The sequence below is a fragment of the Mixophyes fleayi genome, chromosome 9 (genome assembly GCF_038048845.1).
Source record: "Mixophyes fleayi isolate aMixFle1 chromosome 9, aMixFle1.hap1, whole genome shotgun sequence".
NCBI classification, from domain to species: Eukaryota; Metazoa; Chordata; class Amphibia; order Anura; family Limnodynastidae; genus Mixophyes; species Mixophyes fleayi.
In genome coordinates this window covers 16,936,930-17,081,108 of record NC_134410.1, presented here as the reverse complement: position 1 = coordinate 17,081,108, position 144,179 = coordinate 16,936,930, and the positions used below count along the sequence as shown (strand labels likewise).

Genomic DNA, 144,179 nt, shown 5'->3' with positions numbered 1-144,179 from the left:
CAGTTAATATCTCTCCATGTAACTCCATTAGAGATACTGCCATCTTCTAGTTTACAGGTTTTCTTTGATTATTTTTCTTTTTAAAACCAGTTGAAATTGTTGTACTTCACCTTTAGCAGTTCACATTATCAAATTACACACAGCAGTCCATGATTTTGCATTAACTAATTGGACTTACATTGTTTTAATTTCTTTTTCATTGCTTAAGAGCTGGTTTCCATGCCTGGCTGGTGTATAGCCAAGTATAATCTCCAGTACAGCTCAGTGCATATGTTCCTGACAAGGAGGAGACACTGCTCTGACAGCCAAACCCCTTCCTGTTTCACCTTAAAGACACAGCAGACGAATCATGATACATTACAAAACTCGCGAGAACCAAGATCCGTCGACATCGCGATGATGTTCGCCTCGATTTGGAATCCGAATTGGCGGGAAGGTACCAAGCCCACTCTGCTCGGTACTCGGATTGCCGAAGTTCGGGTGGGTTCGGTTCTCGGGGGAACCGAGCCCGCCCATCTGTAATCACAATTATGAAATTTCTTAAAATGAGCTGACAAAGAATGTAAATCATATCTTTTTTTGATGTTACTAATATGCTCTCCCCACTTTTATTTTAATTTCTTCGAGGTTCTGCCAATGTACTGTTTGTAACATGTACATTGGACTACACATACACAATTATACTCGAAATAGTGGACACATGCGTGGTGAAGGGGCTCTTCAACTTTAGTGATTGATATATACTGTGATAGTTGTTTTATTTCTCTTCTAGTTGTGTTTAGGTGTCCCAAAAGCTGTTTAAGAATAATAGGTAACATTCATCTAGCCTAGTGGAAAGTCTGGGCGGCTTGGTGGGAAGGAAAATCTGGGTAGGCCACTCTTATCGTGGCCGGACTCTGGGGAATTGAAAATAACTCTGTGTCTCCAAAATTCGTGGAAATTGCAGCCCATAATCTTCTTTACCAGCAGAAGTGGCAATGGGTATTGAAGTGGGTCCGTATCTGAGATCACATGGTGCTAGATGGAAGAGTCTGCCATGGAGATCTGCTAAAACGCGGCCATTCTGTATGCTCCGCCTACCAAAGTCCCACTGCGCAACTTTTAACGCTACTACTGCTTGGTGTGGCGCACTACACTAGCTCTCAACCTCACAGTTCCAAAGATACCACTTAGATACCACTTACAATGTGCGGACATGACCGAATACCAGAAGCCTACCATTAATGGGGACCTGACATCTGGTTCCTAAAAGGGAAAATTCCTGGGCCAACTACTAAACCCACTGATATCCCAATGACACAGTGTCCTAATCCCTGGATTTACTGTGAAATCTACTCCTTCACTGACCACTAACTACTCACTCTCTTCTAGGACTGATTGACACTCTTGTCTAGCAAGGACCGATTGGGAACAACACCACATAGAGTCAGGAGCTCCCACCTGGAACCGTGAGTGGCTACTGCCGGAATTCAGGACCTACTAACACCCCATAGAACACACCACCCAAAATTGGACCCGCCGACTTAACCAGCGAAACTCAAACTTAAGGTCCCCAAGTTGGTACCAACAACCTGCGCCGCTGCAACTCAACAAAAGGGATTGTGCTGCACTGCCGACTGGGGATTTTACACCAATCTTTCGAATACAATGAACACTTCTGGGTGCTAATAAGCCAAGGGGCATAACTTTGGCCTAAGGGACCATGACACAAATGGTCACTTGCCTTTCACTAAGAGAATAAACTGGTTGCAGTCTCACTGTGGGTGATTCTACCCTTCAGTTGAAAACCCAAATTTATAGTACAGCAGATTAGTCCTGTCACTGCTCTGACAGGATAATTCTGCACCAATTTGTCACCACAGGCCTATGGCCTAGACTAGAACCAGAATGGCCTAGACTGGAATGTGCCCACAGAGCCAGAATACTACTGTGCCCACAGGCCTAGAACCTGAATGATACTGTGCCACAAGCTTAGTGCTCAAATATAAGTGCTTCCTAAAAATCTATTGCTTAAGTGCATTATGCCCACTATAGCCAGCCAGGCCTAGTGCCCAGATAAGACCAGGTCTTATCTGGGACAAATGGGGAAGTATGGAGGCGCAGAAGGGGTGTAGTCTCTAGGAGGCCGTAACTAAGCGCCTGGGAATCTGGGCCGGTTGGCCATCTCTATGTTGGTGGTATAGTATTAGCTTGGCAGCTGAATATGCATTGGCTTCTTCGCTACCATCATTTATACAATTTAAACTGTGATTTTAGTTAGCCAAAATTTAAATCTGTGTCCGTGTCTTATTTCAGGTTATTAATTATATATCTTTGTGATGTGATGGATAGAAGCCGTTAGGTGTTTATTATTATTGTGTGTTTCTTTAACTCTTTATTTGTTTCTTATTATTTCTTGAAACCATTGTACAAATCTTAACACTGTCCATGTCACATGACGACCTGTCCACAGACAAACATGAAGACCTGTCCTCGTACAGACAGACATGAAGACCTGAATCGAACCTTGATACATTTACCTCCTGGACTCATTCACTAATGCAGCCATTGCAGGTCCAGCAGCATTCTCTCCCTCTCCCCATCCCCTGAAGGCACAGCCACTTCAGGCTCCAAACACCACAGGCCTTCCGGAGACCCTTTTAATGGCAGCCCTGTCCCGGGGCAATAATTTTTCCACATAAATATGTACAAGTCCCCCGGTTTGATTCTGAAGGGCAGCATTACAGAACAGATCTACCTCACTCCAAGGACAATGCCATCTTAAATTCCACCATTTAACATTGTGGCTTCTCATTGTCATTTAAATGTCTACTAATGCCGCTGTCTGTAGTTGTCCACTGTTGTCTTAATGAAGAATTTTGGAAATCTGCCACCCGTTCATTTGCTTTCTCTAAATTCAAATAAAAAAATAATTAACCATACCTTACGGTTCTATAACTTCATCACATAGCATAAATCATCATCCATCATATTTCCACCTATACCTGTATTCTTCGCCAGGTCTAAAATCTGTCCTGTTAATTTCTCAGAATGTGAACTTTCAATTGCATTGTCAAGACATGTTTTGGGCAACCAAATCTGCATTAATGTAAGTGCTATACATACTTACATGTGTGGGAAGTATTAAAGTAATTTTATCGTTTTCAAATAAGCATTGCCCAAGCGATTGTATTGTGTTTCTAACGCACAAAGTGATTTATTTTAGCAGATGTAAATAGTCAACAATTCAATACATTATTATATTATGATACAGTACAGTACAGCACAGCCAATACCAAAAGATAAATACATACCAATGCAATCGCATGCGCTCGCTGCGCACCCACGGGACCCGGTGGACAGTATATCTGTTAGAATACTGTGTCATAGTTGACTGAGGCCTGGATGCACAGCTATGAATATATATACAGTCAGTGTTTCATTGTGAACAATAGAGATGACGTAGCTTGCTTCTATAGGTCCAGACACAGGGTGGCTCCAGGGTAAACAGTTCATAGGCTGATTCAATCTAAGGAATCCAAAGGAGGGGGTCGTCTCTCCAGGGGGTCTGCCCCTTTCATAGCCAGCATCATACAAAAGGTTTATTCCCTAATATCAATAACTAAAGTATGCAATGTGCGATCACTTCGCCGACTGCACCGGACAGCTACTGATGAATAGGGCTTCAATATGATATCAGGCATGACACCTTTCCTATAACCTAAACCTTTAATAACACTGAAGTGTACATATAATCAATGTCTATATATATATATATATATATATATATATATATATATATATATAAACTAATAATAAATCAAATGCTATCTGCTTATAAATTACAGTGTAACGGAACCAATATGAATATGAATTGTATAAATAACTAAATGTTGTAATGCGAGTGTGTGCGTGCGTATTTTACAATGCGATCGCATCACGCCACGTGTTACGTGGCGTACGCTTCGCAATACGCACGGCAAACCAATATTAAACCAATATACTTTCGTTCATCCAATTATACGACTTCGACAGAAGGGTGACTTATGGCCTATCTGAACTGTTTATTTTACATATTTCTTACACATCACTAATAGAAACATATAAATATTATATATATATATATATATACTGTACATTCCATTTTTATATACATGGGTCTCGGAGAACACCTCCGCTGCAAGTCTCGAGCAGCGGAGGTGAAGTTTCCACAGGGGGAAATGATTTTTCAGCCCTCCCTCCCCATAAATATATACGAGTCCCCTGGTTTCATTCAGAAGGGCGCCACTATGGCACAGAGCCTATCAGTAAAACAAGGTAATGAAAGCCATGCTCTTGGCAACCAAGGAATACTCTGGCAATGTACTGTATTGTGTGCATAGTCTTTGAAGGCTTTTAGTATGGCCGCTGGCCACCTTCATCTCTCAGTATCCTCATGTATTTATATAGCAGCAAGGTAACGAAAGCCATGCTCTTGGCAACCCGATGAACACTCTGGCAATATATTATATTCTGTGCGTAGTCTTTGAAGGCTTTTAGTATGGATGCAGGCCACCTTTGTCTCTTAGCATCCTCATTTATTTATATAGTGACAGCAAACTAGGTAGCTCTTTACAATTTGGTATCTACTTGTCTAAAAATCTACTGATGCCTCTGTCCATCTAACGACATCAGATTGTTATTGCCTCCTCACTATCCATAATGTATGCTGTGTAAAGTTTCAAATTTAGTGTGTACGTGGAGTTTCAAAATTTTTAACTCTTGCACCTTACACTAATTTTTTTTGTTGTTTAATTTATCCAATGGTTTGCTTCAGTTGGTGGCATGGCAGATGACATTTTTTTTGCAGTCACTGCAATGTTCTACATGCGGTCGCTGAACGTGGAAATGCCCAGAAAATGCCCACACACGCAAATACCCTTTTTAAATATAGATTTCACTGAATGACTTTCCAAAATGGAAAAGTATCGAAAAGTAGAAAAGATTAGAATATATAGCGCTTTTTGGGGCTGTGCAGCTACTGCATACCCTCACTCACAAACCAGGTTTTTTTTTAATATGGAAGTCACTGAGTGGCCCTTTCAAAATTGACAAGAATTGAAAAATAGGAAAGATTATAATATAATAATATATAGTGTTTTTTGGGAGTGTGCAGCTGTGTGCTGACCTTCACAAGCAGCCTTTTTTAAATATAGATTCCACTGAACGACCCTTCCAAAATAGACAAGTATTGCAAAATAGAAAAGATTACAATATAATATTATACAGCCTTTTTTGGGGTGTGCAACTGCTGCTGAATCTCACACACAAACATCCAGTATTTTTCATAATTATTTCAGTTGTCACTGCCCCATAAAAGATTACTTTCACTAGAAAAACTTTCAATTTTAAAAGAAAGAAATCTGTTTGTTTTTTGGATTCTGCTACTAATAGTCAGATAGCAAAAGCACACTGTTTTCCTCAAATAAATAAATCTACTACTTAGTCCAGAATGATATCTATCTAACTTGGTCTGTATATACTGTCTAGTACTATTATATATATGTAATGCAATGCATTAACAACAACCAGTAGCCACTAGTAAGTGTAAAGTATATTTAAGATTGAAATTAAAAGCAATTGATCAGCAAACGATTGTAGATGTCTATTATCTACAGAACTGCTTTACAATAATGACAGGATTCTATTGTTTTCTATGTCCCTGGTTCACCCTGAACGCTATTTTATGAGCAAAGCAGCCAGGTAACCTCCTCCCTACATGCTGTCTGTTCTAAGATGGCACTTTAGGAAACGAGGGAGGACTATATATACAAAAGATGGCAATCCAAAACCCGCGAGAGTTTTGCAAAAAAAATACAGAGAAATTAAATTTCACCTCGTTTTGAGATCCGAGTTTGGCGGGAGAAACCGAGTCACAATTAACTTTACTCGGATCCTCAACCTTGGATTTCAAGTAATCCGAACCGCTTATCCCTAACACATATGTCTGTAGTGGCGCATAGACAAGCATTGCGGGCATGCGCATTGCAAATTTGCCCAGTTTACACTACGCAAAGTGGCGTAAGTTCAACTCTGCATCAGGCCCATAAAGTCCTTTCTATAAACATTGAATTTTCCTATTATTTTCCATTATGTATATTTTCTATGTCAGATGCAGGGCCGGGTGTACAGTTTTGGACCCTTAAGCCCGTTGTCCTGTTCCCTTCCCCTCATTGCCCTGTTTGTTCACCGCCTTCCTATTTATTATTACAATGGGCTATTAGAAAGAAAAAATATAATAATACAATTAGAATGAATAAATAAATGCTACTGAAAAAAATATATATCTGTTTAAACTAAAAGCTATTCCAAATAGGTAAATACTATTTAAAACAGTGGTCGGAGTGGATATGTAGAAGTGGCGGTATGGACAATGTAAGTGAATGGTATTTGCAGCAGGAGAAGTGGCGGTATGGAGAATGTAAGTGAATGGTATTTGCAGCAGGAGAAGTGGCGGTATGGAGAATGTAAGTGAGTGGTATTTGCAGCAGGAGAAGTGGCGGTATGGAGAATGTAAGTGAATGGTATTTGCAGCAGGAGAAGTGGCGGTATGGAGAATGTAAGTGAATGGTATTTGCAGCAGGAGAAGTGGCGGTATGGAGAATGTAAGTGAATGGTATTTGCAGCAGGAGAAGTGGCGGTATGGAGAATGTAAGTGAATGGTATTTGCAGCAGGAGAAGTGGCGGTATGGAGAATGTAAGTGAATGGTATTTGCAGCAGGAGGAGTGGCGGTATGGACAATGTAAGTGAATGGAATTTGCAGCAGGAGAAGTGGCGGTATGGACAATGTAAGTGAATGGAATTTGCAGCAGGAGAAGTGGCGGTATGGAGAATAGAAGTGAATGGTATTTGCAGCAGGAGAAGTGGCGGTATGGAGAATGTAAGTGAATGGTATTTGCAGCAGGAGAAGTGGCGGTATGGAGAATGTAAGTGAATGGTATTTGCAGCAGGAGAAGTGGCGGTATGGAGAATGTAAGTGAATGGTATTTGCAGCAGGAGAAGTGGCGGTATGGAGAATGTAAGTGAATGGTATTTGCAGCAGGAGAAGTGGCGGTATGGAGAATGTAAGTGAATGGTATTTGCAGCAGGAGAAGTGGCGGTATGGAGAATGTAAGTGAATGGTATTTGCAGCAGGAGAAGTGGCGGTATGGCGTACCACCATATACCCCCCACTTCCACCACTGATTTAAAAGAAAAACCTCATAAACGTAACAAAACCAAAAACCATGTGAACTATGACCTGAGTGAGAGTTGGGGCTGACATTACTCTCTTCTCCGGAGGAAGGAGAGATAGCATCTGAGACTATGGGCCTACGTGGCCTGCCCACAAATCGTGGCCTCACCTCTTGTGGTATTTTGTGTTTACAGTATTCTTGAAAAAAACAACAAACAATTAGCAGCATTAATTAGGTATTTATTAGTTCAGCATATGATAATCACAATAAGCAGGTTTATATAGTGACACATAGACTCTGAGCTGTGTAACATGAGACTTTACCTGGCTGAGCTGCTTTACACCAATCACTATGTTATTAGCAGAAATGTTACATAATCACTGTGTGTTATACAAAGAGAGGAGGTCTATTGCTTCCTATGTGTTATACAGAGAGGGGAGGTCTATTGCTGTAAATTCTCTATACTACGGCATATGTGTACAGTCCCTATTTTGACAGGACTGCCACCATTTGTGGATGCAGAAAAGGGTGTGGTTACATCATAATGTGGGAATGGTTTGGATGGAGCTGGGCGTGGTTTGGGTATAACTGGGTGTGGCTTCAGTGGATCATGTGAGGCACTTGTTTGTGTAATGATTTTGCTTTTTAAAATGTTGGATTTACACTAATGATTTTGTTACTGCACTTTGTATAGTAGAGGATATATTGCTTCCTATGTGCTATACAGAGAATTGTTTATCTGTAGCTATGTGCTATACAGAGGAGAGTCTATCTGTAGCTATGTGTTATACAGAGGAGAGTCTATCTGTAGCTATGTGTTATACAGAGGAGGGTCTATCTGTAGCTATGTGTTATACAGGGGAGAGTCTATCTTTAGCTATGTGTTATACAGAGGAGAGTCTATCTGTAGCTATGTGTTATACAGAGGAGGGTCTATCTGTAGCTATGTGTTATACAGAGGAGGGTCTATCTGTAGCTCTGTGTTATACAGAGGAGAGTCTATCTGTAGCTATGTGTTATACAGAGGAGAGTCTATCTGTAGCTATGTGTTATACAGAGGAGGGTATATCTGTAGCTATGTGTTATACAGAGGAGGGTTTATCTGTAGCTATGTGTTATACAGAGGAGTGTCTATCTGTAGCTATGTGTTATACAGAGGAGAGTCTATCTGTAGCTATGTGTTATACAAAGGAGGGTCTATCTGTAGCTATGTGTTATACAGAGGAGAGTCTATCTGTAGCTATGTGTTATACAGAGGAGAGTCTATCTGTAGCTATGTGTTATACAGAGGAGAGTCTATCTGTAGCTATGTGTTATACAGAGGAGAGTCTATCTGTAGCTATGTGTTATACAGAGGAGGGTCTATCTGTAGCTATGTGTTATACAGAGGAGAGTCTATATGTAGCTATGTGTTATACAGAGGAGGCTTTATAGTTTGATTTGTCTTAAACAGAGAATGATCTATTTCTTCCTTTGTGTTATACAGAAGAAGTTTTATCTTCAGATATGTGTTATACAAAGGAGGGTCTATCTTTTCCTATGTGCTATACAGAGAAGGGCTTATCGCTTCCTATATGTTATATAGAGGAGGGTCTATTTCTTGCTATGCATTATACAGAGGTGGTTTATGTCTACCTGAATGTTATGCCCGCAGGGGAAATGGAAACAAGCCCCAATCTTGCAAATTTTAGCATCTTCCTATTCTAACAAAGTGTGTAGGTCTTATACGATTGCAGGTTACACATATTGAAGAATAATAATAATGTCCAGAATAGGTAGTTCTATCGCCTTTTGTACATGAAGTGAGATGAAAATCTGTGCCACTTAATTTATTTCTCTGGTCACTGACATTATTACAGATGTCTTTTACATCTATAGTTTTTGAATGAATGAAGGTATTGAAAGGCTTGAGCTGCCCATTTACAACAGACCATGATGGTTCGTTCATGGCACTGGTACAGTTGAAGCCTATATGTGATAAGTTAGTAATGTGCTTTGCAGAGAATCTTGGCCATGTTTCACACGACAGCTGGGAGATGTTGAAGAGGATCCCAAATATGATAAGAAATGTTGCTGCTGAGGACATCTTTGCTGGAGGTACCTGAGAAGAGGAACACGGGGGTGAGGTGACAGCTGGGACAATCTGAAGCATTTTAGACAAGATATTTTGTCAGCCAGAGAGTTACAGTCGTGGAATTAATAACAAATGATCTGTTGCTTATAGTATCTTATATACAATACACATAGAGACAAGCTGGCCCCACCCATAGACATAACGTAGGCTGACTTAGATCACAAGTCACATATATATAAAACCCCTCTGGTGTTGTTAGTCACACCTCCCAGTGACTAAATGTGTATCCCCGACACAAGTACTTAGACTAGAAGTGGTTGCTTAGCAACATAAGGCTGATATAAGGTGATCCGAACCTGTGTGGAGGGAGAGTGACAGCCGGGGCACCTGGGACAGAGCAGAGAAGCTCCTGGATCCCCCCCCCCCCCCGGCACTCTGGTGAGCTGGTCCATGGACGCTGACACGAGGGACATATTAGGTTGAACACACAAATGAAGTTAGTGCTTGTAGGACACAGGAACTGTGAATAATGTGTCCAGCCACAGCCACACCCTTGGGGGCACCATGGGTTTCTCGGTGCCCAACAGAGACCAAGGGTTAAAAAAATGGGAACTGGTCCCCAATTGTTTCTGGAGTAATTCTGTCCAGACATAAATACTATGATGGGACAGTGTAATCTGTCAGTATGTCAGACATGTGGATTGCAAATTGCAGGAGCGCCAGAGTGTTACCTGGGCCGTGTTTGGAGCAGCAATGTGCCAGGCGCTGGGATTTGTAGTGCCACTTAACCCAGCTAAGTGGAAAGCGAGGAGAAGGATACCCAGCATGAGAAGTCCCAACTACATTGACTTGTGTATAGTGAACTTCTTTAAGTAGTGGGATGAGCAAGGAGAGGCAGACTGTCTGTGCGAGAGATCCCGCTCCCCTCAGAGCTTGGTGCTGAGGGAAGGGTTCCACACTGGACAAATGCCACCCACAGCTTATTGTATTGCTTAGAGGAGCAGTGTTCCCGGAGGGGCCATTGAGAGTCAAGATGGCGCCTTTCCAATGTTGTGTATAGTGATCCGGGCCGACATAAGGGGGGTACAGGGAGTACAGCTGTATGGGGCCCAACAGCGTATGGTGCCCCATCAGCCCTGAGCCCCCAAAAAATGGTGGGGAGCCTCTGCAGTGGATTAAGGGAGGTAGCGTAGAAGAGAGCGTGACAAGGCAGAGAGGCGCCCGCAGCATCGCTGACAACATAGAATTAATAAAGTCACAACGCTGTCAATGGAAAAGAGCCGAAAGGAGACAGAAAGAAGTAGCAGAGAGTTAAGTAAACTACTACAGGGGATAGGTAGAACCGGGGATGGGTGCGACTGAAACGAACGGGGAGAAGGAAAATGTCGGGTAGAAGATTATTATAAAAATTGGGGTGGGTGGAGAAGGAAGGAGAGGGGCCCTGCCTATTACATTTGTATTGGGCCCCGTAATTTCTGGTGGCAGCCCTGATAGTGATGGCTCATGAGAGCCAGAGAGGGGCGAGAAAATACAAGTGAGCCTGCGGAGTCGTCTTTCCCTTGTGCTTCGTGTCAGGACATTCCTAAGCAATTTGAGGACTTTATGGTTTATAAACCAAACAAGTTCAATTACCAATAGCGATCTCCATTACTTGTCACTTAGACAAATGGAAGAGTAATATTACATTTTCACACTTTATTCTTATTTGAAGACACTGTAGCCGTGAACAGGACTTTAATGAACAGAGATCACTTACAGCAAAAGATTTAGAAAAAGGGAATATCCAGAACCGCTCAGACAATGTGCAGTCACCAGAAAACAACAATTAGAAAGATAGTCTATAGTAAGATACAGAGATACATAAAGACCAATCAGAAAACTTCCCATGCATTATGGAATTAAATGGTTATGAGATCAAAACATTATAATCAAACATTGGAATGTGTTGTTTAGAGATCCTCATCTAGAAACAGTTATCACAGACAGACACCTATTAGTCTAATAAAAACTAAGGGCCTGATTCATTAAGGATCTTAAATGAAGAGGATCCTTATTTCAGTCTCCTGGACAAAACCATGTTACAATGCAAGGGGTGCAAATGAGTATTCTGTTTTGCACATAAGTTAAATACTGACTGTCTTCTCATGTAGCACACAAATACTTGATAGCTTATTTGTACACTGAAATTTAAAGTTGATATGTGTGTGTTACATGAAAAAACAGTCAGTATTTAACTTATGTGCAAAACAGAAAACTAATTTGAACCCCTTGCATTGTAACATGGTTTTGTCCAGGAGACTGAAATAAGAATCCTCTTCATTTAAGATCCTTAATGAATCAGGCCCTAAAACATTAATTTATTTATTAAATCCCAGTTGCTTGAACAGGAACACAGAACTAATAACTGTCCTGGATCCAAAATACCTAATTGAGGACAGAGCAATGTAGGTAAACATGGCAGCATTAGCTCCAAGTCACTTCTGGGTTCTGGTAACGTGTACATATACAAAATCAAGAGCTTCATAAATTAATCATTCATCATTTTCTACACTGATTCCCAACAGTCCATCGTGTAGGGTCATTCAACATTCAGTCACAGAGAGCGGTGACCTCCCACAGAAGCTGCCCCAAGGGAAATGTTCTGCAAATATAAACTCCATTATCTGTTATTATCTTTCCCATAAGGAATTAGCCCCTATCTCATCACCATAACATGTATTATGTTTTTTTATTACTGTTCCAACTTATGATGGGTTTACATAAATGTTCCTGTTCTCTGTTATCTCTATATACACAGAGTATGTTCAAGGGTAAGGTCTAACTAATAAATTATTGTCTATTTGTTACCCCCCAAAACTAAACATTAAGTCTCTGCTAGAAATCTATTTTACAGACAGCAGCATAAACAAGAGGGGAGTCAGAGCAAAACAAACTGTATTAAAATTATGCTTTTTAGATTACTGAATTGTATAATCCTCTAGTTTCTGCAATAAATGGATATATATATATATATTAATAATATTTCTTTAATCTACTCATCTAAGGATCTCACCTTCTGGGCAGAGTTCTCTATTCTATGGCACAATGACACTGTGTGACTGTAAACAAACAAACAAAAAAGTAAAAATGGAGGAATATACACTCAAAACAAAGCATAACTTACTTACGTAGTATTACCTTATACATGGGATAATGCCCTGTCTAATGTAAAGTATTAGAAGTTACCATGTGCTTCTGTGACCATATAAAAGCACAAGGCTGCAGGTTGAGTCTTTTAGGCTTGTTACCCAATGGTGTTCCATTGCTGTGTGACACAACTGCAATGTATGCACCCACATGTTATAATAAAGCCCACGCATTCATACTTACATCTGTGTGTGTGTTGTATCACTTTTGCATCAAGGCACTTTTTTAGGGTGCTACTTGCTTTAAATCAGTGTCCATTCATATGTAATGGAAGACATTGTGCACATAACCACTAGAGACACAAGCAGTTTGATCAGTGTTGTGCTGTATTTTTCCTATTGATTTGTATGGTCCATTCATTAATTTTTATGCAGTGGTGCACTACACGTAGAATCCTCTTTGAAATGAATTGGCCATAAATATCAAGGGAGCTGCACAGCATTGTCCAAACCTATCCGAAAGCTAAAAAAAAGTTCGGTCTTGAGATTATTATCTTCCATCAGATCGTATATATTTTAATATTTCAGGGAAGAGCCGAGGTCAGGTGTGATATAGGTGAGAGATACAGAGGTGAGGGGGGGGGGGGCAAATGTGGCACAGGAAAGGTACTTTGCACGTCCCCTATATGACAATACCACTCCTCCTCTGCTTCTAACCCCGTGGTGAATCTTACAATATTTTGGTCCTCTGACCAAAAAATGTATTACCCCCCCACCCCTTCCCTGGACAATAAAGTAAACAAAAAAACTTTTGGCTGCTAAGAAGCAGAAATAAAGCTTTAAAACAATATTTTAAGATTCCTAAACTACAATAAAGGTTTGCATTATGCAAACGGTATTCACATGCTCGGAGCTAGTTTATAACAAACCGTTCTATTACACAGAGCCAGGGAATGGAGTCATAATGAATATTCTAAAACATACACTAATTACTACTAAAGTATTCTACCTGAAAACTAAATAATTAGAATCATGTACATCATTGGTACACAATTATACTAGAAACAGAGAAACATAGAATTTGATGGCAGATAAGAACCACTTGGCCCATCTAGTCTGTCCATTTTTTTAACCTATGGTAACCTCAAACCCTATTTGATCATTTATTCTTTGTAAGGATATTCTTATGTCTATCCCAATCATGTTTTAATTGCTCTACTGTATTAGCCTCTACCACCTCTGATAGGAGGCTATTCCACTTATCCACTACCCTTTATGTGAAGTAATTTTTTCTCAAATTTCCTCTACTCCCCCCCAGTGTCAGTGCATGTCCTCGTGTTCTAATACTTCTCTGCCCCCCCAGTGTCAGTGCATGTCCTCGTGTTCTAATACTTCTCTGCCCCCCCAGTGTCAGTGCATGTCCTCGTGTTCTAATACTTCTCTTCCCCCCCAGTGTCAGTACATGTCCTCGTGTTCTAATACTTCTCTTCCCCCCAGTGTGAGTGCATGTCCTTGTGTTCTAATACTACTCTTCCCCCCAGTGTCAGTACATGTCCTCGTGTTCTAATACTTCTCTTCCCCCCCCAGTGTCAGTACATGTCCTCGTGTTCTAGTACTTCTCTTCCCTCCAGTGTCAGTGCATGTCCTCGTGTTCTAATACTTCTCTTCCCCCCCAGTGTCAGTACATGTCCTCGTGTTCTAATACTTCTCTTCCCTCCAGTGTCAGTGCATGTCCTCGTGTTCTAATACTTCTCTTCCCCCCCAGTGTCAGTGCATGTCCTTGTGTTCTAATACTTCTCTTCCCCCCAGTGTCAGTACATGTCCTCGTGTTCTAGTACTTCTCTTCCCCCCAGTGTCAGTGCATGTCCTCGTGTTCTAATACTTCTCTTCCCCCCAGTGTGAGTGCATGTCCTTGTGTTCTAATACTTCTCTTCCCCCCCAGTGTCAGTACATGTCCTTGTGTTCTAATACTTCTCTTCCCCCCAGTGTGAGTGCATGTCCTTGTGTTCAAATACTTCTCTTCCCCCCCAGTGTCAGTACATGTCCTCGTGTTCTAATACTTCTTTTCCCCCCAGTGTCAGTGCATGTCCTCGTGTTCTAATACTTCTCTTCCCCCCAGTGTGAGTGCATGTCCTTGTGTTCTAATACTTCTCTTCCCCCCAGTGTCAGTACATGTCCTCGTGTTCTAATACTTCTCTTCCCCCCAGTGTCAGTGCATGTCCTCGTGTTCTAATACTTCTCTTCCCCCCAGTGTCAGTGCATGTCCTCGTGTTCTAATACTTCTTTTCCCCCCAGTGTCAGTGTATGTCCTCGTGTTCTAATACTTCTCTTCCCCCCAGTGTGAGTGCATGTCCTTGTGTTCTAATACTTCTCTTCCCCCCAGTGTCAGTGCATGTCCTCGTGTTCTAATACTTCTCTTCCCCCCAGTGTCAGTGCATGTCCTTGTGTTCTAATACTTCTCTTCCCCCCAGTGTCAGTACATGTCCTCGTGTTCTAATACTTCTCTTCCCCCCAGTGTCAGTGCATGTCCTCGTGTTCTAATACTTCTCTTCCCCCCAGTGTCAGTGCATGTCCTCGTGTTCTAATACTTCTCTTCCCCCCAGTGTGAGTGCATGTCCTTGTGTTCTAATACTTCTCTTCCCCCCAGTGTCAGTGCATGTCCTCGTGTTCTAATACTTCTCTTCCCCCCAGTGTCAGTGCATGTCCTTGTGTTCTAATACTTCTCTTCCCCCCAGTGTCAGTACATGTCCTCGTGTTCTAATACTTCTCTTCCCCCCAGTGTCAGTGCATGTCCTCGTGTTCTAATACTTCTCTTCCCCCCAGTGTCAGTGCATGTCCTCGTGTTCTAATACTTCTCTTCGCCCCAGTGTCAGTGTATGTCCTCGTGTTCTAATACTTCTCTTCCCCCCCAGTGTCAGTACATGTCCTCGTGTTCTAATACTTCTCTTCTCCCCAGTGTCAGTGTATGTCTTCGTGTTCTAATACTTCTCTTCCACCCAGTGTCAGTGTATGTCCTCGTGTTCTAATACTTCTCTTCCTTTGAAGAATGTTTCCCTCCTGCACCTTGTTATAACCCTTGTGATATATGACAGTTTCTGTCATGTTCCCCTTCTCTGCTCCAAACTATATATGTTAAGATCGTTTAGTCTTTCCGGGTAAGTTCTGTCATATAGGCCATGCACCATTTTAGTTGCCCTTCTTTGTACAGTCTCTAATGTATTTATATTCTTCTGGAGATATGGCCTCCAGAACTGAACACAGTATTCTAGATGAGGCCGTACCAATGACCTATACAGTGGCATTATTACTTCTTTCTGCTACTTATTCCTCTCCCTATGCTACCAAGCACCTGACTTGCCTATCTCATTGCTGTGTTACATTGCTTACCTGCCTTTAAGTCACCTGAAATAGTGACTCCTAGATCCCTTCTCTCCTCAATAGTCATTATAGTGCCGTTAATACTATATTTAGCCTTTGGATTTTTGAGACCCAAGTGCATAATTTAGCATTTTATGGCATTAAACTGTAGTTATCACTGTCTTGACCAGTCCTCTAGTTTACCTAGAACAGTGTTTCCCCATCCCAGTCCTCAGGGACCCCTAACAGTTCATGTTTTCCATATCTCCTTGCTGGAGCACAGGTGTATTCATTACTGACTGACACATTATGAAAGATCCACAGGTTGTATAATTATTTAATCTGTGATCAGGAAAACCTGCACTGTTAGGGGTCCCTGAGGACTGGGATTGGGAAACACTGATTTAGATCATCAATCATTTGTTTTACCCCTCCTGGTGTGTCTATTATACTGATTACATAATATGCTGCTAATGATAATGTGAGTTATATACACAGCACAGGCCTAAACTACAATATTGACGATTAAGAGAAGATTTGATATTAAATGACAATTATCCCCTCAAAACAGTACAATCACAGTCTTACCCTGACTTTCCGCTGCAGATCTGATGAAAGTAAAACGAGTGTTCTGTCGATCTTTATATTACACCACACTTATATATTATCTTATTGTTGAATTAGTGACAATGTTTACTCATCAACATTACATTGTAACAACTCAGACCTTCATGATCTGTTACTATTAACTAATGTCTGGTTAGATTTCCCGGTAATTTGGGGAGTGGGAGTTATGGGTACAGAGCATCCTCCCTCCCCTTTCCCATCAAAGTACATAATTTTATTCACTGCTTTCGTTAAAAAAAACATTATGCAATTTATAATACTGTTTTGTGGACTTTGCTCTGTTTATTTGCTTTACCTGTTTCAGCTCCACTTGAACGTTCTGTTTTTTTACATCAGATATTTTCTTGTTACAACTTGTGTCAGCATATTGTCTCCAAAAGACAAGCTGGTAGGCCGAGTACCTTGGCATTACAAATTCTGAAATAGCGATGTTTCAGCCAGCCGCGTATCGTTTCTTTAACCAGTTCAGCAAAACAGAATGAGAACATTTCATGGAATCCTCAACCATGTGTCTGTTTGATAATAGAGGTTTGGAAGCCATTTTAAGTAAGCAGCTTAGAAGCCATTTTGTTTTACTTAGAGATGACATAAGATATGAATATATGGGTGTGTTATGAATTGCCGAGTCCTACGTTTGTTTGAAAAACATGTTTGCTAAGTAAAATATTCATGTAACAAGCTCACAGGGGGTCTTATCAGTAGTATAAGTCAGTGCTATTTTTTTGTCATAGAACACACCGGAACTGAGTTCCGGCTCCTTTTTTAAAATTAACTTTTGAGCATTTGATATTTGGTCTGCGTGGACTTGAATCGCCCTGTCAAGCGTAGCAGATCGGCGGCAAAATCATTAAAATGGTGCATGCGGGCTGCTTGTGTGTCGTGTCTGATGCATGCGTACATCGTCCGCGCTGGTTGTGATGGTACTGCTTGGCTTGTGGTGCTGCTCAGCTTGTGATTGGTTGTGTGGTTTCGCGCTGAGAGCTTACTTCGGGCGGTGACCATTATGTTTCGTTGCACAACTGACGCGTGTGGGTGTGTGTACAGTGATTGACTACGTGATGTGAGTTTCCGCACATTTTTCTTACAAAAAAAGCACTGGTATAAGTCATTTGTAGTAAAGCTGAGATCATCTAGCCTCTAAAGGGTATATATACTTGAACATTTAAACAAGAGATCAGCTCTGACTCCTGATAACCATCTATCATGTTCTACTGAGAGCTCCCGCTGATTATTGCCTATGCTGTTTGCCGTGAGATGATATCTCCCTAAATGCCACAATAACGTTGATTGTGACCATTTTAAAAAGCAAAGTGAAACTGAGTGTCGAAAATATGGGAACATAAACATTGGTGGACGGGGGGTGACGGCAGCTGGATTTTTAATTAAGGACGATTTTGTTTATACCTACCGCTTATGAATCTGGTGTGGAATTCGACGGGTGCTTATTAGCCTAGGGCGGTCTGAAGCCTTAATCAGGCCCTGGACAGCATGTCATATGTGGGGCACAACCACCCCATGTGTAGGAATACTGAAGAGCCCGACAGTGTGGGTGGAAGTAGGTAAGTATGGGGGAAGTGAGGGGCTTCTGTTGTTAGAGATCACTGTTCTTTTACGTGTTGTCTAAATATTTTATGAGCTTTCTGTGAATCAATTTCTCCTAATGGTTCCTTAATGATAGTACACATACACCCTGCAGTAATCACATGTGATTGCAATCCATTCAGTTGTACGATGTAATAAAGGTTTCCCAATGGCTATGTTATAGTATGGAGTCTATGTGGAGCCTGATGTGAGCCTGAGATGTGATAATATTTTACAGATTTACATTGGGCCATAAGGTGCTGAGTATGAAAGTAATATGCTGGGTATGTCCTATAAATGATTCTGAACTCCTGGTCAGGTGTTAACATTTCATCTGTAATTAATGAATACAAATCCCATCTAATCGTTTAATAGTGGGTGGGAGCTATTCATTTTTTGCCGGGGTGGTGGCTATTTAATAGTGGCGTCATGGTGGTACCTGTTCATTTAAGGTAGGCCGATGGGGCTACTAATCTAATGCTGGGGTGATTTGGGGGTATTAATTGAATGTCAGGCTGAATGTGAGTAGGAGTTGGAATTTGGGAATGTGTGAACTAATTTTTAATATCAGGCATGTTTTGGGGAGGGGATAGGTTTATTAAATATGAATGCTATTAATTTAATGACGGGGCTGGTTAAGGGGAGGGAGGCCTAGAGTGTTCACTCATTGCTAGGCTTCCCGTATATCATGTACTTATCATTTTCATCAGTGCGCCAACAGGATCCTGACAAGCAGCAACGGAGATTAAGCCGCCAGCAGCAGCAGCAAGTAGTACAATTTGCAAGAACCAGTAAGAGAGAGCAGGGCAGTCTGCCATCTGCCCTGTTTCTGGTAGGGCAGTCCCAAATTTGGTTGACTGTCCCGACTGCAGGGACAGTTGGAAGGTATGTCCCAATCCACATTGCTCTGCTTGTGAAAGGTTATGGCTATACACACAGCAATGCTGTGTGAACTATTATTAGGTGCACACAGCATTGCCCGTGTATATAGACAGCCCCTTACATGCTGGTCATGCCCACTCTGGCAGCATCGTATGGAAACCCCCCTCTAGAAATTCTGTATTTGCCCCTGTACATAAGGGCTTCTTATTGTGTAAATATTTGTCTGGTACCTTTGACATCAGCTTGTCTCAAGGTCTTCCGGTTGATATTACAGTAATTATGTACACATGTAACAGTTACAATTAGTGTAATGATACTATAATAAAAGAACATGGGTCCAGTTTTCAAATTATAGACAAGCACAATAGGGGGTAAAGGGGGAAAGGGTGGGGAAAAAAGGGGGTGCAGAAGTTCACGGATAGTTAGTGGGTGCTGATGAATAGAGGAACCAGGGTATAAAGAACCTGTTCTCTAAAAGCAATGGATTTAGCTAAATTGGGAAAAAAGATGTGAGAAAGGACCACTCAAGGGGGTGTTAGGCATGAGAAGGGCACTTCTATCTTCCCTAAAAAGCCATAGGGCCATAAGGTCACTAGCGACTGACTTTGACCCGGACTAAGGGCTGTTTCCCATCCTAGTTGTTGGATAACTTCCAATGGAGCAAAGTGACTATTATCAGTAAGGTGAGCTAGACACATTATACCAATGCTGGACCAACGTCTAGAGAACCCAGATGTATCTGAACGGGAAGCTGGGGTTATCCCATATGGCTGTAATCAGGGAGATTGTAGGGGAGAGTCTAAAGTACTTATAATTTTAAACATACAGTATATTTTTATTTAGTAATAACTGCTAATATGTACTGTTTCCCCACACACTCCAAAATATCTCTTTGATTAGCAGTAGTAGAAGAAGCGTTTTTTCTAGTGCTGTACAAGCACAGAGGTGTTTGGGGGCAGCTACAATTGTTATATCACTACCTTAGGTATCGATTGTTCCCCACACCTCTTAGATTGTAAACTCATTTGGGCAGAGCCATCTTTCCCTTGTGTTTCGTGTCAGGACACAAAACACAATAAGTGAACCTGAGACTTTTTGGTTCACTTATACAAAGACATATCTGGACGAGGACACACCAAAATGACAGATAAGCTTATATATTTTCTTCTTCTGGTACGCACATTTGTATTGGAGTGGTATATGGTGGAGGGTTCCACATATTTGAAGATATTACACTATTTGGTGATTTTTTTTCTGTTTCTCCTGATGTCCACGAGAGGACTCTGATATCCAGAAGGATCATCTATTCAACATAATCAGTTGCTGAAGAGTCTATCATATTCCTCTTTCTGGTACGCATACATTTTGACTGTTTGAATATATTAAAGGCGACTACTTCATATTTTCTTTGGAACTATAATAAAGGTTTGTTTTAAACAGACGGTATTCACATGCTCACAGCTAGTTTATAACAAACCGTTCTATTACACAGAGCCAGGGAATGGAGTCATAATGAATATTCTAAAACATACATTTATTACTACTAAAGTATTCCAGCTGAAAACGAAAGAATTATAATCATGTACATCATTGGTACACAATTATACTATACTGATTGCATAATTTGCTGCTAATGATAGTGTGCGTTATATACTCAGCAATGTTTTAAACTACAATATTGATAATTCAAGGAAAATTTGGTATTAAATGACAATTAAACCCCCCACAATTTAAACTTTATCATTTGAAGCATGGTATATTACAATTACAGTCTTACCCTGACTTTCCAATGCAGATCTGATGAAAGTAAAACGCGTGTTCTGCCAATCTTCATATCACACCTCACTTATATATTATCCTAATGTTGAGTAAGTGACGATGTTTACTCATCGATCTTACATTGCAACAACTCAGACCTTCATAATCTACAAGAAATAAGCGTACAACCTGGAGCGCCCCTAAAGGTGGCTGCCTAAGAAAAGTATCTGGAATGTCACCTACAAACCACTAATATATGAAAATAGCAAGAAATAAACTTCTCTAAGCACTCCCAAATAAACCACAGTATAATCAAGTCCATATTTGAAATGAAAACTTATTCCCAAAAGTCCAATTTTTGATAAAGTCCTTGATAAAGACCTGTGTAATGTCGAAACACGTTGTATATCTAACCTCCAGTCTGGGACTGACTGCCTTGCTCTTAAAAGTTCTCGTCACAGCAAGTGGACCCTCTGTGGAAAAGAACTTTATTACAAGCCTTCACCATGCGCCAAATCTGGTAGGCGGCCATTACCTGGCATTGGAGAGTCATATCAATATATGTTTTTATGTGCAGTAATTTTGCTGTTTATTAAATAAAAGTGGTATTGAAGGTAATACACTATTGCACTATCTTTTTCTATTTTTCACATATATCCATTTTATGAATGCGAGTATCCCAGGACAACCTCTACATTGACATTACAACGGAAGTATAGCCATTATTTGTGGATTGAAAAACAAGAACTTTTCAAGAATTGGACTTTTGGGAATAAGTTTCCATTTCACAATGGACTTGGTTATACTGTGGATTATTTGGCAGTGCCTAGAGATGTTTATCCATTTCTTCATAATCTGTTATCCATTGACCAAAGTCTGTTTAGTTTTCCTTGTAGTGGGGAGTTATGGGTGCAGAGTACAAACTCCAGACAGATAAGACCATGGTCGGGAATCGAATTCATGACCCCAGTGCTAAACGAAGAAGACTTCCTATTGGACTACGAGGAGAATTATTTTTTATTATTAGTAAAGTTTCAAACAAGGGAATTATGGGGAGTCTTTTATTTCAAGACAATTTTATTTAATCCTTGTGTTTGTGATTATTTACTTGATTCCACTACTGTAGTACAATGGACCTTACTATTGTCCACTAAACTAACAACATTGCCATTATAGGGGTCCTAATCCTTATCATTACCCCTTCCTCCACTGGGCAGAGAGGCAGTGAAGAGCCACAGTGCTTTTCAGTGCAGGGATGGTGGTCTGTGGAAGTGGGGGCATGCTGCTTTTTGGCATTGCTGGCTTCCCTATTATAGGGTGAGCTTGCCCAACCTCTCTAACCTGGTTTCCACTCTAGCAGTGGACATCATACTCGCCGCCCATCCACTTTAATGGAAACTAGTACAGTGAGTAAAGCGCTGGGGCCGGATATGGATTTTAGGATGGGACACACTGCACCATTTATTCATTTGTTACAATTCATAGCGATTCTACTTGTACCTTTCTTTCTTTCCTTAATTCTTCATGTCCCTGTTTTGCATTTTCCTTTTTTCTCCACATTCCAGTGCAACCATACAAAGCATTTTATGATGACATACATATGTCTTTCTCATTCTGCTTCTGTTCTGTTTTCACTCTAAATCTCCCTTTAGACGTTATGAGGCTGTTGACAGGTAAATTGGAAAATCCATGGGGAGAAGAGACCAATTCTATCTCCAGTACTGCATTTTAAAAGCATTTCATAAACTCTCTTCTCATTGTTATTAGTTAGCATAGTGTCCACTTCTTAGTTCATTTTTAAAACTATACACAGTCCTCCTTACTATTTTTGTAACAAGTGCTACTTTACTCTCAGATTAGCATCTTTCTACTTCGAATAGGTGTGAGAATTATAACAAAATTTAACAGTAATGCTAAACATGTTTCTATTAAAATGTTTCTTCAGTGTAGCGTCTTTTGGATGTTAGATTCAGACGGGATGATCTGGTTGGCATGACAACCAGAAGGTGTGGTTTTTGTAGAAGTTATTGATTGGCTGCCAATGATTGCTTTGATGCAGCACCCTTGCAAGTTTAAGTTTGGTTTTCAATTGGTCAGTTTTAATAAATCACAGGTGTTATTAGATTTTTGGGAGGAGGGTGAACACATTTAATGCATACTTGCCAACTTTTTCTCGTTGGCTTCAGGGAGATCCCGGGGGAGGAGGGAGTGCGGGGGTGGGGCTTGACGAATCGCATCATTTTGGCACCACCCCCTAAATGATTGCCACAATTTTGGGCAATTACAGCAGGGGGCGGGGCTAAGGTGACACGTCATTAAGCCCCGCTCCTGATCTATTGCGGGTACGAGAACTGGGAGGTTGCCCTGCTCTCCCGAGAGGTCTCCCAGAAATGCATTAAAGAAAAGCAGCTAATGAATCTCTAGAGACTGAAGTGTCTTTTACATTTCTGTCTCCATTACTGAAGTCATGTTGTCAATCTTTGATTAAATCTTGGTCTCCATGAAAATGGCCACCTCCATAGGCATCAATACATGGAAATAGGACACAATTTCTGAACAGTGTCATTATGCCACAGATGGCGAAGCCAACCACGTTTTGAACAGGTTCAGGATCAGGGAGAATGCCAGACTCTTCAGGGAGTGAGGGAGATCACCCCTATTTCAGGGAGTCTCCCTGACATTCAGGGAGAGTTGGCAAGTATGATTAGCAAGTATGACTACTAAAATCACCATTACTATGCATATGATGTAGCCTGAAAAAGGAACATGAGCTTGGTATGAACTAACAATTATGTTACTAAGCAATATGTCCCTAGAGTGCCCTTTTTATGTGAAACTTTTTGTCTATTTTCGTAGATATTTTTGGTGTACCTGGGCATAATCAATATTTTTTAGTATTACCTGTCTTTAACTTGATATACCTGAGTGAGGAGGTGTATTCATAAGCCAAAAAAGAGTGCTATTGCCATAGTCACCAACCTGATTTGGTGACCTCACAAGGAGAATAATGGGAGGAGGAAAATCAGTTTAAAAGACCTTGGAAAAAACTATTATCCACTGTCATTTCTTTGAGCGTCAATTTAATATTAAAGATTGGTGCATTTTTCCAATTTTTCCCAAGTACAGCTAAAGAACCTGAGGTTTCTGTTTCTGTTTTTTTCCTTTATGTTTTAAGAAACTTGTTTGCATTTTAATACAATATGTTACATTATGAATATACCTTTTTTGCATACCTTGAGCATTGTGCCTACTTTATCATATTAAATTAAATTTAATTACGTTTTGTCTTTATGTTCTTGATGAATTTGTGTGCTAGTTAAGCTCGGTAATTTAAAACACTGTATAAATAAAGTACAGTGGATTGTTTGGCTAAGAATAACTCTGGTTAATTTAAAGTCTTATTGTAGTGGGATATAAGTATAGAGAGAACCTGAGAGCTTCCACAGAGTACTAGCTTTGAAAATAACTCTTGGAGGTGGCAGTTTTTGGACAAAGATAGCAAGCGTGAAATAGCATCTTAGGGTATCAATCACTTTGAGGCAAACTAAGTGGTTTCGTTCTGATTAAGTCTTTGCAGCACATGTCGTGGAGGCTAATGTGAGTGTGGGTTTGTGACATCCATTTCATCATCATTCATCATAATTTATTTATATAGCGCCAGCAGATTCCGTAGCGCTTTACAATTGGGAACAAACAGTAATAAAACAATACTGGGTAATACATACATACAGAGAGGTAAGAGGGCCAGACAATGGTTTGATACACAAGGGTAAGTGCTACATCATATTCGATATTTGTCCAGCTACAATGCAAAATTTACAAAGTATTTAGTGGGCTGTATGCGTCACACAACTATGTTGATCAGAGGATTGTTGACTTGTGTTAGCTGTGTAGAGGATGGTAATAGGGTAACCTAGGAAGATTAAGAGGGTGGTAGAGGAATATTATAAGCTTGCCTGAAGAGGTGGGTTTTCAGAGAACGCTTGATGGTTTGAAGGCTAGAGAAAAGTCTTGTGATGCGAGGGAGTGAATTCCATAAGGTGGGCGCAGCCCCAAAAAAGTCCTGTAACCGGGAATGTGAGGAAGTGATGATAGTGGAAGAGAGACGCAGATCTTGTGCAGAACGGAGGTGTCGAGTTTGGAGATATTTTGAGATAAGTGAGGAGATGTCGGTGCAATATTGTTGATGGTCTTGTATGTTAGTAGAAGAGTTTATATTGGATGCGTTGAAAAACAGGCAACTGATGTAGAGACTAACAGAGGGGCTCAGCATTTATACACCGTACTTCTAATTTCAGAACAAAATCAACACAACAATAAGGAACCTGTTAGTTTACTCACTGTTTGATAATTGTTTATAGACATTATGGGACTGATTCATTAAGGGACATAAACAGTGATTTTGTGCGCACAAGTACTCTGAGCATGTCCAGAACCGCACCATACACCCGTGAATCCAGCAACCTCCAATTCATCTTCAAGCGTAAAGTACACTCACTACAGCCTTCGATTTCAGGGCGGGAATGTTGCGGGGAAAGGGCGTCTGTCTGTAGTCAAAAGTCAAAGCACGTTAAAGCCGTGCCAATCTCAAGCGCACGCAGCAGCATCCAAGTCAAGCGCTGGGCATCTCAAAGATCCTTGTATTTAAGCCCTAAATCTTGCTCCAGCCACAGGTCTAGTCTGTCGATTACTAGAGATGACAGCTGAGCATGTATGCTAGGACGTGTATTTGCAATCAGGAGCAACTGTATAAATTTATTTAAAGTACTGTTTTATTTTATGTTTTATTTTGTCATTAACGACTATCTTATTAACACGGAATATTAACTTTATAATTTTTTAAAAAAATTCTGTGTATTCATTTGTCATTTTATATTCGCCGTATGAATTGGATATAACCTGCAGTATCCTCTCTAGTAGAGCAGAGCAGATCTACATGTCCACACCGGTCCCATAGACAGGTAACGGCGCTGTTACCTTCCTTTTGTAAGAAGTGATCAAAGCTACTAACTTCATTCATCATTTGTATTTGGTTCTGCGCATGTGCTACCTGTTACCTTCGCTTATGACCTTCTACCTGTTCCCATTGGCTCTAAGCATTTTGGAGCACTATTTAAACCTCCCATGGTTTCCTCCCCTTTGCCTGTTCTTCGAGTTACTCTCAGTAGGATTTGGCTTCCTTTGGTCTGACTCACCTGTTGTCTGCTTGCACGTCTGGAATCAGTTATACTCCTCGCTGCTACTGCCGTTTGTGAACTACCTGTTGCACCTGTATTCATCGCTGCTGCTCGGAATCACCATCTCCCGTTCAGCTAGCTCGATACCACCATTACCTCTTCATTGGGATTGCCGCTGTACTAACAACGGACTCGTTGCTTTGAACCACCATGCACCGATCAGCTAAGTTCTATTCCTCCTTTACTTCCACATATTGAACGGTTGCTAATGAACTGCTTGTTGCACCTGTACTCATCACCGCTGCTTGGAATCACCATCTACGGATCAGCTAGTTCAACATCTCTGCTCTTTCTACATTTGAACTACCGCTATGCCAGTAACTCATCTGCTATTCTGAATCACCATTCATGGATCAGCTAAGTTCTATTTCTTTGTTACATATATATATATTGAACTGTCCCTGTACCAGTAACTCACCTGTTGCTCTGAATCATCACCTACGGATCAGCTAAGATCTATGCAATTACTGCTTTTGTTTGAACTGCCGCTATGTCAGTGATTCTATCGCTATGTTCTGAGTTAATATTTACAGATCAGCTAAGTTCTACTTCATCACCAACTTTGTCTGAACTACCGCTGTATAAGTGATTCACCTACTATGCTTTGAGTTACCATTCTCGGACAAGCTAGTTCTATTTCCGTTATTACCATTATTAAACTGTTGTCCTATTAGTATTCCTTGCAGTTTCCATGAGATACCAATTGTGGATTAGCGAGTTGTATCTCATTATGACTCCTATCTGAACTGTTGCCGTGTTAGTGATTGTCTGCTGTTGCCCTGAGTTACTTTCTACTAATCAGCCAGTCCTATACCGTTATTCCTTTCATTCAACTGTTCTGCATTAGTATCTACCTGCAATTGTCAAGATGTGTCATCTGTACCCCTGCTATCATATTTCAGCATTACTACTACTTGTGTTACCACTGAGCCAAAGACTATTAGCTCGTGCATCCAGATTCTCTCTGACCATTTGTATCAACCCATTGTGTTTTAAGCTCCACTATCTACACTGCCGTCACTCATTCAGGAGACCGCGACCTGCGGGATAGGAGCAGCGAAACCCATACCCTCTTGTGGGGGTCACTGGCGAAAACCTCTTACCCGTTAGGCTCCGCACTCCTGAGTGAGTTCTATCTTGGCAGAGACAAGGGATCCACTAAAATATATTCAGAACCATGACAGTAAGAACAGGCCACATGTCTGATCCCCCGGTGGAGCATTCTGCGAATGATGTGCTACAGCACCTCTTAGCACGGGTTGAACAGCAAGATAATACACAGCGCCAGCTTCTGCAGTGCTTCCAGGCTCTTGCTGGTCGCCTTGATACACTTCAAGCAACTCAGCCAGTGGTTTCCGTTTCTCCTCCTGAGCAACTTCTTGGGCATCAGGCCTCTTCTGCAACTTCCTCAACGCTCAGATTACCCACTGCAGCTAAATTTGATGGGGATCCAAAATTTTGTCGTAGCTTCCTTAATCAGTGTTCAATTCAGTTTGAACTTCAACATCAAAATTTCCCTACTGACAGGACTAAAGTCGCATATGTGGTTTCTTTATTGACTGGCCAAGCTTTAGCCTGGGCTTCCCCACTCTGGGAGAGGGATGACCCTCTTCTCAGTAACTACGCATCCTTCCTGCTGACTTTTCGTCGGATTTTTGATGAACCTGGTCAACTCTCTTCTGCTTCTGCGGGTATCCTCAGGCTACACCGAGGGAACCATTCTGTAGCCCAATACGTCATTGAGTTTCGCACACGATCTTCTGAACTGTCCTGGAACAATGAAGCATTGGTGGCTGCCTTCTGGCAGGGGTTATCAGATCACATTAAAGATGTATTGGCATCCCATGAGCTCCCTACCACCTTGGATGCCATTATATCTCTGTGTAACAAGGTAGACCTACGCTTTAGAGAGAGATTGGTGGAGGAGGTGTCCCGACGCCTGACCCATAGACCAGTTCCAAATTCTGTGCCGCACCCTTCTATTGTTAATGAACCTATGCAAATTGGGAGATCCCGTTTGACTTCTGAGGAACGTGACAGAAGACACCGAGACAGACTATGTATCTACTGTGGTGAGTCTGGTCACTTTCTAAATTCTTGTCATAAGAGGCCAGAAAATGCCAAACCCTGATCTGCTCTGGGGAGGTCAGATTGGGGCTCAGCAAAACCTCCTCTTCTACTGTTTGCACTATTCCTGTTTCTCTACAGTATGACTCTTTGAAATATTATACCCAAACTCTAATAGACTCTTGTACTGCCGGGAATTTTATTTCACAGAGTTTAGTTACTCAATGGTCTATTCCCACGATCTCCTTAGAATATTCAATTGTCATCACAGCCATTGATGGATCTCACCCTTTGTGTTGGAGCATTACATTCAGAACACATCTCTTTTTTAGTGTTACCTTGTACTACCTCTCTAATCATTCAAGGCCTTCCCTGGCTCCAGTTCCACTCTCCACAACTAGACTGGAATACTTCAGAGATCTTGGCCTGGGGTTCTCGTTGTGCCTCCGAATGTCTAACGAAAGTGAGACCACTCCATTCCTCTGACATTACAGTAATCTCCGATTCATCAACTCTGCCTCCTCAATATCAAACCTTTGCTAATGTTTTCGAGAAAGCTCATGCTGAGATTCTTCCACCTCATCGTCCATGAGATTGTCCCATAGAGTTAATGCCAGAGAAGATGCCACCTAGAGTTTGAGTTTACCCTCTCTTTCAACCCAAGACCGAAGCCATGTCTATCCACGTCAAGGAGAAAATTCAGAGAGGGTTTTATTAGATCTTCAGTTTCCCCTGCTTGGGCCGGCTTCTTTTTTGTGAAAAAGAAAGACGGTTCTCTACGTCCTTGCATAGACTATCGCGGAATTAATTTAGTGACCATCAAGAATCGCTACCCCATCCCACTCATTACAGAATTATTCGACCGGATCAAGAATTAAAATCTTCACTAAGTTAGATCTCAGGGGAGCATATAACCTTATTCGCATTCGATCTGGAGATGAGTGGAAAACAGCCTTCAATACCCTCAATGGCCATTATGAGTATTTAGTGATGCCCTTTGTCCTTTGTAATGCCCCAGCAGTGTTTCAAAGTTTTATCAATTAAATTTTTCGAGATCTTCTCTATTCCTATATCGTTGTGTATCTGGACGATATTCTTATTTTTTCCCAAGACCCTAGAAACTCATAGGAAACATGTGACTGAAGTACTTACCAGACTTCACAGAAATCATCTGTACTGCAAATTAGAAAAATGTTCCTTCGAAGCTCCTTCCATGCCCTTCTTGGGTTTAATTATTTCCGGATCAGTTCTCCAAATGAACACGGAGAAGGTTCAGGCCATCCTAAACTGGTCACTTCCATCTACCCTCAAGGCTGTTCAGCGTTTTTAGGTTTTGCTAATTACTATCAACAATTTATTTCAAATTATTCCAGCATTGTCGCCCCCAATACTGCCCTCACAAGGAAAGGGGCCAATTCAAAAAACTGGCCAGCAGAGGCCTTGGAAGCTCTTTAATTTCTCAAGAATGCCTTCTCCTCAGCGCCTATTCTCCAGCAGCCAGATCTTTCCCAACCATTCTTTTTGGAAGTAGATACCTCGGCAGTTGGTGTCGGAGCAGTTCTTTCTCAACGGTCATCATTCAACCGATTGGTACCATGTGCTTTCTTCTCTCGAAAATTCTTACCTGCCGAGCAGAATTACACCATTGGTGACAAGGATTTACTAGCAATGAAGTTGGCAATATCAGAGTGGCGATACCTTTTGGAAGGAGCTCAACATGTGGTAACAATTTTTATAGATCACAAAAATGCTGTACTTACAAACTGCACAATGTCTTAACCCTTGACAAGCCCAATGGTCCCTCTTTTTCTCTCATTTTAATCTTCATGTTACCTTTAAACCAGGACATTTGAACAAGAGGGCAGATGCACACGCTCGAGCCTTTGATTGTACTTCAGACTCAGATCCATCTTTAGCTCGCCTCATCCTGGATCCTAAATGCCTTCTGGCTACTGCCACTTCTCAGTCTCCCCCTCCTGAGAAGTCCTTTGTTCCCAAGGCATTGCGGAAGAAATTACTACATTGGTACCATTCTTCTAAATTCTCCGGCCATACAGGATTTCTTAAAGCCTACGAACTAATATCCCGTTCCTACTGGTGGCCATCTCTCCGTACGGATGTCAACCACTTTGTTGCTTACTGTAATGTCTGTGCTCAGCACAAGTCTTCTCGTCTGTCTCCCATGGGCCCTCTGTTACCTCTCTCCATACCATCTAAACCTTGGACCCATATCAGCATGGACTTCATAACTGATCTTCCCACCAGTAAAGGTCACAACACCATCTGGGTCGTGGTACACCGTTTTTCCAAAATGGCTCATTTAATACCGCTTGTGGGTCTACCTTCCTCCACCATGCTGGCGCAACATTTTATTCAAGAGATCTTTCAGCTTCATGGATGCCCACAGGAGATTGTTTCTGACAGAGGAGTACAAATTACCTCTAAGTTCTAACGGGCACTGTGCAAGTAGGACTATGCAAGGAGTTCAACTCAATTTTTCATCTGGGTACCATCCGCAATCCAACGGCCAGATGGAGAGGGAGAACCAGGATCTTGAGACCTTCATTCGAATGTTTTCTTCTGCTAGTCAAGATAATTGGATGAGTCTCCTACCATGGGCAGAGTTAGCTCACAACAATTTATTTCATGAGTTTACCGCTTCTACTCCATTCTTTATTGTCTACGGTTTAAATCCCATCCTTCCTAGATTCTCAGTGTTACTTCGGCAGCAGAACTTTTACGGAACTTCTAATCTACTTGGGCCCAAGTTACATCTCAGCTCAAGAAGACTTCTATCCGTTATAAAACGGCAGCAGATGTCAAAATACATTATAATAATACTCTGGTATTAAGTACTGTGATTAGAGACTAGTTAGCAAAGGAAACAGAATGCTCTGTACAGACTACAGATTGGTAGATACACCTGCCACAATGAATGAATATACTGTATTTTGCATTTTCCTTGTGACTAGGGATCACTTTATTGTACTGTCCGTTTGTCTTTGTGCGGATACTGCCACCCTGTGGTCAGAGTGTATTACTGCTTGTACGTAGCATATCACTTGTGTAATAGCCGCATTCATATACATATCTCTATCAGTATATTCCATGTATCACTAACCGGCCGCATCTTATCACATACAGAGCCAGGAAAACAGGGAGACTGAGGGAAACCAATAGTCAGAGACTTATGTTACACTATTATGTGATATAAACACGCTGTGATATCCACCACACCCCGCGCGTGTTTCTCCACAGAACTTTCTACACTCTCCTAGAGATTTCACACACCACGCCCCCTGCCGCGCTGATTGGCTGACTGATTCCCTGACTGACATATCCGTCTGGAAACATCGGGAAACTTCCCTCAGACCTCTGACATCACTGAGAACCGCCGCCGCTGATTGGACGCATCTGACACTCTGGCTGCCTCGCGAATGTTCTTTATAATGACGGCACTATAGCTGCTCGGTGATTGGCTGCCTCTGCAGAGAACCATCGGGAACGTTCGGGACAGTTGCCACGCGACGCAGAGAGCATAGTGAAGACCGCGCTGTGATTGGCTGGAAGGTACGTGACGTCCTGTACTGGACCTGTATATAAGTACGCTGTGGAGACCGGTGAGGCAGTTACTGCTATTACCCGCAGCATAGAAGAGATCTCACACTACTGAGCGGAGCACAGCGGCCACATACAGACTACAGCAACTACCTGACATAGAGCTACTGCAGCACAACTCACTACCACTGAGCAGATCACCGAGGTGACTACAGCAACTGTCTGAGCCAGCAGAGGAACAATCCAGCCCGGCTACTTCACCACAAGACTCACCTGACACCAGCACACTCATCCTGGGCATTCACAATATGGCACCTAAAGGAGCAGCTATTGGCATTGACCTGGGCACCACTTACTCCTGTGTGGGGATTTTCCAGCATGGTAAGGTGGAGATCATCGCCAATGACCAGGGAAACCGCACCACCCCCAGCTACGTGGCCTTCACTGACACTGAGAGACTGATTGGAGATGCTGCCAAGAACCAGGTGGCGCTCAACCCCCAGAACACAGTGTTTGATGCCAAGAGGCTGATTGGAAGAAAGTACAGTGATCCTGTAGTGCAGTCTGACATGAAGCACTGGCCCTTCCAGGTGGTGAGCGATGGGGGAAAGCCCAAGGTGAAAGTGGACTATAAAGGAGAGGAGAAAACTTTCTTCCCTGAGGAGATCTCCTCTATGGTGCTGGTGAAGATGAAGGAGACTGCTGAGGCTTACCTGGGCCATCCAGTTACCAATGCTGTCGTCACCGTGCCAGCCTACTTCAATGACTCTCAGAGACAGGCCACCAAGGATGCTGGTGTAATTGCTGGACTCAATGTACTGAGAATCATCAATGAGCCTACAGCAGCAGCCATTGCATATGGCCTGGACAAGGGATCTCGTGGGGAGCGCAACATCCTCATCTTTGACCTGGGAGGTGGCACCTTTGATGTTTCCATCCTCACCATAGATGATGGGATTTTCGAGGTGAAAGCCACAGCAGGTGACACTCACCTGGGTGGGGAAGACTTTGATAATCGTATGGTTAATCATTTTGTGGAGGAATTTAAACGTAAGCACAAAAAGGACATCAGCCAAAATAAAAGGGCCCTGAGAAGGCTGAGGACAGCCTGTGAGAGAGCTAAGCGTACCCTCTCCTCTAGCACCCAGGCAAGCATTGAAATTGACTCCCTTTATGAGGGCATTGATTTCTACACCTCCATCACAAGAGCCCGCTTTGAGGAACTGTGTTCTGATCTCTTCCGTGGTACACTGGAGCCCGTTGAGAAGGCTCTGAGAGACGCCAAGCTGGACAAATCACAAATACATGAAATTGTTCTAGTGGGAGGTTCCACGCGTATCCCCAAGGTGCAGAAGCTGCTGCAGGACCTCTTTAATGGCAGAGAGCTGAACAAAAGCATCAATCCAGATGAAGCTGTGGCCTATGGTGCTGCTGTTCAGGCTGCGATCTTAATGGGAGATAAGTCAGAGAATGTGCAGGACCTGCTCCTATTAGATGTTGCCCCTCTTTCCTTGGGCTTGGAGACAGCTGGAGGGGTCATGACTGTCCTCATCAAACGTAACACAACCATCCCTACCAAGCAGACCCAGACTTTCACCACCTACTCTGACAACCAGCCTGGTGTCCTCATTCAGGTGTATGAGGGTGAGCGAGCCATGACCAAAGACAACAACTTACTGGGTAAATTTGAACTGAGTGGAATCCCCCCTGCTCCCAGAGGTGTGCCCCAAATCCAGGTGACCTTTGATATAGATGCTAATGGCATCCTCAATGTGTCAGCTGTGGACAAGAGCTCTGGCAAACAGAATAAGATAACAATTACAAATGACAAAGGTCGGTTGAGCAAAGAGGACATTGAGAAGATGGTGCAAGAGGCGGAGAGATACAAATCCGATGATGATGTACAGAGAGAGAAAATCGCTGCCAAAAACTCACTGGAGTCCTATGCCTTCAACATAAGGAGCTCGGTGGAAGATGAGAATATAAAAGGGAAGATCAGTGAGGAGGATAAGAGGATCGTATCAGAGAAGTGTAAGGAGACCATCTCCTGGCTGGAAAACAACCAACTTGCTGAGAAAGAGGAGTATGTCCATCAGCAGAAGGAGCTGGAGAAAGTGTGTCAGCCCATCATAACCAAGCTGTACCAGGGAGGTATGCCAGGTGGTATGCCAGGCTCCCGCTGTGGTGCACAGGCCAGGCAAGGCCGCGGCTCAGGACCCACCATTGAGGAGGTGGATTAAACCTCATTTACAATAAAGGTACAGCTCTGATGGACACACTGCAAAGCTGTTTGTCTCTACTGAATATTTACAGACTATTTTCATCATCCATGAACTGCAAAACTAAATACTTGAAATTTAGGTTTATCACAAAGCATTTTAAGAAAACATTGGAAATGTTATATAATCTGTACTATTGTATGGTTCATTTTGATTGTTGAAACTATTACATTCTTAAATGCATCCACTTGTGTATATTCTTCATTGTTTTCTACTTTAATAAAAAAATGTTTTCAATTTAATCTTTTGCATGTTATTAGAAAAAAATATATTAATATTTTCACATACTATTTCAGGTCTTATTCATGAAGGTTAGAGTCCTAAATTATTCAAACATCATGAACAGTGTGATCACTGAGACTAATATAAAATTGTTCTCAACACCATTCATTCATTATTACCAGACATGTTAAATATTAATATATACTTTGCTATTGTTTTGTTTTTTTGGGCTCTCTAGTTAACCCAGGACCACCCCAGCAGTATAGTGTGCCTAACACATTAATCAAACAGCCACTAGATGGAGTCTCCCAATTTTAAAAAATATGTTTTTGTAACGATCTGCAAAATAACTGGTTTGATAAAGTGCTCAGAGAAAATATAATAATTGTAAAAATAGTAACTAGGGTATGACAAAACAATGATTTAGGGCTAGATTTACTAAGCTGCGGGTTTGAAAAAGTGGGGATGTTGCCTATAGCAACCAATCAGATTCTAGCTGTCATTTTGTAGAAAGTACTAAATAAATGAAAGCAAGAATCTGGTTGCTATAGGCAACATCCCCACTTTTTCAAACCCGCAGCTTAGTAAATATACCCCTTAGTCTTGATTACATTAGTTATTAATTATTTGAAATAAAAGTGGCTGTGCTGTTTATGCTATCTATGTACCAGGGATAGTATATGATACATGCAGGTACTCCATTAGATGGAATAAAAAATATATTGCGGTTTACAGTCCTAGGGGTGTATTCAATTGTTCGGCTTGACGGCCTAAAAACTCGCGCTCTAAAACGATTACCGTTAATACGGTAATTACTTGCTGATTCAGCGAGTAAATTACCGTATGAACGTTTTTAAGCGCAATTTTACTGTATTAACGGTAATAGTTTTAGAGCGCGAGTTTTTCGGCCGTCAAGCCGAACAATTAAATACCCCCCCTAGAATGTGAACTGTACAACATTTCAACTATCAAAATATGTCTTATTTACTAGTGGTGCTTTTAGGTGCAACATTTGCAGTATAAACCATAGCTCCCAACCATCTGCTTTCATTGTCCAACTTGCACTACACAGCCGATAGGATGATTGGCCTTAATGTATTTTGATTCTGTAGTTCTTAAAAATCCTAATTATTATGGAATGGTAACAAATAGATCATGGAGTATTCAACTCCGAATATAGAAGTGAACATACATTATGCAGCTTCCAGATGTAGGGAGGACCAGTTCTATGGTGTATCAGTGGTAATAATATAGACCTTAACTCTTTCTCTCAATCTCCAAAACAGTTAAACCTAATAACACCCATCATACACCACCATGCCCCTATAACATGCACACATAGCACTTAAGTAGTCCCAAGCTATTTCTCCTATAACTTCCAGAGTTGTGTTCTCCAATGTGTGTCCCATCTGTGTCTTCCTTTATTCCCCTTCTATTGTATGTCTGCATCGCTTGTATCACACAATTACTTGGCCCACAGTAATACCAAGTACTAGGCAGAAGGGAATGGTGCTGGACCATTGAGACTGTGTCCCCTGAACCTGCTCCACAACATGAGAGTGGGGGGAAGGGTCCTGATCCTGGTGCCAGGATAAGAAGCGAACCCCCCCCCCCCCCCCCCCTCCTCCAAGGGGTACCCGGACCAGTGCTGAAAACATTTGGGCTCTTCCAGCACACCTGGGCCGTGGGTGTGGGGTAATAAAAATGATTTAATGGTAAAAACACAATTATGTCTCTGGTGCACTATAAGTCCCAGCAAGCCCAGGCTGCCATTAACATGGGCATGCTGGTGCTTGTAGTACTACTTGATCAGTGTCTAGCATAACTGTATTGCGTCTCTTATTAATGAGCATTGCTCCAGTTTTCCAGTTTGGCAAACATTTGTGATCACAGTTGTGTTCTCACCGCTGTACTCTGGTGGACGATCGGCTTCAACCTTATGGCTCCAAATAGTCTTTGTTGCTCCAGGATCCATGACACTGATGATACACACTTTACTTTCAGACTGTGTCAATATTGCAACAAGTTTTCATTTGTAATCGTCTGTTACTCATCTACACTACAGTTGCTGTTTTTCAGTTGTAGAATAGGGGGTATATTTACTAACCTGCGGGTTTGAAAATGTGGAGCCTATAGCAACCAATCAGATTCTAGTTAGATGTTCATTGATAATGTGTCATCATTGCTGTGTCCAGATTCATTGGATTGCTACACACATATTGATTCCCAGAGAGTGAATATTGCTGGGGCTGTTACTTTAGTTGTGTACTGGGCCTCAGGGAAAGTCTTCTCCTTGTATCCTCTGGGAATGCGGCCTGAAAGATTATTGCTACATTTCTATTTTAAAATATGAATGTTATAAACATTTGAAGTTCCTATTACGTCTTCTATACATAGTGAAATTCACTGCTGTATATACAGAGACTATAGCTAGGTATTAGGGGTTACCAGCCACTGGCGTCTCATCCTGTATGTGTATACTGACAAAGTCCATGTGTGTCATATCTGTATGATTATGTCAGTCGCTATGTGGAGCCATATAAATAACTGATGATGATGATGAGGCAGCAGGTACCAGGTGGTGAAGTTGTTGCCCTTCTCTGTGAATGGAGACCTTCCTGAAAGGTGACGTTATCACTGGTGCAGGACGGGCACCAGTGATACACTGATCCATGTACTTATACCATATTATATGATTTATTAGCCCTAAGAATCTGACCACAGAGCGATTGTTGCAGTTGATTTGCAACTTTTAATTTCACTGTCTTTGTTTTCTTTTAATTATTTCGCGTAGCTTTCATTTTTGCTAGTATGTATGTATTTTAACACATACCAATAAAGATTTGCTTTTTATTACATACACCCTCATTAACCTCGTATCCTAGAGTGCCTAACATTATAACCTCTGTTCTGTCCTTTTTGCTACCAATATATCTTTAGGTTATAGGGTGCACCTTTCAGCGATTTTGCTGATTTCAATGATATATTATCAACTATAAACTGATATATATAGGATACTTGGCTATAGACCTAGTGCGGTTGTACTCCTCCTTTTTTATCTAAGTAAGAAACTTTAGCAAATTGCCACATGTGAATTACACAATTAGCGGTTTAACCAGAAGTGGGAGTGAAATATATTTCATGAAAATTGACAGATGAATCAATTCAACTAATGCGACAAAGAACCAGTATAGTAATTTCACATTATTCTGTTACTCAGCTATTTTTTAAAAACTATATTTCACTTGCGTAAAAGCCTATATTATGGGTTCAACTATTTTTAAAAAAAATGTAAATCAATATGAGAATTTTAGGGGGGGATTCAATTAGCCATAAAAGTGTCTCTGTTCTTTTTTTTTTTTTTGTTGCACCACATACTAAAAATTATTTGTTCTTCAGTGTTGAATATTGGATCTAAATAAAGTTTAGCATTGGCAGATCCCTAAAAACTAAGAATTAGATTAGGATTAGAGCAAGGTTATCACTCAAATATAACATTTATGATGATGAAGTAAACATAGATGTCAAAATACATTATAATAATACTCTGGTATTTAGTACTGTGATTAGAGACTAGTTAGCAAAGGAAACAGAACACTCTGTACAGACTACAGATTGGTAGATACACCTGCCACAATGAATGAATATACTGTATTTTTCAGTTACCTTGTGATAGTCTGAGACTTGGGATCACTTTATTGTACTGTACGTTTATCTATGTGCAGATACTGCCACCCTGTGGTCAGAGTGTATTACTGCTTGTATATAGCATATTACTTGTGTAATAGCCGCATTCATATACATATCTCTAACATGAGAATTGTACATAAACTGCATAATATACAGAGTTCTGTAACCTCATTGTATCATATATAACAATGTGTGACTACAATCACCAGTATATTCCATGTATCACTAACCGGCCGCATCTTATCACATACAGAGCCAGGAAAACAGGGAGACTGAGGGAAACCAATAGTCAGAGACTTATGTTACACTATTATGTGATATAAACACGCTGTGATATCCACCACACCCCGCGCGTGTTTCTCCATGGAACTTTCTACACTCTCCTAGAGATTTCACACACCACGCCCCCTGCCGCGCTGATTGGCTGACTGATTCCCTGACTGACACATCCGTCTGGAAACATCGGGAAACTTCCCTCAGACCTCTGACATCACTGAGAACCGCCGCCGCTGATTGGACGCATCTGACACTCTGGCTGCCTCGCGAATGTTGTTTATAATGACGGCACTATAGCTGCTCGGTGATTGGCTGCCTCTGCAGAGAACCATCGGGAAAGTTCGGGACAGTTGCTACGCGACGCAGAGCATAGTGAGGACCGCGCTGTGATTGGCTGGAAGGTACGTGACGTCCTGTGCTGGACCTGTATATAAGTACGCTGTGGAGACCGGTGAGGCAGTTACTGCTATTACCCGCAGCATAGAAGAGATCTCACACTACTGAGCGGAGCACAGCGGCCACATACAGACTACAGCAACTACCTGACATAGAGCTACTGCAGCACAACTCACTACCACTGAGCAGATCACCGAGGTGACTACAGCAACTGTCTGAGCCAGCAGAGGAACAATCCAGCCAGGCTACTTCACCACAAGACTCACCTGACACCAGCACACTCATCCTGGGCATTCACAATATGGCACCTAAAGGAGCAGCTATTGGCATTGACCTGGGCACCACTTACTCCTGTGTGGGGATTTTCCAGCATGGTAAGGTGGAGATCATCGCCAATGACCAGGGAAACCGCACCACCCCCAGCTACGTGGCCTTCACTGACACTGAGAGACTGATTGGAGATGCTGCCAAGAACCAGGTGGCGCTCAACCCCCAGAACACAGTGTTTGATGCCAAGAGGCTGATTGGAAGAAAGTACAGTGATCCTGTAGTGCAGTCTGACATGAAGCACTGGCCCTTCCAGGTGGTGAGCGATGGGGGAAAGCCCAAGGTGAAAGTGGACTATAAAGGAGAGGAGAAAACTTTCTTCCCTGAGGAGATCTCCTCTATGGTGCTGGTGAAGATGAAGGCGACTGCTGAGGCTTACCTGGGCCATCCAGTTACCAATGCTGTCGTCACCGTGCCAGCCTACTTCAATGACTCTCAGAGACAGGCCACCAAGGATGCTGGTGTAATTGCTGGACTCAATGTACTGAGAATCATCAATGAGCCTACAGCAGCAGCCATTGCATATGGCCTGGACAAGGGAGCTCGTGGAGAGCGCAACATCCTCATCTTTGACCTGGGAGGTGGCACCTTTGATGTTTCCATCCTCACCATAGATGATGGGATTTTCGAGGTGAAAGCCACAGCAGGTGACACTCACCTGGGTGGGGAAGACTTTGATAATCGTATGGTTAATCATTTTGTGGAGGAATTTAAACGCAAGCACAAAAAAGACATCAGCCAAAATAAAAGGGCCCTGAGAAGGCTGAGGACAGCCTGTGAGAGAGCTAAGCGCACCCTCTCCTCTAGCACCCAGGCAAGCATTGAAATTGACTCCCTTTATGAGGGCATTGATTTCTACACCTCCATCACAAGAGCCTGCTTTGAGGAAATGTGTTCTGATCTCTTCCGTGGTACACTGGAGCCCGTTGAGAAGGCTCTGAGAGATGCCAAGCTGGACAAATCACAAATACATGAAATTGTTCTAGTGGGAGGTTCCACACGTATCCCCAAGGTGCAGAAGCTGCTGCAGGACCTCTTTAATGGCAGAGAGCTGAACAAAAGCATCAATCCAGATGAAGCTGTGGCCTATGGTGCTGCTGTTCAGGCTGCTATCTTAATGGGAGATAAGTCAGCGAATGTGCAGGACCTGCTCCTATTAGATGTTGCCCCTCTTTCCTTGGGCTTAGAGACAGCTGGAGGGGTCATGACTGTCCTCATCAAACGTAACACAACCATCCCTACCAAGCAGACCCAGACTTTCACCACCTACTCTGACAACCAGCCTGGTGTCCTCATTCAGGTGTATGAGGGGGAGCGAGCCATGACCAAAGACAACAACTTACTGGGTAAATTTGAACTGAGTGGAATCCCCCCTGCTCCCAGAGGTGTGCCCGAAATCCAGGTGACCTTTGACATAGATGCTAATGGCATCCTCAATGTGTCAGCTGTGGATAAGAGCTCTGGCAAACAGAATAAGATAACAATTACAAATGACAAAGGTCGGTTGAGCAAAGAGGACATTGAGAAGATGGTACAAGAGGCGGAGAGATACAAAGCCGATGATGATGCACAGAGAGAGAAAATCGCTGCCAAAAACTCACTGGAGTCTTATGCCTTCAACATAAGGAGCTCGGTGGAAGATGAGAATATAAAAGGGAAGATCAGTGAGGAGGATAAGAGGATCGTATCAGAGAAGTGTAAGGAGACCATTTCCTGGCTGGAAAACAACCAACTTGCTGAGAAAGAGGAGTATGTCCATCAGCAGAAGGAGCTGGAGAAAGTGTGTCAGCCCATCATAACCAAGCTGTACCAGGGAGGTATGCCAGGTGGTATGCCAGGCTCCAGCTGTGGTGCACAGGCCAGGCAAGGCCGCGGCTCAGGACCCACCATCGAGGAGGTGGATTAAACCTCATATTTACAATAAAGGTCCAGCTCTGATGGACACACTGCAAAGCTGTTTGTCTCTACTGAATATTTACAGACTATTTTCATCATCCATGAACTGCAAAACTAAATACTTGATATTTAGGTTTATCACAAAGCATTTTAAGAAAACATTGGAAATGTTATGTAATCTGTTCTATTGCCTGTTTCATTTTGATTGTTGAAACTATTGCACTGTGAAATGTTTCCATTTGTATTTATCCTTCATTGTTTAATACTTTTAATAAAAAATATTTATTTTTAAATTTATCTTGTCTGTTATTAGAAAAAAAAATAATCTCACATCTACTATTTCAGGTCTTTAAAGAAAATTAAAAGCTGCATCCAATTTTCTTTATTTCAATTAACAGAAATATAGTAATCATGGAGGTTAAAGTCCTAGATTATTCACCATTATTATTCATACACCATGAACAGTGTGATCACTGACAGTAATATAAAAGTGTCCTCCACACCATTCATTATTACTAGACATGTTAAATATTAATATATACTTTGTTGTTGTATTTTTGTCTCTCTGTTTAAACCAGGACCACCCCAGCAGTATCGTGTGTCTAACACTCTAATCAAACAGCCACTATATGGAGTCTCCCAATATAGACAAATGGTTTTAAAGAATCTGTAAAATAACTGCTTTGAAAAAGTGCCAAGCAAAAAATATAATTGTAAAAATAGTAACTAAAGTATGACAAAACAATGATTTAGCCTTAAATTCATTCATAATTACATATTTGAAATAAAAGGGCTGTGCTGTTAATGCCTAAATCTGTTTTGATTCAGTGGTTCTTAAAAATCATAATTATTTTCGAATGGTAGCAAATGGATCCTGGAATATTCAGTTTAGAATAGAATAGAAGTGAACATACATTATACATCTTCCAGATGTAGGGAGGACCAGTTCTATGGTGTATCAGTGGTAATAATAAAGACCTTAACATTTTGGCTCCATCCCCAAAGCCGTCAAACCTAATAACACCCATCATACAAGCACCATGCCCCTAAAACATGCACGTATAACACCTAAGTAGTCCCAAGCTACTATAACTTCCTATAACTTCCAGAGTTGTATTCTCCATTGTGTGTCCCATCTGTGTCTTCCTCTATTGTATGTCTGCCTCGCTTGTCTCATACAATTACTTGGCCCACAGTAATACCAAGTACTAGGCAGAAGGGAATGGTTCTGGACAATTGAGACTGTGTCCTCTGAACCTGCTCAACAGCCTGACAGTGGGGTTAAGGGTCCTAATCCTGGTGCTGCGATTAGTAACACTGAGGTGCCAGCAACTTTGCTGCACCACTGCCTTCCCTCTTGCGTCATGTCTTCTCGCTTTGTTTCCATGTCGATGCTGCTCAGGGTCGTCTCTTCCATTGGGCACGATGGGCAGGTGCCCGGGGGCCCTGCAGGCAAGGGGGGCCCGTCTGAATCCTAAAAAAAAAAAAAAATACTGTTTTTTTAAATACTTACCTTGCGGTCACATCAGCAGTGATCCGGCTCCCTCCCTGGTCCCCTCTTCCGTGCTGTGCTCGCAGTGAATGCTGGGCGTGATGTCACGTCCAGCATTCACTGCAACCACAGCACGGAAGAGGGCAGAAGAGACTCAGCGGCGCGGAAAAAAGAAGAGGATCGGACTTAAGGTAAGTTAAGGGGGCCCCTATATATATATATATATATATATATATATATATATATATATATATATATGTAAAAAAAAGTGATTATATATGTAATCACGTTTTTTTTTTTTACATACATATATATTTTTTTTACACACACACACACACACACTATATATATATATATATTTATTTATTATTTTTTTTGGGTCCCGGTACACTGCATTGCCCGGGGGCCCATAAAGTAGTTAAGGTGGCCCTGATGCTGCTCATTGCCCCATATCTTCCCAATTCCATGCCCCATGTTGTAAACGTTTCTGCGCGATACAGTTTTTTTTACAGCCTTGTACTTTAAACAGTGTATTCTAATAAGGGTGAATACTTGAGCAGGGACCCAAGTAATAGGTACAGAAAATAGGAAGTGTGGGGGGGTGAGTGATGGTGTGTGGGGGGGGGGCAGCTCTATAGATTCACACCCAAAAAAACAAGCCGTTCCTGCTGGATATTGTAAGTGCTTCACATGTTACTATGCAGTAGAGGCATTGGTATCGTTATCTCATGAATATAATATTTTAAAATGTCAGTAAACCCGCAATACTAGTTGCATAAATAAAGGTTTTGTTAGGAATACACAAACATAGCCTCAAGATTAACCCCTTTATCACCCAAGGTACCTTAAACCTGTAACCTCAAACCACATTTCACAGTTTTTTATGAGTTGATTAAACCTACAGTTATTTTTTAATTACTATGGGCCTCAGAACTTACTTTGAGTTGCATGTATGTACTTGTGGTCTGAGAGCGGCCGTCCTGGTTAGTTCACGTGTAATTTCAGTCCAATAAGAGTGTAGAGACGCAAGTCTTTCACGCCTCTTAGAGAAGTGGGACTTACATGTATTTTTAAGATACACCTGTTAGGAGGCATATTTTTACATGTTCCCTAGGCCTAGGAACAGCTGCAAAACCACATCATGTTTGGAAACCTCCACTACGAGTGCTCCAACAATCATAAAGATACAGGAGCACCACAAAGTCATATACCCTGACCAGTCCTACCCTGTGACCCAGGACCTAAGCCTGATGCACATCTTGATGGCCTTCACGCTCATTAAGTTGCAGATGTCAGCTCCATAACCATATCGAGATATCGAGTTCAGAATTGTGGGGAGGTACCGCTATGTGTTCCCTAACGTATATATAAAAAATAGGGTCACCACTATGTCTGCCCCTGTGTTAGGCCTAAAGTCCTCACTTGCACCCTCCTTGGTGGTCTACTCTGTGGGGATGTTATTTTCTGACTGTGCCACAGTTTGAGTAGAACTGTTCCCTTGACCATTATTTCACCATATTCAATAACTGGCCACAGTGCTTTTCTACCATGACAGGTCATTATAATTACTATTGATATTATTTTTTATTTATAAAGCACCAACATAGTAGTCAGCACGGTGCAGTGAGGGGATTGTGATACAAACAACTAACATACAATGACATGAGGCAGAAGGTTAAGATGACCCTGCCCAAACTAACGTACAAAGTCAGAAACACTTGATACGTAAGGTAGTGTATAGATAATTGCAGCTGTTGGAAGATTTACATGTTCATAGATACAGCCATGGTGCTAATTCTTGGCTACAGGCAGTTGGTGGATACAGGTACCAACCATCCACTTAACCCCCATCTCCTCCCTTCAGCTCGTCCTCCCTTCTCTCCCCCATGCCTCAACTGGCTCCTCTTGTGCCTGGTCTGTTTACCCTCCCTTAGGATGTAAGCTCGCATGAGCAGGGCCCTCTTTCCTCCTGTCTCCTCACCTATTCTTCTGCTCCGTTGTAGCCTGCCTGGAGTTTCTGAAGTATTGGTACTTTTTGTTCATTGTTCTGTATGGTTTCACCCTGTATAGTCTACTGTTCGTACTGTGTGCGGCGCTGCGGATACCTTGTGGCGCCTAACAAATAAATAAACAAATAATAATAATAATTCAGGTACAGTGATAGTTCCTGGCTCTGTGTATTGATAAATACAGGCAAAGTGCCAATTCCAGGTAGTTGGTAATTACAGGTATAGTGCTAGTTCCTGACCAGAGGAGACAGAACAGAATGGACAAGTATTCTCATGGGATATAAAGTGTGGCTCTCCAAACGCAACATATTTCCTAATTCAAAATGGGGCCTAAGCACATCAATCCGTACCCAATCACTGGAAGGATAAATCTGGGAGCATACAGGCTATGGCTACCACATTCCTTCCGAACTACCCAGAGTTTCACGTTTCTCTTCTGAAACCAGCGAACTGTGAAGGACCTGTTTCCAAGACAAAAGATGGTTCCTCCTCCCGCAGAAGATGTGGAAGGCCACCTGGAATACATCATCCAGACGATCATTGACTCCTGCAGGAGAAACATGAAGTGCACTGGAAGGGCTTTGGTCCTTTGCTCTTGAATGAAGTTGACTGTTTACACACCTGCTCTGCTCACCAACTTCTCAGGCTGCATTCTGCCAAGTCTAGAGGGCAACATCTGGAGTCTCTTCCTAAAGGGAGAGGGGGAACTGTGAGGATCCACCAAAATACCAGCTGCAGACAGCAAGTGGCAGTGCACTATCAATGGCAACATATAAGGAAACACCAGAATACCCGGTACAGGTGGCAGTGTACTGACACCAGTACATTATTTTTCACTTACTGAAATCAGCACTTTGCCAAATGTCAAGTACAGTCATGGCCAAAAGTTTTTAGAACGACACAAATATTATTTTTCACAAAGTCTGCTGCCTCAGTTTTCATGATGGCAATTTACATATACTCCAGAATGTCATGAAGAGTGATCAGATGAATTGCAATTAATATCAAAGTCCCTCTTTGCGATGACAATGAACTTTATTCTAAAAACAACATTTCCACTGCATATCAGCCCTGCCACAAAAGGACCAGCTGACATCAGGTCACTGATTCTCTCGTTAATACAGGTGAAAGTGTTGACAAGGACAAGGCTGGAGATCACTTTGTCATGCTGATTGAGTTAGAATGACAGACTGGAAGCTTTAAAAGAAGGGTGGTGCTTAAAATCATTGTTCTTCCTCTGGTAACCATGGTTACCTGCAAGAAAACATGTGCAGTCATCATTGCTTTGCACAAAAAGGACTTCACAAGCAAGGATATTGCGCTAGTAAGATTTCACCTCAATCAAACATTTATCGGATCATCAAGAACTTCAAGGCGACAGGATCAATAGTTGTGAAAAAGGCTTCAGGGCGCCCAAGAACGTCCAGAAAGCGCCAGGACCGTCTTCTAGAGTTGATTCAGCTGCGGGATCGGGGCATCACCAGTGCAGAGCTTGCTCAGGAATGGCAGCAGACAGATGTGAGTGCATCTGCACGCACAATGAGGGGAAGACTTTTGGAGGATGGCCTGGTGTCAGCAAAGAAGGCACTTCTCTCCAGGAAAAACATCAGGGACAGTCTGTCTGATATTCTGCAAAGGGTACAGGGATTGGACTGCTGAGGACTGGGGTAAAGTAATTTTCTCTAATGAATCCCCTTTCAGATTGTTTGGAGCATCTGGAAAAACGCTTGTCTGAAGAAGGAAAGGTGAACGCTACCATCAGTCCTGTGTCATGCCAACAGTAAAGCATCCTGAGACCATTCATGTGTGGGGTTGCTTCTCAGCCAAGGGAGTGGCTCACTCACAATTTTGCCTAAGAACACAGCCATAAATAAAGAATGGTACCAAAACATGCTCCAAGAGCAACTTCTCCAAACCATCCAAGAACAGTTTGGTGATGAACAATGCCTTTTCCAGCATGACGGAGCACCTTGCCATAAGGCAAAGTGATAACTAAGTGGTTTGGGGATCAAAACATCAAAATTTTGGGTCCATGGCCAGGAAACTCACCAGAGATTAATCCGATTGAGAACTTGTGGTCGATCCTTAAGAGGCGGCTGGACGAACACAAACCCACAAATTCTGACAAACTCAAAGCATTGATTAGGCAAGAATGGGCGGCCATCAGTCAGTATGTGGCCCAGAAGTTGATTGACAGCATGCCAGGGCGAATTGCAGAGGTCTTCATAAAGAAGGGTCAAAAATTGCAAATATTGACTCTTTACATAAACTTAATGTAATTGTCAATAAAAGCCTTTGACACTTATGAAATGCTTGTAATTTTACTTCAGTATAGCATAGCAACATCTGACAAAAGGGTCTAAAACCACTGAAGCAGCAAACTTTGTGAAAAACAAAACTTTTGGCAGTGACTGTAAATAAGATACTACATCTGTGTGCAGTCTTTTTAAGGCCCTCACTCCTACTAATCTTTGCATCAGCAGAGTCTTGTTTTATTTGCCTGTTAATCCACTTCAGCTTTGTCCCTCACAACTCTACATTCTCCAACCCATCAACTTTAGCTTTGTCCCTCACAATTCTATATTCTCCAACCCATCAACTTTAGCGTTGTCCCTCACAATTTTATATTCTCCATCCCATCAACTTTAGCGTTGTCCCTCACAACTCTTGATTCTACAACCCATCAACTTTAGCGTTGTCCCTCACAATTCTATATTCTTCAACCCATCAACTTTAGCGTTGTCCCTCACAATTTTATATTCTTCATCCCATCAACTTTAGCTTTGTCCCTCACAACTCTTGATTCTCCAACCCATCAACTTTAGCGTTGTCCCTCACAACTCTTGATTCTCCAACCCATCAACTTTAGCGTTGTCCCTCACAACTCTTGATTCTCCAACCCATCAACTTTAGCGTTGTCCCTCACAATTCTATATTTTCCAATCCACCAACTTCAGCTTGTCCCTCAAAATTCTACCATTACCAAACCATCAACTTCAGCTTTGTGCCTTATGACCCATCTTTCTTTATTTGTGCCTCACTGCTCACCTGCTGACCACGATTGAAGCGTTGTGCCTGCATAGAGCATCCACACCTGGCTTCATCTCCACTCTATACTCCGAACTTACTCTCCCTTCTGAAACTGATAGGGACCCCAATGACATAGCTTGGGACCGTGACCTGGGTGACCCTTTGGATGATGATGACTTGACCAAAATACGTGAGAACGCCGCCTCTAGCTCCATTTGCATCAAGATCAAAGAAAATGTATAAGTGTTACATATATGGTATTATATCCCGACCCACCTTCACAAAATGTGATGCTGGCGTACATGCTCTGGTGTGGGGACGTTTCTTCATATCTGGTGGGAGTGCCTGAAGGTAGCCTAGTTTTGGCTTGATATTAAGTACCGAATCCAATCTCTGTTCTATATCGACATTGCTCTAGATTCTAAATTCTTCCTTCTGCCCCTCGGGTTTCCCGCTGCAAACTGACATCAAAACAAACTGGCCTGCATTATAATTTCGGCTGCAACCTGACAAATGGCCACAGACTGGAAGAACTCTGCACCCCCCTCCCTACCAGCTGTCATTATTCGAGCATGGCATGTCCACCACATGGAATTTATGATGAGCTTTATAAATTCCTCTAAATCCTTCAATAAAATAAGGGACCCATGGTTGTCCTTCTTTCAATACCGCTCTCCCTTCCCTAACATGGCTAGTACTCTTGCTCTCTAATAACATTTAATTCCACCCTCCCCTCCATCCCTGCTCCTACCTCTCCATCCCTCTTTTCTCCCTTCTATTTTCTAGTAGTCTCCCTCCTCCCTCCTTATTCTCCAAAATCTTAAAACCTTCTTAGCTTTTCAATGGTTTTAACATTGTCCATTTACTCTGCAGAATGTTATGTTTGGGTCGATTCTGCTAACTCTGCATTTTTTGTATATCACTTCATCCTTCAAAAAAAAAAAAAACCTGCACCAACATACATCTCCTCACTTGTATCAAAATATCTCCCAGCTCCACCTGTCCCCTATACCCAAGATCTGCTCCTCTCACCCAACCATTACTTGCTCCCATTCCAGTTACAAGACTTTTATTCTTTTGTGGAATTCCCTCCCTGCTACAACAAGACTTTCTCCTAGCCTCCAAAACTTCCCTGAACACTCATTTCTTCAGGCAAGCTTATAAAATTCCCACTTAAACTCCCGACGTTGTTCTACCCGATACAGTTCACTCAAACTTTATACTTTATTTTCCTTCTATACTCAAGCAACCTACTGACCCCCAAACCACCAGAGCTGTGTGACTGGACCATATAGCCCCACTAAGCACTATGTCCCATGGCGCGCAATCTGGTTTGGACCAAAATGCCATCTGTGGCACTAAACTTCATGTATCAAACTCCTATTTCCCTATAGATTAAAAGCTGGCGAGCAGAGCCCCCTTTCTCTATCTGCGAATACCCAGTCTTGTTTTATTACTGTGCTTGTTTGCAATTCTGGCTTGCATTATTATAATATTATAACTTAATAATAAAAATGCGAACAAAAATTATAATAACTGCATGGACCCCATTTGCTAACAGTAAATGGGGGCAGCACGGTGGCGAAGTGGTTAGCACATCTGTCTCACAGCACTGAGGTTATGAGTTCAAATCCCGACCATGGCCTTATCTGTGTGGAGTTTGTATGTTCTCCCCATGTCTGCGTGGGTTTCCTCTGGGTGCTCCGGTTTCCTCCCACACTCCAAAAACATACTAGTAGGTTAATTGGCTGCTATCAAAAATTGACCCTAGTCTGTGTGTGTGTGTTAGGGAATTTAGACTGTAAGCTCCAATGGGGCAGGGACTGATGTGAATGAGTTCTCTGTACAGTGCTGCAGAATCAGTGGCGCTATATAAATAAATAAATGATGATGATGATGCAATGATGGTTGATAGCCATGGTTCTACCACTGAAACCTCAAGCAAATTATTTTAAATCACATAGTTTCACTGATATGTTCACATTTCACTGCAGCCAAATCCCTTTTGTAGATCCTTACTTCCTCAAGCAATTGTACCAGTGAACTAGGCGTCAATGGAGCTATAAAGCAATACTGATATCACTGCCTAACTGTGCTGGTTTCTGGTTGGTACAGCCCACAGACTCAAGTCTCTGTACACAGACACACAGCCCCCTCCCACGCACTCTTCCATTCATAAAGAAATAGCAGTGCGCAGAGTCTGTAATATATACACACATCTCAACAGGACTCCACAGAGAGAGAGCGACAGCAACACACCCACAGGGGAGACCAGAAGGGGACATAGGATGCCACAGAAAGGAAATATATAGACACAGATTGGGAAGCTCAGACAATGTGTTAAGCGCAGAGGACAATAAGTGATAGAGACAACGTATTAGGGAGACAAAATAATAAGACAGTCACGTAGACAAAGTGTCATGTTTGTGTAATGATTGTTTGTGCTCAATTGTTTATTTTTTGTTCTTGCATGTGAGCTTCAAGGTACATGATCTCTGCATACAGGAAATCAATGTCTATTTGTTTTAAAAACATCTGTATTTCTGCCTACATTTAATTATCTGAGTTTTATGCAACTCACCTTGCAGAAATGCAATTATAGTGCATGCAAATATATCCACTGCAGCTGCATTCTATTTAAATGCATTGTTAATTATATTCATTTGATGTTGTCTTATGGATGAATAGGGGGTACCTGTTGCATGTACCTAAAGATATATCATATAATTGTGGTATTTTTATGGATGTAGATTTCAAATGGAAAATGAAGTATTGATGCATAGTTGTGACATAGTATCAATGTGAGTATCTTGGTGGGTTACAAAGTGTGACATAGTTGCATAGGTGACAGTAGGTATCACTGCCTGGACTAATAATACAATACAGTATTGTGTATTGATGCTATTGCTGCACTGCATTCGTGCATCGTCGAGAGGTCATCTTAATGTATCAGAATGATGGTCGTTGGACTTTACATAATTCTCCTTCTTGTCGCTGCAACAGGTAAGGCTGTGTTTCATGATGTGTTGGGTGGGGATATTTTTAGTACCTGTTTGTTGTCTCTCTTTCTCCATCCACCCCCCCCCCCCCTCCCTTCCCACTCCTCTGACCTCACTCTCATTTCCTGTATGCACAGACTCTGATGCTGTTGCCAAGGAAACGCAAAGATCTAATTTCATGTCCATTTCTGCTTTGCACACACATGTATTATTATATTATATTGAGAAATTATGTTGTGTTAACATGGTTTGCAACTGCGAGTCTACATTGGTGAACAGGCAGCATGGAAACCAGTAATGTTCAACGCCTTGCAATCCAGCTGTCGTTGAACTACATCTACCAAGATGCCATCCAGGGGAAGTCAAATAATAGATTACTAGAGGCTAACAGGAACATCTGATTACTTTACCCAAACACGGGATGATTTTATGCAATGCCACATACATTATTTCACAACACAAAGTTTTTATCAACTTTGGTTGTTGGTGTGGGGTCGGTAGCCAACCAGAAAACACAAACTGACATCTATATTTGTAGATCTGGTTGATGGTTAATCAGGCAGAATAATCGGTCATATGTTAGGCACACATTGCAGTATCTCAAGAATGATGACACCATGGGGTATATTTACTAAACTGCGGGTTTCAAAAAGTGGAGATGTTGCCTATAGCAACCAATCAGATTCTAGCTGTCATTTTGTAGAATGTACTAAATAAATGATAACTAGGGGCCTGATTCATTAAGGATCTTAACTGAAGAAACTTCTTATTTCAGTCTCCTGGACAAAACCATGTTACAATGCAAGGGGTGCAAATTAGTATTCTGTTTTGCAGAAGTTAAATATTGACTGTTTTTTTCATGTAGCACACAAATACTTGATAGCTTATTTGTATATTGAAATTTAAAGCGGATATTTGTGTGCTACATGAAAAAACTGTCAGTATTTAACTTATGTGCAAAACAGAATACTAATTTGCACCCCTTGTATTGTAACATGGTTTTGTCTGCAGAATTAGCTTTTTGAACTGCGGCAGGTCCCATTAGGACACTGTACTAAAGATGTGGGAGGAGCTTTAGCTGTCTGGTGGAGTGGGGGGGGTAATGTGATAACAGAGCTGCAGTGGAATGTGAGGGTGGCACTGAACTGCGTATTTTACCTTTATGGTTTATATTTTGGGGTTTAATGGTCCTTTACTGAGAAGTGGTGCATAAGTAACTGTGTAAGAAACTAATCACACATTTTATTTCAATTTATAAACTGTAGACGGAAAATGAGTTAGGATCACATTGGTTACAGCACCATTTTTACAGTTACCTCTGCACCATTATTTATGAATTACCTTAAATTATTAAAAAAAAAGGATTCCACTTTATGGGGGGAATTCAATCCCCACCCGAAGTACCGCCGCGTTAAACATATTACCATTATTACGGTACTAATAACCTGGCTTTCTGCTCGCAGCTCAGGGAGCTGCGAACAAAAAGCCGGCGTTAAAACTACCATAATAACTGTAATTACGCGCACTGTTACCGTAATAACGCTAATAGTGCGCATGCAGCGTTACTTTTTCAAGTAAAGCAGCCATTTGAATTCTCCCCTATGAATATAATACATGGAATCAGGCAGACAGGTTTATCCTGCCTTCAGGATCACTGACAGATCTCACTACACATTACTGCCTAGTTTGGCCACGCACACAGGATGCCAAATTGGCTCTTCCAGCCTACACTGGCGCCTTCCAGCATGGTCAGTAGTGGTAATACTGAGAAGTACAGGATTACAGGGAGGTTACTGGTGAACCATCAGTATTATAGTTTCATTACATGCAAATCTTGGGGAAAAAAGTGAAATCTTCCTTTAGGCATACTTGGCCACTCACTCGCGGCATTGTGTTGTGGGGGACAGAGGCATAATTATGCAGGGCCGCTGCTAGCATGTCGGGCGACCTCTTCTCTTTTATAAATTATTTTTTCATTGCTTACCGCATTCCGCCGGCCCTGTAATTATGTGTTAAGCAGCGTCCTGCCCTCTCCACACTTGTACTTCTCCTGCCCTTCGCTTATGGTGTAGTAGTGTGTGAGAAGGAGACTGACACTGCTGCTGTCTGCAGGGCCATCTCTTCCATTGGGCACAATGGGCAGGTGCCCGGGGGTCCTGCGGGCAAGGAGGCCCGTCCAAGGCAGCGCTGAAAAAAAAAATCCTGCAGAAAAAAAAAAGAAAAGAAAATACTTGCCTTGCGGTCACGTCAGCTGGCGATCCGGCTCCCTCCCTGGTCCCCTCTTTCGTGCTGTGCTCGCAGTGAATATTGGGCATGATGTCACGCCCAACATTCACTGCAAGCACAGCACGGAGGAGCGCAGAAGAGACTCAGCGCGGAAAAAAGAAGAGGATCGGACTTAAAGTAAGTTAAGGGGACCCCTATATATAATATATATATTTATATTTAGGGGCCCCAGTGCACTGCATTGCCCGGGGGCCCATAATGTAGTTAAGGTGGCCCTGGCTGTCTGTACTGTACCTGTTCTGTGTATACATGTCATGGTGTAGTAGTGTGTGAGGAGGAGTCTGACACTGCTGCTGTCTGTACTGTACCTGTGCTGTGTATACATGTCATGGTGTAGTAGTGTGTGAGGAGGAGACTGACACACTGCTGCTGTCTGTACTGTACCTGTGCTGTGTATACATGTCATGGTGTAGTAGTGTGTGAGGAGGAGTCTGACACTGCTGCTGTCTGTACTGTACCTGTTCTGTGTATACATGTCATGGTGTAGTAGTGTGTGAGGAGGAGACTGACACTGCTGCTGTCTGTACTGTACCTGTGCTGTGTATACATGTCATGGTGTAGTAGTGTGTGAGGGGGAGACTGACACTGCTGCTGTCTGTACTGTACCTGTGCTGTGTGTACATGTCATGGTGTAGTAGTGTGTGAGGAGGAGACTGACACTGCCGCTATCTGAACTGGTCTTGTACTGCGTATACATGTCATGGTGTAGTAGTGTGTGAGGAGGAGACTGACACTGCCGCTATCTGAACTGGTCTTGTACTGCGTATACATGTCATGGTGTTTATCTCCTTACAGTGGACAGCCGATGTCCATCTTTACTGGACTGTGTCCTAAACAAGAGAGAGAAGTGTGTTCTAGACAGTGAGAATTGTGCCCCCTGCAGACCGCAATACGAAAAAACAAAGTCTGGCAAATGCATTCTAAAAGGTATTGTCAATTGTGTGGAAATGTTATCAACACAGGAAGAGTGTGGGTATATAATAAATTGCCATATTCTAAAGTAATGTTAGTTTGTGGACGTTTTTTCCAAACCCAATATATGTTACAGACTCAAAAAGGTCATTACGACACAATAAAATTGCTTACAAGAGGTAAGCAACCTCATCTTTTAAGGTCCAATCATAATATTTGATCTATTGTATTCTATCGAAACAGTTCCAAATCAATGTATATTTTTTCTTTCCGCCAATATTGTTACCAAATGGCACATGGAGCTCCTCTCACACTATAATTCTTCCAACTAGTAGCCCAACATCCAACTTGAAACTACAAAATAACACTGCAACAGACTCCAAACCAAATGCATAGACAAGATATATCTCTTGCATCCATGCACACAGTAACCCAAGATGGTTCTTGTTGGAGATCCGCAATAGTAGAATCCTGCTCCGCCAACAGTCGCAGTTTCGGATTTTGAAATAAATCACAGATAGCTCCCTTTGATTTAAACAACTACACTGCATCACCCCACTCGAGTTCTCAGTGGTGTGTGACATTTCGGGGGTAAATTTGGTTTGACATTTGTTGATGATTATTTTCCAGACTACCCAAGAAGCGTTGTTGTGCTCACAGTTTTCTATATTCTAGACCGAAATTCACGGCAATAAAATATTGGCTTATCTGAGTAAAAGAAAAATCATTATTATTTCAATAGCAATCAATGACTTCCTGAAGAAATGAGGCACAAAGTGAAGCCATCTAATTTTGATAGCTGAAACAAATTGTCAGGGATAAGCCCCTCTAACTACTCTCTGATTAGTTATCGTATCATATATTCCAACAGTCATACAATATATCACCTCTATTTTGTCAGGAAACCGCTCCTGAACCCTTTTATCTGTCACAAACCACCCTCTGCGCACTTGTGACTTGGAAGCTCACTGTAAGGGAACACACAGGATTCCAATGCAAATCTCACACTCACCTCTCTCTAAGACTACAGATTTCGTTGGTCCCTCTTCCCAACACAGACGCTGGCTTCACACCTCTCAACAACTGCCACCAGCTACATATAAGGCCCATAGCAAACCTATGACTTAATCACTCAATTGCACACACACTGTGCTCTGGTAGCTAAACAGATAACCCTTCACACACTGGTTTCTAAAGAGTTAATCCAGCCAAGCAATCTGTCTCTTCTAAACAGGCAATGAATTTGTTTAGAGCAATAAGGACAGAACTATTGAATTTGAGATTTAATATACAAAAAGTACAATACTTACAGAGAATAAAAAAACAGATAAAGATTTGACATACAAGTAAAAAAAATTGCAAACAGTTATAAAAGCAAATGGGATGAAAGTACAGAGCATCACTTACATATAATAGTCTGTATGCCTGGGGCAGGCCGAAAAGATGGACAGTCCTTCAATTAGATTGATCCCCAAGAAGCTGACAGTTTGTCCCTTCAGAACACAGGTTTTTAAGCAACATGAAATGGGATGGTCTTCACAGGGGCAGCGTTTAATGCTAATCAGGGGTTGTGACCTGTGACACTTTTTCAATTACCATTTGCATGTTGCCTAATTTAATAACCAATTTTGCTATGTGATCTATTTGTTCTGTAGAGCGTTACATCGATCCAATTTTATCATTAATAAATCCCCTATGACTCTATCTTTTGATATCAAACACACCTAAATACAGTGCATTCGCAGAGCTTACACTCATTTCCTTCATTTCTCTGTGGGGCAGAATTCTTAATTTAACATACTAGCTGCCCTTCATCATGCTATTGTGGAATATGTGGTTGATCACTACTTTTATTGATTTTAAGGGGCATATTTTAAAACTGAATTCTTTTGGTCTATATTGCATATAGCCTACGTCAGCACATGGCCTCTTTGAGCCAGACCACATGCTGAGCGGTACCTAAACGTCTATTCAGGTGTTACAAATAGGCTATATCTCAACCCGGGAGCTCATTGCAGCTGCCCCCAGGTGACACTTCTATCTTCTCACACTGGGATGTGCAAAGCCATCAAATATATTTACATCAGACTCTCTGACTTCACATTTTACACTTTAACTAAACTTATCAATGGATTTGTTTGATATAACCTATTTACACTGCAGTTATGATTTATCCCTTATAAATAACTGCAAGCTCTCTATGTTCACGACACAAATCAATAGATATAAAAACACAGGGTATCATTTCACTAGGAGCTAATGACATCACCAAGAATGCTGCATTCTCATGAATAATGGTCCAATCCACTAAATGGCAACAACTAGTGTAAGCACGAGGTGCATTTAAACTAAAACAGACACGTGCAAAAAGTGCTCCTTGCATTTGGCAAACATACTTTCTGGTGCTTTCCATCATCATAATCAAGCAAAAAGTTAGTGAGCAGCGTGTTTTAGAGAGTGCTGAGAGGAGGAGCGAGGAAGCTGTTTTTAATGTAACACTCGGCGCAGCGTAAATCATCCCAGTAAAGCATACGATTCTCACCTTCAGCTCCTGACCCAGACAGCAGATCAACGTTCATGGTACCTGATTCAATGATTGACTCAATCCAAGAATACATGATGAACAAAGGAAACAAGATAAACCCCACAGGGGCAGGTATGTACAGAGTAACGGTAAGCGTTATAGACATATATCAGGGAAAATTATACAGTTGCTTCTTACGAAACAATGCACACAGGCTCTTGTCTTTATGTAGAGATTCCCATGCAACGCACATGGCCAGATTTCTAAAGCAAATGGTCTACTTTCCATCGTTCATACGCTACCATCCAGCATGTTCAGTCTCCGTAGACACTTTATAAGTGTCCATCTCCCCTCCATTCATCAGAATTGGAAAAAAGGGTGGAAACAGATTTACCCAACTGTTCTTTGTTCTACAGCTGATTTCTGTGTCACATAACTGCTTTGTCTTCCACAAAATACTCTGTCCTCTAATCTCAAGACTTGAAACTATTTCCCCTGCAGCTTCTACTACAACCGGTACCGGTACCTCACCACTTGTCACAATCCTTGGGATTAGACCTCAGTTTCACCACAATGCCACTGTTGCAAGAACTCCACCACCACCAGCTTCAACCTTTGCACCCCAGATGAAAGAGACTAAAATGGGCAGGCGGAGGAAGTCTGAGATCAACCAGACAATGTCGCTAAGTAATAGCTACTCTTTACATTTCTTTTGCTTTTAGAATACATTCTACCAAACCTGTTTTTTTAACTGTTCAAATAATTGTGTTTACATTTATTGTTTGTTGGACAGATAAAAAAAAGTGAATTTGTGTTCTATGTACATGTATACATATTTTAAAGGATTGCATATCCCTAAGATGTCAATACAACTAGATTTTTGGCCACCAACACTTCCATAGACCGCAACTTGTAGAATAACAGTACACGAAGGGGCATAGAGGAGAGGTTAGAGTACCTAGGCTTCCTATGGGGGACCAACAATGGTGGATTTTTGTGGGAACAGATAGGGCCCATGGCTCGAGTCTCATCCACCTATCCATGGTCCCATCCAAGCTAGAGTATAGGCGGGAGAGGAAAAATGAGGGCAGGTGACTGAACACACCAATACCTTAGCATTGGTCCACAGTCATAGCTTCTGGGGATATGCATGTAGTCTTGGGGGGAGTCAGAGGAAGAAACCACTGCATTCGGGCCCAAGTTTCCACTTGCGATCCAGAGTTCCTCCATCAATTACACGAAGTTAAGGCAGCTGCAGTGTTCTCTGTGATCAGGCTTAGGAACAAGTTATTACTCAAGTACAATTATGCATGTATACTCTGTCCTCTATGAAATAATGGGGCAGATAAGTCAAAATAGCCATTGCTCTTTAGGAGGAAGCAGACTGTGGAATATGTTTTACCCATGAGGCAGGACACTGGAAAGAACAAGCTCTGACTCTTCCACCGTATAACCCCTTGCTCCTTCCTCAGTTCTTTTTCTAGTACTAGCATAATAAGTGGACACAGAACTCTTACCCCTGTTTATTATTTAAATGTACTCTTACATTTTACACCTTTGAGGACCACCCTCTACTGTCCCCTAGAGCAGGTGTATGTTCTTCAAATGAAAAGCTGAATAGTGTATCTGCTAAATGCACTCACTTATATTAGGTGTCTCATTTGTATGTAATGACCTAAAGAAATGTTTTCTACAGTAGGGGACAATTCCAAGTATATTGGCATAGAAAGAAAAAGAAAAACAATAGCCCTATTCTTTCCATGTCTATTAAAGGGTTTGGAAAGTCTACTTGGCCTGGTGTGAGAATCTGCGTTTTATACCCAAGCTTGTTCAGGTTTCTTGTTTACCATTTTTCTCCAGAAGGATAGTGGAGAAAAGGCCTGTTCTGAGAGTTCCCTTAAGTTGTTGGTATCTACCCCTCAGTGTTTTCTCAGCAGCAGCTGGCACTGCTTTCCAATAATGAGATTGTCACAAACACCTAGCCTGACCCAGATACAGCAATCTGAACAGCTGGCCATGGCTAGTGTCACCTTAGTCACTTAGCAATGAATACACCTATTCTACCACCACGAAGGATTTATTATGGTGTCCTTACATTCACCAGAACCATTTATTAAAGCATCACACTTAAATCACATACACATGTAGCATGAGCCTCCCTGGGCTTCGTAAGTTCACAAAGAATTACGAAGAGAACCCACTAAATTTATTTAATCTGAAAAATGGTTCCAAGACTTAGTTACAAAAATGAATAACAAGACATACAATATATTTGCACAAATAAAGTTTCAGAAAATAAAATCAGTCACTTACTAGTTAAGACCTGGTGTGTGAGGAAACACCATTGAAGAAAATGTGACATTTCAGTCTTGATAGACCCCCTCATGAAAATGCACACCTTATTGTCTAAGGCAAAAGATTTTAAACCTTTTTTCCACATAGCTAAACTCCAAAGGTGGAGGGTGAGAGCGATCTAATAGGACAGATTGATCTCCCAAATGTCACAGGGCTTTCGAAATGAGCTAGGGATGTCCAGAAACCGGAATGTTCACAGGACCCAATTTCCCACCTCTGCTCGTTCTGCTTGGATAGATGGTTTACAACTTTGGTGCTTCAAACTCCTCCAAGATCCTATCTATCCCTGGTCTGGCTATTTCAACAGATTAATGACCCTTGCATAAGTTCAAACTCATGTCATCTAGCAAAGCACACATTGAGATTACATTACAAGATTACATACAACATACATTGTCATACATGAATTCAACAGAAAATAACAGTTAATCATTAGATATACTACATAATCATCACAGCGATGTTAGGTCACTCTTCCATTGTACTTTCTCTGACACCAGCACCTGGTTCTAAAGGTTCTTCAGGCTATTCCTTTATTTCTCCCTTAGGTGGTCTTTTTTTAGTAGGTATCGTTTCAGCTAGATCTTTGATTTAGGTGCTCTTTCCACCCCTCAGTTGATCTGACAGTCAGGATGGCAATGTGGCAGCCTAGTCTGTAGAGTGAGTACCAGTAGCCTCCATACTGAAAGCATAGTCAATCTAGACAGCCAGCCCACTGTGGGTGGCGAGTCATGCAGCATGAAACGTCCAAAGACCAGCGGTGGAGAGCATGCACCTGGTCATCCTTGCATGCCTTTTCCAATTTATAAAGTAGACAATACTGCCTCTGCTTTTGGTAGAAAGGTCCTCTGCTGTTGATTCCTAGGCATTCCTCTCCACTTGAATGTGGCTTTGGGGTATCCAACAATCAAATTCCCCATCCTGCTGGAAGGGAGCAAACCAACCCAGGCAGGAGTGCATGTCCCTGTTGTACTCTGCTCCTTTCTTGCCTGTTTGCTGGGCTATGAACAGAGGAGTAGGCAGTGGGGTTATACAGGAGTCTGTTTTTCTTCCAGTGCCTTACCTTCTAGGAGAAAGTCTAATTCACCATCTGTCCCCCTGTACAGTTCATAAAAGGCCCTGAACCCTGGGAGACACCACAATGGGTGCAAGGCGATAAATGCAGAGCGGAGGCATCTTCTGAGCCGACGCATGCAGATGCACTGTCCTGCCCCTGCTCTGAACACAAACAAATTGGGATGTCAGATGAAAACAAAAGTACAAAATTTCTTCACATATAGGATTTAATATTTTAGAATCGCACTTGTGTTCCATCACTATATTTTAGGTGAGCACATTAAAAGAACTGCACTTCATTGTATTCCAGACATATTTATTTTTTTGTTGCCCCGATACAAGATTTGCTGCGAATATAAAAATTGTGTCCAATACACAAACCTGAGGTTATCTGTTATATCCAAGTAGGTTGTATTCTGTGACTTTAATCCTTGGTAAGGGAGATGTATGCTATATAGCAGGTCTGACCAACCTGTGGCTCTCCAGGTGTTGTGAAACTACAAGTCCCAGCATGTCCTGTCAGCTATTGCCTGGCTCTCTACTAGCAAAGCATGATGGGACTTGTTGTCTCACAACACCTGGAGAATAACAGGTTAGCCAGGCCTGCTATATTGTGTTGCATTCAGGACTCATCTAGTATTTGTATAAAAAATAAAAAAAAAATACGTAGGGCTTGGCCTAGTGGTCAACATATAACAATCTGACGAATGCAACAGGAAAATACACCATAAGGACCAGTGTGCAACAGCCCATTAATATATACCCCAAGATTTTCCAGAGCGAAGCACCAGCCAAAGAGTCTGAAGGCATTTTCCAATACAGAGGCAGCGTTTCTATAAATCTCTGAAGTCATGTTGCTGCTATGTAATCTATAGTTACATTATCTCTGAAACACATTGGCTGTTTCTTTACTATGGTTCTGCACGAAAGCTTCTTTTATCTTGCACTCCGATATTTTCATTCAGACTGTTCTTTACTCTTCATGTTACTGGTTCCAACGGGCAACAGCTAAACCAATGCTACACATTAACTTGTGTGCGTGCATAATCAACATACAGGAAAGGAAACGGCTGACAACCAATTGTCCCAGTAATTACATGAAATGGGCAGTTAAAGACGCAGTGCTGTAAATGTAAAATGGGACAACATATAGACATAACCAGGAAAAAATGACATTCTGTACTTTTGCTGAATACTCATCTTCTCCTCTGAATTTCTTGAATATATAGCAATAGTCATTTTGACTATCTTTTGTCCCATATTTACGGGAGCCTGTATATGTTATCTATGCAAGTTAGGTTCCTACAAAGAAAACACAAGGCTTTTCTTTAAAAAAAAATATTTAAAAACAGGGTGTGGTTAACTTTATTTCTTGTATATACCAAATCATCTATTCTGATGTGTTCTGTTTAAGCCCTGATTGTCGTCTGCAGTCTGACTGCCCTGTCTGGAATACTTGTAGCGGCGCTCTGCTGGTATAGGTACGTGATCGAGAGACACAAGGCCATACGTTGTACTCGCTTGTCTATAGGGTTGACTTAGAAATAGCGCATAGGAGGAAATTGTGCGAATTGATAGGAAGTCGGCAGTCCCCCTCCCCCTATGGTTCACTGAATTAATTTAGGAGAGCATGCTTGATGTGCAGCAGATGTCATCTCTCTGCCGTATTGTCACAAGATTATATATATATATTTCAAAACCAGAAAGCATAAGCAGCCGACTCAAATGCCAAAACATTAAATTGGTGCTTGTTAAGTGTACAGACTCTAATCAGCGCTACCTCTATACTAATAAAATCACACATTGGCTCAGAATTATAAACTACACAGACCTCAACCACAATAAACCCTTATCCAGTCACCCCCAAACCTGCTACCTACGTGCCACTGTGTGACCCTATTAGATTGTACGGGCAGTGCATACCTCAGTAGCCCCCATATAATACACGTTACTATTTAATCCTTTGTTTAATTTTGAGGTATGTTAGGATATTTTTTCAATATCCTACCTCTATTCAACTTTAGCTTGAATAGAGGTTGCTGGCTTAAACCAATATTTTGCCTACATATGCTGACTTTCATCAGGAGCTTGTAGAAAAAGTTTACTTTCTGGTAACACTTCCATGCAAGCTACGCCTTTATGAAAGTCTTATGTACTGATAGGCATAACTCTCCTATCTCACCACTTTACAAACAGATTTTTCTGTCTCTAATCTTGCAGTGAATTCAATTTCTTTCTTTTTAGTACAGTACTTATCTCAACTACGCTACCTCTGCTTACAAGCTTGGGGTAAGGCAGCCGGCGGCTCTCCAGCCAGGTAGATGATATCAGTGCCTAGTGGGACTTGTAGTTCCACAAAAGAGCCATAGGTTAGCCAAGCAAAAACAACCAGTTTTTATAATACAGTTGCCATACAGTAAAATCAATTCATACAGAAAACCAACCTTCATATCAGAGACAGCCGTCAGTGGTCCATGAATTTCTATTGTCTCCACACTTGTCTAGGTTACAAAAAGAGGTGCGGCTGGCACAAGAGATGGCATATAAAGCACACAAGGGTGGCAGGCAGCATCCCTGCCAGAAGGTAAGTCACAGTCCACACCGAGGTACGTGCTGAGTATGGGTCACAGCACATGGCATAGAAGAGGAGGGGGGTTGTGGGGTAGGGTAATATTTTACCCATAGAAATGGGTTGTCACAAACATAAAAATAGTTAACAACTACAGAATGTAATGTGGACACACAGGATTTACAGCCAGATCACTAACAGCTCATTTCACCACCTCTCTCCCGTGCAGTCTGCCGACATGTCTCACTACATGCACCAGTACAGCAGACAGAAGAAGCAGTGCCAGGCTCAGGAGAGGTGAGAAATGGGCAGAAACATGCCCAATCCCTTAACCCAGTGGTTACCAAACTTTTGCAGTTCGCGGCACCCTTAGAGTCTCCATAATTTTTTCAAGGCACCCCTCCAAAATAATTACTGAGCAGTCCTGTTTTAGAAGTGGTTGGGTCAAAAAAATGTAATTAGTATTTAGGTCAGGACAGAAATACTTATTTAGTTGTATGCAAAAATGCCCCCTCTGCATCCAGACACGCTGCCCTCTCACGCTGTCCCCTCTGCCACATTGCCCCCTCTCACGCTGCTCCTCTCCTCTGCCACGCTGTCCCTCTCCTCTGCCCTCTGTCACGCTGTCCTCCTCCTCCTCTGTCACGATGTCCTCCTCCTGTCACAATGTCCCCCTCCTCTGCCTCTCTCACGCTGTCCCCCCTCCTGTCACAATGTCCCCCTCACGCTGCCCCCCTCCACTGCCCGCTGTAATGATGTCCTCCTCCTCTGCTTTCTCACACTGTCCCCCCTCCTGTCACGATGTCACCCTCCTCTGCCCTCTCACGCTGTCCTCCTCCTGTCATGCTGTCCCCCTCCTCTGCCCTCTGTAACGATGTCCTCCTCCTTCTCACTCTGCCCCGCACCAGACATATAAAAAACAAACAACACAAAGTTGCAACATTTTAAAGTCAGAATTAGTATTTTTATGCAGGTGTTGCAGAAAATGTTTCAAATACAATGATAGACACATCACACAATGTACAGAACATGCCATCTGTTCAGTTTTACATTTATCAGATACTGAGTATATATTTTATGAACATGACACTTTATCTTGTACTTTTATGGTAGATAAAATAAACATGTTTAATAAGAAACAAACAACTTTGCTGACTTAAAGGGGAATTGCAGTGAGTGGTAAAAGTGATCAATGCCTCTAAACCACCATTATCATTGTATACGGAATGTGCTAAACTAAACACATTTAAATGTACAGTTTTAGCAAGTATGACCTTTTGCTTTAATTGCCCTCTCACGCTGTCCCCCCTCCTCTGTCATGATGTCCCCCCCTTCCTGTCACGATGTCCCCCTCCTCTGCCTTCTCACTCTGCCCCGCGCCAGCCATATAAAAAAAAAAAAAACACCACATAAACTTACCAATCCGTGCGGCGCCAGGACACAGCATTCTCCTCTCTCACGCAGCTGTCAGTGACAAGCTGCTGCGTGAGAGAGGAGGATGCTGGGTCCCGGCGCCGCGCAGATTGGCAAGTTTATTTGTTTTTTTTATATGGCTCACCCGCGGCACCCCAGTGACAGCACCGCGGCACCCCTGGGAGCCACGGCGCACACTTTGGGAACCGCAGCCTTAACCCATTGTTAAGTGCCTGAAACGTCATCTTTAGTCTGTGCTAGAGGGTAGTTTATATAAACCCATTTCCATTTCAGGATTTCCTAGTCTCAGAAGTGTATGTCTTACGCTTGTCATTCTCTTGTGTTCCACATAACGTCTCACTAGCTTCCAGAAGCCTTGCCAGCAGCTGTCCACCGACTCGGAGGCAGATATTGAGGAATACGCCATCTACGAGTGTCCTGGGCTCGCCCCGGTGCGTGTACACAGCAAACAGCCCGTTCTGTAACAAATGTAGTGACCCAACACATTGCTCTTCTAAACTAAACACTTTTCCTTTTGTCTACAGACAGGAGAGATGGAAGTTCACAACCCTCTGTTCGATCCATCGAGGGTCAACCAGTAATGTAGTGTGTTTTTTTTGGGAAAACCGTGTATATTATAAGCTCTGCTTATAAAGCGTATATATCTGCAAGTATTCAATCTGATGGGTGTACATTAAAGTTTTAGTATAATGACCGTTATTTCTATATCCAAGGACAACTGCTCCAATGGGGCAGGGATTGATGTGAATGAGTTCTCTGTACAGAGCTGCGGAATCAGTGGCGCTATATAAATAGATGATGATGATGATAACTGTAATGAGGAGTACACCGAACATAAGACATTATGCATTCACATTAGTTTATAGACAATTGAATTTAGGTCTGTGTGAAGTACTGGAGTGTTCGTCTCCCTACAAAATCCCTTCACACCAGTACTGCCTGTCTGAGATGTACTCCATTTGATTAGTGTTTAGGGAGGCAGAATGCATCTAAGGAGGGGCTTTCAAACAGAGGTAATGACCCATGTTGATGCCATTCACACGGCTGTTAAGGTCAATGCAGGAAGAAGGCAAGATGTGTACACGTATGCATTCCTAAACGTTCATGTACACGGTCATTGTCGCAGGGATCAAAAATTCCCGTCTGAAATCCATTATTTTCCATCCAATACAGAGACAAGTCACATACCATTATTCACCAATATTCAAACTGACGGTGTATTGATATGAATGGTTCATGCCACCAAGCATTACTCAGAAATTTTATCTAGTTGCCCAAGTAAAAGGGAGGTGTCTGTAAAAAACATGCCTGATACTAAACAGGAAAGGGCATTTGTAACTAAAAAAATAGCGCTTTGAGTTTATTGCAAGTCACAAGAAGGGAATATTCACTCAAAATAAACCCCAATGAACATTTAAACCTGTAAATGAAACACAAAGCAGGCCATATCTGAAACACTCCAGATGTGGTACATGTGTCTGCCCAAAATCTGCACCATACCAACAATAATGCCCCAAGCAGCACTTGCTGGACAAAGCCTTTTGCCCTTACCAATAAAGGCCTGTTAATGTGATCTTTTCATGTTTCTCCATTTACAACATACAAGCAGAACATGGCATAATATACAAAAGCAAAAGCCAAAATAGACTAAGCCCTTTCCACCTAGCAATGTGTGCACCGTTTAGTGCAATTTGTACCAGTGAACTTCTTAACACGTCTTAATCTGGCTGCCAAGATGTAACAGTGTCTCACATAATAGACATCAGGTTTCTATTGTACAATGCCTTGAGCACTATGCATTTAGTAAACAAAGCCGATTTGTTCCCACCCCCGTTCATCATAGAATGCAGGCAAGATGCTCTCTCCTGGTGTAAAGTATAGAGAGAAGGCGGCCTGGGGAGGGCACTGTGCCGTCCAAAGCCGAGCTATACACATAGAAAGCATTAGCAGTGCTCTCACCTAGGCAAATAGACAGGAAACACTTGATTTCCCAAAGACATAAAAGCACACAAGGCACTATGGCATAAAGGAATAATAACTAAATATTGTTCTTTGTTGGCGAAACCTCCATTCTTTGTTGTCCAACTTACCCTGAAAGTGGAGGTCCTTTCCCATGATGCTGAAGGGAATAGTCTGTGTTCTTAGTGTCAGTCATTTAAAGTAGAATTGTTATCAACACAGAGAACTGATAACATTTTATGTATTATGATGGTTTGAAATGTTCCTTATTCAAGGAACAAAAAAAACAAAACCTTAAATCTTAATTTCTATGTCTGAATGCTCCAATCCTTTAGTGCAGTGATGGGTAACAGGTGCCCCCAGCTTTATGCCCCCTCTCACTTGTTCTCCGCCCCACTTAGCTTAACCCACGGCACAAACATTTAAGAGCAGCTCTCTACCGTGGCCTTCCTCCATGTGAGAGCAGCAACCGTGTTTTCTGACCCATTTAGGAATTTTTAGACTGGGTTGTATTACAGACTAAGTAGCCAGTAATGGATGGTAACTGGTACTCACAGAGAAAGGCATTTTTGGTGGGTACAAGGGGCATGTGGTTAAGTCTGGAGGGCGTTTTGGAGTCCATGTAGGGTATTTTGAGGTTAGTCGGATATCAGAGATACATGTGGGAAATTTAGAGGCAAGTGGCTGATCTGGAGGTGCAAAGGTTATAGAGGGAGAGAGACTGAAAGCAGAGTAATAGGTGTGTGCTTAAATGTATTATATGAGATTAATGGGTAGGTTGCTGCCCTTTTGATGGTTAGAGGGCTGCACATGCAACCCTTGAAATGCACTAGATTACCCATCACTGGTTTAGTAAGTTATGGGCAGATGGTAGCACCTAACAATCTTATAAGCAGCAGGAGCAGATGTTCCAGAGTTTAATCTGTGCAGGCAAAACTAACAATATAGGTAACAGTCCTCATTGAAATAAGATCAAACACAGCAGCGATCTCAGGCGTTTGTTTAAACAGCAAGATTAATAATATATTAATTTAATATCCGCTTTGAAAGCACCATGCAGAAAGCACTATCAGTTTCCTAAGTTGTTGCCAGGTTACATAAATAACATGTTTGCTCAAATAAGGTGTGCAGTCAAACAGAAGGGATGGTTGCTGCAGACTTTATTCAGTTACGTTACTAATCATGAACTGAAGACCATAAATACAGTGGCAGATAAAAATATACACACCATTTATTTATCTTTAATTACCGGGTTCAACTATTTATCATAGGATTCAGTGCATATATTAAAAAGGGCCGTCATATTCATAAAACCAGTTAGCCATGATGATTAATGTTTTAGTGCTTATTACCTGGAGCAATTCCGCAGTTCTCCGTGCATATATTCCATATCCAGCCTATCCATTAACTATAAATGTAGTGGCCCATGAGTGACATCATTAGCTGCTCACGAATTGATAGGCTGCTTTCCTGTGAATCATCTGTTCAGCCAATAAAATGGCTGCCTGTACTGAGTGCAGGCGACAAGTACGCTTTAAGAGAGCCAGACCCATCTAGGTTCAGCAAACTGGTTCCTGACTAACATTGTGTCCAGCCCTGCACAAAATATTCAAAAGGGTAACCATAAGCTTAGATTTCTAGTACTCTTTAATGAACTGTAAAAATATATTATCCTTGCCCAAAAAGTCTAGATCCCAGACTAGAGTAGAAAGATACTAGAGGGGAAGAAAAAGGTCTTTGTTGCAGATTTGTCCAATAGTCGAAGCGCTGTATATGTTTTGTATGATGAAATATAGAAGGAAATCCTGAACTCATGCCAGGCGACCGGGTTAAATAATGAAGGGAATTGAAAGGTACAGTAACGTCCCTACAGTGCATGTTTAAAACCCGTGTAGACACATTTTACAGCCTTTAGTCTAATGCATTGGATGGCTGTAATGTGCTTCCTGCTACAGCTGTGGGGGGCCGAGCCTCTTAATATATGGGTTTAAGAAAGATGGTGACAGAGATAATTGGATAAAAGAGCGGTGGAAAGTTTGTAAGAAAGATGCTAGTGTTCACAGGCCTGGTCACGTGCAGCCGCAGTGGAAGTCTGTGTCCTGCAGGGAGGTCAGGCTGCGTCCAATACACACCACGTGGTACCAGGAATCACAGTGGTCACACTGCACCCAGCTAACCGTGTCTTCCTGTGGCAGGCAGCAAGATCGGAAGGCGCAAGGTTCCGCACTCGACATGGTCTGGGACACCACCAAAGGAGGAGCAGGGTTCTTTCTGGGACGACCACGAGGCTTCCTGTAACAAGTAAATAAAAATCAAGATCTTGCACACCATACAAGAGAAAAGGCCAACAAAAACCATTAAGGGAGGCATGAGAGAAAAGAAAAATTATGATGAAGCTGTAAAAGCAACATTTTGGAAAGCAAAATCCCTGTCTCACCTGCCCAATTCCATCTGAGCAGCTCGTTTCTCATCCTCCTTCCGTCTCCCTCTTTTTCTTTTCCTTTTCCCAATGCCTTCCTCCACCTGCCTGTCCTCCTCATCTTCCTCCAGTTCACAAAGAACCTTGTGCTGAGCCTTCCTACGATTGCTCCTTCTCTCCAGACCAGTACGGGAAGGTAACGGAAGGTCCGGGGTTGGCGGTTTGGCCAATTCTACAGTTCCTCCCACCAGCCCGCCACTGTGCATCCTTTCGCGCTTCATCTTGCTGATGCTACCAATGGAGTTCAAGATGACCGTGGCTCCAGTTGTGTAGTGAGGGGATCCTCCACGATCCCTACCCAGACTCTGCGTGCTCACAACGGGGGTAAAACCAGGAAATGTATGCCGAACACGTGGTGATGTGATGGCAGAGAAGTCCAAAGGTCGTACGCGCACGCGTTGGAACAGGAAGTATGTATCGGGAGATACAGAGGGAGTAGAGGGCCTCTCTTGGAAACGGAGAAGGTCTCCATCTGACAACTCTAATCGCTGACCCCGCTGTAGGTGGACTTCATTGATATAAATGCCTGGTGGAGAAACAATTTAGTTTTAGATAAAGTTGGACAGACTGACAATAGGAGTGGCTGAGAATACAGATAAGAGCAGCAAGCTATTGAAAAAACAATTAACATATGGACAAAGGAAAAGCTAAAGACCAGGGAAATGGTAAATATGGATATGTGGAAAGCCAAGGGAACAGAGGAATGGTAAAGATTAAATTGCCAACAAAGAAAAGGAAATGAATAAGTGTCCGACTGGGAATATAGGGCCCATTTCTTAGATAAGTGTTCTCTATACCAAGTTCTATGTTCACATTCGATTGCTCTAAATACCCACAGATTTATAGCTATTTCTATTCTTACTGCTGTTATTTCCATACCTTTCCTAACAATGTCAGTCTGTGTTTGATTGTCAAGCTAAGAGTTGACTTCTTTCCGCACTTATAAAAAGCCCCATCCCATCCCTCCATAAACACCATCTCTTCCCCTTCCCTTCTCACAACTAATTGAGGGAACACAGGTTAGGCAAGGTGGGGCCTTAGCATATTGTTCTCTTATTGGGAGCAAAAACGTTCATTGACCTACACAAAATACAATTAAAGTGGGAATAGAAAAATTAGAGGTTAGAATGTCTTTCAAATACTGATGTGTTTTAAATAATGATTTATTTTTAAAAAACTTCCCCTTCTTGCGCTTGTCAGCCATGAACCATTAGGGCCTACAAAGGCTTGAATTCCACCAGCGAAACTACCAGTAATCTAGATAGCCGGTCTGATCCTTTTATGGACAGATAAAGAGAACTGAAAGGCTACAGGTTGAACAAGACAAGAGGTGAAAGGGCAAGTATGGCTGAGAGAGGCGTAAAGGTGAAATATAAAGAGAATAGATAAGTGAGGTAAGAGAGAAAAAGGGTATATATGATATATTCAGAGCCAAAACATGTAGAGGTGGATAGAACATCTTTAAAGAGATATTGGAGTGACTAGACAAGTGGAGAAGAGAAAAAGGGAGAGAGTTCAGAGCCAAAAGAAAGATGAATATACAGTCAACTAAAGCATTGAACAAGAATGGTTGGATGGAAAAAAAGAAGCCAAGATGTAAAATGCTACATATAAACGAGAAAGAGATTGGAATGAAGTGAATATCAAAGAAACAAAAGCATAAGTGTTAGGCTAGGTACACACTGGAGGCATGTCATATAATTATCAGGCAAATCGCCCGATAAACTACCGTTCGGCCACATATCACGATGAATGACAATCGTTCCAAAGTGCCGACTGTGGTTTCATTTGTTCGGTTGTTCCGTTTACTAATCTCGTTCCAATCACCTTCCGATCCTGCAGTGTGTATACTCTCACGATCTCCATAGTTTACAGAGTCATGGTCTTTTCAGTCAATGCCGGCCATGTCCTGGTGACTTAAATGTAGTGTGCTGTAGATGGAATAGTTTATTTGTTCAATCTGAGGCTGAATATTTTGCTTCAGAGCCACAGAAAATAACAAAATTTGTTAGGACATGTGGATAACTATAACAAGGCGGTTTTAATCCGTGTGATAGGAATGAATGAATGAGTGACTATTGTGCTGTCATTCTCTAAACTATAGGACCAGATAAAGAGCACACATCTGAAGGTAAATCGTGTGTACGCGTGAATCACCGTCCAGACCTTCGTTGCAGATAACAAGTTGGTCTGAAAATTCTCAAGTGTGTACCTAGGCTAAGGATGTGAATTAAACCAAGAGATGCAAAAGATGTAACGAGATAACACTAAAGAAGGAATGGATGAACAGCGGTAGAAAACAGTGACAAATTGATATGAGAGAAGAGCCCAGAGAGGAAACGCATTGATAAAGAGGTGGAGTATGAATAATCAAGTAAAGGGCTATAAAGGGAGATGGATAGACAACTGAAGAAACAACAGAAATGGATAAGAGGAAGGCATATGGAATAGATGGAATAATAATGAACCAAGAGACAGATTATGGTGACAAATGGACAAGTGAAGAGCAGCATAAAAAAAAACAAAAAAACAACAACGAGTAGAGCTAAGCTAAAAAGGTGATGGGTTTAAAAGAGGAATAAAAAGAATGAATAGAATATTTAAAACAGAGAGAAAGAGTAAACAGGGTGGATGGACAAGAGACCATCAGAGATAAGGAGGAGCAGTTAAATGGATGAACCAGGAGTCAAAAATGAACCATCTATAATATAAATGTCTAGTAGCGTGTGTTAGTCTGTCTGTGTGTGGAAAAAAATAAAACCAAGCTGCAGCGCCACCTGCCACCTGCTGGGCGGAGTTATACACTGACCTACTAAATTCTTAGTGTGTGTGGAAAAAAAAAATCAGAAAGGGCTGAAATTTGGTATACAAAGATGGTTTTAATTTGTTAATTGTTTATAAAGATTTTAAAAAAATATATATATATTTCTTGAAGGAGAAGTGACAGTTGGGAGTGGTTGGTGGTTGCTGTGGGTGACAGTGGGGAGTGGTTGGTGGTTGAGGCCTGGGCTATGGCCCAAATGCATGACAAGAACCTTTTTAACATCTCAAGTAGCTTGATTTGACTAGAATGCATGAGTGTCATGCACAGGTTAACTTGTAATAATATGAAGAGCCAAGAGAAAGGGATCAAGAGAATGGACAGATAAGATGTATATATGAATGAACATCTAATAAAAATGTGCCCAAAAAAAAAAAACACCACCACAACATGTGACAAACCCAGACCTAGAGCAAGGAAGTAAAAGCTGAAGGATGGACAAGTGACAACATACATGAATAAGGATGGACAAATGATTCTCACAACAAAGTCAGGAGACAGGGTACAAACAATGGATGAACAATTGAGCCAAGAGATGGCCAACAGGAAAGTTTGGCAGGTAAAGGAGAAGAAATCAATAAGACAAAGACAAGTAAAAATGAAATCAAATGATGAGCTCTAGTCAGACATGGACAATAATCAGGTAAATGAAAAGAAAGAGAGAAAAGTTTGCATGGATAGAAATATATACACATTAAAATAGTCACCAGAATTGGTGCAGCTCTCCAGGTTGACCCGCCAGTCTCCACTGGGCTCTCTCTCAGCATGGATTTGTGCATGGACCAGAGGTTTCCCTGGTAAGGGAACATCACACAAGTCATGCCGGGCTCCTAGCCGGTAGATGCACCGCGGGGAGTCAGGCAGGAAGGTGTAGAGGTCTTGAGAGGGTGGGCTCTGCGAGTTGGAGGTGGGAAGCAGCCCCAGGTCTGATCCCATACGAAGCAGCTGGAAGCAGGGCTGCACCTGAGTCAGGGAGACCTCTGATCCCACCATGGCAGCTGTCTGTCACTCAGGGGGCTGTCAGATACTGAGACCTTAACCCTCCCCTATGTAATGGCCACTTACCCGCTAAGCCAACACTCTCACCCTTACACCCCAAAACCATAAGAGGCTGGGAATGGCTGCCTGCAACCCTTGATCTTGGTGAAGCTCAAACCAACAGCCCTAAAACCATGTCATGACCTTTCACCTTTACCACTACTGGGATTACCCCCAATTGTGAATGGACATGGCCTGTAGTACTGCATACGTCAGTGACCTATCAAATCCACCCCCCTAGGGTGCACAAGACCCGATCCTGATCCCAGTGGAATCCACCTCCTTCGATGTCACCCAGGGGGGGGCTGGTGGGGTGAGAAGACACCGAGAATTACGTCACGGAGCTGCCGCCGCTGCCCCCTGTACTCACTATACGGCCCCTGGATACCGGCGGGAAATCAGAAGGGAGGAAGCGCGCCTTTGAAATTTGGCGGGTTTTTCCGGCCTGAGTCACGCCCATAGGCTACAGCCACGCCCACTATCCCAACTTTTTTACAAGTAACAGGGCTTCAGCCGGGGTAGTGATGCCACGCCCTCTTTGGTGTGATTGGCCGCCGGCATCACGCCTTTCCTTACTAGCGCACACATAGGGAGGGGGGAGGAGTTACTGCCTCTTTACGCCACATCCCTTTGTGAGTGACAGGTGTTGTCGGCCTAAAATACGATTGGTGGATAACTCTTAACCACGCCCCCTCGCCTGCAGACTCTGCAGCTCGCAGCTGATGCTGACACGTTCTCTAGAATAAACTTGACATGCGCACAATGTGACAAGGGGGTTTGGTGTTGCTATCTTGGTTGCTAAGGGGGAGGAGGGAGAATCATGGCGGAGACTTCAGTGGTGGTGGTTCCCGGGTCTGGACTCTAGAGCCCGCCTGTGAGAGAGCAGACAGGGTGAGTGTGTATTCATAGCGGAGGGGAGGTAAGACACAATGATACACTGAATATTCTTGTTGATCATATGGGACTGACACAGAGAACTCTGAATCCTGCTTAAACTGCATCATTAACAGGTGCTAGGGTAACCTGCGACTCTCAAGGCGTAGCACTACAAGTCTCAGCATGTCCTGCCACAGGGATCAGTAGACTAAATGTTATTGCTGACTTGGCCAACCTGGGACTACAAGTACCAGCATGCCCTGCCAGCTAGCTGCTGGAGATCTAATGGCAAAGCATGCTGGTATTTGTAGTTGTACAACACCTAGTGAGCCACAGGTTGGTTAGTGCAGAATTTGTACATCTTTTTGTAATTTCACAACATAATGTTTACATTGTCCATTTACACAGATGGACAATGTGAGAAATGTCATTATAATGAGTCTACTTTTCATGGACATTTTTACCTATAATGAGTTGTAAAATAGAATTTATGATGATCTGAATGTCTATGTTACATAAAATTCACTTGTACAGTTGCTCCTGATTGCAAGCACATGTTCTCGCATACGCAACTTTCATCACTAGTAATTGGCACTTACACACAATCTGTAGTTGGTGCAAGTGAGCATAGTGTAAAACATGTACCTTTGAGATACCCAAAGCTTGATTTGGATGCTGCTGTGTGCGCTTGAGTTTTTCACGTCCTTACTGTAAATTGACTACGTTCATTCGCCCATGAAATCATAGGCTGCAGTAAGGGTCTTTGCATGCACAGCGATTTTATGCAAATATCAACATTTACACGCCTTAATGTATCAGTCCTAATATCTGCATTGTTGACAGGTGAATGGAGGACACATGTTATACTAAAGTGGATTATGGAGCAGAGACAGCCATGTCTGCTTCGTAGTAAGGAGGTCACAAGAACTGCATGACCATCTCTTCATAGAGATCAATGATCTCTTAATTCAATATCCATCGCGCCTCTCCTCACTTGTCAAAAAGGAAAGGAGGAGAGATGGAATAAGAAGAAGCCGTGTGTACATAGCCTTGTGTGGATCCCATCTACAGTTTATTAGGTATACAAAACAAAAAGACAGTTGTCAGCGCTTATCCTTTACACTGCATATCTGTGTATCTAGCAAATTGAAAACATGAGGTATTGGTTCATACTTTTATCAAAACATTTAAGCCTGCATCCCAGGGTCAAGGGCACCTCATTATATGCAGGGCCTACACTGACCTATGTGCTTTAAACACCATTAGAATGCAGTTAAAATCAGATGCACTCAGTCTATTAGGTGTAGTGAGGGATTGATTATTATGTCTAGTGTTCTTGCATAGTTCTGACAGGCTCTGGAGAAGATCATTTACTTATCTCCTACACAGGGCCATAACTAGGGCTGTGCGACAGGGGGCGACCGCCCAGGGCGCAACGCTGAAGGGGGAGGCGCAATTTAGCAATATTGATTGGAGATGTTTCAGATTCTAGCTGTCATTTTGTAGAATGTACTAAATAAATGATAACTGGAATCTGATTGGTTGCCACAGGCAACATCTCCACTTTTTCAAACCCGCAGTTTAGTAAATATAGCCCTAAGTATGTTAAGATGCGAAAAATCCTTCATTGGGATCACATTAGTCCCTGTCTATGTGTAGCTGGGTGTTAAAATCTTTTAGCTTATCCTGTTCCAATTTAGGAAAGTATGTTTCACATATTTTAGTGTAATCTATTGCAAAGCCTAAAGTTATTACAGACTTTACAGAGAAAACATTGAAAATCATAATGACATAAATAACAAAATAGTTTGACATGCATGCTACTTTATAAATCAAACAAGCCCACAAAATAGTTTTTCAAGTAACTTACTTGTAAATTCAAATTAGCTTGGTTCAACTTTGTTTTTGATGAATCAGCTCCCACTATGAATGATACAAAAAATGCTGTATTCAGAAACGCTGTTGATACTAAGTAATGTGGAAAATGCACATCTAAAAAGCTTGGAGATAAAAAAAAAAAAAAAAAAAAACAATTTTAAGCATGATTATTTAAGATTACGAAAAGTATTAAAGAATAACTGCACACAAAAAAAATTCTGCTATAAATCCCCCCCCTGCTCTCAACTAGTTGGGATTTGAAAGTCTGGGATCCCTGAAGTATTTGAGAATCTATCCCCTGCTGGAACTTAGATTGCCGTTATTGTTTAGATCTCTCAGCCTGGAGTTCGAAAGTGACCTGCAAATTCCTATTCTCAATGTTTCTGATTAATGTGTCAATAACAAATCAGTATCCACACGATCCTGCATTATCTAGACATCCTTATAGGCAGCGCGGTGGCGAAGTGGTTAGCACTTCTGCCTCACAGTGCTGGGGTCTTGCGTTCAATTCCCGACCATGGCCTTATCTGTGTGGAGTTTGTATGTTCTCCCCGTGTTTGCGTGGGTTTCCTTCCGGGTGCTCCGGTTTCCTCCCACACTCCAAAAACATACTGGTAGGTTAATTGGCTGCTATCAAAATTGACCCTAGAGACTCTTTCTCTGTCTGTGTGTGTATGTTAGGGAATTTAGACTGTAAGCTCCAATGGGGCAGGGACTGATGTGAGTGAGTTCGCTGCGGAATCAGTGGCGCTATATAAATAAATGGTGATGATGATGATCCTTGAATAATATCAAATATTAAAGCTAGTTTATAAAGGAGTGTTTTGTAGTGTTAGCAACCCGCCTGCAGTTCACCATTGTCAGGAGACCTTTAATGCATCCTGTAAAAGCAAGTTCTTTAATTGTGTGACTGAATAATATCTACAATACCCATTGTCTTCTATTCCTGTGTGTTTAATGACACATTTTTTTATGTTGATTGTTGGCGTGGAAGCTTTAGCAGTAATAGACTTCACACCATGTGTCACTTTTTGTTGCTTTAGAAATAAAAGCTAATACTTGTATTCTTTAACAGTATATTGAAGAGTAATGGAGAAGAGAACATTAAATCCTCCTTCCGTGTTCCTGGCTCCCAAGGGAGTGGGTGAGTGTCAGGAACAATGGCGGGTGACTGTACCTAACACTCAGCTATTGGTATTGAAATTCCTTTCAGTGGTAGATCTTACTTTAACTTGGCGTTTATAACTGATGAAGTTGGTTGTAGGTGAAAAGGGGCTTATTCTCTGAAGCTAGACGCATGGTGATTGGATCATCGTAACTGGTTAAAATGACTATCCATCCAATGATCGTTATGAATGATATAATCTAATTGGTTGGAAAATGGTTGGAGGCGGTGCTTACTTTCAAACTGAAGTTTGTGAATTATATGGAACAATGTTCCTCCTTCCGTAAAGTAAAAAGTATATAGGAGAATCCTCTGAGTTCTATGACATGTATAATAAACCTGCAGCCATTATATGATGGTGGAACTCCTTGGTGCCTTCTGATAAATATATATTATACATTACTTGATAACTCTGCTGTATACTGGACTTTCAATGGCTTTCATCCTTCTAGTCATTGATTTCACACATTTGATATTTTACATCATTATATGTTTCCTTGTTCCTCTTGGCATCTCCCCCTACCTGGACATTGACCCGTGCCCATTCTCCTGTGCAGGGCACACTGGGCTCATCCCGCCATCTCACTTTGAAACTCGTCGACAGATACCGGCTCCCTTCCCGTCTGTGCCACCCCCAGCACAACCTGCTGTTTCTGAGCCCTGGGACGAACTGGCAAAAGAGTTGGCAAAGCTGAAACAGGAGAACGAGGAGCTAAACAAGAGACCAGACAGAGGAGATGGAACCAGAGCCAGGTATCCAAAACATTAGCTGAGAGTCAGATATTCGCATGCCTTCAATATAGTGACTAATGTTGTGTCTTACATTGTAATGATTGTGATCATGTCAGGTCCTGTTTTGTTTGTAGAGTTTTCCATATTTCCCAATTGTTCAATCCATCTCTTTTCCCCTGAATCCCCTGCAACTCACATTTATTTTCGTTCTCTAATCTCCTTTCAATCCCATTGGACTCCTTAAGCTTCATTCTTACATTATTTTATTTTCTCACGTGTTCCACTGGGGGAAACCGACTTTAATCCAGAGATTTCTTAGTGATTTTTCCCCATCAGCAGGGTAGCAGTTCACATAGGTTACCGGCACATGGAAGGATACAGCGTAGATACTTGTATTGCTTTAATGGTTTACAGATTCTTGAGGTTAAATCATAACATTGTAGCTGACATACAAAGTAATGACTAATTTTAGCTTCTGGTCTATAAACAAAGTATTTTCATCAAACCATCATCATCATCACCATTTATTTATATAGCGCCACTGATTCCGCAGCGCTGTGCAGAGAACTCGCTCACATCAGTCCCTGCCCCATTGGGGCTTACAGTCTAAATTCCCTAACACACACACCCACACACACAGACTAGGGTCAATTTGTTAGTAGCCAATTAACCTACCAATATGTTTTTGGAGTGTGGGAGGAAACCGGAGCACTCGGAGGAAACCCACGCAAACACAGGGAGAACATACAAACTCCTCACAGATAAGGCCATGGTCAGGAATTGAACTCATGAACCCAGTGCTGTAAGGCAGAAGTGCTAACCACTAAGCCACCGTGCTGCCCCATAAACTACATAAACCATAGACTACATCTTATCAGTGCCTCCTAAACACTATCAAGGCCTCAGAATGTAACGTAGGCTGGGTTCACACTACTGGTTTTTCACCCGATAATCAGGCCAATCACGCGATAACCGATTGGTCTGATATTGCGTTATTGTGTACTCTCCAACGATGAATGATTATCGTTCCGAAGCACACCGTATCGTTTGGTTTTATTAACGGACTAAAAACAATTGGTAAACGGTGGAATGAAGGCGTTCCAGTTCTGCAGTGTGTATGCACTCAGGACCGGCAATGTCTATAGATCTCTGTGGAGTACCAATCTTTTTCTGCCGATAGATATTACAGATGAAGATCACAGTTCTGATGGTAAATGGAGTAAAACGTGTATAGTGTGTACACATGAGTCGTCGTGCTGATCGGGACTATCAGCCGTTGGTAAAATCGTTAACGATATCGCATCTGGAGAAATTTTCTGTAGTTTGGACCCACCCTTATAAAGATTTTATATAATCTGTACAAGGTCAGACAGACATGACTTTCTTTGATTTTTCCTTTGGCTTTAGTTGAAGTCCTATGACATAACCCTTTATCGTCACTACAGCCAGTGACCAGCCTTTATAGATCTATTGATGTCATGAGCAGGGTCCTCTACCCTATGTCTCATGTCTGCCCAGTCTCCGTCCTCCTCTCTGTCCCTGTTTTGACTTGTTTTGTTAATTGCATCCATTCACTTATTCCTCTGCTTATCTGTATCCATTGTTCTTATCTGTATGTACTTATATAGTGTTGTTGTATGTTGTATCCTACTATGTACGGCTCTGTGGGAGCCTTGTGGAACCTTATAAATAAAACATAATAATGCATTCTTAAGCTGGGTACACACTACAGAAATTGCGACCAACTTTTTATGCCGAGCGATTTTACATGCGACCGATGGTCCGATCGCTTGGTCCATGGACTGCATACACACTAGCTTTGTTTAGGACGATAAAGGGAAGAGCGGACGTCCCTTTAGCGACTTTTTACAGCCATGTTGTCCTGAGCAATGACTGTAATTTCGTACTCACAGTTGTGGATCGGTCGGAAACTTACACACACTACACAGCGGAAACGAGATTGGAACGAAAATATTAAACGGTACGACCAATCAAATGAGGCGACAATCGTCCATTTGGGCAGACTTTCGACCATCGTATCACTGCACACACTGACCCGACTTTTGAACGAGCGGTCGTATGTCGGCTGTTTGAGCCGATTATTGGACGAAAACAGTGTAGTGTGTACCCAGCTTTACAAGTACAATCAGTAACAGTACCTTCTGGGGTTATATAAGATGATTCGGGGAGTATTTCCCTGCTAAAGCTGGGAAATGCCTCGGTCACAAAGTGCCCAGGTATACTTGTTTCCTGCTCTCTATTTCTGGAACCGAGTTCTGTTCCTGGATTACTGAATGACAGCCCCAGTCTATATAACATTAGATCACCAGGGTTTGACACACACCACACCAAGGCCTCTGTGTCTATATGTAAATGTTCCTATCCATATGCTGCTGTTTTACCCAGGTCTCTGGACCGTCGTCCTCCGGACGTTCCACCCTCTGAGTCTCGGGCCCTGGAGATTATTGCCCATCAGATGCGAGAAATGCAGAAACTAGAGCTGGCGGTAGCTGATGCCCAAGATAAAGAGGAGGAGCTGCGGAGGCTGGCACAGGAAGTACAGGCATTAAAGCTGGTTGTCACGGAGGCTGGGCAGGCGGAGGAGAGGAGGAAGGAAGAGGAGGACAGGAGGAGACAGGTGGAGGAGTCTGTGGAACAGCAGCGGCTGGAAGAGGCAGGTGACCAGGGGGGGGGGCTGGGTGTCTGCCCTTATGTAACGATGAGTGTGAGATTTCATGCACTGAGCAAAGATAGAATGTGGGTGTATTCACTTATGTGAAAACTGGTGCACAAAATGTTGTAACCCATAGTAATCCGTCAGGTTCTGTCAATATTATTGTGCGGCTTAACAAAAAAAAAAAAGGGGGGGCAATCACCTGATTGGTCCCTTTGGCTTCTGTGCACAATTTTGTATAACTTTCCCCAGTTTGCTATAGAACCTGTAATTTATCTCTTTGGATCTTGTCTCAGCTTCGTTTATTGTCTGAGAGTCACAAGATGGAGTTGGATACTTTGAGGAGCAGAATACATGTGCTGGAAATGGAGCTACAGGAAGTACAGGAGCGGAAAACACAGGAAGTGTCAGGACTAAGGGAAGAGCTTCAAGCAGCCAATCACAATAAGGAATCGGTGGAAGCACAGTTGAGGTATGATATATATGTAACCAGTGCTGTCTTGTTTATCTCCTGGTTTGTTCTGATAAAATAGACTTTCTAGTGAGAGCAGCCTGGTCAATGACCGGTGTGAATCCGCTTTACGCAGCTGTGAATAAAGTCATTTGCAAAAATGCAGCCAGGACAGTTAAGACCAACGTGCGTGCGTGCGTGCGTGCGTGCGTGTGTGTGTGTGTGTGTGTGAACAAAAGAATAGACTGTCCAGCGCTCTGAAGCAAATAATCTAAATCGCTATGTGTCCGTATACAGTCAAGTCCATAAATATTGGGACATCAACACAATTCTCATATTTTGGGCTTTATATACTACCACAATGGATTTGAAATCAAGCTAACAAGATGTGCTTTAACTGCAGACTTTCAGCTTTAATTTGAGGGAATTTACATTCAAATCAGGTGAACGGTGTAGGAATTACAACGGTTTCTATATGTGCCTCCCACTTTTTAAGGGACCAAAAGTAATGGGACAAACTAAACAATCCTACATAAAACTTTCACTTTTTAATACTTTATTGCAAATCCTTTGCAGGCAATTACAGCTTGAAGTCTGGAACACATAGACATCACCATACGCTGGGTTTCATCCCTGGTGATGCTCTGCCAGGCCTCTACTGCAAATGTCTTCAGTTCCTGCTTGTTCTTGGGGCATTTTCCCTTCAGTTTTGTCTTCATCAAGTGAAATGCATGCTCAATCGGATTCAAGTCAGGTGATTGACTTGGCCATTGCATAACATTCCACTTGTTAGCTTTAAAAAACTCTTTGGTTGCTTTTGCAGTATGCATCTGCACTGTGAGGCGCCGTCCAATGAGTTCTGAAGCATTTGATTGAATATGAGCAGATAATCTTGCCCGAAACACTTCAGAATTCATCCTGGTGCTTTTGCCAGCAGTCACATCATCAATAAATACCAGTTCCATTGGCAGCCATACATGCCCACGCCATGACACTACCACCACCATGCTTCACTGATAAGGTGGTATGTTTTGGATCATGAGCAGTTCCTTTTCTTCTCCATACTCTTCTCTTCCCATCACTCTGGTACAAGTTGATCTTTGTCTCATCTGTCCATAGGGAAATGTTGTTCCAGAACTGTAATGGCTTTTTTGATGTTGTTTGGCAAACTCTAATCTGGTCTTCCTGTTTTTGTGGCTCACAAATGGTTTACATCTTGTGGTGAACCCTCTATATTCACTCTTGTGAAGTCTTCTCTTGATTGTTGACTTTGACACATATACACCTACCTCCTGGAGACTGTTCTTGATTTGGCCAACTGTTGTGAAGGGGTTTTTCTTCACCAGGGAAAAATTTCTTCTGTCATCCACCACAGTTGTTTTCCGTAGTCTTCCGGGTCTTTTGGTGTTGCTGAGCTCTCCGGTGCGTTCTTTCTTTTTAAGAATGTTCCAAACAGTTGATTTGGCCACACCTAGGGGTAAATGTATGAATCTCCGGATTCTTCATCTCCGGCGTGTTCAGCCTCTTCAGCGCTTAAATTTAAAGCGGCGCTGCCTTGTAAAGGGAAACTTCCCTTTACAAAGCAGCGCCGCTTTAAATTTAAGCGCTGAAGAGGCTGAACACGCCGGAGATGAAGAATCCGGAGATTCATACATTTACCCCCTAATGTTTTTGCTATATCTCTGATGGGTTTGTTTTGATTTTTCAGCCTAATGATGGCTTGCTTCACTGATAGTGACAGCTCTTTGGATCTCATATTGAGAGTCGACAGCAACAGATTCCAAATGCAAATTTCACACCTAGAATCAACTCCAGACCTTTTACCTGCTTAATTGATGATGAAATTACGAGGGAATAGCCCACACATGTCCATGAAATAGGTTTTGAGTCGATTGTCCCATTACTTTTGGTCCCTTAAAAAGTGGGAGGCAAATATAGAAACCGTTGTAATTCCTACACTGTTCACCTGATTTGGATGTAAATTCCCTCAAATTAAAGCTGAAAGTCTGCAGTTGAAGCACATCTTGTTAGTTTGATTTCAAATCCATTGTGGTGGTGTATAGTGCCCAAAATATGAGAATTGTGTCGATGTCCCAATATCTATGGACTTTACTGTATACATAAGTAGGAGCTTTTTGTGCATAATCACTGTTCTCCACATGCAATGCTTTCAAATGAAGTAGAAAAAATATTCAGTAGCGCTGAACTTGGGTCTTTAGGAACTTTATTTTTGTACATGTGTCTATAGTGAAAGCTGTTACTAAATCTAATCTACTGGTGAGCTTAAACGACAGCACTACTAATAACATTCAGGAACAGATCTATGTCTAGCTGCCCATACACATCAGACTGGAAGATGGCCGCCATAATTTTGTCTGATATTTGAAGGGATCCGGCTGTCCAGCTGTGGCGTACGATTGGCTCTTGTGTGTCTGGCATTAACAACAGTAGCCAATGAGAGCAGAACCTAATTTGAGACTGTAATAATGGGACTGAAGGTGATAGTTTTTCTGTGCACTGCAGACTTCATACCGGTAACCCAGTAAAGGACACCACAGCCATCTTTTAGACTGGCAATGTGAATACCAGGCAGACATGGCAATGTTTGCATATATTGTAGATGTAATTAGTAGCCCTTTTTACATAAAGCATTTGTCTGCTATTTTAGATTTTGGCTGATTTCTGATTACATTTGCAATGTGATTATAATGAATTTGTAAAAAAAATGTTTAACCAAAGTCCCCTCCCATTATGAGAAAAAGGGCAAATCAGTAAAAAAATTATCCACTATGTTATATAATGATAATTGGAACCATTTACAGTACAGAATTTAACAACTACAATAAATGGATACATTTATCAGGAATGAGCCTGTGATTGTCTAAGCCTGGTGGAATCATTGGGTTACCCGTTACTGCTAACCTATAGTATAAACAAAATATGGAACGTATTGTTACATATACCAAAAACCCAGGAAAATGTAGTTCTTCTTTCCAAGATGTGGCAATCTAGATGTTGGAAATGCCTCGTGACACTTATAAAACTCCATTGTCCTCTGTCACCTCTAGTCAGTCACACCAAGAGCTGGATATCCAGAATACCCTGGTGCAGAAACTGAGGACGTACATTGGAGAGCTCGTTCCAGATAATCGACAAGCGGATGAGCAGAAGAAGGAGAGGGCGGAACTGAAGAACACAATACAGGTTAGACTTGGCATTGGTAAATTGGTAATATTCCTGTAATATATGGTATTTATATGTGTGTGTATGTGGCCATTTCTAGACTCTGGAGAAGGAGCGCGGTGCTCTGCAGACCTCTATGTCGCTCCTTCAGACCCGTCTGTCATCCCTCACACACATCTTGTCCCTGCAGGAGAGCGATCTGTGTAAAAAGACAGTAAGTAGAATTTGAGTTGAACACTCTTCTTCTTTTTCCCCACTAAGGTACCTGTAACCTATACTCTTCTTTAGGGTCCAGTCTCTAATGTATGTCCTGGGGCTAGATTTACTAAACTGCGGGTTTGAAAAAGTGGAGATGTTGCCTATAGCAACCAATCAGATTCTAGTTAGCATTTATTTAGTACATTCTACAAAATGTCAGAATCTGATTGGTTGCTATAGGCAACATCTCCACTTTTTCAAAACGGCAGTTTAGTAAATATACCCCCTGGTCTGTTCTGATGCAGTCTTATTTGGGCTAATTCAACATACTGTGAATGACAATGTTACTAAAGCAGTAACTATTCTAATAGAAAGGTTCTCCCTGGCTGTTAGGGCACCCACACAGACGGGCAGAAGACCCAGTTGTTGCTGAAACGGTGGAGGGAGAAAGTTTTCAGTTTGATGGTGCAGCTCAAATCAGAAGATATCAACAAGGAGAGTGATGACCGGAAGATGAGAGAGAAGGTGAGCTGTGGGGTAAAAGGTAAATGCAGGAGGGAGTCTGCTTAAAGTACCAGTGGGTGTTAGGATCACGGCTAGCTGATAAGTTTTTAGAACCGGACCAGCCGTCTTTCCCGTAGAACAAGATGCGTTTGGAGGTACTCAGATGCCCCCAGGACTTAACTCTATGGTAGTAGAACCTTATCAGGGTAACCGCAGCACAAGGTAAGTAATCTGATTACTGGAGGCAGAAACCAGGGACAGGTCTAGGTTGTGGGTCCGTAGCAAGCAGGAAAGTCAATAACAAGCTGAAGGTCAGGGCAGGTAGCAAACATGGAGAATCCGGAGCACAGGCAAAAAGGTCAAAGGGCACAGGCAAACATGCATGGTCAGAAAGCAAGCCGAAGTCACAACAGAGAGTCAGGTCACAGATAACAAGTATCCTGGGAACAGAAAGCTGGTCAGTAAAACGTGCAGCAGACAGAACGCTATAACCAGCAGGGAGGCTAAGCCCTCCCTGCCTTAAATACATTGACGGGTCAATGAGAAACAAGGGTGCACAGATCATAATAATTAGACTCAGGGGGCTGCTTAATAATAATTCAATTGCGCACGCGCCCGGCTGTTGGACATCCCTGGACTTGGCGTTATTTGCAAAGAGGGTCCCAACCGTTGCCCTGGTAACGGCCGGGTAGGAAAGGAAAGTGAGTGGAGGCAGTGAGTCGCGGCATCTTGGGTCACCGCCGCGGCTCGTGAAATTGTGATTATAAGTGTATTTTTTGTTGAGTGCAAATCAGTGTACAGTAATAGGGGCAGCATTGTGACTTAGTAGTAAGCACTTCTGTCCCACAGCGCTGGGGTCATCTTATCCGTGTGGAGTTTGCATGTTCTCCCCATGTTTGCGTGGGTTTCCTCTCACACTTTAAAAACCTAATAGTAGGTTAACTGGCTGCTATCAAATTAACTAGTCTCTGTTCTGTCTCTGTGTGTGTGTGTATGTTAGGGAATTTAGACTATAAGCTCCAATGGAGCAGGGACTGATGTGAGCGATAAATATTCTCTGTACAGCGCTGCAGAATTGGTGGCGCTATATAAATAAATGATGATGATTCTCAGATTTTTTTCTCTGCACTGTTTCTTGTTTTTTTGTACCAAACCAGATCTGTTCTCTGGATAATGCCCTACAAGAGAGTAATCAGCAGTTGGCCCTCTACTCGCATACCATGCAGGACCGCACAGCCGAGCTAGAAATGGAAAGGGTCCAAAACAAGGTGAGGAAGATGCGTGTGGAGTCACTGGTGTCCCAGCATGAATGTAGCTTCTGTAATACAGTCAGTGACCACATGGGGAAGGTGTGCTAAGCTCACAGCTGTGAGTCACCTGGGAAGAGTCACTCTTGGCCATGGTGTCTCTGTGCTATTAATAAAAATATTTTTTTATAGTAAGTCCCATTTCTTTATAGTGTTTGCAGGACAAGCTGGCGGCTGCACATGCTACATCCTCACAGCTGTCCAGCATGACCGAAACAGCAGAACAGACTGTGCTACTGCTAAAGCAAATGATTGACAGGTATGAGTGTTTCTCTGTCCACATTTATTGTGAGGCTGCATTAACCACACGGCTACAAAACTCCCCATCACATAATATATATATATAAACAGAAATCAAAGTATGGAGGAAAAAGACAATAAGGATTACTTATAAGTGGCAAACAGCGCACAGTCAGATGTGGGCCTATTTATCCACCAAGCGCATTTCAAGGTGATCATCCAATTCCTGGTCTTTGGACCTGACCATAGATAATCGGGTTTGCTGATCCATCATAGAGAAAAGATTAACTAAAGCCCCAGTCATTGATTTTAACTTCTACATTTTTCTCAGATAATTCTGCTGACCTTAAGCTTAATATAGATCTTAAATGAATCATGAAAGTGAGAGGACATTGGGTACTGTCTTCAAACACAAAAGAAATAGAAACGAACATGAAATGAGTTTCTTGCTGCAGCGTAAGAGAGCACAGTTGTCTGTAAGGTAGATGCATCCCTGCTTTTAGCATCGGAAAGTAAGAGGAGGGAGTACCCTAATATTTTATTAATGCCACATTTATTCACTAAATATAGAACTTACTACATAATGTTTGTAAGACACCTTTTCCCCAAGGTAGCTGGATCAAGGGGGCTCAAAAAATGGTTTGGGAGAAATTCTGACTCGGCGGCTTTCTCAGAACATGTTGGATGGCAGCTGGTGATGCGGCTCGTCCAATCACAGGCATTTGCTGAATTTACTAATTCACACTTCAGGCTGTAAACCCTGGAGCATGACGAGACTGCAGTGTCGATAGGAGCAAGTCCTCCTTCACCACATGAGTCCCGGCCACAGGAACCCTCCAGGTCTGCTAATTAGGGTCAGAAATAAAATTGTCATGGAGTTCTGTAACCACACTCGGTGTTAGCTCGGTGTATAATGTGTGAAAGGGCCTGAGCACTTCTGCTTCTAATTCAGTCAGGTCGCTGTGTTGTTTCTGTGACATCACCGGGATTGCCTTAGGTTTGGGGAAGATTGTACAGAGGAAGTCAAGATCCGATGACACCTAAAACAGACTCTTTATGTAATCAGAAGGATACATATTTGGGCTAGGATTTATTGAGTAAAAGGAACTAGGGGAATAATTGTGGGAAATGGATGTTTTTGCCAATTTTCCCTATATAATCCCTGTAAAATAAAATATTCTATTCAACCAAAAGGAAGCTCTATAAATTACGAAATAGTAAAAAATAATTTTAGACTTCTTACAGGCGCACAAAATCACCACAGCAGCCCTTCCTTTCAGAGTAGGGTCACCGCCTACATCAAATGACAAATACCCAAAAGAGAACAAAGGATAATAGGCACCTACTAATATCAATGCACATAAGTAACAAAATGTATCAAATTCTCATAGGCAATGTCTATAAAGTAACTTTCTCTGTATCCAATCCAAGACAGGAAGAGAAGTTAGGACAAGCAGTCCACAGTGGTAGGGATATAGCTTTTTGTCACTAGTCCCGTTCAAAGAGTAATGAGAAGATTCTTCCAAGAATACCACTAACTTCTTAACTCTCTCGTAGAGATATAGTCCACTCACGCTGACCCCTTTCTGTGTGTGGAATCTCACCACAGGACTAAAGAGAGTAAATTCAACCTGGTCCGAATATCTGTATGTCTATGTGTGGCGTTGCTAAGGAAGTGATATATGTTTTTACATCTATACAAGTTTTTATATGTGAGTGGAATAAATATCTATGGTTTGTTTTTTTTAAATCAAATCAACAGTATTGCACTATGTGTGTGTTCTTTTCCTTTCTTTGTCCTATGTTTGGGTTGAATTTACCCTCTTTACTCCCGTGGTGAGATTCCACACAGAAAAAAGGTCAGCGTGAGTGGACTATATATCTACGAGAGAGTTAAAAAGTTGGTGCTATTCTTGGAAAAATCTTCTCGTTTTTTGACCGGGACTGATGAGAAAAAGCTATATCCATAACAATGTGGACTGCTTGTCCTAACTTCTCTTCTTGTCTCGGATTGGATACAGAGAAAAGGACGAAATAAATCAATATAAAAGTAATTTGTGTATATAAGACATAAGGTGAGATAGCCAATTGCCATAACAGGGAAATTTTCCTGGTCAGGGGTGGGACCATCCAGTGGGCCCACCATAACTGGCTCTCTGACCATTTAAAACCGCACACAGATATTGGTGATTGATCACAATATATCTCAACAATAAAGTCCTCTATTAAAAACCCATTTCAAGCTCCTTTGTAGTATGCCTTCTGAGGCGTGGATATGGTAATCCCCATCTACTGTAACAAGTATTCCAGCATTGCACGTTATAGGTACTGTCCATGAACAATGGTTTATGAATATCACTTGTACTGTCAGCTTTGTGCAGGTGATGTCCGCACAGGAACACTCCTTCCGGGGGGCGCTGCAGCGCCTGGTAACACTGGGCCAGCGGGTCTCATTTGCTGCCAAGAGGGTGGACACTATACAGGGTAAGAGTGGTAATAATTATGTTGTGAAATGGGGCAATATTGATCTGTGCCAACTGTTCATCGTTTTGCATTAACTATGTGTTTAATTATGTAAGTTTTTCTTCCCAGTGATGTTATAGGGAGGTTATATTGGTAAGAACAAGTCTTAGGCACCATAAGGTAAGCAAGGCAGTAACCAGAGTTATAGTTGTGTCCGTACTGCAGTATAGTGTACAGCCTCTAAGTGACATCGCTCTGCAGTATGCAAAATGCTATGATAGAAAATTGCAGTGTAATAATTGGCATATTTATTATATTCAGCTGTAGTTTTGTAGACATCTGAAAGAGACGCACAGTGTTGTTGTCGTCGGTCGGTGCATTGTCCATTTCTCCTGTCGCATGGCGTCACCCTGACTTCTCTATACATTACCTCTATCAGGTTTGGTAGCACAAAGACTTGCTCTGGTGAAGTTGGAACAGGAGGAGCGACCCAGTGATACAGTGACAGAAGATGGTCTGTAAGTAGTCCAGCAAAAGGAGAGTTCAGTGACCCAGTATTCTGTGTCGGGCATGGGGGAAAACTAAGGGCTTGTGAAAGAGAGGACTGTTCTGAAGAGCAGAACGTAGACAGAGAGAGACAAAAGTGGCTGCAGAGTAGAAGACAGGATAGGGTCACTGACTAATCTATAGAATTACACAGAAAATTCCCCCAGCACACTGCTATAGCCAGCAACAGACCTGCCATTTCTACAGTAGATAAAAAATGCAAAAGTCTTAGTTGCACACATTTGCAAATGTATGTTAAAGCCACCCGCCACTCCACGGTGCTTTTTGCTAATAGGGTGGTCCTAACTCTAAACATTGAGTCCCATATATTTGGGCCATACATATATGTGTTTTTAAATTGAGAGTTAACTTACCAAAGAGGTACATCAGAAGCCTCCAAACAGCAATTCAGCGCCAGTACACCCCCTCAGCTACTGACACCAACATGCCTCTCAGACAAATACAGAAGTGGAAGTTGCTCAATCAATTTATAGGCTCATAGCAGGTGCCTTTCAAGCACCTGCTATGAGCCTACAAATTGATTGAGCAACTTCCACTTCTGTATTAATCTATAGAATTATCAGGAACACGAGAGGTAGTGTGCCCCATAGTACGGGCTCTGTGACACTGCTTACATGGTGTGAGACCGGCTACATTCTTGCAAAGGTTTCTAGTGATCCAGAAACCTGAATGACCCTCTCTTTACATCTGTAGACAGTGGATTCCCTGTCTTATTACAGTGAATGTGAACATTGTAGACGGGGTTTCTAGGAAGTTATGCACTGGGGGTAGAAAGCGCCCACCCTGACACTAATGTCCCCACAGCTGCCGTCCATCATATGAAGATCTGACGGCCGAGGTTAAGCTCTTAAACGAGGAGAGAGACCGTCTGAGTGCAGAGCTGAAGCGCGGGGTTCTAATTATTGAAGGGAAAGTGACAGAGACCAGAGAAAGATGTAAGTAAACCATTGTGTATAAAGTAGCCCCCTCGAGCTCTGTTCTGGCAGTGTGTCCATGTCCGGTACTTACTCCACGCTGCTCTGTGTAGTGGAAGCAGAAATAGAAGAATGTCATCAAACTACATCTCTTCTGCGCCATTCTCTCCACGAGACGGAAGAGAAAGAGAGAGCCTTGAGAGAACAAGTGGGAGAGCTTGAGAGGAGACTGCAGGAGGAATGTGAGACCACCACACAACTGAAGGGGCAACTGCTCGGCCAGAAGGGGGAGTATGAGAAAGGTAATAACTCCGTATAGAGGGCTTCATGTAGAACATTTGTGTAGTTACCCATAGTGTAGATGAAGAAGTGATCTCTACCACGTACAGTGTTAGTACATATAGTGTAGTGCAGATGATCCAGAGCCGTAACTAGGCTGTGCGAGAGGGCCGACCGCCCAGAGCGCATCGATGGAGGGGGGGCAGCGCAGTTTATGAATAATTTAGGTTAATTTGGTTAAAATTGAAAGCTAGGGGGGGCCGTAGTTTTCCTTCCTGCCCCAGGCACTAAAAGTTATGGTTCTGTGCAGGTCCATGTTGTGTCAGCTATACGTATGTTAAGTAATAGCAGAGAGGCCTCATGCACAATGTGGTGGTGTCTGCTATGTGTAAGGTACAAGTGTAGCACTGATGCCTTGAGTACTGACTGGCTGTATAGTGCCAGCTGTGTGTAATACCAGTACAGGAATAGCACCAAGGCCTTGAGTACTGACTGGCTGTATAGTGCCAGCTGTGTGTAATACCAGTACAGGAATAGCACCAAGGCCTTGTGTACTGACTGGCTGTATAGTGCCAGCTGTGTGTAATACCAGTACAGGAATAGCACCAAGGCCTTGAGTACTGACTGGCTGTATAGTGCCAGCTGTGTGTAATACCAGTACAGGAATAGCACCAAGGCCTTGAGTACTGACTGGCTGTATAGTGCCAGCTGTGTGTAATACCAGTACAGGAATAGCACCAAGGCCTTGTGTACTGACTGGCTGTATAGTGCCAGCTGTGTGTAATACCAGTACAGGAATAGCACCAAGGCCTTGAGTACCGACTGGCTGTATAGTGCCAGCTATGTGTAATACCAGTACAGGAATAGCACCAAGGCCTTGAGTACTGACTGGCTGTATAGTGCCAGCTGTGTGTAATACCAGTACAGGAATAGCACCAAGGCCTTGTGTACTGACTGGCTGTATAGTGCCAGCTGTGTGTAATACCAGTACAGGAATAGCACCAAGGCCTTGAGTACTGACTGGCTGTATAGTGCCAGCTGTGTGTAATACCAGTACAGGAATAGCACCAAGGCCTTGAGTACTGACTGGCTGTATAGTGCCAGCTGTGTGTAATACCAGTACAGGAATAGCACCAAGGCCTTGTGTACTGACTGGCTGTATAGTGCCAGCTATGTGTAATACCAGTACAGGAATAGCACCAAGGCCTTGAGTACCGACTGGCTGTATAGTGCCAGCTGTGTGTAATACCAGTACAGGAATAGCACCAAGGCCTTGAGTACTGACTGGCTGTATAGTGCCAGCTGTGTGTAATACCAGTACAGGAATAGCACTGGTTCTAGTTTTGCGTTTTGGTTTCAGAGCTACAAGATAAAGTGAGTGAAGTGGAGGAGAAGACAACTCAGCGGTTGTCTCAGATGGAGAAGCATCTACATGAGGCAAGACGAGAGCACACTAAAGCAGGTAATTCTATCACACATTATTCACTAAGAAATGATGCACTGGAACCAATCGGATATTGGCTTAATCAATCACAGAAATGAAAACAAGTATCTGATTGGTTGCTTTGGATTACTTGCAGATGAATGAGTATTATAATCTTGTGTGATAACCAACGCTGAATCTGTACAGTCACAGCATCCAGCACTGCACCCTCTCCTACTGCCAGTAATTATGATGTATTTATCACACTAATCCCATGCAGTTGTGGCTCTGCGGCAGACTGAGCGTCAGATGCAACGAGAGAAGACGCGGAGCCAGGAGACCATGCGGACTGTAGAAGACGCAGCTCGTTTGCGAGATGAGCAGCTGAGCAGGCAGCTACGGGAAGCAGAAAGGGACAAAAACCTTATGATTGTGAGTCTGTCTGTTTTATAGACTATTTCCATACCCTGCAAACAGCTTCTCCAGCACCACCCTCAAGATCCCCTTTTACTAATTTAGTCTGATAGCAAAATATTATGCTGTAACAATTTACAGCTAAAAATAAATATTCCAGGTTTTCTTAAAGAATACCTATTAATGAATGTGAAATATTAAAAATGAAATAGTGTCTAAAGCTTCTATTATCAATGCAGGTACTTCGCTGCCAACAAGGACTAAAGAAACTTTAGTTCTCTATAGTCCTTATAATGATGGTTACTGAACTTACATATGGGGACCAATTCAATTCAGCTGCGCTATTCTAGGAATATTACTACGGTAAAAGTGTGCAGTATTACCATTAGTACGATAATTTTAACGGATTTGGCTCGTAAGCAAAAATCCAGGTAAAAATTACCGTATTAACAGTAATCATTATCATCTATTTATATAGCGCCACTAATTTCGCAGCGCTGTACAGAGAACTCATTCACATCAGTCCCTGCCCGATTGGAGCTTACAATCTAAATCCCCTAACACACACACACACACACACACACACACACACACACACACACACACACACACACACACACCAAATTAATAGCAGCCAATTAACCGACCAGTATATTTTTGGAGTGTGGGAGGAAACCGGACCACCCAAAGGAAACCCACACAAACACGGGGAAAACATACAAACTCCACAAAGATAAGGCCACGGTTGGCAATCGAACTCATGTCCCCAGTGCTGTGAGACAGGTGTGCTAACCACTAAGCCACCGTGCTGCCCCTGTAATACAATTGGCGCCATGTTATTCTTATACTAACGTGGCCAAATTGAATCGGCCCCATGGTCTGCAGTCTACTAGCACTACTTCCGCTCGGCTTCATTTTCATTTTTGGCCGAAAAACTCCAGGCGCCTCTCAGCTGAATCTGTGTTAATAACACACCCTCGTTTTCCATCTTCTCCTAATATTGCAAAGTGCTTGTATGTTCTATATCAGCAAAGGGAGACCAATAAGTTAGCGTTAGATGTTATTAATATATAAATAAGAAGACTGTACACGTGTTCCTTCCAGGCCACACTCCGTCAGGAGGGATTGTTATCCACGTACCAGAAGACCCGGGCTGCTGCTGTTCAGCCCACAGAGGCCAACACCAACAAGGCACAGAGACCAGCAGAGGCTGCGGGATCTGGTTGCACGCCTGCGATTAGAGGTAAAGTAGATTCCACAGAAGCCTCCCGGACGTTCCCAGAGCTCAGAGACTTGCATAGAGAACTTGTCTTTGTGGCTGATTTTTCTTTTTGTAAATCCTGAAAACCGCAGACATTTTACTTGTCCCCTTGGGTAAAGATTGCGCTTTGTGACCTTTTTTTATGTCTGTTTTCATTCTTATTTTATGTGTAGAATCGATCTCCACCATGCTGGCCAATCTACAGAGCCTCGGAGCCACTTTACTTAGTGATGATGAGGATGAAGAAGAGTCTAACCACTAGAGGGCAGACGGCATGAAATGTTTAATGTTATCACACGTGTTTATATACTGGAAGATGTGTAGGATTAACTGGCTCAGAGCAATATATACTAACTCCAGATACTATAAAAAAGACAAATATATATATATATATATATATATATATATATATAATGTACTGAATGGGAACTTGCATACGTATGTAAATAAAGCTTTGTATAGAAATATTTATTTTTGTAAGTATTTACACAGTCCAGAGCATGGTATATTGTTACTGACTTATTAAACATGCCTTTGGCTTTACTATGATCCATCGGTGCCATTTTCTTCATTCTTTTTATTTATTTTTTTACACTTCCCCCTAATCTGTATGATGTCCAGGAAATGTAACCTATACGCACTGACTGGTATTTCATTGTTCATGATCATTAATCCCCATCTCTAGCTGCTTGTCCTATGGTAAGCAGAGGTAAGAAGTCAATATAATGTCAGTTACAGAATGGAGTAACAGACTGAATTACCTGAATACAGAGGCAGGCAATCAAAAGACCTAAAACTCCCCAGATGATCAGGGGATACCTTTTATTTTCATCGTGTGTAATGTGATTGTAGTGGGAATTCTCCACTGTAACTCAATGATGGTGGTCTCCAGCGAATGAATATTTCTCAGTCATCCAATCTGGGGGACACTGCTACCATGGAGTTGTATGAGGGTGCACGGAGTTGACACTAAAATAGTTAACTGCTGCTGGCTCCTTCTTTCTGCAACCCCTGCTTCTAGTTCGTTCACATCATCATGTAGAATGCATGAATACATAAAAAAAAGACACAAATAGAAGAAAAACATAGCATGATAACGTTTGACATGAAGTAGAAAAAAGTCCACCACCACTATCTGATGTGAAATGGTTCTCAGTAAATGATGTTAAGACAGCCAATTCCAGCTATGCACCTGTGATTCTTCCTTGTCTCTGCCCCTTTGGGTATATGCTTACATGTGGAAGCTCCAAGAGCAGAAATGCATTGGATTTTTAATTTGCAAGCTTTGATGCCCATGGGTCTCAATGCAGAATTTGAAATCAAATTGTGTTTTGTGTTTACTGCCTGTTTCCTCCCCCCTTTTTTCAGTTTGAGCTGCATGTATTTTCAGTTAATTTTTTGTGGTTACATATTAAATTAGACGTGTGTATTTTGAATATCCCTCTATGAATAAGGGATCATCTATATGATTTCCTTATAGACAAAAACGGGAGCGCAAGTGTATGTACTACTTTGTTTTTATTACTGTGATTTCCCAGTCCACTGGTGGAAAGTGTATTTTTCTGCCGGTGAAAGCTCCTAGGGCCAGACCACCTAGGTTTAGTTCCTTTTTGCAGTCCTTTCGAGGTCACACTTCTGGCAGAGTCAGGCGTCAGTGAGATGGACCTTGTTCATCCCGAGGGCAGTCTAGTCTCAAAGGGGAAGGGGATCCTTTCCCAGGTGGCGCTCGACTTCCAAGATCCTGGACAAGTCCCCAGCATGATGGGAACATCCCTCTTCTCGCAGCTGCTCGGGTGGGGGGGGCTGTCTGCAACTCTTCAGAGACCAGTGGGTGGTGTCTTCATGGGACAGCTGGATTTTGGGGATCATATCCAGAGGATACGTGATAGATCTTTTGGGTCCGGGTTCCCAAGCAGTTCTTCTCAACTTCTCTTTCTCGCTATGCTCTGAAACGAAGGGCCTTGACTCAGGCCATTGATTATCTTCTTTCAGCAGGAGTCGTTTGCAGAGCGCCGGATCTCCAGAAGGGTCGGTGGTTTTATTCAAATCTATTCCTGGTCCCAAAACAGGATGGGTCATTTCAGCCAATCTTGAATTTCAAGGGACTCAAATCAGCATTTGCAAGTAGACAAGTTCCGGATGGAATCGGTTTGCTCCGTCATCAATAGACTGGAACCCTTAGAGTTTTTGGCGTCGATAGGCGTCTTTGATGTCTATCTCCATGTTCCCATTTGAGAGGGGCATCAGTCTCTCCCTTGCCGATAAATGTCCTTTAATTGAAGGTGATCCTCCTGGCTCTTCAGGGGGAGCAATCTGCCTTTTTTCAGGGGGATGCCGACTCGAATTCAGTCGGACAACGCCACGGCGTTAACCAGCCAGGGCGGAACAGGAAACGCAGGTGCCATGGCAGTGGCGAATGAGATTTTGTCTTGGGCAGAAAGTTTAGTCCCAGCCATATCTGCAGTGTTCATACCGGGGGTGGACAACTGGGAAGCGGATTATTCGAGCAGGCATGCGATCCTCCCAAGAGAATGGTCCTTGCATCCTCAGGTTTTTCAGGATCTAGTCGACAGATGGGGCCTCCCCGGCATAGATTTGATGGCTTCTCGTCACAATTGCCATGTACCAAGGTTTTGCGCAAGGTCCAGGGATCCCTTGGCAGCGGCATTGGATGTAATGACCATGCATTGTGAATTTCAACTGGGATACCTGTTTCCTCACATTCCCATGATTCAGCGAGTACTTTGACGGGTGGCTATGAGAGGCCATCCAGTAATTCTGGTTGTGCCAAACTGCCCCAGGAGGGTTTGGTATGCCAATATTCGTCTGCTCATAGACAGTTCGGGTTGGCCTTTCTCTCAGGCCCAATTTACTGGAACCCTTTCATCATCCTCACTTTTAGTTAGCTTTAATGGCATGGCTGTTTAGGCTGGCATTTGGTGGGGAAAGGTGTTCTCTTCCGGTGACGTGCAGACCTTGATGAAGGCCAGGAAGCTGTCCTCGGCACGCATTTACCATAGGACGTGGCTGGCTTATGTTAAATGGTGTAATGCTCATTCTTGCCAGTCATCTTCTTTCTGTTTGTCTCGTTTATTAGTTTCTCCAGGATGGTTTGGATGTTGGGCTCAATCTTTGCTTGCTCAGGGTCCAGGTCTCTGCGTTATCTGTGTTTTTCCAGCGCCGTCTGGCTATTCTAGAAGTCAAGACCTTCCAAGGGGTGTTGCGCATTCAGCCTCCTTAAGTTCCGCTGATAGCACACTGGGATCTCAATTTGGTCCTGGGTGTTCTCCAGAAGCCACCTTTTGAACCTTTGCATTTGGCTGAACTCAGATTTGTGACTTGAAAGGTGGTATTCTTGTTAGCTATAGCGTCGACTCGCAGGGTCTCAGAACTTGGGAGATTATCGCGTAGGGCTCCCTATTTGATTTCTCATGAAGACAGGGCTCAGGGCAGTCTTGAGGACGGTGCCTTCTTTTCTGCCAAAAATTGTCTGGTTTCCACGTGAAGCAGGATATAGTGGTTCCTGCTTTCCGTGAGGGCTTTGTTAGCTGTGGGCTTTACGCACTTATGTGGATTAGTCCTCTGCTTAGCGTAAGACGGACTCTCTCTTTGTTTTGTATGACTCCCATAAGAGGGGGAAGACCATTGCCCGATGGATTACATCTATGATTCGGCAGGCTTATGTGAGTTCTAGCAGGCTGGTGCCAGATATGCTCGCAGCTCACCACGCGTTCCGTGGGGGCGTCCTGGGCTGGTTTGGTCCCTACATTTATCGTCTGGTAACAGCTCCAGCTTATGGTGGCTCTTGAGCACCTAAGGGGTAACCACTAGGATCATGCGCTGGGGACAGAAATATATCCTGGTGACATCAGCAGTGTTCATACAGGGGTAGAAAATTGAAAAGATTATTTTAGTAGACTCATCCTGGGGGTTGGTCTCAATCTGGGCATGTTCCATCAGATTGTGGTAAAATGGGGGCAACCAGATATTGACACGAGTGTCCTGATTGAAGCATAAGTTGGGGCGTTTTTGCTCATGAACCAGAGATCCACAGGCGTTCCTTGTAGACCCCATGACAATTCCAGTATTTTGGCTTGATCTGTTTCCTCTGTTGCTGAGAGCATCTTATAAAAAGAGAAAAGGTCCCAGTGTTTCTGGTGGTCACAGATTGGCCACGATTGTTGTGGTACACAGACATTCTGTGGATGGCAGTAGGCTCAGTATGGTGTCTTCCTCTAAGAGTTGCTGACTCAGGTGATAGTGGGCTCAGGCTCTGCCCATATTTCCCTGGTTTCTCCTTTTTTATTTTTCTACTCTTTGTACCATCTTGACAGTATAACATACATTCCTTTTAACGCCCGCCTCTGAGCACTCTAAAATTTTTCTATTTAATTCTTGTAAACAGTTGCCCAAAATTGTACCCTCTATGAGATGTCTGACTAGCATATTAAAAACAATATTTGCATTGATCAGCTTTATCTTGCTGCTCCTCAGCTGTTGTTCAACTTGCATCCTCTTCCTGCAACGTTTACCCATCCTCGATTTTTTTGTAATACCCTGACAGAGTAGAATCTGAGATGTAGGGCACCAACTTTAGCACTTCATTTGCGTGTGTGTTAGTAATATTATTTAGTTATCATTAGTGCTATTTTGAAACATAATGCAAATGTGCCAAAGCTGTGATCACCTAACACTGCTCTGCATATGAGAGACAGCACTTACCTTACCGTCTGTAACCATCCACAGCTGAAGTAGAAAAAAAATAAGGGTGACAAATAGGAAACTAGACAGGGAAGACAAGAATAAGGGACAGTTCCATATTTAAATATCTGTAGTAAAGCTAATATTCCAGTAGCTGTTTTGTCTTTGTGATATACAATTCCCATTAGCCATCATGCATCTACGACCTTGTTTGACAGTAGACATATCCTTTAATAATGGTTTGTGAAGTTGATTCACACTGATAATGAACAAGTAGAAGAAGAAAAAAGAAAGACACAGGACAAAAAATACTGTGCGTTTATTATATACACAAAGGGCTTCACTCTATATACAGGCAAATAACTAACCCTGTGCTTATGATTCAGGGATATGCTGGGTCACAATGTATCTACAATTATATAAACTCAGCCATAAATTAGCATCAACACGTTTGACATTCTGGAGTGGTAAGTGTCTCCTTTAGGTCATACAGGGCAAAAAAGAGCAAATAATCTGTGACAGCACCAGGCTTTAATTATCTAGTAAAAGCAAAGAGGACATTACACAGTAAGCTCATAGCAGTCTAAAGCTAGCATGGTACTGCAGCCTCTTGCCCCAAGACGCCCAACAATCATCCAATCCACATTGACAGGGTCATTATAATGCATTTACCAAGAGGACTTATATCAGCCTGTGTATGTAGTCATCTTCCAGCTGCATTAATGACCCCCAGTGTGAGGTGGTAATAATCCAGCACCAAATGGCTTAATCTTGCCCCATTAGGCCACCAATGTGCGTGGCCAGATTGCGCAATGATTCTGTTGCTCACGTTGAGGCATAATACAAAGGGAGAAATTCAATTGTCCGCAACGTGGGTTACAGATATCACTGCAACGTCCACTGTGCACCTCACCGGTCATTACGGTAAGAATCTCCACTCAATTTTATGTGAACCTCTATGGGATGCAAGAAAAAATTAGCGGTGATTCCTATAAAAACTCTGAGACGAGGGGTCTCCGAAGATACCAAACGCCGAACTGAATGTCCCCCAAAGGCTTCAATGAGCCCCAATGCCTTCTGCAAAGGGACAGCATACTGGATCTATAGAACAATAAATCTACATAGGATTAAACATATTACTAAAAAAGACCAAAGGTTTATTACTGGTGCTATGACCAGTGTCACTGGGATTTCAAATGCTGCTTCACTTTTCCTTGAGCACGTCATCTAATTTACTATTGCTGGTGGTAGCGCCCACAACTCTATTACTTATCAGTCAATCTCCTGCTATTACTGCTACGTTGTATCTCTACAGTATGATAATCAATGTGTACCTTCATTGCAAGCAAGAAATATGTTGCTTCAATTGTGAGAACTTTGGAAATACAGTGCCACAGTTTATACACTGTAATTATACTTCACAACAGGTTTATTTGATGTGTTGTCAGAATGTGGGTGTTTTTTCCCCTGGTTTACATATATTTGTAAACCAGAAAAAAAAAAAGACATTCTAAAATTGACAAATAAATCCATTGAAAATAATAGTTTGGAGGTATTTTGGCAACGTTTTATTTCCTATTTTTGTTACTAGTAGTTGGTAGAGATGTGTCACTTGTGTATGTACATCCTGTAAAATGTGCAGATAGTAATTTATGGGCAGATATGTGCTGGCCAACAGTCCTGCCGTATACTAGGGACCAATACGGTGATCATTAATAAAAAACGGATAGGTAACCCTGTATAACTGCTGCATATCTACAGCGCTTATCACAGAAAACTGCTCATTATAAACACGGATATACCCTATATGATATATAATGATCGGTATCTGTACAGACTCAGCGCCTCCGCTTGGCCGGGGTCTTCTCCACTGCTGGGTTCAGCAGATAGGCGGTTGGATTTACTTCCTGGCGCAAGATCCCGCTCAGAATAAACTCTGCTGTCGTGACCGGAACGGATGACGGTACGGACTTGCAACGAGCGGCATCTTCAGGACACGACACGACAACACTCTTCTCCTAAAAGTAAAATAAGGAGGGGATGACAGTCTAACATGCTCTGAAAACCCCAATCACTGAGCCTATGTCTTAACCGATATTTATATATCCAACGGTGGTCGCTACATTACCTTAAATGTGCGGGGCATTTTTGGAAGGAAGGTTGCCCCACTGCAGCGGATAATATCCTTCATATTTTCAGGCTCAGGTTTGACATTAGCAGTAATGTGAATTTCATAGCCCTATAATGACAAATCAGTTAGAGCAGAAAGTGGCAAGAACTCCAAATGTTTTCCATAATTCTAAACCCCCATCTCTCATTCCCCAGTGTGACTGGCCAGAAAAGCTACAGCTACACCTGGCGATCTCATACAGTGTAACACAGATAGGAGAAGCTACAGATACACCTGGCCACCTCATACAGTGTAACACAGATAGGAGAAGCTAGAGATACACCTGGCCACCTCATACAGTGTAACACAGACAGGAGAAGCTACAGATACACCTGGCCACCTCATACAGTGTAACACAGACAGCAGAAGCTACAGATACACCTGGCCACCTCATACAGTGTAACAGACAGCAGAAGCTACAGCTACACCTGGCCACCTCATACAGTGTAACACAGACAGCAGAAGCTACAGCTACACCTGGCCACCTCATACAGTGTAACACAGACAGGAGAAGCTACAGATACACCTGGCCACCTCATACAGTGTAACACAGACAGCAGAAGCTACAGATACACCTGGCCACCTCATACAGTGCAACACAGACAACAGAAGCTACAGATACACCTGGCCACCTCATACAGTGCAACACAGATAGGAGAAGCTACAGATACATCTGGCGACACAGACAAGAAGATACGTATATATACACCCGGCCATTACATACAGGGTGACACAGACAGGTATGTTATAACTGTCGGCTGCTATCACATTAAGTTTTACATGAACAGAAAAACCTAGGAGTCTGTAACTCACACAGAGCAGGGGACTATAAATATTTACGGCCATTTTATACATAACGACAAAGAAAGGATTAATCAGGAGTCAATACCTCAAAGAGTGGCCTTCTCTTAGCTTTCTGTAGTGATTCTGATAACACAAAGTTGAAGCTTTTCTCTTGTTCTTTATCATTAACCAGAAATCCAGTTGGGGACAAAAAGCACCCACTCTTCTTACACTGCGAGGAAAGTCGTGAGTGAATAAGAGACATACCAAAATTTAGTATTAAATGGAGGTTAAAAAAAATGAACATTAAAAAATTATATATACATACAGTCAGTCAGTCAGAGTCTCTCTCTCTCATATATATATATATATATATATATATATATATATATATATATATATATATATATATATATATATATATATAATTTTATACTTTCCATCTATGCACCGTGTGCATCAATGGTAAGTTCAAGGGGGATTGGCATCAATAGTACGGCAAACCTTTACCACTACAGACATCAGGGACCCAAATAGCATACATAGAAAGAAGAACTTAAGGTGAGCGAAGAAGTGTCGAGATAGTGAGGAAGTGGGGCTTGTACAGATGGGAGATTGGGCAGAGAGTGCTGGAGAGGTGGAATACAGTGCAGCCAGGGCTGATTGAGATTGGGGCAAAGGTAACAAATGTGCACCTTGTCAATCCAGTCCAATGTAACAATGGGAATACCCCTCGCAAGAGCACAGAGAAACTTCACTGTTCTTCTGACACGGTCAGTCACCAGGTGAGTGCAGTCAAATACAGAGTCTGCAATATCTCCTCCCAATGTGCGGATTATCCCCTCACCCAACGCATCCACCACACCTGTGAATAGAACCTGAGAAAGAAAGTTAAAGACGACCTAAAAGAATGAAGGGGTAGGGCAGAACATACAGAATAAAATAGAACATAGGGCAATAGAAGAAAAAATATATAGGTGGTGAAAAGAGTTAAAGACTGAAGTGGAACAGATGCTAGAAGGAGAAGAGGATAACAGGAGAAGTTTGCCCCGAAAGCTAGGACAGTTCTTCTAGAGAGAAAGTGAGAGAGTGAAACCCGAACCTTAGGAGCTGATCCTGCATGAGGAACATATGGGCTGGTGGCTGCAGCTGAAGTAGACGTTCTGTTGGTGCGCCGTGGGGTGCGGATCTCTGGTGGGTTACTTAAGGCAGAACTTGGTCTTTGACGGCTACTCCGAGATGGAGATGGGCTCGGAGGGTGGATTTCCTAGGAAAGAAGATGTGAGAGAGGTTAAAGAACCCTCTGCTCTGCTCTCATATTCCAGGACTTCTCAACCTTTGTTTCTAAAACGCTTGTCCAACAGGAGTCATAAATATTTACAGACAAGGATGATTAGGAGAAAGATTACATTAACAATTTCAGCTTTATTTAAGCAATAGTTGTTTACTGGGAGTTTAGCTCTCTTAGATCAGGATAATTTTTGAGCAGCGGTTATGAACATCTCCAGATTTAACTCTCCTGGATACAGAAACTATACTGCATCTTCTGAGCTATTACCAGTGTAGCCCACAGTGAGAACATCCACTAACCTTTCCATCAGCGTTTCCTGTCTCAGTGCTGCCTGCTTCGGCCACCAATCTTCGTGGCCGGCCTCTTCTACTTGGCGGTGTTTCTGCCTCTACTACTTCTTCCTGTTCTATGGACTCATCTGACTTTTTCCTCTTGACTTCCACTTCTGCTTTTGCCGCTTGCCCTCTCTTTCTTACTGCAACTGGGGTGGAAACCAGAGGTATTTCTTCCTTGGTTGCTGCTCGTCTGCTTCTCCCAGCACTCAGCCTTGACTTTTGCTCATGTGCCGACAACTCCACTTCTGGCCTCTCCTCTGCTCCCTCACCTAGCACCTCCTTTGTCTTGCTCTCCCCATGCACCTCTTCAGTGTCCTCCATCGATATTTTCCTCCTTGTTCTTGAGGACGATCTTTCAGACTTGGAGTCAACATCAGCCTGTTCGCTTCCAGTTCTCTTATCATCTTTTACATTTTTCCTAGTTCTGGGGGTGGTCTTTTTACCAATTGGCTCTTCTTTGGGGGTCTCTGCAATGGTCTCCTCACCCTTTTGTTCAGTCTTTAACTCTTCCTTGGAGCCCTTTCTAGTCCTTCCAGATATTTTACTTTGATCCTCTTCTAATTGTGCAACTTCTTCCTCCTTTGAATTTTTCTTTGTCCTTCTAGAGACTGTTTCTTTTGCAGTTCCTCTTTTTTCCACACTCTCCTCATTTCTACATTCTCTTTTGGCCCTCCTTGTTGTTTGAGTTTCACTCATTTTGGCATCTTCCTTGTTTCCAATATCGACTTCTGTTTTCTGCACTTCTTTCACATTTTTCCGTGTTCTACTAGATTTTCTAGCAGTGTCATCTGCCTCAGTTTTTCCAACATCTGTCACTTCTTCTGTTTTTGCAGTTTCCTCCTTAGAAAACCTTCTTGTTCTCCTTGGCATTGTCTTACTCACTGGACTATCCTCAGAGTTTCCTTGGCTTTCCTTTTCTTCCATTTTTTTCTCACCACCTCTTGTGCTCATACTTCTCCTAGAAGTCAGTTTCCCAGCTTGCTCCACCTTCTCAGATTCCTCTTTAATTTCTTCTTTCACGTTCCTCCTCAGCCGTCTCGATTTCTCATTTCCAGAGCTGGGGTCAGCAAGACCAACTTGAATGTCCTCAGTTTGTCCTGTTATGCTGGATGTGTTGTCCTCTCCTGTTTTCCCCTCTCCTACTTTTTCTTGTTCTATGGACTCATCTGACTTTTTCCTTTTGACTTTCACTTCTGCTTTTGATGCTTGCCCTCTCTTTCTTACTGCAACTGGGGTGGAGACCTGAGGTATTTCTTCCTTGGTTGCTGCTCGTCTGGTCTTTATACTGGATCGGTTGTCCTCTCCTTTATCATTCTTCTGTTCCACAAGCTCTGCAGTCACAACATCAGATTTTCGAGTTGTTCTCTTTTCAAGACTCTTCCCGTGTATCACTTCTTGCTCCTGAAACACCCTGGAATTGTGATCATCAATGAGTTCATCGTTCATTTTATCTCCATTATCCCTGGATTCTGCTTCCTCTGTAGTATACTTTTTTAGCTTTGCAGCAGCACGTCTTTTGGTTGTCACACGTTTCTTATTTGGAAGGTCAACGTTGGACTCGGACACCGTTTGGGTAGAATTTCCATCTGAAACAATGGGCGTCTCACTAATTTCCGCAGATGTCTTGCTATCATTTTCCTTTGGCTGATCCTTACTTTTTTCTGACATATGCTTAACCACATTATCTCCCTTGTCATCTTCACATATCTGACTTTCAATCATGCCAGCAGGATTTAATGGTAGGTTTCTGGTAGGGACAGTAATATCCTTACGCTCTTCAGTGGTAAGGCCAGAATCTTCTTTACATTCATCTTCCAATTCTTCCTTGATCACATTAACAAGACTCTTCCCAGTCAGTTTCTTCCTCTTAACCTTCTCATTAATCCCCGAAGTTGATGGTTCAGATTCAGAGGACCTTTTGTTTGTCCTCAATCGAGTATCTGTCGAGACACCCTCTTCCTTTGTTTCAATTTTGTCCTCCACTTCTACCACTCCCATTTTCCCTGCTCCTCTCCTTCTTCCTCCTTTCATCTCATTTCCAGGTTGCTTTGGCACTCCTGCATCGCGTTCATTCAATTTCTCAGGTAGGGGTTCAGACACTGCAAGAACTTCTTCTGGGTGTTCCACAATTTCAGCTGCCGTCTGAAGGACAAACACAAAATACAGATGTCAATAAAAGCTACTTTTAAATAGATTAGACCAACTCAAAACCTGGTGACACTACTAATAAACACACATAGGCCTTTGTTGGTGTACTGTGAATGTGGGGTTTCAGCATCAAAGGTGTTGTTCACTTTTGGAAACCCACATTCCATATAGCACTTCAGTGGGGCTCCACCCCTGAAGCCCCTACCAATACTTAACAGAGTCTTTGGACCTCTGCATGTTACAGCTAGGAGTAACGCTCTGTCTGTGGCTAGAGGCCTGGGGAGAACAAACTCCTTGGATTGGAGGTATATAGTGGTAACTGACTGAATTGGCCGTGGCTCATGGCCAATAAGATTACACTATCCATTCATGCTTCCCATCCTAGCCAACCAAATTCATAGAATGGTTTAGTCATCCATCGCTGACAGCTCTCTCCTGTATGCGGGACACCAGCAGTTCAGGTAACAGTGGGTGTCCCATGGGAACAGGGGGGAGGGTCTAACTAAAGAAGAGGAGTTGCCCAAAACTGGACCACCCCTTTAAACAATCATTATGATTTACTAACCTGTACTTTCTTTGCAGACTCTTCTCTTTTTATGCTTCTGCTCAGGCCTGTAATACAGGAGACGCACGTAAGGAAAAAATATATAGCTGAACAGCAACACTTTAAAGGGTGCCTATCGCCGTCACACAGCGGAGACATCAATTGTGTCTCGTCTCTTCGTGTCACTAGTTCATATTGAATACACAGACTGCACTGGCAAGTTTTGAAGAAAGAAGTCTAATTCAATGTGGTATATGTATATACAAAGGGTACAGACATCTCTAATAAAACACTAATAGAAAGTAACACTCAGTAGCTGCAAAACAGATTATGAGCTAATTACCATGTAAGTCCTTAGTGTCGGGATATGTTACTCTTCAGAGTAAAGGTTTTCAAAAACTATTGTCATGTATATTACTTTTTAGACAATTTAGAACTTATGCTAAATATTTAAGTGTTACCAATTTGCTACCCTATTATACGATATACGTGCAAATAAAATTACAGCACTTTAAAGAGTCAATAAACTGGTTTCTAAATAAACAAATAAATGAGCTGTAGGACAAAATGTATTGATTTGGGCTCTGAATAACTCCCACAAGTCATTCTTGGTATCCGCTGCTCTTTTAGACCTATAAACTTATTTCCACTGTGGACACTAACCCCTCCTTGTAGACAGCTTCCCTTTGACTTTGTTAGATGTCTCCTTAGCGTCCTCCTCTCCAGTTAGGACGCTCACGCTGCTGCAAGGCTTTGTGTCATCACATCCTGTGGCCACCGCATTTAAGTCGGGAGTGTCATCCTCTCCTGTGGTTTGTACATGAGGGCTGCAGGGTTGTGTGTCATCAGCAACACTGTGTGCTTGGGTGGTCAGGTCATCCGTGGTTGGTGCCTCTAGGCTGCATGGTGTCGAGGGCCTGTTCTCAGTTGCTGGCAGAGCAGAGATACCATCTTCCTCTGCAGCTGGCACATCTGGTGTATGAACCTGCACTGTAAGTGTGTGTGAGGCTGGGATACCTAGTGTGTAGGGCTGCGTGGCTTCCAGCTCCATGGATGATACTTGCTCAACTTCCTTCGTTGCATCAGCCTCTTCTTTCTGATCAGTGGAAGCTTCTTCCTGCAGGATGCTTCTTACCCAAACAGAAGCTGGAACGTCTCGCTTAAGGTGCAACCAAGAACCTGTCTCTTGGGGAGCTCTTGTGGCCAGGTATTGGGAGACGGGTTGAGTGTCCTCTTGGGATATTGTGCCACAAGATATTTGCTGAAGCTTTGTCTCTGATCCTTCCACACTATCGGCAGGTTGGGTTGTCTCTTGCTCATACACACTATCATTCCCAAGTTCAGGTGTCTCTTGCACACGGAGTCCCACGTGTGATTCTTCTTCAGAGCAATATGGCTGAGTCTCAGCTATGGCATTGTCGTCTATTTCCTCATCGGATGCATTCACTGAAACAAATAATGTCAAGGTCACAATATATTTATAAAACAGAACATTAAACTATAAACCAACTCACACAGGAACACATTTAATTCAGGTGAAACTAAAATGGAACCATTATACCCAAAACAAACACTGGTGTCTATAAAGCACAGAAAAAGAATTTGTTGCAATGACATCTAGAAAACAGAAAGGAAATTGTTCATTATCTTGTCATTTTTGCCACAGTGGCAGCTTTCTTTTATAATACTACTAGAACGACTATTGTACATGTATCCTCCATTGTATTTACATAGTGCAGGTAATTATATTTGGGAGGAAATTACAGCAAGGGAGAGGACACATTTTGTCATAAATAAACAGAAGTAAGTCAGACAGTAAGCATCTGGAACAAAAAGCAAAACATATACAAATTAGAACTCATTAGTTTAAATAATATCCCTGTGTCTGTGACAGATCAGTATAATCTTAATTCTTGGTTACTAAGCAGAGGAATGTTCGCAGTGCACACACATAATTTATAACATTAGCAAAGTGCAATAATGCACACTCATCTGGACAAATCCCTTCCTGTGTAGCAGTGCTCATCAGAGCGATGGCAGAAGGAATCACTGGACGATCATGTCTGTGTGCGTGACACTACCACAAAGCAGCAGTCACTATTTACTTTTGGGTAATGAGTTTCTGGGTGAAAGATCCCATACTTTTCTTATGAATAGGGCTCCATTATGGCTTTTCCAGGACAATACCATTTTTTTATCACCCAAAATCTTTAACTCATAATGCCAATTTTCCCACATTTTAGACTTCTGATACCCTCAAATTAACAGGACAAGTGGCTATGGTTTCCTACAACTTTATTTGGTACCCAGAATGAAGTATAGGGTGGATTCTATGGCCATAACATAAGAGTTCACATGGGTGTGAAGGTTTTTAAATGGGAGCCATAAATATGTATGTTTTCAGGGGGAAAAAAAATATATATACACCTACAAGTTATACACGTGTACATTTTAGATCTCTAAACATACAGACACGCGTTTCGCATAAGTAGAACAAACTGTAATTTGTGCATTCTTTAAAGTATTGTTGCCTGAAGGGAACAATCTGTGTGACGCCCCCCAGCTGCTGAGCTTTATCTATGAATAGCATGGAAGCAGAGGAATGCAATGTGATATAGTTATCAATAGAACACTACAAAACTTGGGCCTGATTCATTAACGATCTTAACTTGAGAAACTTCTTATTTCAGTCTCCTGGACAAAACCATGTTACAATGCAAGGGGTGCAAATTAGCATTCTGTTTTGCACATAAGTTAAATACTGACTGTTTTTTTCATGTAGCACACAAATACTTGATAGCTTATTTGTACACTGACATTTAAAGTTGATATTTGTGTGCTACATGAAAAACAGTCAGTATTTAACTTATGTGCAAAACAGAATACTAATTTGCACCCCTTGCATTGTAACATGGTTTTGTCCAGGAGACTGAAATAAGAAGTTTCTCAAGTTAAGATCCTTAATGAATCAGGCCCCTTGTTATGTAATCATTCCCTGTGCTCGGTACACAGGTACGTCCCCTGCAGGACACTGGGTGGAGTCCTCGGATGCATGCAGGCTCCAGCGGTTCCCTTACATAACAGACAAAACAGCATAAAGTAGATGTACTTACGAGTCACTGCTGAAATTTGTAACACGCTAATTGGATCCGCCGGACCTGTATGTAAACAATGTGATAAAAGAATGAAAGGTCAACCAACAATTCACAGAAAGTAAAAAGTTCTTGAATAATGATTAAAAGCATATATACATTTATTCCTTAATATTGACATTTGAGACTCTTTAATACTTTAGTACCCATTGTCTTAGTGCATCCACTGCTCCTGTGTCCTCCAAAGCTACACATTAGGATAGTGTGTGTACAATACAGGAACAGTACAGATGTATGCAGGGGGGACTGTGCTCAATGCTACAGACTTACGTTTAAACGGATCCGGTTCCGCCCATGTAGAACTGAAGATGTAATCTTGGGTAGCCTCCTCTTCATCTAAGCAGCAGATCAGAAGAAAGAGAAGAAGTTTTGGCCTTAATAACAAGAACTAAAGTGAATCATTAATTACTCTGAAAGCCGGTGCTGCTCTTAGTTCACCATAAAACTACTGTGTAAAAGTATATATTTACAAACACTGGCACATAGTCTATGTTTACAATACAAACCTTTAACAAAGTGAAATGTTATAAACATTCATACCTCATAACCAGCTTTAAATATGAACTCAAGCAAAACCTGAGATTCTACAGATACCTGGTAAATTGGACTCTTCTTCTTGTGGCTCCAGGTAGCACTGTGTGGCCATAAGGTCATAGTCAGTACCTGCAATATAGTATACAAAATGTTTTATTTACATAAACAGCACAAACATAAGTAGGCATCTGTTACTGATCAAACACTGCACAACTCGTCTAAACAGGACGAGTGGATGTCCTCCTCCAAGGGACCTTCGCATTCCTATATCTATACATATATATCTTAATTTTCTTTTATAATACCTAATTGAACAAGACTCAAAAGTACATTTTAAGTTTTGGTTAGAGGTCTCATTTACACGCTTACTTTCAGAGTCGGTTTTCTGTGTCTCTTCTTCCTCCAGGCTGTTTTTTGCAGGAATGTTGGTGGTTTCCACTTTCAAAGCTTGAGTCAGAGCACCCGTTTCACCGCCTGATGGTACCAAGGCCTTCCCTGTCTCAAGGACCTCCGCGCCTCCTCCTTCACGAATGCCACCACTCTGCATATTGCCTTCAGCTACTTCAGCTTCCTCCAATCCCGGGCCAGGTCCATCATTCTCATCTACACCGGTGTCACTATCCATCTGGAATGCAGCAGCTTCTTCTTTAGTCACTTCCACCTCGCGGCCACTTTTTGTGGTTTCTTCAGCTGCCAGAGTTTCGTCCAATACTAGGACACAAAGAGCATCATCCTCATCCACATCTTTGTCCTCATCTACGTGTAATGCAGAGGCCTCTTTATTTGTGACGCCTGTTTCATCCTTTTCACCATCACTTTTTGCTGTCTCAACCTTTTGTTGATCATCTATGTGAATTTGAGATGTTGGTCTATTTTCCATTACAGCATCTGATGCTCCTGGTATCGCATCCTCTTCATCTACGTCGGTATCGCTGTCCAGGTGGAAGTCATCTTTTGTCTCTTGAGCATCCATTCTCATTGTTCCAGAGTCTTGTTTATCTTTTGTCAGAACTGTGCTGGAGATGTCAACATCTTCGTCCACATCGGTATCACTGTCTGGGTGTAATTTATTTTTGGTTTCCCTTACAGTTATACTTGTTGTCCACTCGTCTTTCTTCACTTCTGGGTTGGAGACATCGTCCTCCACATCTGTGTCACTGTCCATGTGGAATCCTTCATTTTTCTCTTCACTGGTGCTTCTGGAGTCCTGCATAGTCTTCTTCTCATCTGGCTTGGCTATGTCTGCAGTATTTTCAACATCTGTGTCACTGTCACTATCAGGTCTGCTGGTTTCTGTGGTCATCGAAGTTCTACTATGTTCCTCTTTCCTTCTGTTCACGTCAGCATTTTCACTCGTTGACTTAACCATCTTCGGATCATCCTCACCATCTGTATTGCTGCCCAGGTTAACCTCAGTTCTGTCACTTTTCTTTTGATCTGCATGTGTAGCATTGTCAGCTTCATCATCTGTGTCACTGTCTATGTTTATTTGATGTGTTTTTACAGTCTCTAAATCTGCTCCTGAAGATGCGGCATCATCCTCTTTAATGTCCAGAACTGCACCACTCATTCCCAAGGTTCTGCCGTTGATCTGCTCTTGTCCCCCATCAGTTTTGATCTCAACTGTCTCGGTTTTCTTAACACCAGAAGGAGAGCTGGTAGTGTCTTCCTCATCCACATCAGTATCGGTGTCTAAATAAAAATCAGCTTCTACTTCCTTTAAATCTGTGCCCATAAGTTTTATATTGTTTTCCTCAATGGGGGCATTGTTGCCTGTATTAAGTTCATCCTTCTGCACTATATCTTTTCTTGAATCTGCATCTTCATCTTCCTGGACACAAGGATTGCCGGTTGACATCATTTTGGGGGTTTGTTTATTCATTGTATCGTCCTTTAGAGTCTCTTCGCGTTCATTTGTAGCTTCCTTCAAATTGGCATCCAACGTAACTGAAACTACAACAGCCTGAACGTGTCCACCATCGTCACCAGATAGACTGTCATCCAACATAGACTTTGCCTTCTGCTCTCCCTCTTGGTCATCCTTAATATCAGAGGCATCTTTGGTCAACAATGTGAATTTGTTTTCTCCATCTGTCCGTATATCGGCCTTTTTCTCCTCTTTATCTACTGGTGGAACATCTTTGGCCTGTTCGTTAAGAGACGGAGGGGTCAAGATGCCCAACGAGGAGGGTATGGAAGAGCTTCTTCTTGTAGAAGTCTCATGTGTGTCTTTGTCGCTATCACAACGCAGATTGAGCGAAGGGAAATGAGACTCGGAGGTAGAAGTATCATTTTCCTCATCACTGAGAAACAAGAAAAGTCACATTATAATTGCCTTTAATTTATCAACTTAAAAGTTCTAGCCTGTGCCAGTGACATTGTATACTCATATTTGCCATCTACTATAACATTTCCAGTGGAATAAAGATATTTAAGTTTTACCTTTCAGGCACAATGGTATCAGTAATAGGAGAGAAGACAGCTCCAGGTCCTGAGGTCTTGTGGCTGTCTTTGACGGATCCAAAACCTGAAATTTTAGCAGAGAATGTCAGGAGGTGGCCCATTCCATTGGGTATCAAACTCGCATTACTATGGTTAGTACTGCTTATTGGGAAGCAAGTCTAGATTTTCACCAGATCTGCATTTCAGTCACCAATGCCTCAAAACCTAACTTGCAAGTTCTTTAGATACTGGTAAAATTACTACTTATGTACAAATATTAGAAACATGTTTCAACTATCATTACTTGTAACAAGGAGAGCCACTGGGAGTCTATAATGGAAAATTACAGATTACAATAGCTTGCACTTTATTTGATAACAAGGGTATATACACAATTTGATAAATCTTAAATACAAACATTGTGGGCCTGATTCATTAAGAAAGGTAAATGCCGATATGTTCCGCATTTTGCATAAAATTGCACTGCACACGCCCAGAAACGGTCTATGCGCCAGTGAACGCAAGTACATCCAATACATCTTCGAACAAAGTACAGTTCAGACAGCCTATGATTTCATGGGTGGAACGGGGACGGGAAGGGTCAATGTACAATAAGTGCATGTCAAGGTTGAGCGCATGTATATCTGTCTGATGGGCACCTCTAAGGTTCGTGTTTTTCAGTCGTATCACTTGCACCAGGTACAGGTTGCGGGTAAGTGCCGAGTGACACGGATGACAGATGCATATGCATGCCAGAACATGAGTCTGCAATTAAGAGAAACTATAAAAATGCATTGTATGCACAGTAAACATTAATAACATCATGCTAAATGAATTTCATTGATGGAAAAAAATATATAGATTTTTTTTCCTGCTTCTTGAAGAGTTTCTAAGCTCTCAATAATATTATGCCGTTAGCCTGAATTGGCATGTAACAGCAGGTGCCAATGGCTAAAACAAAAGCCGAGTTTGTCCTAGCTCTATAACGGAGGTCCAGAGAATTCCCCACATTAGTATTTCCATCCCTCTTACCTTCCCCTTCTCCGCTAAACTTCCTCGGAACATCAGAATCTTCATCCTCATCTCCAGAGTCCCTCGCCAGTACAGTCCCTCGCACCATCCTACGGATGGCAACAGCAGGAGTGTTCTCAATTGCCAAAGGTCCCTGAGTTCCGGGCACCAGGACAGAGTCATCCTCACTATCTTCCAGAGTAGTTGTCTCTTCAACTTTTTTCGCTATGGTATAGCGACATGCCACATCAGCAAACATCAAGAAGTCCCCATCGGACAGGGAGTAACGTACGTTCGGCGAAAGGGCTGCCTTGCCGCGGCGTGTCTTGTTTAGGCTGCTATTGTCACAGATGGTATGGCAGTCTGCTTTCACCTCCAAGATTGCGTGCTTCTTGGACACAGACTGTGCTGGCAGGGTGATATCACAGCTAGCATGACGGCCAATGAGATTCTGGCCAAGATAGATGGGGAAATCTGCAGGAATAACAAAGCAAGAAGAGAACTATGGAACACCGATAAAGTTGAGAAGCAAATGACAAGATGGGGAAAACCAGTAACATTACAGGTCGCACGTATTGGACTGATAGTAAAGAAATAAAGAAAATATGTTTACTAGTAAAAATAAAAAAAATGGGGTGTGAAATAAAATAACACAAAAGCATAAAAAACTATGATTATTACAAAGCTAGACATACAAGTGACAAATAACAAATATATTACTAGAAAACCTGCCACAAGCCACCATAACAGGGACACTTACAAAACTGGTGGAGATGGCAAGAGGTCATATTTTTGATCTAGACTTAACTAACTGTACCTTTTTTTTCCCAAACAACATGGGGCTGATCTCCAAGACGGTCCAGTCTCACCGTCAAAAAGATTAGAAATAAAAATGTGGAAATTAAATTAAAAAAAAGGAACTCACCCTGTGCTGGTCCATGAATCCCAGCGAACATGTGCAGATTTCCTACCGGTCTATGTCTATTCACTGGAGTCTCTTCCTCATCGTCATCCCACTGCAAGCGTTGGGTATCATCCATCCTATGACACACATACATACGTTTCAGGCCGATCAGACTCTAGCAGACAGGTAGCTGAGATAATTATACACTTACTAACTTTTGATAGTAAATTGTATATATCTTAAAAAAGATAAATATCCAATGGCTGCTTGCTCTGGCTTCTAGATTGTATTTACTGGCCAGTAATTTTATTTTATCCACCCAGGGACTAAAGTAAAGGCTAAATAAACCATTAACCAGTTCACTGCTTTGTTTTGTTTTTGTCCCATGCAATACTGCAGATACGTAGTTTAAATGAGGGGTTTGAAGTGGCCCGATTGCCCACACACATATATTGTAGGCTTGAGGCAATAAAAAAAACTTGCATTTTGCCTACAGACACACATACAAATCGTTTTAAAATATACAGTTAGAGTTTGTGAGTAGTGATGTTCACCCTGTAAAATATAACCTTATATTTGGTGAGATATGATGTCAAAACTGTTCCGTGATGGAACGTAAGAGGATCATATTGGGATTGTGGGTCCACCAGTTAAAGATTATGGTGGAAACAGTAACAGTATCACTTCAAAGTGCTGCCTATTATTACTTTAGGAACACTAGCACTTTCACAATTTTATCCTAAAATACTGTTTGGTCGCACCCCATTTATATAGAAAATAAATCATGAGTGAATGAGCTTTGGGCTTTTATTACTTTGGTAGATTTGCCCATATAAAAGCGCTTACCTGCTCCCACATTTTTACAGCTTTGTGAGTAATCTTTGCTGTTTCTTGTTGGTGTTTGATAAAGTAGCCTGTTTTATATATCATCATCATTTATTTATATAGCGCCAACATATTCCGTAGCGCTTTACAATTGGGGACAAACATAGTAAACCAATAAACAAACTGGGTAAAACAGACAAAGAGGTGAGAAGGCCCTGCTCGCAAGCTTACAATCTATTGGACAATGGGAGTTTGACACATGAGGTTAAGTCTACATTTACATTTATATATGTGAAGAGGCGGAAGCAGTTTTCTAACTGCAAGATGATTAAATATTACAATATATACATTTATAAGAGATACTGAGGCCTCACTTTTTGTTGCTGTAGTTGTGTAAAACGATGAACAACTTGTTAGATGGAATTGATTGCTACAATTCTCCTTCAGAAACTGTTTGTTAACTTCACAGTAACCTGTGTATTTCAACACCGTAAGAAGTGTGCCTGTGCTTTGCATGTAAACAAGAAACCTTTGGCACTTCCAAACTTGCCAACATTTGATGAACTAGGAACACAGTTCCAGGCTATTGTGTAAACACAACTGTCTATGAGATGCCCTTTGTGCAGAAACAGACTTCTATCCCCAGGGGCTGGCTGGGGTTCAGTGCGGCATCTGCCCCTCAGGCCGGTCCCTTGCGGACTGCTGAGCCGAGTCTGCCCCCTCACCCCCAGCTTAAGTTTACCTGTCAGCCAGCCCCTGCCTATCCCCTACATAGCACCACTTCACATCATCATAAAACTGACATTTTGTTTAAACCCTACTGAGAATTGCATCATGCATATACAGTAAGAAGTTGTACTGTGCAAGAATCTACATAACAATCTCCTATGGTCCCCATAGTCACTTGTATATGTATTAAAGTAGACACACAGCCCCTCCCCCCTATATACTGGCACCCTACTGTCTGTTGTACTTTGTTCAGGGCATAGCTGCCTGTGCTGTTACTAGCAAGAGCCCAGAGCTGCATTGCCCACATTCACACACACTTTACACAGCACATGGCACACAATATATACATATATGTACACAGACAACGTATATACATCTCCACACCTCACTTCCTGCCTCTCTCCCGCAGCTCCAATGCATACAGCACCTTGGCCCTGCCCACATTTGAGCAGCCCGCTTGTGATTGGGGAAGGCTCCAGTCACTCATCATACCCACTGGGATTGGAATCCGTTGGCCCTTCCACACGCCAGTGACGTCACGCTAGGAGGTTGGAGGCGTGAACAGCAACACAGGCTCCCGATTGGCTGCGGCTTATTTTGCTTCGCCATAAAAGAGTTACAAAAGTTCTAAGCGCTAGAGGAATAAATTAATTGGGGGTTTGTGACCTCGTTGTCGGATCCATTTTGTTGAAATGAATCTTTCAATTGATCTTCGCGCAAATGGCTGCCGTCCTAATTTATACGTCTCTGACAGGATGCAGTAGGGCTTTATAGATTTCTCATTTATATTATGAAAAAAATTAAACTTAATTAGCTCAAAAGTATTGTTTGAAGCCAACCAACTGTGCCGAGGATAACATAGTCAAGGCTAATGTCTCATGAAATATATTGTGTTAGTAGTATGTCCTGAGTATAGCAAGCTTAGGCAAACAACGGCTCTTGTGGAACTACAAGTACAAGAATGCTCTACTAGCCGCTATTGAAGCTGAAAAGCTACAGATTGCCCTTTTGCCTCACAATAGTATCTTTACTCAGGTAAACATTTATGTTAAATGTTGTGGTTCTTATTTTACTATGTGTATCTGGCAGAGGGATACACCGAATCCTCTTTTTTTTGTATTCTCTGGGACAGATTCATTTAGGCGTGAGGTGACGCAGTGTGTTTCCACGGAGGCTCATTGCGTCAGAGTGTTTACTAAAACCTCCGCTCGTTTTCCCTTATGTCCCATAGAATATGAGCAAAAAAAAAAAGCAGAAATTTCTGTACCATATTAGCCGACAATGTGCCCAGCCGGACATCTTGGGGCTGTCCGGTGGCAGCTCGAGGCTAACTGAATCTGCCTAATAAAATGGGCATATGAATCTATCGCCTGGTGTTATGTGAAATGAGGAGAGCACAGTAAAGTGGCTTTAAATCATTATCACCATTTATTTATATAGCGCCACTAATTCCGCAGCGCTGTACAAAGAACTCACATCAGTCCCTGTCCCATAGGAGCTTACAATCTAAATTCCCCAATTGATAGCAGCCAATTAACCTACCAGTATGTTTTTGGAGTGTGGGAGGAAACCAGAGCACACAGAGGAAACCCACGCAAACACAGGGAGAACATACAAACTCTACACAGTTGGGAATCAAACTCATGACCCCAGTGCTGTAAGGCAGAAGTGCTAACTGCTTAGCCACCGTGCTGCCCACCAGTCATTGCTTATACAGAGTTTATTCATTTAAAAGTGACAGACTAAACACTGGTGACGAGGATTTAAATCCTCAGTAGTATTGTTCTGGTAGTCCTCAAAGCAGAAGTGAAACAGTGCGATTGCAAAGTGCAAGAATCACCCAGGCGGAATAAGGGAGTAGGTGCTTTGTATCATTCCTTATCTTACAAAGGGAGGAAAAGGACATGCAAGCAAAAATGTCAGGATACATTGGCACAATAACTGTTTTCCACAGTGCTATAGAGTACTGGGCCACATATATTGAAAGAGTAGAACTATACTGTGATGCCAGCGATGTGCAGGGAGACAAGAAAGTGGCAGTTCTGCTCTGTATAATGGGTGTCAAAACATACAGCTTACTGAGGTGTTTATGAACACCTAATAAGCCAGACAGCAATTCATTTAAAGACATAGTGGACATTTACAAAAAAAAAATCATCTAATTACTAAACCATTAGTGATTGCTGAGAGATTTCAGTTTCATAAAAGAAGCCAAACTACAGGTGAAAGTGTTACAGAATATATTGCTGAACTGGGAAAGTTATTTGTCAATTTGGAGCAGGGTTATCAGATGTTCTAAGAGACCATTTAGTATGTGGTATGATGAGTGAAAGTACACAAAATAATTTGTTTGCTAAGCACAAAGGCTTATTCCAATATAACCGTCTTGTGTTTGGAATAACATAAACTCCTGCTCTAAGAGCAATAGATGATGTTCTACAAGGGATGCCATGACTGCTCCTCTACTTCAACATTGAGTTCAAAGGAACAAATTTACACAGCAACGCTAAAGGCCTGTCGCATTTCCCTTTGCTCCAATGTGGGAAAAACACTGATATACCTTGGAAGTCTACCACAACATGTTGGTAGAACAGCTGTCTATTACCAATGACATGATCAATCGCGAACCTATGAAAAATCCTGTGTTATCTAAAGCAATTGGGGTGGCCCCTGCCCAATCAATGCTGCTGAGCACTGTCAGTGCAGTCATTACGCGGCGGTCAGTAATCTCCTTACTGACAAGATTTTGTGAGAGTGTCACGAGATCTCCTCAGTAAGGAGCTTACAGCGCGCGGCGGAAGGGCTACAGTGACAGGAGAAGGAGGTAAGTGCTTGAGGGGAAGGCGGGCTGCTCACAGGGGGGGGGGGGGACCTTAGTCCAGGGGCCTCCAGTCCCTTAATCCGGCCCTGATGGTTTGCTGTTCAATTTTCTCATCTGGCCACATCACACCATTCCATTTATAGTTCCAGTGACATTTTGCAAAGTTCAGGTGCTGCATTTTGTGTCTTGCTGTTAGGAAAGGCTTCTTTTGAGGAACTCTTCCAAAAAGCTTATGGTCATGGAGGTGGCGTCTGACAGTGAATTTTGAAACTTTAAAACCCCAAGATTCAACAGAACTGCACAGTTTAGATTTTTTTGGGTTCCTCACTGCATCTCTTACCATCCTCCTCACTCTACATGGGGGCAGTATGCTCATGTGTAATCTTCCTGGCAAATATTCAACTGTTCCATTCTTTTCTTGCATTTTTATTATTGCCTTGATTGTGCTTAATGGTAATTTCAACTGACTACTAATTTCTTTATAACCATTTCCTAATCTGTGCAGGTCCACAATCCCTGACGCATTTGAGTTGCCAGCTCTTTGGTTTTATCCATGTTGATTTATGACAAAGGGATTGTATATACGTGTAACATATCTATACCTCAGGTAAACAGCAATTGGTCATAGCCAAACAAGTTTTTTGTACAGATATGCAGCAAATTACTTTGGTTTTATTTAAATTATTTTTAGAAGTGCCAAATGTTTTTGAAAGAATACACTATTCTCAAGATAAAACAACACTCTTATAAGACTGATGTCTGATTAATAAATGGTAAGCAATTTCTCCTAGCATTTTGGAGGAACATTTGAATTATTATATGTATTGTTTATTTTATATGATTGTCTTTGCCTATATACACTATATGGAGAAAAGTATTCTTACACTTGACCATTACACCACGGGGACTGTAGTGACATTGTATTCAGATACATATACTTTATGATGTTGGACGAGAAGGCCTGACTCACAATCTCCGTTCCAGTTTATCCCAAAGGTGTTCAATGGGGTTGAGGTCAGGGCTCTGTGCAGGCCAGTCAGGTTCTTCCACACAGAACTCATCAAACCATGTCTTTGTAATCCTGCTTTGTGCACTGGGGCGCAGTCATTTTGGAATAAAAAAGAGCCTTCCCCATTCTGTTGCCACAGAGTTAGAAGCATAGCATTGTCCAAAATGACTTGGTATACTGAAGAATTAAAATTGCCCTTCACTGGAGATAAATGGCTGAAGCCTAACCCTGAAAAACAGCCCCATACCATTATCCCTCCTCCACCAAACTTCACAGTTGGCATAATGCAGACAGGCAGGTAACGTTCTCCCGGCATCTGCCAAACCCAGACTGGCCCATCTGAGAGAGAAGTGTGATTTGTCGCTCTACAGAACACGTTTCCACTGCTCTACAGTCCAGTGTCGTGTGCTTTACACCACTCCATCCAACGCTTAGCATTGGTCTTGGTGATGTGAGGCTTGCATGCAGCTGCTCGGCCATGGAAACCCATTCTATTAAGCTCTCACAGTTTTTGTGCTTACATTAATGCCAGTGGAAGTTCGGAACTCTTTAGCTATGGAATCAGCAGAGCGTTGGTGACTTTTGCGCACCATGCGCCTTGACCCCGCTCTGTATTTTTACGTGGTCTTCCGTTTCGTGCTGTTGTTCCTAAATGCTTCCACTTTCTAATAATATCACTTACAGTTGACTGTGGAATATCCAGCAGGGATGAAATTTCACGACCGTCATATTGCAAAGGTGGCATCCTATCACAGTACCACGCTTGAAGTCACTGAGCTCTTCAGAACGTCCCATTTTATTTTACAAATGTTTGCAAATGGTGACTCTGGCAACGGGTCTGATTGAAAAACCTCCATTCAATAATTAACAGGTGTGGCCAAATACTTTTGTTCATATAGTGTATATATACAAGGTGTGCTGCAGGCTGCATGATGTACATTTAACATGTAGTCGAGACACACACATGGGATGTGAGCCCATGACATAGTTCCAGTCCAGGGCCTCAGATCGTCTTAACCCACTGGCAACGCCCCTGGTCCAACATGACATGAGAACCCTGAATATACCCATACTGCATAAATATCAACTGACCTACTATTGGAGGGACTGTTGCCTTATGAAACCAGAACCCTCCATGTTTCCTTTTATATACTCCCTCTTCGGTGCAGTGGCGGATCCAGGAGGGGGCGATCGGGGCATTCGCCCCCCCTAGCAGCAAAAAGCTAGGTCCCAGCCGCCGATTAAAACGGGAGGGGCGGGGCTAAATGTGGGCCAGCCAATCAGAGTGGTCCCAGCCGGCGGCCACAACGGGAGGGGGCGGGGCCAATCACGGGCGGAAGGCTGGGTTAACGCAGGCCAGCCAATCAGAGCAAAGGAGGGGCGTGATTATGCAAAATCGCCCCCCCTAAACATAAAGTCTAGATCCGCCCCTGCTTCGGTGATGGAGATATTGATCTGTATAGATAAATTCCATTAACTTCCAAAACTCCATTTCAGATAAGTCAACTTGAAACTAAATAGACTTTTGCTATTTGCAAGTAGTTTCTGCGAGCTTGGATTGCCTGAAGAGGTTTTACACAGCCAATGAAATAACCTGGTGGCTATTAGACGATGGAGAGACCCAAATGATGACCAGTATACATTGCAGAGCCTCTTTGCTAACCAGATATAATGCAGAGCCACATTTCTAACAAGTTATCATGCAGAACTTCATTGATGAATGGATATTATGCAACCCCACATTGCTTAGCAGATACCATGCAGAGAGCTACACTGGTGACCGTAAGCCGTAATGCAGAGCCCCATTGCTGTCCAGCGTACCATGCAGAGACCCATTGTTTTCCTCTAGCTTCTGTTCCAGCAGCAGTAAGTCTGTCTACTTTACATTGCTGTTCTCACAGCTTGAGCTATCAAACAGTCAATGACAGCAATGGTTCCAAACTAGTGCTGCCATTGGCTGCTTTTTACTCACTGAACCATTCAATTAAAGTTCATTGAAGTGAAATAAAAGCAGATGATCACAGTGAGCTCTGTGGAGAGAAAATGTGTGGTTTCAGGAAAGAGGACCAAAACCAGAAATCTTCTGGATTTCCCAAGACATAACACAGGTCTGCTGTTTCCTTTAGCGCCAAAATCTTCCATATCAGCGGTGAGCAACAGGCTGCTCGGGGCTGCATGTATCCTTAAAAGGGATCACGTGGACCTTACAACCACAGACTTTTCCTCCTTGGTCCTCTTCCTATTGATTCTCATGCCACAGAGTGAGCACAGCACATTAACTCCATCATCAATGTTTATAGGGTGCCACAGATTCCGTAGCGCCGGACAGTCATCTTACAGATATGATAAACATCTTACAAATAAGACATGCATGAATATAAATAATGTACCAACAGAAGAGAACAGGGACCAAAATATCTTCATGACACAGGAAAGACAAACATACCAACAGTACAACATACAAACTTCCAGACACATACATCATTTTTATTTATTTGTTAAATGAATGGGGTGGGGCAGGAGACCAAAATTAAGAACCCCTGTTTAACGGACTGTCTCTCTCCACCAAACACACAAATATACCTACCGATGTAAATGTAAGACAAAGCAGCATGATATTTCATCCAAGGCAGCCTTGCAAACCAGGCACTGTCAACAGATGGGAAAAAACGGTACCTGATGCCCCACATTGCTGAAAACAACTTGGATCTAAAGTTGCTGGAAAGATTTTGAAAGACTTCACATTAATTTGATGACTCTTTGTTTTTGGATAAGAGAGGATGACCTCCATCTAGACCATAGACCTTCTCTAATATCTGTACTATTGTAGATCTGCTTCCCAACATCTTTGGTTTGTGCATTTGATTGAAGTTTGGACATCATTTAATATGCGTATAACTGGAAAGTACACCCCTTGGCATCCATGAAAACTTGTAGGTATGTTAGACTTTCAGAATTGGGAATACAATGCTGTTTCATAAAATAAACGGATGGTAGAGGAATTTTTGGATTGGTTGATCAAGCAAAACTAATACGGCTGATTAGGGCTGTGAGTCTTGACCTGAGAGAAAGAATGAGTTAAAGAGACGTATATTTTTAGTCCATATGTCACAAACCCAAAATGTTTATGTGTCTATATCTTTGATGGCTTCACCCAGAACAATGAGGACATATGTGGGTAACTAGAGAAAAAGCCAATCCATGGCATTAGATTCAATATGGTATGAGATTGCATCATTTAGGCAAACTAAGCATCCAAAAAGTAAGACTGTAGAACCGAGACTGATGGAGTTTACTGGAATTTACTATTTCCTTACATTAGCTACAGTCTTAGGCCTTTTTTGACTCAAAGTACATTGAAAGATCTCGTGTGCTTTAGAACTGAAGCAGTGGGATATTACAGTAGTGTAGGGTAATGTCATCACATCAAAGATGGGGTTGTTTGGAGGTACTACTGGATTGTATTCTCAGTGCCTCAATGTCTGGTAGCAAATCCGATGGCTGTTAGCAGCCTGTGAGTGTGGCAGCGGTTCTTAGTCTGGACTCGCTAGATAAGGCGTACCACATCTCACAAAACCCAACTAAGAACTGTCCATTGATAGACAGCTAACAATAATCAGAATTGCTGCCCTGCTGTCCTTGACCAGAGCCTGATCAATGGAAATTGCTGCCGGAGAGAAAGGTAAGTGAGCCTGCTGGTGACATGAAATGGATGGGGAAAGGTGATAACATTTCTAGGTGGGGTGATTAATTGGCTGCTTGAGTTTGTTGAAATGTCTTGGGGGTGGGAAATGAAATGGCTGGGGAGGGGTTGATGAAATGGCTGAGGGGTGATGAATTGGTTGGGGTTATCATGAATTGGCTGGGGGTATAATCTCTATTGTGTAGCATTCACAAGGTTGCTCTTTGTAGTGTGTAGCATTCACAAGGATGTTCTCTGTGAGCACTAGTATGCTAAATGCTTGTCAGTTGGGGTTGGTAGAGGTTTGTATTTGATTATAGCTCTTTGACAATAATTTTGTATTTATTTTGTTGTCTGTATATGCCTGTGCTAGGGGGTAGTTTTATTTGACCATACTGGAGTGTTGTGTTTGAACCAAATAGCCAAATCATTCTGGGTTTGTTAACATTTTGCATTATAATAAAAAAAAATAGCAGAATTTCAAAATAGGACCCCAACTTTCTAGAAGCCAGCCTAACAAAAATAAAGCTGCAAGTGCAAGTAAATGAGAAGAGCAGGTAGTCAAAGAACAGGTCAGAGAGAAAGACACAATCTTTAAATTTAAATGCTGGAGAATACTCCTGAATATTAATTTTAGGAGTATTCTTATATGTCTGAATATCCATTAAGAAGTTCCAGATATATGCCTTATATTAGATGCTGAACGTATAGTTCCCTATGTGCATTAATTGGTAGTCGTGCAGTATGTTTTGTTCATTGCTGAATACGAACGTAAACAGTGGTTGGGGAGCTATGGGTATATTAGCCTAGGGCGGGCAGAACCCTTAATCAGGCCCTGGTGACTTCTGCAGCCTCCATGATAGAAGCAGCTGCCACCACAACTTCTGTGAGCTTGGGGAACAAGTGTCCTGGCTCTGTGTCCAACAGTGAACATGATGCCAAAGAAAAATACCACACAGCTACATCGAGCTGGCAGATTACCACAAGAATACCCATGCAGCACGAAAGGAAAAGGCTTCTCCAGTACCAGAAGATAAAGATTAAGATAAATGGTGAAGGACAGTCAAGGTTGCCGGCAGCTGTCTAAAGATTTCTACAATGAGTATGTCATCTTTAATGAGTTTAACTACATGTTCAGGCAGTGATATGATAAGATCCTGAGATTTAGAGGTATTGATGGAAAAAACCTGATAGAGCTGATAAATCCTTCCCTAATTCCTTAATTATTTAAGCCCACTCGGCTCCCTTCACCAGGACACAGCAGTTATGCCGTAATTCACCCTTGGCCGAGTCCTAATTTCAGCTGGTTGTCAATACGCTGCTGACTGTATGAGCTTAGAATGTTGCGGCTCCAGAAATCATTGTCTCAACAACCTGTGCAAGTTCCACTACAAACATACCAGGTTACAGTTTAACCTATTTACAATATTTCTGGATTTTACTATCCTGTCAGCATGATTCTTTATTTGAGCAGAAGGTTTGAATTACCTTGACCTTAGGAAAATGACGAGACAGAGGGGGCGGCTCAGGGCTTGATTATCCAATAGGCTCACTAGGCTGCAGCCTAGGGAGCTCAGCTTTTGATGGGGTGCACAATTTTTTATTGATACAGGGAGAGGTATAAACTGAATTTCATTTTAAAATATAACAGAATATGTTCTCCAAAGAAAACATGAAATAAAAGTGTAGTAATGTTTTAATCTTGACGTATTGCCATGGTAAAGGCTGAAAAATGATTGAGAGACAAAGATGGGGACAGGAGCAGGCTGACGGTTCTCCACCGCCTTGACATCTTCACCCTCAGTAGCGCTTGTTCATGCCTCCGTTTTGCCGTACAGTTGCGAAATGGAGCTCAGTTTTGAAAACATAGGAACATAAACATTGGTAAGTAGGGTGAAGGAGGCTGGACTTTAAATTAAGGACAAGTTTGTTTTTTTACATACCACGTATTAGCCTGCCATGGTGAGGTGAGGGGGCGCTATAAGCATATTAGCCTTGGGCGGCCTGAGCCGTAAATCAAGCCTTGGGGCTGCTGAACCGGTCAGCGTGAATTAGATTTCCACTGGCAGATTGAATTCCCTGATGTTGAGGTCATGGGCAGGTGGGAGAGAGGGCCATTTGGCTGGTTGCTGTAAAGAGCTGGTGATGAACAAAAATGAGGAAGAAGCTTGATAATATGTCTTTGTAAATATCGGAGCTATAAGTACTTGAAAAGTAAATAAGTTGGTCAGTTTAGTTGCTCTGGGTAAAATACACTATTGTGTATCTTTGGTGCTGTCTGGCTCGCACCATCAAACTTCAAAAGTCCATTTTGTGTTACCTTCTGTACAGCTATTAGTCTTGTGCAGCCTATTCAAGCTTTCATGCATTAAAGGATCTTGGTGATGATGTCACATGGGAGACAAAAAGCAGTTAGCACAGCTAATGGATCCCTCTGTGTAACCTATTGCTGATGATAGTTGTAGTTTATTGCCGCTGTTAAATATGATTTTTTGTTAAGGCCTCATAAAGCCTTTGTAAAGCCATTTATTGTAACTTGCATAGAAATATTATTTGCTAAAAGAGATTATTCATTTTTCTGCTGATATGAAGTTTTACAAGATGTAAGCCCATGGCCTTGAGGTTAAGCTGACATAGAGAACTCCTGAAGTTATGTATCAAGATATGAGAACAATAAGTAGCTTCATTTTTAGCTTGTGGTGTGGGAGCTATGCCCATGACGTTGGATATGGCAGATAGGACATAAACCTTCAGCTCCCCTTGAGATAAGAACAATTGAGACATCTGTCCTTAGAAGGGGGAGAAAGTAAACACCTCAAGAACACGTGAGATAGTTAATCGGCAGCGCATCCCATGGACTATTGTATGCTTATGACGTAGGATTCATTTATTCAGTAGGCTATAAAAACTTGTATCTTTGTATCAATAAATCAGAGAATATTCCTTGTATACAGAACTTGGTCTGTGCCTATTCTCTCCAGCTGATTGAAGCGCTTCAAGATATACTTGACACCACAGGCAAACTTGGATCAGAATTTTAGATCTAACACCACTATCAATTCATACAGTGTTGTGATGTCACTGCAGAGAGCCAAAAATTGGTTACCGGGATTCACACAAGTGTCAAAATGTTTTACAGCAGTCACAGAAAATAAAACACAGACACATTCATTGGGCAATATTTGCTTTGTGGTAGATACTGTTTAAATCAGTGGTGGAAGTGGGCTGGTATACGGTCGTATGCCATACTGGCACTTTTCCTACTGCTTTCATTGTACAACTACAAAATTCCATTTTCCATATCGTCACTTCTCATTTTCCTCTTCGACCAGTGGTTTTGAAGACTGAATAATCTTTTAAAATCAACAAAAAAGTATGCAATATAATTTTAGGTGAGAAAAATTAACCTTTTAAGCCAGTGGCCAATATTAACAGTGACAATATTCAGTATAGTCCTGATCTATACAGACCATGAGGGAATACGAAGCTCTAACAGGGAAGTAGGTTCATGTAATTTCTGTAGAATTATGCTTTCCATACTGGTTTCATGCAGCGATGTAGCGTACGCTTCAGATTCCCTACCTCCTCAGAGATAACATGGTAATTGTGGCCTTGGAAACTGCACTGCCTGTTACCATGGTAGTGGCATGGAGGGGGAAGGGTAGGAAATGTATCTTATTTTATGCACTTTGCTTACCATAACTTATCATAGGACGTAGCTTGTAATACTCATTGCAATCCAATTATTTCACCGGACAAGTCTATGCCAGCTTTGGCTACACACACATAGGCGGACATATTGAATAGATCTGACCCCATGCAGTCTGATTGGCCTGATGAACTATATGTAGGTTCAGTCAACAGCTCACTTTTCTTACCTGCCTGTACTAGTCAGATCATGGTCGGACCATGCGGAGCACTGTGTTGGCCCATACACTATGAGCACTTTAACATATGTCTGGGGACATGATTCCATGCTATGCTTACAGAGCTTGATTATAATGTAATTTACCTACATTTTAAAAGCTCTTGTTCAATAAATATTGCATTATAAGGCCCACAGAATAAGAATGGATAGTGAGAAATGTAATGAGTATACAAAGTAACAGTAATTATCCGATGGATGCTATTGAAAAATAGGAACATTTTAGGGATCTTTAAAACCTTGTGTGAGCTCTATCTAGACGGCACTAAAAATCAAGTCTGAAAATGCCCACAGATTTCCATGTGTGTGGTCAGCTTCAGAATTATGTGTTTTTTTTTATCAACTAGTGGTTGAGTGAACATTGGCAATGTCTCCTGTGTAATTACCTTTCTGGATAATGGTTTATGTTATCCACCTACAAATCAACCATTCTGACCCCGGGATATCTTCTTAAAACCACAGGGAGCATTTATGAAAAAGTAGTGCAAAGGAAAAAGGTGGTGTGCCATTTAGGAAGCAAGCACCTGATTTGTTGCTATTGTCAACACCACCTTTTCATTTGAACCCTATTTTTAATCAATAAATGGTGAAAGGTGGCTAGAGCCTCCAACAAGTTATATTTGGCCCCCATAATAAAGTTGAGTGCTGCCTTTAATATGTTACTTTGTGGCGAGAACAATCAATCCTCTGTGTCATTAATTTCACTTACCCAGCAGAAACGCCCAGAGTATGGGCCGGAATCCTGCAACTGATAAAAGTTCTGCTCAACAGTTAATTTAAGTAGCAACAATCTATATCTGGAGTGCCTAAGAGGGTATTGCTTGGAGCCCAGTCAGATATCTTCAGAACTGCACCACAAAAGCTATATTTACAGAATTTGGTTGCTATGGGTTACAGCACATTTATGCTCATAGGATGTTTTTAAACAAGACCTTATGAGATCTGGTGCAGTGAGTTGATCACAGTCAGAAATCCACCAGCGTAGGAAAGTCTTTCCACTGGAGCTTCTTGTTTTCTGGAACTCTTAGGTGTGACTTAGTGATGAGCGCAAACCTTTAGTCAGCCAATCAGATTACTTTATATTCTGTACAGAATATCTAGTTAGGGGCATATGCATCTAAAGTGTATAAATTTGCACCTGGACAAGCCATATTGCAATGTAAGCGGTGTAAATGCAATGTGCTTTATTTTAACACTGCGATGTAGCGTTGAGCTTGGTCTATCTGCATTTTAGTGCCTCCCCTGCAGTGCAACATGGTGTAAAATTATACCTGCTGAATTTATTCCTAATGCTAAATGAAGCCTTATGATGGTAGTTTTGGCTTCCTGTTACTGATTGGTTTCTCTCAGCCGCATGTAAACTCACATGACTGTATATAATTTAGTATTATGTGTATGTAGTCATATGGGGAATATCATCAGACATCCTATTCATATCCCTAATGAGGGAAGTCAGCCTCTTTTAATAAGATAATTGATCAAAATTGTGCACTTCATTGAACAGCAGTTTTAATATAAGATGTTTTGGTGCTCAAGACAATGATGCCAATATGCAAGTTTAAAAACTTATATTTTAGTCCCCCGTCAGTTCCTGGCAAAACAAAAATGTTTTACTGCTCAGTGTGTTTACCGATACCTCTTCTGCTTAACCCATTAGCTGGTTCTGAGTTTCATGCGTACAATATATGCCTGTATAACTTTAGAACTTGTGGGAAAACCCCAACCCTATTAAAACACCTAACCCCTGGCTAACAAATAATGCCCATTCACACATTGTGAAACTTTAAAAAAAAGGTTTTATTTTTTTTCTGTCACAGGCTTGTCATCTTTTCAATATGAAAAAGCAACAGTAAAATAAAAAATAATTATGGCATGGGACAAAGATAGAGAAGAAAAAGATGAGAGTAACAAAGATAAACAATACAGGAAAAAAAAAAAATTAAACATCCACTTTTCACTCTGAGAAAACTTCTTCCCCACAATTCCTTCTATTTGCTAACAGTGAACTGCTTTCTCTCTTTTGAATGCAATTGTTTCCTTATTAACTGCAGAACGTTTCAAGGGGTGGCCGACTGAGACAATAGATTTCACAGCCGTGCAATTAGTACAACTGAAATCTGCCATAATAATTGAGACTGTTGAGTAAGTGCATTTGTTAATTGTTAAAGGAAGTTTAGATCCCGGTTACTGGTTGATAAATAATAAAATGTGGCAGAATAAAACCAACGTATGAGACCTATACAGAATTCAGCGAGGTGGAGATATTTTTTCAATTCCCATCTAGTTGGGGATGAGGGAAGTGGCAGTGACTAGTACGTTTTATGTGTGTCCACAGTAATAACTTAAGGAAACGAGCAGAAAAGGGAACACTCCAGTAGAAGTACAAAGTGGCCACCACTGAAACGGGGGCCTAGAAGAGCTGGGACATGCCCAGGAGCTGCCATGCTCTCCTATAATCCCAGGGCGTAACAAGAGACATTTTGCTAAAACCCATTTGTGGCTGTAGAGACCAGCACTCAGCCACAAAAAGGTTGAGGCTTTTGTGGAAGCAATTGGCCTAGTTCGATGCAACCTAAGATGGTGATTACGCTCTACCTGTAATTGAAGGAACCTACTGAGACCTATCAACTGAATGCCAACTCGAAAGACCAAGCTGAAAACTTTAAACAGAGGTGTCATCCACTTAAGTCAAGGCCTACTCTCTTTGACCATCGATATGACTGAAGCAACGAAGATAGAGAAGGGATAGAGGAACAGAAGAGAAACATTGAAAAATAGGAAAGGATGGAAGAATGAAACAAATGCTAAACTTCAGTAAGGACTCTTTTTTTTTTTATCAGCCTGGGAGTGAAGGAGGAGGAAAGATGAGGAAGAAGAGGAGAAGTAATGGTGGTGTTGGGATAGAGTAATTTAAGCCTCCTCTTCAGCTTCTTCATTGAAATCTTCTTCTTCCTCTGCTGTAGCATCTTGGTACTGCTGGTACTCGGAGACAAGGTCATTCATGTTGCTCTCTGCCTCTGTGAACTCCATTTCGTCCATTCCCTCTCCTGTGTACCAATGTAGGAAAGCCTTGCGACGGAACATGGCAGTAAACTGCTCTGAGATGCGTTTGAACAGCTCCTGAATGGCAGTGCTGTTGCCGATGAAGGTGACTGCCATCTTAAGGCCACGTGGTGGGATGTCACACACAGCCGTCTTGACATTGTTGGGGATCCATTCTACGAAGTAGCTGCTATTCTTGTTCTGGACATTGAGCATCTGCTCATCAACCTCCTTCATGGACATACGTCCACGGAATACTGCTGCCACCGTCAGGTATCGGCCATGTCGTGGGTCACAAGCAGCCATCATGTTCTTTGCGTCAAACACCTGCTGGGTGAGCTCAGGCACAGTTAGTGCACGGTATTGCTGACTGCCTCGGCTGGTCAATGGAGCAAACCCTGGCATGAAGAAGTGAAGACGTGGGAAGGGAACCATGTTGACTGCCAGTTTGCGGAGATCAGCATTAAGTTGACCTGGGAAACGTAAGCAGGTGGTTACGCCGCTCATCGTTGCACTGACCAAGTGGTTTAGATCTCCATAGGTTGGAGTTGTCAACTTCAGAGTACGGAAGCAGATATCGTAGAGGGCCTCATTGTCGATACAGTAGGTCTCATCTGTGTTCTCAACCAGTTGATGCACAGAGAGTGTGGCGTTGTATGGTTCCACAACTGTGTCAGATACCTTAGGTGATGGTACAACACTGAAGGTGTTCATGATACGGTCAGGATACTCTTCACGGATTTTGCTGATAAGGAGTGTGCCCATACCAGAACCGGTACCGCCGCCCAATGAGTGTGTGAGCTGGAAGCCCTGAAGACAGTCGCAGCTCTCTGCCTCCTTCCTCACCACATCTAACACAGAGTCTACCAGCTCAGCTCCCTCTGTGTAGTGGCCCTTGGCCCAGTTGTTGCCAGCACCGCTTTGTCCTGATAAAGGAAAAGAGACGTCAAGTCAGTAAACATTGCAAAGAAGCTAAAGAGCAATTTATTACAAACAAAAGCTAACACTATAAAGCATAAACATCAGGTACAATCACACTTTCTAATTTCCAGCTGCGCAGTCTTTATTATCAATCATTTCCAATTTATTGTTTAGTAAGATAGTAAAGTAAATGTAAATAAACAGTAAAAGTAATCAACACATTGTATATGTCACATGTGTTGGGTGCTCTTTTGTCTTCTAATAGCTCAGACTCCTATATATGTTTCTAGAGTGTAACTTATCAGCGTATCAGTTAAATAGTTCAATATATGTCAGAAAAAGTCAACTTACCGAAAACAAAGTTGTCGGGCCTGAATATCTGTCCGAAGGGCCCGGATCGGACAGAGTCCATTGTTCCTGGCTCCAGATCGACGAGGATGGCACGGGGGACATATTTGCCACCTGAGCACAAAATAAGAGCAAGATTGAGAATATGCAAAACGGACTTAAGAAGGCGCTTTACTCATTTTATTTATACTTGGGAATGTATTTGCTGGTGTAACGGAAAGCTGTCTTCAGGAGTTAAATCTGTAGTTTTAGATCTTTATTAGTGATAATTTTCCCTCCAAACAATTACATTTTCAAACGATGCATGCAAGTTTCTTGTTTAATTTTACAATGAGATCCCACTGCAGGTTTATTAAGAAGTAAAGACTTATGGAATATTTCCTCCACTCCTGTGACGCAAAGTAAAATAAACTTGCACAGATCTTAGTGAACGATTAAAAAAAAAAAAGCTGCTAATGTAGGACAAAAGCTCAAAAGGCAAAAGCACAGCGTGTCAGTTTTGTTCATTCAAACCTCTGCACAGAACCACTGCCCAGGCCTGTACGTGAATCCAATATGTAGCATTTCTGTTAATTAGGAGACTACACCCCGGATTTATAGGCAAGGTCGCGTCGTAAGACACAGAGAGGGATCTCAAATTACCTGTTGCCTCGTTGTAGTAGACACTTATCCTGTCCAGCTGCAGATCGCTGTCCCCATGGTATGTCCCTGTTGGGTCAATTCCATGCTCGTCGCTGATCACCTCCCAAAACTACAAACAAAAAAAACACATGAACCCTATTATAAAGCATCCTTTATTTTGTCAGGATCTACTCAGATATTGTGAGAGGAAGTACAAAAACACATCCCCCATTCTTGCAAAACACTACACTCTTATAATCTATATATATTTGAAGTTCTTTTTTGTCTAAAAACAAACCATGATAGGAACTTGATTTAATGCGTTGATCTACGGTGACTTCTGTCTGGACAGAATATTTCTGAGTTCTAGAACTCCGAGGCTCATCCGCAACTATAGTTTTTTTTCTGCCTTTTACGTGTTAATAAACACATGAAAACAGCATTAACAATACAACATATAAGAGCCAGTGGTTTCTTTCCCACCATTGTATTCTAAAAACATAGAGCGGTCCAAATTCTATTTCACATGTGTCAGTGCATGCTAGCAGTCCAATAAATTATATTGGTAATAGTACAACGAATGCAAAACGCAATCACCAATATGTATTTTTATCCATTGCGTCGGTCGTGTGTGCTCACTCTCCTCTCTTCTCTGTATTAAACACAGACCTCCCCCCACCCTCTCATTCTCTCCTTGCCTCTTCATTTGCAGTACACACTATGCCTTGACTTCCCCTCCCCCCCCTTCCACATCGACAGAGGAAACTGGAGAACAATACAGCCTCACAAATTCAGTGTGGGACCTGACATCAGGGCAATTTAACCCAAAATGATGTCACCGGCACAGAAGAATATGGCAGTGACATCACTTGTTATTACTAAATAGTTACATGACCGTTTAGGTTGAAAATAAAAGACACACGTCCATTATGTTCATCCAATCGCCCAATTAGAGGAATTTATTTAATTTTTTTTTAAATCCTCAGAAAGCATTCAATTTCCCTAACGCTGGAAAAATCCCTTCTTGCCCCCTACACTGCTAGTCTTATAATTCCTTGGATCAACAAACGTATTGTGTTATTAGTGCCAGAAGCCACTGTATATTGAGATTTGTTATGAAAGCAAAAAGTGTGTGTGTGTGTCCCAGTGCTCCATTTATATTCATATAATGTTCAGCACATTAAATATTTTACTATATAAAATATCAAAATATGCAGTAATAATTACCTCCTATATGATATCATTGATACACTATATGCCCAGATGCCCATTGGGAGGAGAGGGCTAACTTGAAACCATAGGGTGTGGCACTGCAGCTGTACCAGGCTGTCATCAGCAGTCAGACTCACAATGCATAACTAACATCTACTATCTCAGCCATCAGCCATGTTGCCTATCCGTTATAATAGGGAGGTCCTATTTATAGCCACTATCTGTACTACGATAAATGTACTTTGTATGTATTTGGATAGAATGTGCAGATTATTCATTACAGACATAACTGATGGTTCATTAAAGCCATAATTGTTGTTTTTTTTGTTAAAGGCATGAACATTTAGGAACACTTATATTTTATACAAAATGTTTGCAAAATCTGACTCCCGTTTTAATATTTTACAATAAAACAATGCAAGAAATAATTATAATGCTATTTTCACTACCTATGATTCCCATGTTAAGGATGTATATTATTCATATAGTGCAGGATGGATATCCAGATACACACCCTATTCCTAATCCCCACTGTAATAGCATTACTGCCCAGCTCTACTGCACTGCAGATCTCTATGTCCCAGACAATCTGTGTTTTCCAGGGAGATTTTAGTTAAATATTAATGATAGTGGGTAAAAGCATTTCTGGGAAATGATCGCACACCTCCCTGAGGGGGGGTTAGGGATTTAACAAAATCAGAAATGCCATTTTAAAAGGAAACTCCCTCCCCATTTCTGAGGCTGACTGAGAACAAAGACTGGAAAACCTGGAGAGGGAGGAGGAGGTTGGGGGAGAGGAGTTGGCACTATATAATTCTGGTCTTTTTTTAGAAAAGAGGGATAAAAGGACCCAGAATGATCATCAATCAATCTAAATTCTAGGGACACATTCAAACACTGTTAGACAAGGAAACACTTAATATTTTAATGGGGTAAATATAATATATTGTAATTAGTATACCTTCATAATTCCACTTTCTAAATCTATCATGCACAATTTTTTAAATGCCATTTATACTACACCAAATCATTGAGTTACAGAAATATATTAAACATTTCAAGTAACAATATAGAATTGTATATGTGCTGAAAGGACCACTGTGTGATATAAGAGCATTTTATTTCTATTTTTACATTTTATTTTTGTTTAATTGAGGGGGCGGGGGATATTCACTTAAAACACCACATGCTTTCATAATGGATCCTGGTTTTCCCCTAGAATCCACTCCCTGCATTCATTTAAATGTCTTCAGCATTGGTCATCCACAAACTGGGCTGTAGGAAGCTGCATTTAAGATTTCTGGCACAAATAAGCCAAAACCAATGTAAAATATATAGCACTAATATATATCACTCGCTATATATAAAAATGTAAAAAAATATAGCCATGAAAAATCAATTTAAATAAAGGGATTGGTCGATTTCAGACGATGCTCTGCATTGTAGTGTGAAGTTGTGATGCAGTTTCAATTGTATCTATTATAAATTAAAATGTAATTTGACACTTAATAACATTTTCAGAGGGGATTCAGTAAAGGATACATTTTGTTTATTTTAAAAGTAAAAACAAAGTATTAATATTACACACACAAAAATCTGTATATAAAAAACATCTTTAAATGTATTAGGAATCTTTTAGAAGATTGAAAAATATACACTGGCTGCTATAGAGGGCTGATGGTGCAAAATCCCCTTGCAGGAATGTAAGCCTACAGACATCATAATGTCATTACAGTGGAGGGAGGACCTTCTAGATTACCGCCATTTCATCTCCCTAGACATCTCTTTCCCCATCCAATCCTCTACAAATACACTGTAATGCTTATCATTGATATTTTCTTTATTTCGCAGCAGACATATTGAATCCAATGAAAATATATATTTTTTAATTCTCTTGAAAAATTATCTCATCAAAAAAATAAAATATTGACAGCATCTTTTGCCAATGTAGATTTTTTTTTTAAATCATTTATTATTATTATTATCCTTCATATAGCACCAGGTTAAATCAATTATTATGGAATAGGTCTCCACCCCACAATGCAGTATCTTTAAAATATCAAATTTGGGTTGTGGTACCCACTTAACATTATATTCTCATTTTAATTAATATAACGATTCTTGTTTCTATATTCAGGACATGAAGTCATTCTTTGAAATATTGCACGGTAATCAGTAATCAATACAAATGTATCTTTTAAGACCGTTATGAAAAGATGGGGGCGACCTGTTACAGGCTAATAAGTCAACTCCAGTTTTAAGGATGAGGTGCATGTCCTCTGGGGAATGAGAATCTCACCTTAGCTCCGATCTGGTTGCCACACTGACCGGCTTGGATGTGGACGATCTCCCTCATGGTTCTAGCTTAGTGGGTGGTCTGGGGATAGAACGCTGGAAGTTGCGACGTTCTAGTGTCCGAGACAATGGCGAGGAGAGCAAGGCAGGCGGCAGGGTACTAGGCGAAGGGGGCGGGGTCTAGGCGACGATAGAGGGAGGGGTTTCACAGGGGGGCTTTAGGTGGGGATGCTGTTGTCACTTTTACTACAGTGCTTCTAAATTGATACATTGTATCAAAGAAATGCTGTTTTATTCAAATAATCTTGATAGTAAAACGTGGCATGTGTATAGATTTTCCTCTAGAATATAATGATCAAATAATACAAGAGGTTATACCAATACATATCTCAATGACTTAAATATAATTACATGGAAGCTATAGATTGATTAAACATTAATGCAAACGTGGAACTGAGATCTATTTAATAAACCAATTGCATTTACCGTTCAAGCATATTAGAAAAATAGTTCGATGCAGCTTCAATTGATGGAGATTTGTCAAGGTGCATCCATAATGTAGCACCACCCTTCCTGTGAGCAGTGATACACATAACAGTTATAATGCTTATTGTAGAATGCTAGACCCAGCAAACAGATGTCAGATATTAAATACAGTTTCACTGCAAGAAACAGATGTGTACTGTTTTGTGCCAGAATCAGCATATTAGGGGTGAAATGACCCCTTAATCACTGTTGAGGTTATATTTCTTGAATTCCTGGCTTGCTTTGCTATGCTATACATAGATAAGATAGTGATATTGACAGACATCACCAGAGCTGTTATTTGTTATGTTATGTTATTATTTTATGTTATGTTACGATATTATTGTTGTCATTGGAAAACAAAAAATAAAAAAAATAATTTGGGGTGATTTATTATTGCCCATATTTAACCAGCCTGCCTGCTTGTATGTGCTACTGAGACAGGTCACACCCATTAATACGTTTTGTCAGTTTGATTAGTAGTAGTGTACATGCAGTTCTGCATTCAAATCAGATATTATTTATGTCAAAGCTTTGCTACTGCTCTAAGTACTGCCAAACAAACATCTTTCCAATTGCTCATCTCCGCCCAGGCTTCTAACCACAAATGCTTCTTTAATACATTTAAATATTTTCACATCCCTCCTACCCGAAACCCTCTCATGACAACCCAAGACTTGCTTACAACTTCAAGGACATGAGTGCCAAGATTTGGCTTGAAATTGATCCTCTTCCCCTAGCTAAAACCTGATCAATTCACTTCCTGTACCCTTGGTCCTGATGCTACAAATGAAAAGGAAGTATCTATACTCTTCTTCTCCTCCTACTCGTCTACCTGTCCACTTGACCCTATCCGATGTAAAATTGTTTGATTGCTATCTTCCTGTGCTCAACCTAGCTTTAAATAATATCTGTAAACTTGCACCACTGGTATCTTTCCATCATTATTATTCTGAATAAAAACAAATTCTGACCCAAACTCTACTGTCCTATGTCTCAGCATCTATGTCCCTCTACGCTGCTTTAACAGGCTTAACTACACTCACCTCACACACTTCCTCTCCTTACAAACAACTTATTGGTCCCTCTTCAGTCATGCTTCATACTCATCATGCAACATGATGAGTATTGCACTGACTAAGGTGGTCAGTGATTTGATCACTACTAAACTTAAAGGTCATTACTTTCTTCTATTTCCCCTGGATCTCTCTGCTGAATTTGACACTGTTGACCACTCTCTTCTCATACAATCATTACATTCCCTAGGTCTTCTCATCCTACTTATTAAACAGCTGCTTTAGTGATTGTTTGTCTGGATCCACCTCTTCTCCACTTCCTCTATCAGTTGGAGTTTGGTGTTAAGCTAGTCTTATTTATTTATATCACTTCTTTTTGAAAACTAATAAACTGCATTTCATTATTATCTCTATGCAGGTGATACACGATCTATAGTCTCTGGATCTCTTACCATCTGTGTTGGCCCATGTTATGGAACGTCTCTCTGCCGTACCATCTTGAATGTCCTCTCGCCACTTCAAACTCAATCTTTCAATAACTGGGCTATAAATATTCCAACCAGTCAACAGAATCGGCCCAGCTGATATTTCTATATCTGTGGACAACACTAAAATAAACCCTAATTGTCATAGAGCTGTCCTTTGTTCCCAACATCAAGTTGGTATAAAAATTCTGTTACATCTGAACAAAAGGTGATAAACTCTTCTTCCCCCCCTTCTTTTCTTTCCCAAATCCCCCTTCACCCATTGTTTGTCTTCCCTCTTCACCCCAAGCAACAAAAATAAGAAAAACAACACTCGTTTCTTTACAGTAACATGCCAATTTACTATGTACTGTTTCGAGTTTCTTTTATGTGCATTTCTGTTACTTAATGTGAAGTGTTTCACATATATGTCATATGATGTCTCACTTTCACTCCTATGTTGTTTTGAAAAACTTTAATAAAAATTTACTTTTCAAAAAAAATAATTCTGTTACATCTATGAAACATTTCCAAAAATACGAACGTATGTCACACAAGATACCGCAACACTTTAATGCATGCACTCATAATCTCCCACTTTGACTGCTACAATACCATCCTTACTGGGCTTCCCGTAACCAGACTTTCATCCCTACAATCTATTTTGAATGCAGCATCTAGATTGATTTTCCTTGAAAAACGTTCTACTGCTGCTCGTTTCTGTCAAGCATTACATTAGTTGCCTGTATTTTACCGAATCAAATATAAAATACGTCTACTAACATACAAAGTCATTAACGAAACTGCACCTACATACATATCCCCACTTGTCTCAAAATATCTCCCAACTCGACCCCTCTGCTCTGCCCAAGACCTGCGCCTCTCATACACACCCATTCCATTCTCCCATTCCCGATAACAGAGCTGCACCCACTCTGTGTACCTCCCTCCCTCGTACAAGACATTCCACCAGCCTCTAAACTTTGAAGTATTTCCTGAAAACTCACCTCTTACCGAATTCCCGATTACCACCACTCTACACAGTTCACTCAAACTTCCATTTATTCTCCTTCTACGGTCATAAACTATCTGACCCCTGACTGGATCAGATAGACCATCAGGCACTTTTTCCCATTGCTGCCTAGCTGCACCAATATGCACTTACCCTCATGTATCATACTCCCGTTTTCCTATAGATACTAAACTTGTGAGCAGGGCCCTCTTACCTCTCTGTTATACCCAGTCTTATTTTACTCTTGTGTTTGTCCACATTTGTAAAGTGATACAAAGTATGTTGGCGCTATATAAATAAATGAACAATTCTTGTACCACTGGTACCTGAAACTATTGATATTTTCTCAACCATTCATTTCATCCCTACGTCTCTAACCTTCTCTCATCATCATCATTTATTTATATAGCGCCACTAATTCTGCAGCGCTTTACAGAGAACTCACTCACATCAGTCCCTGCCCTATTGGATCTTACAGTATAAATTCCATAACATACACAGACAGACAGAAACACAGGCTAGGGTCAATTTGTTAGCAGCCAATTAACCTACCAGTATGTTTTTGGAGTGTGAAGGGAAACCAGAGCACCCGGAGGAAACCCACGCAAACATGGGGAGAACATACAAACTCCACACAGATAAGGCCATGGTTGGGAATCAAACTCCTGACCCCAGTGCTGTGAGGCAGAAATGCTAACCAGTAAGCCACCGGGCTGCCCACAACTTCTCTCCCACCATACCCTCTCCTGCCTTCTCCACCCTTCCAATGGCCACAACCTCACCTCTCTGTTGATTACTTCCTCACACTCCCACATCCAAGACTTCTCCTATGCTGGTCCTCACCTATGGAACTCAATCCCACACCCAATCAGACTATACATCGGTCTTCAATTCTTCAAACACTACCTAAATGTCATATTTTCAATAAAGCCAACCTGTCTAACTTATCCCCCACGTACCCATCCCTCAGTGTTAAACCATCTCAGTCTTTGGGTGGTACTTAAGCTTTGCATTATGTCCTACAGATTTCCTTTATTGCAGCAAGTAGGAGCTATCTTCTTAGGAGAAAGTAGATGTAAGTTTCTGGCAAAATAGTGGAAAATAAATTCCATATTTCTAATTCCCATGTTATTACCTTCCATTTATAACAGTTGTGGTAAGCTGGAGTAAAGTGCAGAGACATGTTATAGAATGTGGAGCATATTTATCCACGCACTGCTTCCTTCACTTGGTCTGTCATCCAAACCACCCTTATTATATTCCTGGAATATTTCTCCATTACAATCATGACCTTCTTGATTGTCTTCAGTACCTCGGACCATTTACTGCTTCTTCCAGAGATAGAGCTGGCTCCAAGCCCAGATATATTTATTATTAGATACAAAAGGTGGTTACTTGTAGGATCTGAACAGGTAAGACACAAGGAAGAATGTGAAAGATAGATTCATGAAATAGTCCTCTCTCCAGAAAATACCCCCCACACCAAAATGGGTAGTCTAGATAGACTGGTAAGTTCTATTATACCATCAAATTCTATGTTTCTCTTTCTATCTCCAGTGCAAGAGCCTATGTGTTATCAATAGTCAACCCTTGTCCAGCTGAGGACCTTCGCAAGAGAACCCAAAGGTAACCTTTACTGCATATTATCTTATTGCACTGCGCTCCCTTCCACATGAGTCTACACAACCTGCTGATGTAGGAACCTTTCAAAGCTTCTTACGGATAATAATCTATGTAAGGAAAGCAACATGTAACGGTCCAGTGGTTCCACAACTACAATTCCCCATATGCTCTTACAACCTGTAGCTGAGGACGTGCAGAGACTCCTAGTTCCACATCAGCTGGACAAAGGTTACATATATTTGAGGTGGGCCCCAGCTTTAGATCCTGCAAAGGGGGCATAAAGACTTTAGCTACAACCAGGGAGCTATTTGCATGGAGTTTGTATATTCTCTTCTGCGTGCTCCCACAGCCCTTAAACTTTATAGTAGGTTGATGGACTTCCAAGTAAATTGGCCCTAGTGTGTGTTTATTTGTGTGTGCACATTTGCATGCCTGTGGTAGGGAAATTAGATCATAATCTCCACTAGACGTGGTTGATGTAATATATTGTGTCATTATACAGCGCTGCATAATATATTGTATGTACTATGTAAATAAAGGATGGGAACTATAAAACCATAAAACATTGACAATTTATCACACACTCATATTCCTGTTGAGAATAGAGACAGTCATTTCACAACAATCTATTCTAGTTTTTATGGAAAGCCCTCTCCATGGTGTACATTATCGTGAAGTATCTTCCATAATATAAATCCAGACGATTGTATCACATATTTGTCACAGAGAAAATCAGGTGCACACGTGGATCCTTAGGTGGACTCATCTCCAGGAATTATTCTTCACCTATAGGACGTCCATTTGTCCCCACTCTTGAAACGTGTGTAGGTGGCTTTGGTTTTTGGCCCTAGATACGAGATGGTACACATTTCTTGTACTAGATGTGCCTAAGAAAGGTGTAGAAGGAACCAACATCAGTGTTTGTTTAAGGTGCCAAATTTAATCAAGAGGCAGATTGTGTGTAATATAAAACTATGCTCACAGATTGTACTAATCGATACAGCCTACTGTGATTTTAAAGGGTCGGTCGGTTGTGTATTTGAAGTCTGCACCTCATGATCGGTCCAGGAGACTTATAGAAGACAGGAGTGTGTGGGTCATCTTTGTAAACCTGTACAGAAATAATTACTGTAAAATGTATTGTGATATCGGGTCTATGATACAGCGCAGTCTAATCAAACTGTTTTAACAATATAAGGCAAGTAAGGGCTTAATTGAACTAATAAAAAACAACAACTATATAGGTCCTATTAATGTAAAGAACGCAGTAAAGCAGGTGGTGGGGGAGATGTGAAGGAAGGCCCCCGGGGCTTCTGTAGGACCTCTGCTTGCTCTGGGCCTGAGCACAGCTGTGCAGCCCTGCCCCCAGTAATTGTAGTGTCAGCATATTCTGCACCGTGCATTATAAGAGTTTCTGTATTGTAAATAAATAACCTCTAATAAACAGGTTGTACATATGTGACCTTACAATCTAAGGCAGAATTGGCAATCAGTCTCTCTCCAGGTGTGGTGGAACTACAATTCTCAGGATGCATTACCACCCACTGGCCACAACAGCTGGAGAGCCCCGGATTGCCTACCTCTGCTTTAATAATATGCAAACATGTAATGTATAAGGTGTGAGTGCACCGGAGATTTATTGTAAAGGTCTTTTTAGAAAATGTGCAATAGTATGAAACAGTATGTCAATGTATGAAACTGGTGTTCACAATCAGATCCTCAGGGCAAAAGCAGAAAAAATAATACCTAGGGAAAGAAGGTGTTAAACGTGTAAAATACTATAAGTAAGTATATAAACATAATGGTTAGCAGATGTACTCTTGATGTAGCATTGAATAATAAAATCACCAGGAAGACATATACTTTAGCATGGAATTTATAAACAATATAATTTAATTGGCAATTTTAATATAATTTTTTTTGCTTTTTTCTCGATTTTATGAACATGATATCCTCATCATGCATGTATCACGCTATAGACTGCATGCATAGAATGCTCATGTAACAGTACAGCAATGCAGACATGTCCATATAGATTACCATTGATTTGGGTTGTATCAGAGACTGTACATTATTATATTCTTGTACATATATTTTAAATCTTATAACAAATGCATAGTGAAATACTACAAAATAAATCCAGGTATTTGTTAACATATACTGTATATGTGTAATTTAACACTAAATCACACAATTTGTCCCAGCCCTCAGATGGCCCTACTATGCATACTAAATTCCACCCCTACATTTAGCTGATTTGATTGGCTGGGTGGATGTCACCTGATCATGTGTTGGCCTTGCTGGAAATTGACATGCCAGGCGCTGATAGGCTGTAACGTGATGGAGGATAAGATGAGCATCAGAATGATGGAGGCGGGGCTAAGAAGAGAGGGGTGACGGGAAATGTAGTTTCTGGGTAGCCAACGCCCGGCCTGAGGCAGACACGTGGTGGCCGTGGAACGCTGAGCGATACAATGTATCCGCTCACTTAGACGGTAAACGCTGCAGTATATGATGGTGCCAGAGCCTGAACATAACATCTTGTCCATCTGTTCAATACAATAAGACGGAGATCTTCAACCAGACAATCATACCGTGTTCCTCTGCAGAAGCTGGGAGACTACAAGTCCCATCATGCCCTGGAAGCCTTTGCAGGTTGGGGCTTGTAGTTCCACTGCAGATCTGCAGCTTGACTACCTATGAAATACTCAATAGCAACACCGTGAACTGCAATGCAACAGTATGGTGCAAATGTACTGCAATATATGAGCTGATCTGCACATAAAGCCAACTGATGTTGTAATTAATACACGGTCTGACATAATGGGCAGGGGATGTGTATTTTCCAGTGTTGGCTACATACATTGTCTCTATAATAAATATATATGCATTATTTATATTAAACTGTAAGACTCCAGACTTCCAGGGAATTTGAGTTTGCATTATAGTCATCATGCACGTTTTATTGTAGGCAATAATTGGTTAACACTCCTCCCACACACCTCAATATCATTTTCCTTTTAGATGAGTGAAACAGGAAGTTTGGCTTCCCTGGAGCATAACACACAGACCAGTGTCTGCTAAAATGATTTATTGCAGGATCCCTGGTGACTGTTCTCTGCAATGCAGGACATGCAAACAAAGGCTGGAGATGGACAGGGCTGTATGCTCTATGCACAAACACCATCAACGAGTGCTCAAAAACTCCAACAGGAGCTTTTAGGGTTAAGTATTCATAAGCCCTAATGAACTAACAGCTGGTATCCCAAAGGGCTTATTGGGATACAGCCAGGAAACTGAAGTTATAGACTCTGTGAGGGAATATTTTGCACCACGTGAGGAGAGGTCAGCTGGTTATATTGGGCATGATTCATAAATGCATACAAAACTAATGTAAACTGCATTTTAAAAAAAATAATTCACCCCCGTTCAAACTGGTGCTGACATCTGTGCATTTAACCGTGCACATTATACTCTGCAAATATGATATAGCAATTATATACAGCGATCACTCTATACTGCCACCTTGCAACACAGTATAACAAGGGAGACACTGTAGGATGCAATACTTTTGAATGCACGTTTATGCTGAGAAAACACCCGGTGATTGTGGTGTTATACAGGGTGAGAGTACTGTATTCAATTTTCCAGGTTCCTAAATTGAAATGTGATAATATTAAAAGGTACAGTGAAACAAAGTATAGTAAATCCAGAACAATGAAGTTGTATAATAGATTTTATTCATCAATCAAGACAATAAATGTGATAGAAGGCATTTATAATCTACAGGCACACAATTCAGTTATAAGTTTACACTATTGAGTGGTTTGTTATAGTTTAAAAACACAATATATGATATAGATATCTATAAACATGAAAACATTCACAGGCCATCTTAGGACTGGCATACGCTTGCTACCACAGAGCAAGTTAGGTTAAGAATAGCCATGTTGGGGTTGGCACACACAGAGGATAGATATGGCAGACACAAAGGAATCAGTGGTTACATTATGGGGGGGACTTCTGATTCAGCACCATTCACATTTTCTACAAAGACTGTTCAGCAAGCAGACCAGTCTGTGGATCCCAGATGTTGTAACAAGAAATTTTGTCACTTTAAGTTAGTGCTAAAACCTGCGACATCATTGGGACTCCACTGAAACGCAGTGTTTTCAACTCTCCATGTACAAGACCATAAGATTCCTTGTTTCCCTTCCTCACTAGTGATCTCACACTGCAAATACAGCAGGCAGCTGTTTAACCACTTCCTGACCAGCCAATTTCCACCACTTAATCCTGCAGTAGGGAATCACTTTTCTTTTTGGGACAAAGAGGGCTTACTTTCGACAGCATACAGGCATAACATTTTTTAAGCTCTTTATATATGAAAATGATAAGCAAAATCGGCAAAAGGAATACACAAGATTCTTGTAGCTATAAATTGTACAGAATTGGTTCCATTCCTATAGGGTTTACCTGCGCCCCGTGTAGCTACTCCAGGTTAACCTTGCATTGAGACCAACCGTATCTTCACATCGATATTAAAAGGTGCAGATATTTTTTTGACCTTTCATTATAATCATCACCATTTTTAACCAGGGGAGACCCAGATAAATTTTATGGATCTTTTTGCCAATCTTTTTTGTATTAGACTCAGTTCACACTGAATGCATTCGTTACTTGTATCAAATGAAGTTTTCACGGTCAAGGAGAAAAGACCTAAAGGTCTCTCCTATACTGCCCCCTGCTGGGAGACGGGTGAAATGCTATTTCTATGGCAGTAAGGCACAGCCAACGGGCACTAAGCTAAGAAGCGAGGTACAAAGCTATCTGCAAATACTAAAATAAGAGACTTATAACAAGGGGGTCTCACAGTGTTGAGGGAAATGGGGAGACGTAAGATTTACAATCCGTTCAACCAAGTCGGATATTACTGAGGCTGTAAATGCAAATGAGGTACGTGCCCATATTTAATTTGGTGATGAACGGTAACTATGATGAATTTGCATAGGTTAACGGTGACAGCTAGGTTTTATATTATTCTCATGGTAACTTGCAAAATAAAATTTCTGAAAAAACCCCCCAAATAAAAACGCAGTGATATGAAACTACCTATTGGTTATCTTTAAAGCTCGGTAATAAGATGGTGGCAGCTATGCACCAACATGCCTTCAATAATATTATTTGAAAAATAAACAAAAAACACAACAGATTGATAAAGAATAAAATCTGGAGATCCAATTCAGGCGACACAGAGAACGATGAACGTGTCGGACACAACATTACAATTAACATGGATCCTAGTTTTGAAATGATCTGAAACAAGGCTTCATTTTTGCTCCATAAAAGACGATCTCCAAACCATGTCATTCAGCGGTGGAGAATAGTCAGAACACATGGAAACTGATATGTCGGGCAAGTAAATAACGCAGGGGCACCGGGAAGAGAAGAACGGCGCAACACGGTGGAGAGACGGTGGGAAAATCTACCTCCGTAAGTTATGACATTCGTCCAGGCTTCTGTATAGTCTGCAAAAGAAAAAAAAAGACGTTTATATGAAGCAGCGTTGAAAAGGACCCCAGTGTCAAAACTTTGGAATCGCTAAGAAATTTTGTGTTTTTTAAAAAAGAATTGATACTTTTCTTTTTATCAAGGTACCAATGAAATTATTTAGAAGAATAGTTAAGACGTTACTAATGTTGCAAATGACTATTACTGCTGGAAATGATGGATCTATAATGTCTTATTCACATATGACTGCAAAGACTCATTTTCAGCAGCCTTTACTCCATTGTCCCAATTCTGGGTTCAAAAATGGGAAAACAAAGTGGCTTCCTCAAGACCCACGTTCGACAATTTTTGTTTTGAGAAATGAAGGCTGTGCCATGCCAAGAAACGGAAGATTTCACACAAAGGTTCCACTACTGACTTGAGAGAAAAGGACAAACAGGATCTAACAGGACAGAATAAGTAGTGGAAGGCCCAGAAGCACAAGAGGATAAGTACATCAAAATCTGCAGGAACAGACGAATTATAGGTTCTGAGTTGGCAGCTTC

The 144,179-nt window shown here is 41.8% G+C and overlaps 9 protein-coding genes across 16 annotated transcripts in view; 4 read left to right on the top strand and 5 right to left on the bottom strand.

Moving 5' to 3' along the window:
• Positions 1-2,340: 2,340 nt before the first annotated feature.
• Positions 2,341-16,440, bottom strand: LOC142102095 (uncharacterized). 2 transcript variants are annotated; one of them, XM_075186653.1, is made up of 3 exons: positions 16,339-16,408; positions 12,321-12,366; positions 2,341-9,295 (listed from the first exon to the last, which is right to left on the bottom strand). In XM_075186653.1, the coding sequence occupies exon 3, from the start codon at positions 7,420-7,422 to the stop codon at positions 6,346-6,348; it is 1,077 nt and encodes a 358-aa protein (XP_075042754.1). In that variant the 5' UTR covers positions 7,423-9,295; positions 12,321-12,366; positions 16,339-16,408; the 3' UTR covers positions 2,341-6,345. The 2 variants fall into 2 exon arrangements, with proteins under 2 accessions (XP_075042754.1, XP_075042755.1); XM_075186654.1 differs by lacking the exon at positions 12,321-12,366 and having other exon boundaries at positions 16,339-16,440.
• A 14,946-nt stretch (positions 16,441-31,386) lies between these two features.
• Positions 31,387-33,834, top strand: LOC142102094 (heat shock 70 kDa protein). Its single transcript, XM_075186652.1, has one exon. The coding sequence runs from the start codon at positions 31,769-31,771 to the stop codon at positions 33,698-33,700; it is 1,932 nt and encodes a 643-aa protein (XP_075042753.1). The 5' UTR covers positions 31,387-31,768; the 3' UTR covers positions 33,701-33,834.
• A 4,358-nt stretch (positions 33,835-38,192) lies between these two features.
• Positions 38,193-40,839, top strand: LOC142102093 (heat shock 70 kDa protein-like). Its single transcript, XM_075186651.1, has one exon. The coding sequence runs from the start codon at positions 38,625-38,627 to the stop codon at positions 40,554-40,556; it is 1,932 nt and encodes a 643-aa protein (XP_075042752.1). The 5' UTR covers positions 38,193-38,624; the 3' UTR covers positions 40,557-40,839.
• Positions 40,840-49,250: 8,411 nt separating this feature from the next.
• On the top strand, positions 49,251-63,905 carry LOC142102092 (neural proliferation differentiation and control protein 1-like). Of its 2 annotated transcripts, XM_075186649.1 has the most exons (9): positions 49,254-50,080; positions 53,158-53,289; positions 55,823-55,930; positions 56,300-56,485; positions 60,624-60,690; positions 61,715-61,793; positions 62,008-62,075; positions 63,556-63,643; positions 63,737-63,905. In XM_075186649.1, exons 1-9 carry the CDS (start codon positions 50,032-50,034, stop codon positions 63,791-63,793), a joined length of 834 nt encoding a protein of 277 aa, XP_075042750.1. In that variant the 5' UTR covers positions 49,254-50,031; the 3' UTR covers positions 63,794-63,905. The 2 variants fall into 2 exon arrangements, with proteins under 2 accessions (XP_075042751.1, XP_075042750.1); XM_075186650.1 differs by lacking the exon at positions 62,008-62,075 and having other exon boundaries at positions 49,251-50,080.
• A 2,168-nt stretch (positions 63,906-66,073) lies between these two features.
• TCF19 (transcription factor 19) lies at positions 66,074-71,964 on the bottom strand. Its single transcript, XM_075186647.1, has 3 exons — positions 71,179-71,964; positions 67,609-68,176; positions 66,074-67,463 (listed from the first exon to the last, which is right to left on the bottom strand). Exons 1-3 carry the CDS (start codon positions 71,462-71,464, stop codon positions 67,241-67,243), a joined length of 1,077 nt encoding a protein of 358 aa, XP_075042748.1. The 5' UTR covers positions 71,465-71,964; the 3' UTR covers positions 66,074-67,240.
• Positions 71,965-72,278: 314 nt separating this feature from the next.
• CCHCR1 (coiled-coil alpha-helical rod protein 1) lies at positions 72,279-92,587 on the top strand. 3 transcript variants are annotated; one of them, XM_075186644.1, is made up of 18 exons: positions 72,279-72,400; positions 75,339-75,407; positions 75,986-76,181; positions 78,567-78,834; positions 79,131-79,306; positions 82,354-82,489; positions 82,569-82,682; positions 83,060-83,191; positions 84,328-84,438; positions 84,630-84,736; positions 87,089-87,201; positions 87,620-87,698; positions 88,552-88,682; positions 88,775-88,963; positions 90,301-90,402; positions 90,644-90,795; positions 91,882-92,020; positions 92,212-92,587. In XM_075186644.1, exons 2-18 carry the CDS (start codon positions 75,353-75,355, stop codon positions 92,298-92,300), a joined length of 2,289 nt encoding a protein of 762 aa, XP_075042745.1. In that variant the 5' UTR covers positions 72,279-72,400; positions 75,339-75,352; the 3' UTR covers positions 92,301-92,587. The 3 variants fall into 3 exon arrangements, with proteins under 3 accessions (XP_075042745.1, XP_075042746.1, XP_075042747.1); XM_075186645.1 differs by lacking the exon at positions 72,279-72,400 and adding an exon at positions 73,444-73,464; XM_075186646.1 differs by lacking the exon at positions 72,279-72,400 and having other exon boundaries at positions 76,033-76,181.
• Positions 92,588-97,043: 4,456 nt separating this feature from the next.
• Positions 97,044-114,051, bottom strand: MDC1 (mediator of DNA damage checkpoint 1). Its single transcript, XM_075186643.1, has 16 exons — positions 113,992-114,051; positions 112,075-112,190; positions 111,171-111,623; positions 110,139-110,223; positions 108,066-109,999; positions 107,757-107,825; positions 107,433-107,498; positions 107,124-107,168; positions 104,674-105,456; positions 104,032-104,078; positions 101,283-103,460; positions 100,795-100,959; positions 100,388-100,570; positions 99,799-99,924; positions 98,868-98,978; positions 97,044-98,757 (listed from the first exon to the last, which is right to left on the bottom strand). The coding sequence occupies exons 2-16, from the start codon at positions 112,187-112,189 to the stop codon at positions 98,578-98,580; spliced, it is 6,540 nt and encodes a 2,179-aa protein (XP_075042744.1). The 5' UTR covers position 112,190; positions 113,992-114,051; the 3' UTR covers positions 97,044-98,577.
• A 12,766-nt stretch (positions 114,052-126,817) lies between these two features.
• On the bottom strand, positions 126,818-133,641 carry TUBB (tubulin beta class I). The gene is made up of 4 exons (XM_075186634.1): positions 133,488-133,641; positions 129,998-130,106; positions 129,359-129,469; positions 126,818-129,012 (listed from the first exon to the last, which is right to left on the bottom strand). Exons 1-4 carry the CDS (start codon positions 133,542-133,544, stop codon positions 127,955-127,957), a joined length of 1,335 nt encoding a protein of 444 aa, XP_075042735.1. The 5' UTR covers positions 133,545-133,641; the 3' UTR covers positions 126,818-127,954.
• Positions 133,642-141,846: 8,205 nt separating this feature from the next.
• FLOT1 (flotillin 1) overlaps positions 141,847-144,179 on the bottom strand; it is a 17,161-nt gene continuing 14,828 nt past the window's right edge. For all 4 annotated transcript variants that reach the window (XR_012679198.1, XM_075186632.1, XM_075186633.1 and 1 more), the window contains one exon: positions 141,847-143,651. Coding sequence is in view for 1 of the 4 variants with exons in the window: in XM_075186631.1 (XP_075042732.1) it covers positions 143,622-143,651 (30 nt within the window). In the remaining 3 variants the exon portion in view is untranslated. The remainder of the gene's footprint in view (positions 143,652-144,179) is intronic.

Excerpts from the sequence above, each read along its gene's own strand:
- LOC142102095 (XM_075186654.1), bottom strand. The coding sequence starts at position 7,422 with ATGCTGCTAATTGTTTGTTGTTTTTTTCAAGAATACTGTAAACACAAA.
- TCF19 (XM_075186647.1), bottom strand. The coding sequence starts at position 71,464 with ATGGTGGGATCAGAGGTCTCCCTGACTCAGGTGCAGCCCTGCTTCCAG. Across the intron at positions 68,177-71,178 it reads GGAGAGCTGCACCAATTCTG|GCATTTATATCAATGAAGTC; the intron begins GTGACTATTTTA and ends TTTCTCCACCAG. Across the intron at positions 67,464-67,608 it reads GCTCAGATGGAATTGGGCAG|GAAGCCTCGTGGTCGTCCCA; the intron begins GTGAGACAGGGA and ends TACTTGTTACAG.
- MDC1 (XM_075186643.1), bottom strand. The coding sequence starts at position 112,189 with ATGGATGATACCCAACGCTTGCAGTGGGATGACGATGAGGAAGAGACT. Across the intron at positions 110,224-111,170 it reads GTTTAGCGGAGAAGGGGAAG|GTTTTGGATCCGTCAAAGAC; the intron begins GTAAGAGGGATG and ends CTAAAATTTCAG. Across the intron at positions 98,979-99,798 it reads AGAGAAGGCCACTCTTTGAG|GGCTATGAAATTCACATTAC; the intron begins GTATTGACTCCT and ends TTGTCATTATAG.
- LOC142102094 (XM_075186652.1), top strand. The coding sequence starts at position 31,769 with ATGGCACCTAAAGGAGCAGCTATTGGCATTGACCTGGGCACCACTTAC.
- TUBB (XM_075186634.1), bottom strand. The coding sequence starts at position 133,544 with ATGAGGGAGATCGTCCACATCCAAGCCGGTCAGTGTGGCAACCAGATC. Across the intron at positions 130,107-133,487 it reads GCAACCAGATCGGAGCTAAG|TTTTGGGAGGTGATCAGCGA; the intron begins GTGAGATTCTCA and ends TTTTGTTTGTAG. Across the intron at positions 129,470-129,997 it reads CTACTACAACGAGGCAACAG|GTGGCAAATATGTCCCCCGT; the intron begins GTAATTTGAGAT and ends TTTTGTGCTCAG.
- LOC142102093 (XM_075186651.1), top strand. The coding sequence starts at position 38,625 with ATGGCACCTAAAGGAGCAGCTATTGGCATTGACCTGGGCACCACTTAC.
- LOC142102092 (XM_075186649.1), top strand. The coding sequence starts at position 50,032 with ATGATGGTCGTTGGACTTTACATAATTCTCCTTCTTGTCGCTGCAACA. Across the intron at positions 50,081-53,157 it reads CCTTCTTGTCGCTGCAACAG|TGGACAGCCGATGTCCATCT; the intron begins GTAAGGCTGTGT and ends ATCTCCTTACAG. Across the intron at positions 61,794-62,007 it reads GGCAGCATCCCTGCCAGAAG|TCTGCCGACATGTCTCACTA; the intron begins GTAAGTCACAGT and ends TCTCCCGTGCAG.
- CCHCR1 (XM_075186644.1), top strand. The coding sequence starts at position 75,353 with ATGGAGAAGAGAACATTAAATCCTCCTTCCGTGTTCCTGGCTCCCAAG. Across the intron at positions 79,307-82,353 it reads TCGGTGGAAGCACAGTTGAG|TCAGTCACACCAAGAGCTGG; the intron begins GTATGATATATA and ends TGTCACCTCTAG. Across the intron at positions 90,796-91,881 it reads GGGACAAAAACCTTATGATT|GCCACACTCCGTCAGGAGGG; the intron begins GTGAGTCTGTCT and ends TGTTCCTTCCAG.